A 121,896-nucleotide genomic window follows, 5' to 3' on the forward strand; every position below is an offset into this window, starting at 1 on the left:
CTACCAATTCGTTTGGCATGTGATGCATCACCCTATGGTATTGGAGCGGTGCTGTCGCACAAATTCCCAGACGGATTGGAGAGGCCAGTAGCCTTTGCGTCTCGGTCACTAACCTCAGCCGAGCGCAACTACGCCCAGATTGACAGGGAGGCCCTTAGCCTAGTATGGGGAGTAAAAAAATTCAACCACTATCTGCATGGGCAGAAGTTCACCTTGCTGACTGACCACCAACCACTTGTCTCCATCTTTAATCCTAAGAAGGGCGTTCCAGTGATGACTGCACAACGGTTACAAAGATGGTCCCTGTTTCTAGGGGCGAATCAATATGAAATAGAATATAAAGGCATGAAACAGCATGGAAACGCTGATGGGCTATCACGCTTGCCACTGCCTACTGTGGAGGAAGCACCAGCAGTGGACCCTATCGAGATATTTTATTCATCAATAATTGAACGATTGCCAGTAACGAACGCGGATATAGAGAAGGAGACCCGCAATGATCCGACGCTGTCTCGGGTATATGATTTGACGGTGAGGGGATGGCCAACACATGGCGACTCACTGTTGCCAGCATTCTCATCCAGAAGAGAACAGCTGTCAGTATGCCAGGGGACAGGGATGTGTGGATCCAGTGTGGTGATTCCACCCAAGTTAAGGGAGAGAGTGCTAAATGAGCTTCATGAAGGTCATCTGGGGGGAGTGAAAATGAAAAGCCTTGCTAGGGCTTATGTGTGGTGGCCGGGAATCGATCAACAAATCGAAGACCTAACCAAGAGCTGCTAAGGATGCCAGAAGGTCCAAAATGCACCACCACATGCCCCTCTACACCCATGGGAGTGGCCCTCCTCTCCATGGCAACGGGTGCATATTGATTTTGCTGGTCCATTCATGGACTCAATGTTCTTAATAGCAGTGGATGCTCATTCGAAATGGCCTGAGGTGATAAAAATATCCTCAACCACTACAGAGAAAACGATTGCAGTCCTACGGACCATATTTGCCAGGAATGGCTTGCCAGAGCAGATTTGCTCTGATAATGGACCACAGTTTGTGTCCGAAGAGTTTCGAAAATTTATGAGAAGGAATGGGGTAAGGCATTACACATCCGCCCCGTATCATCCAGCCACAAATGGATTGGCTGAGAGGTTCGTACAAACCTTTAAGAAGGCGATAAAGGCCATGTGCGACGATGAAATTCCACTACAGCATAAGGTGGACAATTTCTTATTAGCCTACCGAAACGCGACACATGCAGTTACCAACCAGACCCCGGCCATGATGTTCTTTAACCGAAGGTTGAGATCTCGTCTGGACTTGCTCAGACCAAATGTGCGAAGAAATGTTGAGGATAAACAATTCCAGCACATCAATGAGAAGCCGACAAGGAGCTTCAACGCAGGACAACCAGTCTTGGCCTGTGACTACTGAACAGAGAAATGGCAACCCGGAACGATATGCACAAGGCAGGGGCCATTAATGTACACAGTGGATGTCGGGGAGAACATTGTGAGACGCCACATCGATCAGATCTTAGCATCACAGGAACAAGTCAACCCCATGTCTCGCATACCTGGGGATGAACCCAACATACCGGTAGCATCTACCTCCGAACCAGTAGCAGTGGAAACCGATGAATTAACCGACGAAAAGGGGCCAGAATCGCCTCCGCACCAAGAACAAGAACCTCAGGAAAGGCGCTATCCCGAAAGGATCAGGAAGCCGCCCCAAAGACTGAATCTATAAATGGACTATTGTTGTTTAATGTACATGTTAAAGTGTTAATTGTTATTTGAATATTATGGGTACTGCTAATCTAAAAGGGGAGGAATTGTAGTGTATGTACCTTTAAGAGAGAACTACTTTTACAGCTCCTGTATACTGTAGTACCGGCAGTGACCACACCTGTATATAAGCCTTGAGCATGCCTCTGTACCCCCAGTCTTGAGACTACCCTATTCCAGTAAATACCTGTTGATTGTTAAGTTACAGCATCCGTGTAGTTATTAGAGTCATAGAGTCATAGAGTTTTACAGCACAGAAAGAGGCCCTTCGGCCCATCGTGTCTGCGCCGCCCATCCATCCCTGTCCAGTCTAATCCCATTTTCCAGCATTTGGTCCATAGCCTTGTATGCAATGGCATTTCAAGTGCTCATCCAAATGCTTCTTGAATGTTGTGAGGGTTCCTGCCTCCACCACCCTTTCAGGCATTGAGTTCCACATTCCAACCACCCTCTGGGTGAAAAAGTTCCTCCTCAAATCCCCTCTAAATCTCCTGCCCCTTACCCTGAATCTATGCCCCCTTGTTATTGACCCCCCCACTAAGGGGAAAAGTTCCTCTTTATCTACCCTATCTATGCCCCTCATTATTTTGTACACCTCAATCAGGTCCCCCCTCAGCCTTCTCTGCTCCAAGGAAAACAACTCCAGCCTGTCCAGCCTCTCTTCATAGCTGAGGCGCTCCATCCCAGGTAACATCCTGGTGAATCTTCTCTGCACCCTCTCCAAAGCAATCACATCCTTCCTATAGTGAGGCGACCAGAACTGCACACAGTACTCCAGCTGTGGCCTCACCAGCGTTTTGTACAGCTCCATCATAACCTCCCTGCTCTTATATTCTATGCCTCGGCTAATGAAGGCAAGTATCCCATATGCCTTTTTAACCACGTTATCTACCTGCTCCGCTGCCTTCAGGGATCTATGTACATGTACACCAAGGTCCCTCTGACCCTCTGTACTTCCTAGGGTCCTACCACTCATTGTGTATTCCCTTGCCTTATTTGTCCGTCCAAAATGCATCACCTCGCACTTTTCAGGGTTAAATTCCATTTGCCACTTTTCCGCCCATCTGACCAACCCGTTTATATCGCCCTGTAGCCGGAGGCTTTCCTCCTCGCAATTTACCACCCCACCAATTTTTGTGTCATCTGCGAACTTACTGATCATACCTTTTACATTCTCATCCAAATCATTTATGTAGATCACAAACAATAAGGGACCCAGCACCGATCCCTGAGGTACCCCACTGGACACAGGCTTCCAGTCACAAAAGCAACCTTCGACCATCACCCTCTGCCTCCTGCCACTCAGCCAGTTTAGGATCCAACGCGCCAAGGCACCCTGGATCCCATGGGCTCTTACCTTCTTGACCAGTCTCCTATGCGGGACTTTGTCAAAAGCTTTACTGAAGTCCATGTAAACCACATCCACAGCATTTCCCTCATCCACCCCACTAATCACCCCCTCGAAAAATTCGATCAGATTTGTTAGACATGATTTACCCTTGACAAAGCCATGCTGACTATCCCCGATTAATCCTTGCCTCTCCAAGTGGAGATTAATTTTGTCCCTCAGAATTTTTTCCAATAATTTCCCCACCACAGATGTTAGACTCACTGGCCTGTAATTCCCTGGTTTATCCCTGCTACCCTTCTTGAATAATGGTACTACATTAGCTGTTCTCCAGTCCTCTGGTACATCCCCTGTGGCCAGAGAGGTTCTGAAAATTAGTGTCAGAGCCCCTGCAATCTCCTCCCTTGCCTCCCACAGCAGCCTGGGATACATCTCATCCGGGCCTGGGGATTTATCCACTTTTTGGCCCGCTAAAACCGCTACCACCTCCTCCCTCTCGATGCTAATATGTTCAAGTATGTCACAGTCCCCTTGCCCGATTTCTATGTCTGCATCGCCTTTCTCCATAGTGAACACAGATGCAAAAAATTCATTTAAAACCCCGCCTACATCCTCTGGCTCTACACACAGATTGCCACTTTGGTCCCTAATGGGCCCTACCCTTTCCCTGGTTATCCTCTTGCCCTTAATATACTTATAAAACATCTTAGGATTTTCCTTTATTTTGCTCGCCAGTGTTATTTCATGGCCCCTCCTCGCCCTCCTAATTTCTTTTTTAAGTATGCCCCTGCACTTTTTATACTCCTCTAGGGCTTCTTCTGTCTTTAGTCTTTTGTAACTGCCAAAAGCCCCCCTTTTATTTCTAATGCATTTTTGTATATCCCTTGTCATCCAAGGTTCCCTTTGCTTGTTGGTCCCACCCTTGACCTTTACAGGAACATGTTGGCGTTGTACTCTCTCTATTTCCCTTCTGAAAGTCTCCCACTGTTTTGATGTGGATTTTCCTATAAGCAGCTGCTCCCAGTCCACTTTGGCCAGATCCTGCCTTATCATATTAAAATCGGCCTTCCCCCAATTTAGAACCCTTATTTCCGGGCCGTCTTTGTCTTTTTCCATGACCACCTTAAATCTCACCGAATTATGGTCACTGTCGCCAAAATGCTCTCCTACTGACACTTCCACCACTTGCCCGGCTACATTCCCCAGAATTAGGTCCAGTACCGCCCCCTCTCTTGTAGGACTTTCTACATGTTGGCTCAAAAAGCTCTCCTGGATGCACTTTAAGAATTCTGCACCCTCTAAGCCTTTCACACTCTGACTGTCCCAATTTATATTGGGGAAGTTGAAATCCCCCACTATTATTACCCTATTATTTTCGCACTTCTCTGAGATTTGCCTACATATCTGTTCCTCTATCTCCCCCTGACTGTTTGGGGGCCTATAGTACACTCCCAGCAAAGTGCTTGCCCCCTTTTTGTTTTTAAGTTCTACCCATATGGCCTCATTAGAGGAACCCGCTAATATATCATCCCTCCTTACAGCAGTAATTGACTCCTTAATTAATATTGCAACACCCCCTCCCCTTTTATACCCCCCTCTGTCTCGCCTGAAGATTCTATACCCCGGAATATTGAGCTGCCAGTCCTGACCCTCCCTCAACCATGTCTCCGTGATAGCAACAATATCGTACTCCCATGTGTTCAACAACAACTTCAGTTCATCCACCTTATTTGCAAGACTCCTTGCATTAAAATAAATGCCTTCCAGCCCTGCCATATTCTCTTTTGCCTTCACATATTTGCTCTGCCTTCCCAGCTGACTTGTTTTTCCCTCTGTATTTGGCCGTAAATCACCCCCTACTATAGCTCCACTCTGTACCCCAACCCCCTGCCAAGTTAGTTTAAACCCTCCCCAGCAGTGCTAGCAAACCTCCCCGCAAGGATATTGGTTCCCCCCTGGTTCAGGTGTAAACCGTCCGACTTGTACAAGTCCCACCTTTCCCAGAAGCAGACCCAGTGATCCAGGAAACTAAAGCCCTCCCCCCTGCACCATCCCTTTAGCCACGCATTCATCTGTTCTATCTTCCTATTCCTATACTTACTAGCACGTGGCACCGGGAGTAATCCAGAGATTACAACCTTTGAGGTCCTGCTCCTTAATCCTTCACCTAGCTCCCTAAATTCTTGCTGCAGGACCTCATCCCTCTTTTTACCTATGTCGTTGGTACCAATGTGGACCACGACCACTGGCTGTTCTCCCTCCCCCTCCAGAATGCCCTGCAGCCGCTCAGTGACATCCTTGACCCTGGCACCAGGGAGGCAACAAACCATCCTGGATTCACGTCTACGGCCACAGAAACGCCTATCTGTTCCCCTTACTATAGAATCCCCTACCACTATTGCTCTCCCACTCTTTTTCCCCCCTTCCTGGGCAGCAGGAGCACCCCCAGTGCCAGGAAGTTGGCCGCTGCTGCCTTCCCCTGGTGAGTCATCCCCCTCAACAGTATCCAAAGCGGTATACTTGTTTTTGTTATTGAAAAACATCATACTCTCAGAATCACAGATCTAACAGGAAGCATCAAACCACGTGCCTTCTCATCAGATGTCAACATAACCATTCCACGCCTTGATATACTATCTCTTCATGGTCCTCTCAAATTGGGTAACTGGAATTCTGCATAGGCATACTTGACTATACAGCTTTGCTGACTGGCCTCTGACAATCATTGACATTTCCAACATTGACAGAAGCTCTTTTCCACCATAAAACAAAAAGCAAAATACTGCAGATGCTGGGTATCTGAAATAAAACAAAATGCTCCAAACACTCAACAGGCCGGGCAGCATATGTGGAGAAAGGAATGTAGGGTTTCTGCCGAAAGGTCATCAGCTTGAATGCTACTTTCCTCTCTCCACAAGTGCTGCCTTACCTGCTGAGCGTTTCCAGCATTTTGTTTGTATTTCAGATTTCCAGTATCTGCAGTCATTTGCTTTTACTTTTATTGTTTAATTTGCTGCCACCTCTCTTCTAGGGGTTGTAATTAGCTTGGGAGAATGTTTCTAGTGGGGTCCCACAGTCTATTTTATGACTCTTTTGTTTAATCCTCTTTTACATAGAAACATAGAAGATAGGAGCAGGAGTAGGCCATTCGGCCCCTCGAGCCTGCTCCGCCATTCAATGCGATCATGGCTGATCATCCAAATTCAGTACCCGGTCCCTGCTTTCTCCCCATATCCCTTGATCCCTTTAGCCTTAAGAAATATATCCAACTCCTTCTTGAATATATTTAATGTATTGGCCTCTACTGCCTTCTGTGGTAGAGAATTCCACAGGTTCACCACTCACTGGGTGAAGAAATTCCTCCTCATTTCTGTCCTATATGGCCTACCCCTTCTCCTTAGACTGTGACCCCTGGTTCTGGACTCCCCAACCATCGGGAACATCCTTCCTGCATCTAGTCTGTCCAGTCCTGTCAGAATTGTATAAGTTTCAATGAAATCCCCTCTCATTCTTCTAAACTCCAGCGAGTATAAGCCCAATCGACCCAATCTCTCCTCATACGTCATTCCTGCCATCCCAGGTATCAGCCTGGTGAATTTTCGCTGAACTCCTTCCATGGCAAGAACATCCTTCCTCAGATAAGGCGACCAAAACTGCACACAATACTCAAGGTGTGGTCTCACCAAGGCCCTGTACAACTGCAGCAAGACATCCTTGTTCCTGTACTCAAACCCTCTTGCTACGAAGGCCAACATACCATTTGCCTTCTTAACCGCCTGCTGCACCTGCATGCTTACCTTCAGCGACTGGTGCACAAGGGCACCCAGGTCTCGTTGCACTGCCCCTTCTCCCAATCTATTGCCATTCAGATAATAATCTGCCTTCCTGTTTTTGCCACCAATGTGGATAACCTCACATTTATCCACATTATATTGCATCTGCCATGCTTTTGCCCAATCACCCAACCTGTCCAAATCATCCTGGAGTTTCTCGGCATCCTCCTCATAGCGCACACGCCCACCCAGCTTTGTGTCGTCTGCAAATTTGGAGATATTACATCTTTTCATAAATGGTCTGCAGCTAGGAGTCACAATGGCTAAATTTGCAGATGATACAAAGCTAATGAAGATGGTAGACTCCAAAGCTGAATAGGATAAGCTACAGGTGGATTTTAAAATATTTGGTAATGGGGAGACAGGTAGCAGATTAAATTCAATGTGCTTCATATGGGGACATAAAAAATCCAGGAAGGGACGATTACTTAAATGGAAAGAAAATCATATGCATGCTAAATGAAAGAGATCGGAGCTGGGTGGCAGGGGGAGAGGGGTTGGCAGTCCCGATTGACAATAAATTGAAGCTATTGCAAATTGCAACAATGCTCGGTGGCAGTGAGTAAAGCAAATCAGATGTTGGGGTATGTTAAAAGGTCAATATTGAGCCGAATGAGTGCAGTAATTCTGCCACCTAGGTCAATTGAAAATTTTAAAACTGAGTTTGATAGATATTTGTTAGGAGGCAAGGGTATTAAAGGTTACAGAGCCAAGGCAGGTAGAAGGAGTTTAGATACAGATCAGCCATGATCTAACTGAGTGGTAGAACAGGCTTGAGACACAGAATGGCCTACTCCTGTTCCTATATTCCTGGTAACATACTAGGCAATTGAACCATACTGAACCATTGGGGACATCCCGAATAGTTTTAAACTTTAACATTAAATTGTTAAGAAGTTAACTTGGCACCAGGGGCAATCTACTTGTATTTAATGAGCAGCACAAGTGGTGCAAAGCTACCTCACCATTTACAGCCAGGTTTCTTAATGAAAAATAAACTACCCAAAACCAACTTTTTTTTTTGCACAGAACTTTAGCTGAAACTTGTGATTAACTTAGTTCAAGTGCGACTTTTATAACTGTTAGGGATCCTCTTTAATAAAGGGACAATATAAACTCCAAATCCAGGAGTAACTTGGACTATTTATTATTGATGTGGAGGCCTGATACAATCTCTCAAAAAGCTGTCCCAAGTGCCATGTGTGAATGAGGGGGGGTTCTGCAAAAGAGAATGGGAGTGGAGAGAGGTGGGGTAGCAGGAACCAAATGCCATTCCCACGCAGAAAATGGAAATGTATTAACACGGCGCCTTTTACTACAGTGTGCAAGTGGTTGAGTCTGCTTGCGGCTGGCAGTGACCCTCCCCCCGGGTGAAGAGGAGGAGGAGTGAGGCTCCTGCCCGCTGGGCTGGGCTGCCCCCCGCCGCCGCTCGTGCCGCTCTCGCTCTCTCCCTTTTGTTCTGCTGGGACGGCACGGCGCGTGCGCAGTCGGGCGATTCTTGGCGCAGTCCATTTGACCTCATCCCGGGGAGGAGATGGAGGAGGAGTGAAGCGGGATCGGGATCAGTTGGAGGAGGAGCGGGATCGGGAGTCAGTCAGTGAGCGAGCGCGGCCGCTCGGCGACGGGGAAGCGGCAGTGGGATAAAGGAGATCAAAAGAAACACACAGCAGGAGCGGAGCGGGTGAGGCGGAGGTGAGTGTCTGTCGGTGTCGGCTGCAGACGGTGCGGGCACTCGGCGCCGTTGCTGCGGCCTCTGTGCTCCAGGGCCCGGTGCTCTGCTCCGTCATGTACTGGGTGCCGACTGACTGTCACTGGGGAAGCCTGGAGTCTCCTCTCTTTCCCCACCCCGGGCTACTAGTCGCCGCCAGTCAGGAAGCAGAGCAGAAAGGAGCATCTCCCCCACCCATCTCCAATAAATAAGGGACAAAAGCAGCACAACACAACAAATTCACCCAAAAAAGTACAACTTCCTTCACATTTAGCTCTTCCTCCTCATTTTTAATGCTGAAGTTGAGTTCTGATATTTGCAGTACAAATTTGAGAGTATTCGTTGGGCTGTGACTTCCAAGTCATGGTGTAATAAATACCACCCACTTTGTATTTCAGATATGTTGTCTTGGTAGAAAAGCTGCTCACCGAGTTACCAGAAATGTCCATTTTAAACCCAGCATGCCTTTTGGGCCACCTTTTAATTCCTTTTAATATTCCCTTTAATTTCCTCCCCATACTCCCAGTGGTAAGTTATGCTGAGTTATGGTTGGTTTCACCGGTGCCAGTGGGCCTCTGGAAACTCAAGTGTGAGTGTTTGGGTGTTGATTGGCAAGATGTTAAACTGTGGGGCCCTCACAGTGGAGCAAAAATAAAAACAAAATGTTGGGTCAGGCAGCATCTGTGGAGAGAGAAACAGAGTTAACGTTGATGACCTTTCGTCAGAACAGTGTAGCCTAATACTGTCTTCACCCAACAACCACACAACAACAATTACATTTATATACAGTATGTCCCAAGATGCTTCGCAGGAATACAGTTGACACCGAGCCAAAGGAGGAGCTATTAGGAGGGGTGACTAAAAGCTGGGGAAAAGAGGTAGATTTTAAGGAGGGTTTTAAAGGAGCAGAGAGGTGTGGAGAAGTTTACAGAGGGAATTTGAGAGCTTGGGGCCTCCTAGCCGTTTGAAGTCATAACCATTAATGGTGGGGTGAAGGAAGTGGGGGATGCGTAAAAGGCCAATGTTGGAGTAACTCCAAGCTCTGAGTGGTATAGGGTTGGAAGAGGTTACAGAGATAGGGAGGGGCAAGGCCATGGAAGAATTTGAACACGTGGATGAGAATTTAAAATTTATGGTATTGGTACTGGAGCCAATGTCGTTCAGCGAACACAAGGGTGATGGGTGAATGGGATTTGCTGCAGATTAGGATACAAGCAACAGAGTTTGTGTGAGCTCAAGTTTATAGTGGGTGGAAGATGGTAGGCCGGATAGGAAAGCATTGGAATAGTCGAGTATGGAGGTAATAAAAGCATGGATGAGTGTTTCGGGAACAGGTGGACTGAGGCAGGGGTTAGCGGAGGTGGAAGTAGACTGTCTTTGTGATGGACAAGATATGGGGTCAGAAACTCAGCTCGGGGTCAAATAGGACACTGAGGTTGTAAATAGTCTGGTTCAGCCTGACACTGTAGTTGGGAAGGGGGATAGAATCAGTGGTGAGTGAACGGAGTTTGTGGAGGGGGACAAAGACTGGCTTTGGTCTTCCCAATGTTTAATTGGAGGAATTCATACTTAAAGTTGAGGTCAATGGACAGAAGTCGAGAGCAACAATTCCTAATTTGTTTTTTCCTATGTAGCTTGAGGCAGACTGCATACAGACTGAAGATGTATCCTCTGAGTTTCTGGTCTGTGTGGCTCAGTGCCACACTATTTGATGCCTTTACCCACTGAGAATTCATGTGTCGTTTTAAGATCAAATCAACTTTTATTGTCATTGTTAGTGCACAAGTGCAGTACAACGAAATGTAGGCTTGCGGCTCCCGAGAGTGTACATTTGGATTAAGACATTTAAACATTCAACATACATTTGGCTTGTAGTATATTAACATAACATAACCATAATAAAGTGCATTGGCAGATGTGCAGGCTTTAGAGTTTGTTTGTGGAGTTCAGTAGGATGACAGCCCTGGGAAAGAAGCTGTTCCTAAATCTGGTCGTACGGGTGCGAATGCATCTGTAGCGTCTCCCAGATGGCAGGAGGGCAAACAGACTGTGGCTGGGGTGGGTAGGGTCTTTGATGATGGACCGTGACCTCCGTAGACAGCGTTTCTGGTATATGTGCTCTATGGTCGGTAGCCGGGTGCCGGTAATGCGTTGGGCAGTTTTGACTACCCGCTGCAGGGCTTTCCGGTCATAGTAGCTACAGCTGCCATACCATACTGTGATACAGTTTGTCAGGATGCTCTCTATAGTGCAGCGGTAAAAGTTAGAGAGGATCAGGGGTGACAGGTTACATCCCTTCAGCCTCCTTAGGAAATATAGGCGCTGCTGGGCCTTCTTCACCAGAGAGGAGGTATTGAGGGACCAGGAGAGGACTTCCGTGATGTGGACTGCATTACAACTGACTTGCTTATACACAAGCTTTTTTTGGCCACTCCACTCTTGTATTCTAAGTCAGTGAAACAAGTAAATAGTAGCTTTGTGTGTTGTATCTAGACAGGTAAATCAGAAATTGCCTTGCAGATTATAGAAATCTGATGGGTAAATGGCATACATGTGTGCAGTTCCTCAAACTAGGAAATGAAATTGTAGCACTTCTTGAAGTAAGATTTTACAATTCAGAAATACAAATCTTACACTTCAGGCTCCATTGGCAATTGAGTTCCTCTTTTAGCAGTGATATATTTTACAGATTTTCTTTATTGAGAGTTACATCAGCAGAATGAATGTTTCTTTCAGTCTAGAAATTGAAACCCTTATAATCTAGGAATGTCGATATCTTAAGTTTCTTTTTACTTGTAGCCTGATGAGGTTCCAGGAGTAAACTGTCTTCAGGATTGAACTTATGAAAAAAATGTAAATGTTGAAAATACCATATACAGTTTTGTGGAGAAGTTTGCCTTTGCAGTCTCAACAAACAATTAAAAGCATCGTCATCAGGCGTTCAGTCAAATACTGTTTAAAACTGTGTCAGAGTACAGAGTCATGGATTTGTATGCAGTGCCACTGCTTTCCAGCTTAGTTCCATTTTGTGAAATCATAGATTATTAAAGGCAAGTATATTATTGAAAATATAACACTATATTGTTGGTACACTGGAATCACTTGAAATAAAATCTTAAATTTCCCAAGAAATGTTTTGTTCTTAGTCTACCAAGGAAAATAAAGCGATGCTATTGGGTAACCCAAAGGCTTGTATGTACAGTAAGAAAAAGGAGCAGATTTTTTTCAATTTGCATTGTTATTCGTGCAGAGTTTTGAGTGAAATATTAGTGATCTGGCTCATGTGAAAATAAACATTTCTAAGTCAAAGCAAAATAATATTCATGAGTAACTAAATCCTAATTGTTTATTTCTTGTAGCATGCTTTTAATATGAATTAATAAAAATTACAGTTGTGCTCCATAGTAGTGAAATGACGTTGGCCAAGATGTCACTGTAATCTTCGCATAACTTAGATGATAGTTTTGATGAAATGGAGACATTGGCTGAGTTTGGAATGATTGCATTCTTGGTATTAATTCAAGACACTTGGAGGTTTCCCTTCTCAGGTTGTGAGCTTAACTTGAAACGCCACATGCTTTGCCAAGAATTATTGTGACCTGATGTATACTGTTTCCTCCAGCTGAACTAGAGTGAACTCCTATAAAAAGTATAATACCCCATTTATAGCAGCAAATAAGAGCCAAAGAACACATGACTTGGCTTCTGTTTGCCATTGTAAATGTTGTGAGTCAAAGAAAAATGAGTGAAAGGAAGCCCACCTTTTTGGTGGATTTCCAAAAGTTTGAAGGGTGCCAGATGTGCTTTCTGACTTTGCTTTTCTGATGCTCTGAATTGTGGTTCAAAAGACAAATCAGTAGTTTTAAGAAGAAACCTGGTTGGCACCAGTCTGAATCCATAAGCTCTGTCACTTATTCTCACACTGGTACTGGAGATTTTCCTGACTACTTAGGGGTACCATGGCTCCTTTGCTAACTAAAAATCTAGAGAATCTTCATGTATACCAGCTGACACACATGTTTGAATTTTTTAACGCTCTCTTGAAATATGTTAGGGCACAAAGTATTCAAACATTTTAAATACTTTATTTTTGCCCTGCAGATTTTGGCAATTTTTTGAGGAAATAGGGTATTGTCTGCTTCAGTGCTGGTACAGGGAGTGCTGTGAAGGCTTGGGCAGTCAGGCTAGCATAGCTATCTTGAGACAACTGTTTTTTTTCCTGTTTTGCTGCGGAAGCTGTAGCCAAATATGTGAATTTTTATCAACAGCAGAGCAAAACTAGAAAAAATACAGGGCTGCTTTTGAAAGTGGCTGTAGTCCATAAATCTGGTCTTTGCTGAGACACAAAGACCGGAACCCCTGATTTCTCTTGATCTAGCTAATGGCTTTTACTGTTCCTTGTGAGGTATATTATTAAAAAAGCGCTCAGATTTTCAGTATAAGGGGCTAGTTGTATTATGAGCAATGTTCCATTCAGTAGCATGATAAGTGAATTGGTACATTTGATTTTTTTTTAAATGAGCACTGAATTTCTAATCTAATTTTCAGTAGCGACATATGTAGCTCCTGTTTCTTCTGGTAGGTGAGAAAAATGTTGTTTCAAAAGTTCCAAACAGATGGAGATTTTTCATTATGGCTATTTTGTATGTTGGTCGGATAACCAAATATTGATAAATCTGCAACTGAGTTAAGCTGTTACAGTGTACTTCATAATTGACTTGGTCGGAACATTCAACTTAAAGTAAACACATGGACCTGGGGCTTCCTCCGTGGGCACAACCCAGAAGTTAGACCCAAAAATGCACCCAATGTTGTGCCCATTTTGCAGATGTGAAGTTACGCCCAATCTCAATGCATCTGAACTTAAAATGGGCGTAAATCATCGGAACCAATCGGGCTCTAAGGAAAGCACTGAACCCACACCATGTATTTCTTTAAATATGAAAATTTAAGTTTCAGCTCATTTAACCATCATTTGTGCACATTGGCACATTTTTAGGATCCTGCGATCGGGGAAGTTTTTCAGAATGTACAGAGCAGGCCTCAGTGAGGATAAATTTTAAAGAGCACTCTGAAAGTTGTAAAAAAAGCAGAAGAATTACTTTCTTTTCCTGGTGCGCAAGAAAATCTGATCGCAGTGGGAAGTGTACGTCCGAACAAGTGCAATTGGAGGATATTCACATTTCAGAATTGGGGGCATGGCCAGTTTTGTGGGTGGCAATTTGCTCTGACGGAAGGTTTGAAGGACAGACTTAAAAGATCGAGGAGACTTGGGTGTATGATCATTGTGCGTGTAACTCATTTGCGCCCAAAATTCTACGATCTTTTAAATCAGAGACATGCGTCTCTGGGCATAAATAATCTGGGTGCAAATGAGGGGGCAACACCAGGCCATGATCTGATGAGAGTGCCCATGCATTAAATGTATGCTATAACTGTAAACAGAGATTGGTTCACAACATTTTACAAATGTAAAGCACTCCTCCTGCACTATGCTCAGCCTGTTGATGTGTTTATCGGTGCCATTCTTTAAACCTATCTGTAGTTTTTGTACATGAAATAATGTACAATATGCAGCAGTGGTATGGTGCCCCATGGGTTGAGAACTATCGGCATTACCTATTGAAAACTTGCATTCAATGTCACTTGGTGCTGAATATTAGCATCTAGAATTAAGTTACCTTGTCAAACAATAATAGTTTCTACATTCTTGCAATTAAACCAAACCGTGCTATGTTTAAGCTTAAATAACATAGTTCTCAAAACTGGAATTTTTATCAGTTATTTGATTTTTACAGTAGGATGTGCAATATACTAAGTGAGTTATTACAGAAGTCTTAAGTTTCCACACAGGAACAAAGATAGCTGTGAGTGTGAGGTAAATACTGAGTTCCAGGAAATTGAGATTTTGGAGCTTCATTGTTCCAAAGTGATGAGCAAGTGTAAGGAATTATATGTTAATAGATCATATGCATAGATATTGATGAATTTTACATTTAAGGAACATTTTCTTACTTGACACTCCATTAGAAAATGAACAGTTTAATGATCATCTAACCTGATTGCAGGATTTACTAGGCAATTAAAGTGAAAGTGTTGGGACTTGGTGAGCTTGACTTAGATATTCAATTTTAGAAAATGTTTTTGCTTTACACTTTCTCATTTTTATTAGCAATGAAATTACGTGTTCTGAGATCACGTTGAAAGGGATTATTACTAGTCCTAACCCCTTTCGGACTATCCCGGATCAGGCGTATTCCCCAGACGTTCACCTTCAACTAAAGTTAGAGGTAGCCGAATCCTGAAGACGCTTAATTGGGTCTAAAGGTCCAGATTATCTCTCCCTAAAGGAAAGGAACGATCTGAAGATGTTACCGTCCTCCAGATAGCACTTTTAATAAGTTTAGCTAGACTGTAACCTTCCGGATATTATGAGGGTCCGGAAAACTCCCCCAGAATTCTGCAACTCCTCACCAAAGAGCGTAGAGAGATTGAGTTTGCGAGTTTGATACAGAATTACTATGTGAGACAATTCTAAAAATATATAGATTTATTAAAGATCCGACATGTAACTTACAACTGGTGATTCAGTCGCAACATTAACAGTTCCAAATACAAAAGCTTACAAACCTTATCAGAGATCCTTATTCTCAAATCTTAACTTCGTTACTTTTTTTTACAGTTCTTAGTTTATTCCAGGAAATCCACCAAAATCAAATACCTTTGATACCCGAGACTCAGAGTTGAAAACTTACAGAGCCTGCCTCTGAAGCCTGAGAATCGCTTTACCCCTTTCAGCAAATCTATCTTCCCATTTGAAAGTTCTATATTTATACCCTTTTATCAGTGGTATATCCTTTGAAGTTTTCTGCTGATGTAAGCTAATTATCTCTAGTCATTTTTCTGTTGACTCCTGCTATTCTTAGTCAGTTCAGCTGTAGCATTAAGAATTATGTCTCCTTTAGGTTTTTGAAGCTTATCATAAAAACAATGTGACAGCAGTGGTTCTATTTGATGTCATTTTTACAGAGGCATATGTTTCTTTAATTTTATGTGATTCTTTCCCGAAGTGTTGGTTTAAGACAATTTAACTGGGTATAGTATTGTGTTCTTTCCAAGGCTGCAGACTTTTGGGAACCTCTAACCTTCTGTTTCAATAGGACTATTGTTTCAGTGTCAACAAGTTATCTTACCTCAAAAGCCTGTATGCTGTTTACAGATTTTGATTGTTAAGGCTTCCAGACTTCCAAACCCAGTATGTCATGTTTTAATAAGGCTTTTTCTTTCATAGAATGGTGTATTTTTCTGAATATGGCTATTCCTTCACAATGTGTCGTAATTACATTTTTGTTACGTGCAACTAATGTGTGCTATAGCTGCAGCTTATTTAGTTACTTTCAGAGTATAACAGTGATCTTTCAGTGCACTGTGCTATTGAGCAGTAGAATACAGGTTTATTCTGTGATTTCCCTACTTGGCACAGTTAAAATTAGTAAGGAGCTATCAACATAAAATACTAAACTGAGTTTAACACCGACAAATAGGAAGGAACATCAGCGAGCAAGCTATTGTAGGTTGCTTTTATGCAACTCCTTGTGATTGATTGTACCTGTATTGGAAAATGTGTGGGAGTTGGTTAAATGTTCATTTTTCAATAATTCTTTAGTTGAAGGTTTAAAAAAATCATTATGTATTACCTACGGTAACATGGTACAAACCATGGTTGTCTTTAACTCTGAAATCTAATACAGTGTGTGCTGAACTGCCCAGGAAAAGCAGAATTATTGCACTAAAGTGATCTATTATTTTGCTATGGTATGCTATGTCTTGACTTTAGCTCTATAATTTTGACTGATTTTCTTTTTAAAAAAAAGTTAATTTCATCAAACTTGAATTTCAATGGCACAGTAGGTTGTAACAATTAGAAATCTTTTTGTGTTGTAAGTCAATGTAGACAGTTAGGAAACACTGCTACTTCTTGGCTTAAACCCCTGTTTAAAAATTGGGGAATGGGATAAACCTGACAATTACAGGCCAGTCAGCCTAACGTCAGTGGTGGGGAAACTTTTAGAAACCATTATCTGGGACAAAATTAATGAAAGTATCGGCTAATAAATGAAAGTTAGCACAGATTCGTTAAAGGCAAATTGTGTTGGACTAACTTGATTGAGTTCTTTGATGAAGTAACGGAGAGGGTTGATGAAGGTAGTGCAGTTGATGTTGTGTATATGGACTTTCAAAAGGTGTTTGACAAAGTATCACATAATAGATTTGTTACCAAAATTAAAGCCCATGGGATTAAAGGGACAGTGGCTGCATGCATACAAAATTAGCTAAGGGACAGAAAGCAGAGTAGTGGTGAACAGTTGTTTTACAGACTAGAACGAAGTATACAGTGGTGTTCCCAGGGGTTGGTATTAGGACCACTGCTCTTTTTGATGGATATTAATGACCTGGACTTGGGTATACAGGGTGTAATTTCAAAGTTTGCAGATGATACGAAACTCTGAAATGAAGTAAACAATGAGGAGGATAGTACTAGACTTCCGGAGGGCATAGACTGACTGGTAAAATGGGTAGACACATGACAGATGAAATTTAACCCAGAATCATACAATCATAGAAATTTATGGCAGAGAAGGAGGCCTTTTGGCCCATTGTGTCTGTGCCAGCCAAAAAAGAGCTATCCAGGCTAATCCCACGTTCCAGCTCTTGGTCCGTAGCCTTGTAGGCTACGGCTGTTGAAGTGCATATCCAAGTGCTTTTTAAATGTGATGAGGGTTTTTGCCTCTGTCACCCTTTCAGGCAGTGCGTTCCAGACCCCCACAGCCGTCTGGGTGAAAAAATGTCTTCTCAACTCCCCTTTAATCCTTCTACCAATTACTTTAAATCTTGCCCACCAGGTTATTGACCTCTCTGCTAAGGGAATTATGTCCTTTCTATCCACTCTATCTAAGCCTCTCATAATTTTATGCACCTCATTTAAGTCTTCCCTCAGCCTCCTCTGTTCCAAAGAAAACAACCCCAGCCTGCCCAATCTTTCCTCATAGCGAAAATTCTCCAGTCCTGGCAACATCCTCGTAAATCTCCTCTGTACCCTCTCTAGTGCAATCACAGCTTTCCTGTAATGTGATGACCAGAACTGTACGCAGTACTCTAGCTGTGGCCTAACTAATGTTTTATACAGTTCTAGCATAACCGCCCTGATCTTTTATTCTGTACCTCGGCTAATAAAGGAAAGTATCTCGTATGCCTTCTTATCTACTCGTCCTGCTACCTTAAGGGATCTGTGGACATGCACTCCAAGGTCCCTCTGTTCCTCTACACTACTCAGTATCCTACCATTTATTGTGTATTCCCTTGCCTTGTTAGCCCTCCCCAAATGCATTACCTCACACTTCTCCAGATTGAATTCCATTTGCCACTTATCTGCCCACCTGACCAGTCCATTGATATCTTCCTGCAGTCTACAGCTTTCTTCCTCACTATCAACCACATGGCCAATTTTCGTATCATTTGCTAACTTCTTAATCCTGCCCCCTACATTGAAGTTTAAATCATTGATATATACCACAATATACCGCAGAGAAGTGTGAAGTGATATATTTTGGTAGGAAGAATGAGGAGAGGCAATATGAACTAAATGGTTCAATTTTAAAGGGGGTGCAGGAACAGAGACCTGGGGGTGTAGGTACACAAATCCTTGAAGGTGGCAGGACAAGTTGAGAAAGCTGTTAAAAAAGCAGATGGGATCCTTGGCTTTATTAACAGAGGAATAGAGTACAAAAGCAAGGAAGTTATGCTAAACCTTTTATAAAACACTGGTTAGGACTCAGCTGGAGTATTGTATTCAATTCTAGGCACCACACTTTAGGAAGGATGTCAAGGCCTCTGAGAGGGTGCAGAAGAGATTTACTAGAATGGTACCAGAGATGAGGGACTTTAGTTATGTGGAGAGACTGGAGAAACTGGGATTGTTCTCCTTGGAGCAGAGAAGGTTAAGAGGAGATTTGATGGAGGTGCTCAAAATCATGAATGGTTTTAATAAGAGTAAATAAGGTGAAACTGTTTACAGTGACGGGAGGGTTGGAAACCAGAGGACACAAATTTAAGGTGATTGGCAAAAGAACCAGAGGCGACATGAGGAAACATTTTTTTACACAGTGAGTTGTTGTGATCTGGAATGCACTGCTTGAAAGGGTGGTGCAAGCAGATTCAATAGTAACATTCAAAAGAGAATTGGATAAGTATTTGAAGGGAAAAAAATTACAGGGCTATGGGGAAAGAGCAGGTTGCTGGGATTACAGAAAACTCTCGTTTAAATGCCACCTAAATATCCGGAATTCTCTAACCGGCAAAACTCATACTCCGAAAACAACACCTCAGTAACCGGAAATGTGTCCGAGTCTCCCGCGGTGGCCGAGTTCGTCAGTGGGGGTGGTTCTCCAAACTGCCACTACTTGGCTTCTTGGCGCTGTTGGAAGTCCGAACACCTCAACAACAGGAGTCTGACTCTCCCGCGCTGCCAGTAGTCTCTTCTGATCCGCCATTTTTCTGTGTGTGTCTCCATCTTTATCGTGAATTATCTCCCCCATCTTGCATTATGGAATTCCCAAAAGCTGGTCCAAGCAAAAGGACTTGGAATAAATGTACAGTCAACTACAGTACTGTATACAGTCGCTTACTGTATAAGTTTTGTTTTGCTGTTAAGTAATTAAAGAGTTATGGATTACCCACAACTGGCAGTACTGTACTTAATCAAGCATCTTCCACCATCCATTTAACAACATTCTGTAGGTGAGTACTCAATTACTGGTATACTGCACATTTCTTGATTTTTTTATTTTTGTTTGTTAAAAATAGCCTCAGTAGATAACCCTCTCTGTCATCCGGAATTTCTAATCAACCGGCAACATCCCGGTCCCATTGGTACCGGATACCAAAGAGTTTCCTGTAATTGAATAACTCTACCATAGAGCTGGCACAGGCATGATGGGCCAAATGGCCTTTTTCTGTGCTGTATCATTCTACGATTTTAAATATCTGTCCCAAACACAGACAGAGAATTAATTATTGCTTGGATTGTAGGTTGTTATCCTAATGGGCCAGAAATTCGGGTCGGAGGCTTCCCACGGGTGCAAGCCCCCGACCTGCACTTACCTAGTGCGCCGGCCATTGTACTGTGGGCCCGCGTGGGATTCCGATCCTGGGCCTCCTCCAACTGCTGGCACGCAGTGCTTGCGTATCCCAGGGGCGCAGTTAGTTCGAAGCGTTCCCTGGGATCAAGTGGGCCATGGAGAGCCAATGGTAGCAGGGAATCTCTATTCATAGATTTGACAAGAAGACCTGTCAAATCTATGACACAGAGATTGGCCCCAAAACATAACTAAAATTTCAAATACATTTTTTTTTTAAATCACATTTTAAAAATAGCTATAAATTACATAAATTTAAATTTTTGTTTAAAAGTTATTTTTTGAAAAAATTAATTACAGGTTTTTAACGGGGCTAAAAATAAACTTACCTTTCTTTAAAGTATTTAAAAATAATAAACCTGTGGAAAAAATGTTTTAATTTTACTTAATTCACCACTTACCTTGTTAAAAGCAGGCCTTGCGACTGCTTTTTAAAAGCGTAGCTGCTGGAGACTTACCCTCCTGGAGAAACCTGTTTTTAAAAAAAAAAAAAAAAACGGAACTTCCAGGCGTACATGCTGCCTCTCCGGCGCACGTGTTCGACCTGTGAACCCCTTCTTTCAAGGGAACGGAAGTTCCGGTTTCCCGCGTATGCGCAGTGCATGCACGAAACCGGCACTTTCGTTGGCCCTACGCATGAGTACCCAATGCGTACTCACCCGTGGGGACCCGAATTTCTGGGCCATTATTTCTTTTCTGTGTTTTACTGTTCGGAGGGAAATGTTTCTGTGGTTCTCCAGTATCAAAGCCTAACCACTAAGACACAACATTGAAAAGTTCTGAGGCTTAAGAAAATATGTACATACGTTAAGAAAAACATATCAAGTGATACTGTCATTTGTTTGAAAGTAGTCTATGCAAAATATCAGATGGATTTGTTTCAGTATCTACATATGAATATGGATATGTGAAAAGTGAAGTTGTAGACTGTTACTTATCCAAAGGACAGACATCAATATGCTGTGCGTATAAACAAAAATAACACATTTTGATTGAAAGGTTAGAAAAGTAAAAGATGAGGCACACTCATCAGTAATGAACATGATGCAGCATATTGTGATACCATAGAAAATGGGATTTTTTTTCCTCCAGCTTTTCTCCACACCCCTGAACTATGTTCCCTATAATTTTTTTGGGCCCTGTGCGGCCCCTTTGAGGAGCTGCGCGGCCCATTCAAAATTCAAAATCAGTGACTTACTTGGTCACTATAGGGCCATTACAGCTGAACCAGGTCCTGTTCTTGCCAGCTAAATTACACTTTTCACAGAGGCTGATGGAGAAGGAAGAGGAGTAAGGAGTATTTTTCCCCCTGCTTTCCCTAACCTATAATGTTGTGACCAAATGATAGTGGCTGCACAGTTGTCCCAATTCAGTTCTGCTCAGCCCAAGGGCAGAACCGTCGAACTGACTGGTCTGCAAGACTCATTGCGCTTTATTTACCCACTGTGCTTGTTAGGAATGTGTGAGTCTTTTAAAATCAGATTTCAGGAGCTGCTATTGATTGCACTCTAGTTGTGCTGTAGCTGTGATTATGTTCTGTTATTCCTATATATTTGTAACTAGGGATACACCCTTTGGGGTTCTAACTTCGCTGGGGCACTACTTTTAGCGCCCCGAAAAAATTAGCGCGCCCATGGCCGAAATTAAGTGGTAGCGCCCCAAGAGGGAAGCGGGGTGCTACTAGAAGCGCCCCACCTCCCTCTTGGGGTGCTGTGAGGGAATATCGTGGCACCATGTGCCGCGGTATTGCAGGCCTTCCTCCCCTTCTTAAAGGAGAGGGGCCTTGCGCAGCGCGACCCGGGGCCCAGCTGGGCCACCGGGGATCGGAGTGCCGGCAAAAGAGTCCAGCACTCGAGAAGTGCCGGGCTCACGGAACACAGCCGGCACTCCAGGGGGGCTGCACAGAAGACCGGGGATGGCAAACTGGGCAGGTGCTGGCAGGCGGCCAGCAACAAAAATGGCCGCCCAGCACCTCGCCTTTAATTATCGCCGCCCCGGCCGCAGGTAGGCCCCCCTGATCCCGTCAGACATAGCGTCCGGCGGTAAGTCAGGGGACACTGCCTAAGATTGCGAGCGAGGCGCTGCGCAATGATGTCATCGCCGGCGGCGCAGCGCCACAGGGCGCTAGCGGTTACCGCCGCCACTAACCTGCCGCTGAATTTCACGGGAGGCATCGGCGGCGTCGCGCCCGAGCGCACGCTAACGGGAGGCGCAAAGCAACCGAATTTTCCCCCCATGACTATATTGCATTGAATGGTACTTGTAGCAAGAAATACCATTAAGAATGAAATGTAGCAAATGATTGAAACGTAAAGAAAAAAATGGAAATAGTATTAGATTCATACAACCTCTGCTGTCCACTGTTTTAGTTTGAGAATTTATACCAGTTCAGAGGATGATGTGAAACTCTCAGTTGTGTTCTAGAAATGCTTAATTCTCTCTCCTGCCTCAAGCATTTCTAAAAACTCACTCAAAGATTTGTGTTTTAAATTCCTGAGTCTATCTTGGCTGAAAATATTCTTACTGTTACAATTGACTTATGGAAGTGATGTGGACATTTAACTTTTTCTATTTTGCCATAGCTCACTGTCTGGAAAGAAATGCCAATTGAATCATGCGCAATGGATTATAAAGCCGTAACTCAGTAGCAATAACGAAGGAGAGAATTAATTTTCTTATTGTAGTTTGTGGTTAACTTTTGAATTTGACAAATCAATATTTAGCAAATTACCTGTGTATATACCTGTTTTAAAGATATAAATTTTAGAAATGACACTTTTTTAGGATTATTTTTAACCTTGCCAGCTGATTCAGAAAGCTAAGACTTCTGTTCTTTATACTGATGATGTAATTCAATTCAGCTTACAAAATCTGAACTAGTCCACCCCTTGAAGTTTGTTTTAGTATATTTCAATGGGAAAATCATCTGAAAAGACTATAATCATTGTCACCAATCCTTCTGACCATTTATTAAAGTTTATATTTTGAAAAAAAGCTTCAAATAATTTCTGTGTAAACTTTCCCAGTGGCTCTGGAAATAGGCAGCGGTTTTTGGCTTGTGTGCTCACCAGCCCATGATTTCCTCTCTTCCATTTTAATGGACAGGAAAGTGCAGGCTGACGAGCACACAGTGGAAAATCTTAGCCACGGTGTCTTGTGAGCAAGTCTTTTCTGGCACTTTCAAGACCAGAGCCTGCATGAAGATTCCCCAGAAATGTGATGTTTGCCCCTTTAAGAACAAGTTCAGTTTTGAAGAATATTAATTTAGGAATGTCTCCTAGGTAATATACATTCCTATTATAAATAGATTCTGGAATTGCTATATTGGGGATAAACTGTAAATGAGCTATGTGGCACTGTCTCTTTTCAAATTCATCTCCCACAGATGGCTTTTACTTCCTGGTCATCCTGGTTTGTACATTGAAACTTAAGAAGGAAGAAAATGCTTAGAAATGGAATAGGTTGCTCTCATAAGGAATTTAATACCATAGAAATAAAGAGGTCAAATCCATTTATGGAGCCAACTTGTTCTTGAGGAGAGCTTGCTTGTATAGATTGCTCTTAAGCCCCTGGGCTAAATCCGCCCATGGGTCCGAATCCAACAGTATCAAGTTACTGATCAAAGTAAGCTAGCCAGTACAGTACAGTGAAGAGCAGAGTGCTGCTTGGATTGAAATCTGAATGCTTGCCCTGTGGTTCTAATTCCATATCTTTGGAGAGCATTTTGAAACCAGCCTCTTGAAGTGAAAGTGTATCTGTGAACTCAAATTAAAGTAAAGATTATTCAAATGACAATGCATTTGAAAGTGGTACAAATTCACTAACGAGCATGATCCTAGCTCTGTTTCTCAGTATGGTCTGGCTGGAGAATGTGCTGTAAAATTCAGACTTTCACAGTGACACTCTCAGCAGAGTCAGTTTGTGGGTTCAAGCCTCACTAGGACTTGAGCACTGTCACTTTTTGGTAGTTTTTTTCTTCACAGAATGGAATTTGGGACTGTTATTGTTGAAGTGTGGTTTTAAACCAGTGAATTTACACAGGTTTACGAAACCAGGGGGGCATTGGTGACATATCCCGGGCCCATTATTCAGGAGAGCCCTCATTCATTTTGAGCACAGCATGAGGTGTTTTCTTTGAACCCACACCCAAGAAGGGAGAAGAGGTAGCCATTTTCTATTGATGGGGAGGAAATCAGCATCACAGACCACATCCCTGCACACCCCCCCCCCCCCCCCCAACCTGAGAACACAAGGGCACATGGGCAGTATGGTTTTAAACAAGAGACTGCAAGTTGTAGACCTGGGTCCCAGAGCTGGAAGGTGATCAGTTTTAGCAGTTAGAAGTAGTCTGACAGAAAGTTAATGCCAGAAACAAGTAAGTCAGATCATGAAAGGGACAAGGTGCATGGTTTATTAATTTATTTCCCATTTTTTTGAGAGGGGAGATTGTATTAAGTAAGTGGAATTTGCTTTGACGGTCACTCAGTGCATTCGATTGTTGTCTGTGAAATAAAACAGCTTGACAATTTGTATCTGGCCTCAGCTCACCAAGTAGTTCAGTCCATCTTCAAAAAGATTAGATGAAGCACACGTGTGAAAGACATAATCAGTTCAGATGGCCAGGGGATTCTCCAGTTACACTCTCAGGTACTGCTATACTGCAATTAGAAATGTAACAGTATGGGCACAGTCCTGAGTGTAAGGTGCTCCGAGCACTTCAGGAGTGACTAACTGTATCTGAGAGAATGTCGAAGGCAGACTGACACTTGTAATAAGCACATAATCTCGCTAACACTGAAGTGCAATACTGAGAGAGCGCTGCATTGTCGGAGGTACTGTCTTTCAGATGAGACATTAAACTAAAGCTCACTGCATATTCTGGTGATTCAAGTGGAAGTAGAAGATTTCATGGCACTTTTTAAAGAAGAATGGGAAGTTCTCCTTGTGTGCTGGCCAACAACAGCAGCAAAAAATATCCAGATTCCCTGGTCATGCATCTCTTTTTCTGTGTGTAGCACATTTTGACCATCCTGAGGACAATAAGGCCTTGTATAAATGCATTCTCTCTCCGATTTATTGCAGTGATGGATATGGTAACAAAGTTGTAAATAGTACTGTGGACAGATGACCAATTTGTCGTATACGATTAGGGTTTTATATGTAAACCGGAAGAAAGAACTTGCATTTATATAGTGCCTTTCAGGATGTCCCAAAGCACTTTACAACCAGTGTAGTCACTGTTGTAATTTAGGAAACGCGGCAGGCAATTTGCGCACAGCAAACTCCCATAAATAGTAATGAGATAATGACCAGATAATCTGTTTTCGTGATGTTTGTGGGATAAATATTGTCCAGAACTATTTCTTTGCAATAGTGCCATGGGATCTTCTATGTCCACCTGAGAGGGTAGACAGGGCCACAGTTTAACATCTGCTATAATCTATATTCTTCTTTGCTCATCCTCGAGACAGGATGGCATGAGAATGTGATTATTGTTTTCAGCCAATAGCTTAAGTGTCCTCAGCTGATAACGCAAATACCAATTTCAGCATGGATTGTGCCCAAGATTTGCTACGCCTGTGAGGCTTAGTTCCACATATATAAGGCTCATTTACCCTGAGTTATAGAGGAACTTTTTAATGTTTTTTTAATAGCTTTGCATTCAGGAGAGGAAATAAAAGTGCTTTAATAATGACAGCAGTGGATGTGTTGATCCTGTTAGAAGTATTTCCCAGTGTCTGTAGTTTACATTCTTTATTTAAAGTTCATTTTGTTGAGCCTGTGATTATGTATTTACGTTTCTGGTACCTATGGCATCTATAGGGCATTTGCAGGCACTCTAAATACTCCTACAAATTTAGACCGTATTAATAGTTCACATGAATTCTTTAAATATTATGTGGGATGTGTTACTGTAGACATTTTGGATTATGGTACTGTATATGTTAAAAAACGAATGATGCGGTAAGGAAGTTTCTATCCCTGGACTGCTGAGCAGAGTTAATTCCACTGTCATTGTTCCTGCAGTACTGGTGATGTGCCATGGTGCTGCTACTATTGTGCAACTTAATTTTTACAGTTGGCACTGTCCCCAAAGTAGCTTAGTTCCTGTATCTTACCTACAGAGGTCCTACAGTTAGTGTAATGTACAGGTTTTCTATATTTCTGTGCACCACTTGGATTCTCCTGTTTAAAGTTGCATCCTTGTGTGCGTTCTCAACATTACCCAATCTGCAGGCTCTTTGCCAATTAAGGAGAAATGTTGACATTTTTTTGACATTTTTAAACAAGAATCTGCAGTTACTGTGTGTTTGTTTAGGTCTGCTTTTTTTTGTCTTTTTACGCTGCGACATCAGTGTCCCCACTGCTTCCATTAGCTGCAGATTAACCCCACGGTGCTGGGCTACACTTCCTTTCATTTTCAGGTGGTCACTCTCTCCTCTTACCTACCCTGCTGGACATCAAGAGCCTGGCGGGGCCGGGCTGCGGCTTGTGTTGATCCTCTCTAATTTCATGTTTGGGGACTGCGTTCGGAGGTGCTGAGATGGAAAGTTGTACAGTGGCACTGGAATGATGGCCCTGTGCATTCACAAATCAAACAGCTCAGACAAAATGTACTTGGGTTTAAATGAAATTATTAGTCATGCATCAGTGGTGGTGACAACACTTCATGGGCTTTGCTGTGCAAATAGATTTCTTTCTTCCCACACATACAGATTTACACAGTGTGGAAACAAGATTATTAGAGACATTATTAGAGAATTGTTTAAAAAGAAAAAGAAACAGGCTTGTAAAAACAGGACTGTGAAGATTTGGCTTCTAGTACAGTAACTAGAGACCTTCCCTGTTTTCTGTTTGAAGAGTGCCGCAAACACTTTATACACTTCAATTTCCCGGTGCACACGGAGATAGAGGTGTGAATGATGCTTGTAAGTGATTAGAGTATGAATAATTAAAACATTTTTTTCTTTGCTAATTTCCTTCCCTCTTCTGAAAGCGTTGACTCTTGCTGGGGTACAGTTCCCTGGGCACTGGCAGCGTCTACAGCAGTGAGCGCCGGTAGCCTACACAATCATAGATAGAATCACAGCTGACTATGATCATCATCTTATTATGATCATCTTACCTGACATCTGTGTGAACATGCTTTCTAGCAGGAATTAATGGATGGAAATCAAGAGCCAGAGCCATAGCTGATCATTTTTCCCTCCTTAGCCCAGGGTTCTGATACCAACTGTAGTGCCTCAATTATTGCTGTTGTTGAAATCAGTTAACTCGGACCTTCTGGTTTGTATGTTTTCATACTGTACCTGGAACTGTCTTCAGCAAGTCTTCCGATACAAGTTGACATAGTCTATCAATCCTCTCTCTGCCCTCATTGTATTATATGTAGCTACTGTATATAGGTCCCTTCTCCTACTCTTACTTTGCTGCCTGTGCTATCTTTGGGTGCAGTTGCTTTCTACACCATGATGACTTGCATTGTACCTCTGGCCTTCTACACATCGGTCACTTCCTCTGTATTGTTGTGCTTGCACTGTACATTGGCATTGTTCACCTTGTGTTGTGCATATCATCCATCTTGTACCCATTATATGCATTATTCTCATCTTCATGCCCTCTTCCCCTGGCAACAGGTGGCTTATCTCTATTCACCGTTTTTCCTTTCTCGCTCTTAGTCTCTCATTTGCTCTCCCCCCCCCCCCCCCCCATCTTCTTGCGTGCCTGCTTGTGTTCTGCATACATCTCTTCCAACACAGAAAAACAGAGTACTGTACATTATTTTTTAAGAGGAAGGACTGAGAAATTGTGCGCAATAAAGGCTAGAGGGCACTTATTTTCAAAGAGAATGCATGCATGGCTTTTGATTAGCTTGTGCTAACTGTAGAAGTCAGACAACTCAAGAATGGTATATGAATGTTGAAAGTCTAATGAATACAGCATTCATTGTGTGGTTTTCCCACCTCCCACTTCACATGTTTGACTACTCCTTTGTTGACCATCCTCGGTGTTAGTTATGAGATTAGGATGCCATTAATCACTTTTTTGCATTTTGTGCGCTGTGACATAGAGGTTGTTGAGCACTGTTGCTCACTGGTGTAATATTTAAGTGAGACTATTATATAATTGCGTTACATGTTCATCGAAAGAAAGATGAGCAGTAAGCCATTTTAGATCTGCCACTTTTGTTTGTGTCCAAATTTTCATAATTTTATTGAGGTTACATCTGATGCTTAAAGTATTACCAGCTGATGAGAGTGGACTGGCAGTAATCCAGTATGTAGGAATGGGATGACCATTTAATTATTCCATAACAACAACCTCTGAGAACCTGTGAAAGTGAGAGAGAAATAACTTGCATTTATATTTCAGCTTTCATGGCCTCGGGCTGCCCCAAAACAGTTTACAGCCAATGAAATACTTCTGAAGGGTAGAAATGTGGCAGCCAATTTGCATCAACAGCAATGAAATAAATGACCACAACATCTGTTTTAGGTATAAAAACAGGAAAAGCAGGCAACGCTCAGCAGGTCGGGACCTGACATGTTAACACTGTTTCTCTCTCCACAGATGCTGTTTGACCTGCTGAATGTTTCCAGCTTTTTCTGTTTTTATTTCAGATTGCCAGCATCTGGAGTTTTTTGCTTTTGTGTTCATCTGTTTTAGGTATTGGTTGAGGGATAAATGTTGGTCAGGACACTGGGAGAAGTCCCCGCACTACTTTGGCCTCGATTTAACATCTCCTGTGAAAGGCAACACCTCCGACAGTGCAGTGCTCCCTCGGTACTGCACTGAAGTGCCAAAGTCTAGACTACATCTAGAGTAGTAGGGCTTGAAACCGCAACCTTGTGACTGAGGCAAGATTGCCATTGCTGAGCCAAGGCTGACACCTGTGAACTTTTGAGATGGTCTTTAACCAATAATCCTAGCACAGTTGCTGCTGTTTTCTATCATAAAACTCATGTAAAATTTGTATTGCTTCTCAGACCCACAGGAGAGAGCTATGTTGCTTGTTTACTTTACCACATCTTTAAAGCCATGTGGTTAAGTAAATGTGCTTTCTGTGTTACTGTTTGCAGATTGTATGTTAGCAAGCATTGCAACAAAAGTCTTGCTGTCATGATTATGATATAAGGAAGGACTGGTCTGGGAAGTTCCTTCAGTGTTACATGGATATTCAGTGCTTTGTAAAATAGAGTAGAATAGTGTGCTTTTTGGACTTTTTAATCGCACTGCGATTCCGTCATCAATATTTGAAAAAGAAAAGTTTGTTTTATCCCTTTGTCATGCTACAGTGATAAATTATGCAACCTGGTGTAATCATTAGCTAGTTACAGTATAAGCATGTGGATGATAAGTGTATTTCATAAATTGCACATGAAAGTCTTCTAATTAAAAGTTACAAGAATTTTGGGGTAGAATGTGGGATTTGATCAGAAATTGTTTCAAAAAAATTAGGAAGCAGGGAGTATTTGTGAGATGGTTTTCTAACTAATAAATTGAGCCGAGCCAAGTTGCTGCTGTTCTGAATGTAAAGGAATGTTGACAGTGGGTCCACAGGAGTTTTAATGATCTAATCTAATATAGAAACAAAATATCAACTTCTCAAATTTGGAACAACAAATCTGGAACAAAAATGTTTGGAAGGCAGTCGAGACACAGGATGCAACAAAAGATTTATTGAAGCCCTTCAACTGACTGTGCAATTAGACAAACAAATGACAAATGAAATTCAAAACTGATAAATATGAAGTATTACCTGTTGCAGAAAATGTGCATTTTACGTTCTAACATGTTGAGCCGACAGCTGGAGACTTGGAGGTCCTATGAATGATGGTTCATCACTTCCAATGTTTGAACAATGTGGCAAAGTCATTGGGCCAGTAATTCCGGTCCCAACGCGTGAGTACGGACGGGGTACTCGCGTGGGCCCGTTGGAAGTGCCGGATTTCAGCATGCACAGCGCATGCGCGGAAAACCGGCATTTCCTCCAAGGGGTTCAGAGGTCCAACGCGTGCACGCGTTGAACTTCCTTCTTTTTGACAGGTTTGCGCGTGTGCAAGGGCCTGAACTTTTTAGACATATAAAAAGGAGGCGTAAGGACTTGATTCTTTAAGGTAAGTGGTCTATTATTTAAAATTATAACATTTTTTCCACAGCTTTATTGTTTTTAAGGACTTTACAGTAAGGTAAGTTTATTTTTAGACCCGATTTCGTAAAAAATTATTTTTTTCAAAAATTTGATTAATTGTTTAAAATAGTTTTTTAAAGTTATTTATAGTTTATTTAATTATTGGGATGTTTTTTAAAATTTTATTTAAAGTTAAACTAGTCTTTTGGGCGCCCGTACTTTTCATGAGTTTGACAGTTCTTACTATCAAACTCATGAATGACGTTTCCCCTCCCCTGATTGGCTGCACAGTCCTCACCTGATCCCAGCCGGCACATCGCACTAACTACGCCGCTGGATCAGGTAAGCACAGCGCGCCGACATCTGAACCGGGCCAGTGACAGGAATTCCAAGCAGGCCCAGGCTTCAGATGTCGGCGCGCCGGGTGAGTGCACATCGGGGACTTGCACGCGCGGCAAGCCCCCGAACCTAATTTCTGGGCCATTAAAAGCACTCTGATGAATGCTGGGGTATATAGCCAGGACAGTAGAGTATGTGTTTGCAGAGGTTATACTGGGGCTCTACAATGCACTGGTCAGAATATATTTGGAATATTGTGTTCAATTCTAGTCAGACATGTGCAAGTATTAGAGAGGGTGTACAGAAGAGCACCAAGACTTATCCCAAGTGTAATAGGGATCATCTATAAGAAGTTTTAAGATACACTGTGAAGAAAGAAAGAGCCTTATTGACGTATGCAAAACATTAAATAGTACAGATAGGGTAAACCATAAGAATAATTCACATTAAGGTAGGAAAATAGGACATGGAATACATTTAAATTGATAAATAGTTTTGAACAGATATGTATTAGGAAGAATTTCTTTACTCAGCATGGGAAATGGATCAATTTACCAAGCAAAAATATTAGCTGCATATAAAATGAGGTAGTATGCTCTTATTAAGAGTTAAGTTACTGGAGAGATTGGCCTCTGTGCCTCTAGCGTGCGCTTACTTTGCACGTAAAGGAGAGCAAAAAACTGATTGCATGCTTCCTCTTTGGTTGTGATTCTGTGCCTCAGAGGGGTTCCATTGGAAATAACATGCAAATAGGGTCAAATAATGTCACAAGTGCTGTGACCAGCTTTCCTCTGCATTCACTGGTCTCTCGCATAATGCAAGAGGTTTCAAAGGCAGCATCTGAACAGTGCAGTAGTTTAAAGAGATGGCAGCTAGTTCTGTGAAATAGTCCTTTGCAGTTCTGCCCCTTTGCATCTCCAAATTTGTGGCTGTTTTCCTTGGCCTTAGGAATGTACTGGTAGTCAATTTGTGGAGAGCTGAGGTGGTTTGAGACCAGTACCCCTGCCTACAGAATAGGGGGCCCAGTTGAGATTTCCTTATATTTATGTTATGAAGAGGAGGACAAATGCAAGTTCTCTGGACGCCACAGAGGTGATGTCACAGGAGGAGGATGCCAGTTACCATGCCATTACTGTCATCTGGATTTATCATCCTCGTAGAATATATTTGGACCTTAGTGAGGAGCATCGTCTTCAGAGATTGAGGTTCAGCAGGGAGGTAGTTACAGGATTTGTGTGACCTGCTTCCAGCAGACTTGAAGTCATGCTGCAGGACTGCTAGTCTCAAGTCAAGGTGACAAGTGTGTTCATCTTTTTGCCTCAGGGAGTTTCTAGGGCCCACAGACAACATAGCTAACATTAGTCAGTTAGCAGTGCATTGGTGCATTCATCGTCGATGATGCATTGTTCGCCAGAGCCAGCCAGTATATCTCCTCCATGGAGCCCAGAGGTCAGCAAACCCAAGCACTCGGCTGGGCTCCCCAAAGACCAGGGAACAATCAATGGCACACATGTTGGCCTTCAAGCTCCTCTGCAGAGAACGGCCCAAATATATATGTGCAACATCAATGTACAGGCCAGTGCCAGATTCCCTAGGACCACACTTGATGCATTCATTTTGATGTGGTTGATAATAATGCCCTTAGCAAGTAAAGAGTTGGCTTTTGAGGGATCAGAGCAATCTCAGGACGAAATGGAGGACAGCCATGAAACGGCATTGAGGCCATCACCAGCAGCTGTGTTGCGAGCTGCTTTAAGCACCCTGCAGACAATGATAAACATTGTCCTAACAGAACCACTACCCCCACGTATAGTATGGTTAATGTAGCTGAAAAGCATATAATTTATCCTTTCTGCAACCTCAACTCTCAGCAGGGTTTGCTGTTTTTCCCTTTAATGTCCTTTGTTTAAAATACAATTTGCTACATTAATATAGTGAATAGTAGTTTTAATAAGTGTGTATTTTGTATTAGACTAAAAATGTTGAAAGACAGCAGTGCTCCTGTTAACCCATCAAAGCCACCATTTGTGCTGTGAGCAGACTGCTGCTACATATTCTTCCCTGCTTCCAGCCTGACCCAGTTTTTCAGGCAGTATGTGGTGTAGTGGTAAACATGATACCCAGGCTATTGTACTTGTCATTGCAGTTGATCTAGAGAGAGGCCAAACCAGATGAATTACAGAATTGATTTTTTTACTATGAAAAAATGTAGAGCTTCATGAGGAATGACAAATTAAATTTACACTTTATAAAATATGTATAGCTTCTTTCAAGACAGTGGTGATGTGAAGCCTTTTTTCTGTTTTTAAAAAAAAACACAACTGGACTTGTTTTCAAACTGTTCTCCAAAATTCAGTGGTGCAAGTGACTGTTTTGTGTTTCTCTACTACCTGTCTCAGACAAAAAAAAACACTTTTCTGTTTGTGCTGCTGGAGAACAAAAAATCAAAGAAAATGCCGTGATAAGTCATTCTTGATGACGCATTGGCCCTGAAATTAGGATCGGGAGCTTGCCGCGCGTGCAAGCCCCCGATGTTCACTTACCCAGCGCGCTGACATTTTAATTCTGGCCCACATTGCATTTCCTCTGACTGGCCCGCTTGAGGTCCTGCCGTGCTGTGCGTGCGTGACCCAGCGGCGTACTTAGTGCGATGAGCCGGCTGGGATCACGTGCGCACAGGGCAACCAATGGGAGGTTGCAAAAGTTCATTCATGAGTTTGACAGTAAGAGCTGTCAAACTCATGAAAACTCCTGGCCCCAAAACACTACTTAAACCTGAAAGAAAATTAAAAAAAAATTGCACTACTTAAATGAACCATAAAGAACTCTGAAAAACTATTTTAAACAATAATTTTAAAATTTGAAAAAAAAAATTATATAAAAAATCAGGGCTAAAACTAAACTTACCTTACTGTAAATTCTTTAAAAATAACAAACCTGTGGGGGAAAAAAAATTCTCAATTGCATTAATAGACCACTTACCTGAAAAACTAAGTACTTACGTGTGGTTTTTCAATGCGTAAAGACCGGAGGCCTTTACACACGCGCAACTCTGGGGGGGGAAAAAAGGAATTTCACTGCGCACGCGCTGCCTGTGCAGTCGCGCGCGTTCTGCCTCTTAACCCCTTGGGTCAGAGGACAGGAAATGCCGGTTTTCAGCGCATGCGCTGTGCATGCTGAAAACCGGCAATTCCTCCGGGCACACGCGCGAGTACCCCGTCCGTACTCGCGCGTTGTGCCCGGAATTACTGGGCCATTGTGTGCTCCATCTGAATTTTGAGTCCATTTCATTGTGGCTGTTGGTATTCTCTCAGAAATTGCCTATTTAGCATTAACAACTTAAATTTATATAGCGCCATTAATGTAGAAAAACATCCCAAGGCGCTTCACGATGGCGTTATCAAAAAAAAAATAGCAACAAGCAAAAGAAGAAATATTAGGGGTGACCAAAAGGAGAACCAGAGGCAAGATGAGGAAACATTTTTTTACGCAGCGAGTTGTTATGATCTGGAGTGCACTTCCTGAAAGGGTGGTGGAAGTAGATTCAATAATAACTTTCAAAAGGGAAAAATAAACATTTGCAGGGTTATGGGGAAAGAGCAGGGGAGTGGGCCGAATTGGTAGCTCCTTCAAAGAGTCGGCATGGGCACAATGGGCCGAATGGCCTCCTTCTGTGCTGTATCATTCTATGATTTTTAAAAGCTGTGCAACCCAACAATTTTATTTGGTTTGATCCTGCAGTATGAACTTCCGAATGAACTATATAATCTAATTGTTACTAGTTATGTAAAGGGGGAGGGGGAGTCAAATTATAGCACGATAAAATGGAATCTTGCCCAGAATAAATGAAAGGGAAAAGAGACAAATAAAATCTTGATCAGCAATGGGAAATATTTAAACAAAAGGTGGAGGGTATAAATCAAATATATTTCAGTAAGGAAAATAGGACATGTATCAAAGGCTGTGGTTTCATGGTTGAATAGGAATATTAGATCAAATTTGAAACCAAGAAAAACTTTTAGTGCTTACTGGACAGGTTTTTTTTTTAAAGAAAAGCCAGAACAACTATAAATAGGAAAGCTTAAAATAGGGAGATTTGAAAGGCTGAGGAAGTATTAATGAAAATTAGAAAGAAACATTAAAGCAATAAAAAGGCTTTGTATTGGCACATTAGCTGTAAAAGCTAGGAGGGGAGCTATTGAGAGATAGAGGTGGCAAACTTGCACTGGAGGGTGAGGGAAAGGCAGAGATCCTAAATAAGTACTTTGCCTCAGTCTTTCTAGAGAAGTTTGATAGTGAAATTGTAGAACCACCAGAGATGGAAATAACAGTTCAGGGAAGTTACTATTCAAAGAGAAATAGTGCTAAAGCAGTTAACTCAAACGTAAAGTAGAAAGATCACTGGAACCTGAAAGTTTACATCTGAAGATCTTGAGGGAAGCTTGGAAGCTGACTGTGAAAAGGAAAATTGTGCCAGAAGATGTTAAGGTGTCAAATGTGACATCCCTCTTCAAATCAATTATAGGCAGATTAGTTTTACTTCAATTGTTGGTAAACTGCTAGATAATACACAGGGTGAAATTACTAAGCATTTGAGGAAAAATTAGGTAATCGGGCATGGATTTATTTTAAAAGCAGGCTGTGCTTGAGCAATCTTTAGAGTTCTTTGAAGAAATAAGAGACAATAGATATAGTCTACTCTTTGAATTTGCTTTATTTGAATAAATTTATTGAATCATAATTAACAGATATTTCAAATTGAAATTGTGCAAAAAAGCTTTGTGTTTTATAAAATTGCTTAATTCAAGGTACATTTAAGGGTTATGCTTTGAAGCAGTGGGTATTGGCACAAGTTATTTAAAAAGTACCAAAAAAAGATGGTTAAAATGCTAATGAGCTAAGATTTGTTGTTTCCCCAAAGATGATAAATGATAAGCCATTTGTTAGCCTGTCTAGGCGGTCAGTAAACAGCTCACAACCATTATGTCGGGGAATTAGAGACCGAGGCAGCCAATCAGGTTTTTAAAACTGAAAGCTGCAGGGGGAGCTTTTGCAAGGCTCAGAAGGAGAATGCAGGAGGGTAGCAAGAAATTACTTTAAGTCAGGCTGGAGGACTCAATGATGTGGGGAAACGTAGTGTATTCATTATTTTGTCTTCATGCAATAATACAAGCTGTACTGATTGAATTAAATGAGTCCAAAAATAACTGTTGCTCTGTATATTCACATGCTGTGAAATGAAACAGTTTAATAATTTGTATCTGGTCTTGTCTCACTAAGTGTTTGCTTGGTTTACTTTTGGAAAGATTGGAGAGGCATGTACAAAAGACACAAATATTCAGTTAGGATAACAAGAGGGGGTACCATTGTTACATTTCAGGTAAAACTATCATATAAATAGATATTGGGCAGGGTGAGTCTACTATGGCACCTAAGGGCCAGGGTATCTGCTTACTGGAGCAGCCGATGGCACTGAACCCAGGAACGTACCTACCTGAATTTGTAACAGTGACCCAGGAGGGATTGTTGCTGACTTTGGGTACTCAAAATGGGAAAGTGTTCCATTTCCTAGACATATCCAACTGTGCCCTAATGAGCACACAATTCCACCAAAAAAGATTTGTTTGAATAATGGAATAAGTAATACAGTGCTGCATACAGTAACCATGATGTGTCAATTTGTGATCTCAAAAACGTGATTTGGTGATTCTGTTGCCCATAGCATCAGCTGCTCTGATATTTGCACTTGTGAATATCAGAGCAGCATTTAAAAAAAAATATTCTTTCTTGAAGGTACATAGCATGTCCAATTGAAATAAAGTTCTACAAGAAGTGCAAGAAAGCCTTCAGTACTTCCCCCTCAGCGGATGTTTTTCATGCGAGAGCCTCAACAGTGAATGTTGCCATTGTAGGAATAAGTGTATTCCTAACAAATAATGGAGCTTGACTCGGAAGAACAACAAACAGAATTTTAATGTTGGATAATAAGATGAAATACAGCAAACAACGTAGACCGATGCAGGAGAGTCGTGGAACAGGTCTTTCCCCAGTGGGGACGCCACGAGGACTGACTCGGCAGTCCCGTGGATTGCGTGATGACGTCATTGCTTTTTCCCGCGCTTGGGCAGTCACATGAATGGCGCGATGATGTCATCGCGTGCACCCGGCACTGCAGCCGGCCGAAGTCGCGGGAGACCGAGCTGAGCCGCCGATTGCCGTGGGAGGCCGAGCTGAATCGGCTCGCGTTTAGGTGAGTCACGTGATGCGCGACGTGACGTCATTGCGTTAGGTCGCGTTCTTAAAGGGGCAACGCTCCGTACATACAAACTGTATATCAACATAGTTAAAGTTAAAGGGAATTATGTATAATAAGTAAGGGACACTCGGTGGTACTGCTACACCATGCTATTTAAATGTGGTGGTTATCTACTTTTTTTTCTTTTCTCCTCCCAAGCTTGTTAGGCAGTGGTGAAACCAGTTGTTGCATTCCACCACTGGCCTGCCTGTTTTTCGAGGTATGATCTTATCTAGTTTTTTTTTAAATGTTAGTGCGGCCCTGCCGTTAAAACCATCAGGACCTGAGGAAAACACGTTCTCCCGGGTTTCCTGACCACAATGCAGCCGCCAAACCCCCCGCCCCCCCCACCCCCATTCCCTACCCGCCTCCAAGATAAAATTCCTCCCTTATTTTCCAAGGAGTATGTGGCCTCCTTATTCTTTTTACCAAAATGTACCACCTTCCACTTATCTATATTAAAGCTCATTTGCCAATGACACACCCATTCTGCACGTTTATTAATGTCTTCCTGTATTTTGTCGCGGTCCTCTCTATTAACTATACCCCCCAATTTGGTGTCGTCCGCAAACTTTGAAATTGTAGATCTTCTCTAGTTATTTTCACTTCATGCCCAAAATAGGAATGTTGAAGAATATTATTAATTGGGGAAAAAATGCTATTGCTTTTCTTCCTCTAAATCTGTTGCAGCTCATGTTAAGTGTTCTTTTCTGTTTATGTGCCACTGCTGGGCCTACTTGGGATTGTTGCAGCATGAGCTTCAAAACCATGTAAATGGTGCTGTGATGGAATACTTCACTAACACTGTCACCTCACCTCCCTTTCCCCTCTCTCCTGAAAATATTGGCCCGTATTTTCCGATCGGAGGCTTACTGTGTGCGGAGGCCTCCGATCTGGAAAAAAATCTACGCCCTTACCTGAGTGCTCCAGAGATCTGGCCATTTCCACTCCTGGGCCTCTCCACGACGAAATGCGCAGGGTCCATGTATCCCAGGGGCGCAGGCGGTTCGCAAGCGTCCCTGGGATCCCGTGGGCCATGGGGAACCAATGAAAGAAGGGAATCTTATACCTGTCAAAAGTATGAATGGAGATCGCTCCAAAAACACATCAAAACATTAATTAATTTTTTTATCACGTTTTTAAAATTAGTTTAAATTTTTGTTTAAAAATATTTAATGTAATTTTATTTTTTGAAAAAAAATTCAATTATTTAATGGGTCTAAAAATAAACATTTTTAGTATTTTTAAATTATAAATGACTTTTTTAACTCTTATGCTGGTAAAAGCAGGCCTTATGCCTGTTTTTACCAGGTGTAAGATTTTTAAGGCATTTCAGCAGGCAGAGGTTCTGCAGAAAGCGGAACTCCACCCACGGAGGCCCTTCTCCTCCTCCTCCTCCAACGACGATCCTGGCCACCTTCCTCCTCTGACGACGACGATCCTGGTCTTCTCCTCCTCCGATCCCGGTCTTCCTCCTCCTCCTCCGACGATCCTGGCCTTCTTCCTTCTCCTCCTCCTCCTCCGACGATCCCGGTCTTCTCCTCCGACGATCCCGGTCTTCTCCTCCGACAATCCCGGTCTTCTCCTCCTCCGACGATCCCGGTCTTCCTCATCCTCCTCCGACGATCCTGGCCTTCCTACTCCTTCTCCAGGGCAGGTGTGCAATCTGTCAAGTGGATTCTTGACAGCTTGGAAGTGCCGGTTTTTAACGTATGCACTTCGCATGCCTGAAACCAGCACTTGCGAGGTCCCTATGGGTGTATGCACAGCTCGTACACACCCGTAGGCATCGGAAAATACGGGCCCTTATAGCCAGGAATATCAAATTCTCAGTTGTCATCTTCTATAGCTATTAATGCTTCTAACTCTCAAATTTTGTTCTCAGTGCTTTGTGCATTCATATACATACCACTCAATCCTGATTCCAATTTTTTGGAACCCAACAGGGTAATGAACTAACTGTCTACTGTATTCTAATAGTAATTAGGAAGTGTTCAAGTGGGATATTGTCACTTAACTTCACATTTAAAATATCAGCCTATTAACAATTCTATTTCTCTTTTCAAGGAGGCGGGTTGGCACTTTATAATATTATAATGAGGCAGCGTGACTCATGGTGATCCACCATTTTAAATGTAATTCTGGGTGGCTGGGTTTCCCTGGCCTCGGGGGAACCCGCCAGCTAAAGGAAGGCGAGGACTGCTGGATCCAGGAGGTAAGTGCCTTCCCACTTAACTACTGGATCCAACGTTCCTGCCTCGCTAACCCCCCATGATCGGACACCCCCCACTCCCCGAGACCTTCGATCTGCCCCCCCTCCGATCCTCCCACCTGGCCTCCAATTTCCCATATATCGCCCCCCCCCCCCCCCCCCCCCCCCCCACAAACAAGGCCTCCGATCTCCTCTTCCCCCACCCCCACAAAATCCCAGGCTTCCGGCTTCCGGCTCCCGACCCCTTCGGACGATCCCGGCCTTCCAACGATTATGATAATCCCGGCCTTACACCTCCTCCGATCCCGGCCTTCCTCTGACGATCCCGGTCTTCCTCCTCCTCCGACAATCCTGGTGGTCCTCCTCCGCCGATCCCGGCCTTCCTTCTCCGATCCCGGTCTTCCTCCTCCTCCAACAACTATCCTAGTCTTTCTCCTCCTCCAACGATGATCCTGGCCTTCCGATGACGACGATCCCGGTCTCCTCCTTCTCCGACGATCCCGGACTTTCTCCTCCTTTGACGATCCTGGCCTTCCTCCACCTTCTCCGACAATCCCAGCCTTCCTCCTCCTCCGACGATGATCCCGGCCTTAGAAACATAGAAGATAGGAGCAGGAGTAGGCCATTCAGCCTCTCGCCTGCTCCGCCATTCAATGAGATCATGGCTGATCATCCAAATTCAGTACCCTGTTCCTGCCTTCTCTCCATATCCCTTGATCCCTTTAGCCTTAAGAAATATATCCAACTCCTTCTTGAATATATTTAATGAATTGGCCTCTACTGCCTTCTTTGGCAGAGAATTCCACAGGTTCACCACTCTCTGGGTGAAGAAATTCCTCCTCATCTCTGTCCTAAATGGCTTAGCCCTTATCCTTAGACTGTGACCCCTGGTTCTGGACTCCCTGACCATTGGGAACATCCTTCCAGCATCTAGTCTGTCTAGTCCTGTTAGTATTTTATAAGTTTCGATGCGATCCCCTCTCATTCTTCTAAACTCCAGCGAGTACAAGCCCAATCGACCCAATCTCTCCTCATATGTCATTCCTGCCATCCCAGGTATCAGCCTGGTGAATCTTCCCTGCACTCCTTCCATGGCAAGAACATCCTTCCTCAGATAAGGCGACCAAAACTGCACACAATACTCAAGGTGTGGTCTCACCAAGGCCCTGTACAACTGCAGCAAGACATCCATGTTCCTGTACTAAACCCTCTCGCTACGAAGGCCAACATACCATTTGCCTTCTTAACCGCCTGCTGCACCTGCATGCTTACTTTCAGTGACTGGTGCACAAGGGCGCCCAGGTCTCGTTGCACTTCCCCTTCTCCTAATCTATTGCCATTCAGATAATCTGCCTTCCTGTTTTTGCCACCAAAGTGGATAACCTCACATTTATCCACGTTATAATGCATCTGCCATGCTTCTGCCCAATCATCCAACCTGTCCAAATCATACTGGAGTTTCTCGGCATCTTCCTCACAGCACACACGCCCACCCAGCTTTGTGTCGTCTACAAACTTGGAGATATTACATCTAGTTCCCTCATCCAGATCATTAATATATATTGTGATGACTAGCTGGGGTCCAAGGACCGATCCCTGCGGTACCCCACTAGTCACTGCCTGCCACTCGGAAAAAGAGCCATTTATTCCAACTCTTTGCTTTCTGTCTGCCAACCAGTTCTCTATCCAAGTCAATACCTTGCCCCCAATCCCATGTGCCTTCATTTTACACGCTAATCTCTTATGCGGGACCTTATCGAAAGTCTTTTGAAAATCCAAATACACCACACCCACTGGTTCTCCCTTATCTATTTTACCAGTTACATCCTCAAAAAATTCCAGTAGATTAGTCAAGCACGATTTACCTTTTGTAAATCCATGTTGACTTTGTTCGATCCTGTCACTTTTTTCCAAGTGCTCTGCTATTACATCCTTTATAATGGACTCTAGCATTTTCCCCACTACTAATGTCAGGCTTGCTGGTCTGTAATTCCCCGTTTTCTCTCTACCACCCTTTTTGAACAGTGGGGTAACATTAGCTACCCGCCAATCCATGGGTACTGTTCCTCCTTCTCCTCCGACGATGATCCCGGCCTTCCTCCTCCGACGATGATCCCTGCCTTCCTCCTATGATGATCCCGGCCTGCCTCTTCCTCCTCCGCTGCCGATCCTGGCCTTCCTCCTCCCTGCTCCCCAGGCCTACCTGCCTGACAGCCAGCCAGCCCCTCAATCTGGCTGGCTGCGGGTGGGAAACATTTTCTTTTAAATGTTAGTCGGGCCCTACCGTTTAAAATTGGCAGGGCCTGAAGAAAACATGTTCGCCTGGGCTTCCCGACCGCATTATAGCACCCCCCCCGCCCCCCCCCACCCCCCTCTCCGGCTTCCTACTCGCCTCCAAGGTAAAATTCCGGCTTTATTTTCTAAGGAGTATGTGGCCTCCTTATTCTTCCTACCAAAATGCACCACCTCATGCTTATCTATGTTAAAAGTTAATTTTCAAACGACACACCCATTCTGCAAGTTTATTCATGTCTTCCTGTATTTTTTCGCAGTCCTCTCTATTAACTATACCCCCCAATTTGGTGTCGTCCGCAAACTTTGAAATTGTACTTCCGATTCCAGAGCCCAAATCGTTTATATAAATGGTGAACAACTGTGGTCCCAGCACTGATCCCTGTGGAACACCACTTCCCACCTTTTGCCAGTCTGAGTAACTACCTTCAACCCCATCTGTCAGTTTTCTGTTTTGTAGCCAGCTTGCTAACTGTTCTGCTATTGTCCCCTGACTCCATATATTCTGACCTTAGTCATGAGCAATGTTCCGTCTAAGGTGTGCGCGGCTACGTAGCAATTTGCAATGTACTGCGCATTGAAGTAAATAGACTATTCATAACTTTGTCAGTTGATAACAATTATTATATAAAATATAAACTACCCATGGACAAAAAAGTAGTGCTCAGAGGAGTTTGTAGCCCACCCAGTACAAAGAAAATTTAGAGGGAACATTGGTCATGAGTCTACTACGCGGTAGCTTTATTGAAGGCCTTTTCGAAATCCAAATATATTGGCCTAGAAATTAGGTTTGCCTCCGCCAGGGCTTTTGTGCCCGAAATTTTGCGCCCACGATAATTGCCGCTGCGCCCGCCAAAAATTCAGCTGCCCCGCGCCCAGACGGCTGCGGGCGCTAATGGAGGGTTTCAGCGCCTCGCTATGGGCGCTGAATGCAGGTTTACGGCGCTAATCCCCCGCTGCGGCACCCGATGCAGTGCGGCAGGCTGGGGTACTGCAGGCCTCCTCCTTCTGTTAAGGAGGAGCTGCCTGCAGCCGACCGCTGACCGGTCGATTCGCCCGACAAATGAGCCCGGCACCTCGGAGAAGTGCCGGGCTCGCGGGCCACACACATCAGTGCCGCGGGGGGGTGGTGGAGGAGTCCGGGGAGGGAGGTGCGGGCAGGCGGCCGCTGGGAAAGCGGCCGGCCGCCGCTCCGGCGCTACGTGCTGCAACATCCCGTTGAACAATCGTTGGTTGCGGCTGCCACGGGCGAGGCGGCCGCAACTGAATTTGGGCGTCCGGCCGCGTTACCACGGCAACCGGGACGCTGCGCACACCGATGACGTCATCGGTGCCGGCGCAGCGCTACCGGCTAACGCCGATGGTAGGGCCCAACGCAATTTCGATCGCGGCTATAATTCCGGCGCAAGGCCCTCTAACGCCTCTAATTGGGCGCTAACCCCACCGAATTTCTAGGCCATTATGTCTACTGCAGTACCCTTATCTACCCTTTCTGTTACTTCTTCAAAGAATTCAATAAGGTTGGTCAAGCATGACCTTCACTTTTGAAATCCATGCTGACTATTATTATATTTTCAGTTTCTAGATGTTTTTCTATTACATCTTTGAATAAGGATTCCATTCTTCCCTATCACTGCCATTAAGCTAATTGGTCTATAGTTCCCTGGACTTGTTCTATTACCCTTTTTAAATTTCAGAATCACATTAGCTATCTGTCAGTCCTCTGGCACTATTCCCTTTTCTAATTATTTTTTATATATGTAATAGTGTCTCTGCTATCTTTTCCCTAACTTCTTTCAATATGAGTGGATGCAATCCATCCAGACCAGGGATTGAGCCTCTAAGTTTGATTAGTTTATCAGTTATCTTCCACCTTTATATTTTAAATGTATTTGTATCTTTTTGATTTTTTTTATGTCATGTCCACCATGTTAGTCTCCCTGGTAAATATCAAGGCAAAGTAATTATTTAAAATTTCCTCCATTTTGCTGTTAGTACCTGAGAGTTTACAGTGTATGCCTTAGATTCCCTATTCCTATCCTGATTTTTCTTTTGTTATTTGTGTGTCTGTGGAATACTTCACTATTGCTTTTTATATTCCTTGATAATTGAATTCCACTGTTTCTCTTTGCCTTCCTAATTTTTTTTGCTTCTTTCCTAATCTTTTCGTATTCCCTTTTGTCATCCTCCTTTGTGTACCATAAAGCTGCTGTCCTAGTAACAAGCTATTTTAATCTATCTCTAATCAATTTAAATATTTCATTTCAACTGCAATGTTTTGGTAAACTAGCAAATTATGTCAAATGCTTAATACTGTAGAGTGCTCAAATTTCACTAACTGTAGCAACCTATAGAAAGGTTTTTTTTTGGCATGGCACTTAACTGCCATTATGTCTGCGTCTGGCCCAATAATTTGAAGTCATTTTTCACAAAAATTGTAATATTCACTAATTTGAGTTAAGTGACTTTGAACTAAGAGGAGTGAATATACAGGAAACTTTTTTTTATCTGGCACCGATGGGACCGGCGTGGTGCCGGTTGAACAAAAAGTCCGGATTACAGAGAGGTATACTTACTAAGGTACGAGAGCCCCGTACACGGCCACAGATCCAGGAACCCCGGTTACACGGCCACTAATATGAAGTAAAACTTAACTGAACCTACTCCTGAATTTTGCCGGTTAAGAGAGATTTCCGGTTATTTAGGTACTGGTTAAAAAAAAGAGTTTCCTGTAATCGAAACCTGGGTCAACTACAAAACTAGAAAGTGACAATCATATTGGCCCTGAATTTGTGGTCGGCGGCTTCCTGCGGGGAAATGCCTCCGATCTGCAATTTTTTTTTTATGGGATGTGGGCGTCGCTGGCAAGACCAGTGTTTATTGCCCATCCCTAATTGCCCTTGAGAAGGTGGTGGTGAGCCGCCGCCTTGAACTGCTGCAGTCCGTGTGGTGAAGGTACTCCCACAGTGCTGTTAGGGAGTGAGTTTCAGGATTTTGACTCGGCAACGATGAAGGATCGGCGATATTGTGATGAAATAACTGTGTTCTGATATTTGTACTTGCACTTGTAATGTCTGGAATGTTCCACCAGGGGGAGCCACTAATGCTCCTCCCTGGCCCTGCCCCTCTTCTGGTATGTTCTACCAAGGGCTTGGTTGAGGATGGACTCTTAACTCTGCCATGATTCTTATTTAATAAAAGGCTTCAGTCTTCAGCTTTAACTTCGGATTCGGGCAGTTATTTGGCACATCAATTTTATTAAATAACAACTTTTGGAAGATGGATCGATTTTTGAAACCAGAGCGTCTGGATATCGATCCCCATTCGGCAGATGCGTCGAAGAAATTTACGCATTGGCTCCGATGTTTTGAACACTTCATCGCATCATCGACCGATCCGACGGTTAACAAGTTGGGTCTTCTAACCAACTTGGTAAGTCATCAAACTTACTCTATAATTGAAGATATTACTACATATGAAGAGGCCCTCGCAGCTCTTAAAGCCCAGTACCTTAAGTCGGTTAACGAAGTATACGCCAGGTATCTCCTGTCGACTCGCAGGCAATTACCCGAGGAATCTCTGGACGATTTCCTGCAGGACCTTAAGGCTTTGGCTAAGGGTTGCAACTACAAGGCTGTCTCTGCCATAGTGTATCAGGAAGAAGCCATCCGCGATACTTTCATATCTGGCCTCCGATCTAATTATATTAGACAGAGACTCCTCGAGAACGACTCGTTAGTTTTAAAAACGGTTGTCGCTGCTGCTCGATCGTTAGATGTAGCCCAGAAGAATTCAGAAGTGTATGCATCAGCCCATGCATCTCTCTCAGCCTCGTGTGTTCCAAGTATGGAGGCATCCATAACACCAATGGAGCCCCCACTTAATCCTATTGTTGCGGCTGTGCCCCATGGGTCTAAGTGTTATTTTTGTGGCCAATCTAAACACCCCAGGCAAAGTTGCCAAGCCAGAGAGGCTACCTGTTTTAAATGTAAGAAACGGGGACATTTTAGTAAAGCGTGTAAGGGTAATCCTGTACCCGATGTCTTCTCTGCTGCCGCCTATCGTTTTACTCTAGCCTCGGCTACGGTTGACCAGACTATATCGTGTTCCTTGTCAAAATCTATGATGGACATTAAGATTAATGGTCGTCCTACTGGGTGTTTGATAGACTGTGGCAGTACTGAAAGTTTTATACACCCCAACCTTGTTAACTCCTGTTCATTGAAGGTGTATCCTACTCGAAGTGAAATTGTGATGGCGTCCAAATCCCTTACTTCGGAGGTAACTGGATATTGTAAAGTCACATTGACCGTTAAGGATACGGAGTATAAGGACTTTAAACTCCTCATATTACCTCAGTTGTGTGTGAACTTAATATTAGGCTTGGACTTCCAGTGTCAGCATGAGAGCGTTACCCTTAAGTATGGTGGATCCCAGCCTCCACTCACAATCTGCAGCCTTTCTACTTTAAACGTAAGCCCGCCTTCTTTGTTTGCGAACCTTGCTCCTAATTGTAGACCTATAGCGACTAAGAGTCGACGGTATAGTTCAGAAGATAAAACATTTATAAAAGAGGAAGTGGAAGGCTTCAACGGGAGGGAATCATCGAACACAGTGGTAGCCCGTGGCGTGCCCAGGTGGTGGTGGTTAAAACTAATGAGAAGAAAAGACTTGTGGTCAATTATAGCCAGACTATAAACTTGTATACCCAATTAGACGCCTATCCTTTGCCTCATATTTCTGAGATGGTGAACCAGATAGCTCAGTACCGCGTGTTCTCCACCATTGATTTAAAGTCTGCCTACCATCAACTCCCCATCAAAATAGAAGACCGACCTTATACGGCCTTCGAAGCTAATGGGCGCCTGTTCCAATTCCTTCGGGTGCCCTTTGGAGTGACGAATGGGGTATCCGTCTTCCAACGGGAGATGGATCATATGGTGGATGAATACACGTTGGAAGCAACATTCCCGTACCTGGACAATGTTACCATCTGTGGGCGTGACCAACGGGAGCATGATCAAAATCTCGCGAAGTTCCTAGAGACTGCAAAGAGGTTAAACCTGACCTACAACGAAAACAAGTGTACCTTCAATACTACACGTTTGTGTATTCTTGGTTGCGTTGTGGAGAATGGGCTAATTGGGCCAGACCCTGAAAGATTACGCCCACTTAAGGAATTACCTTTACCTCACACTGTAAAAGCCTTAAGAAGGTGTCTGGGATTCTTCTCGTACTATGCCCAGTGGGTGGCTAGCTACTCGGATAAAGTCCGACCTCTTATTAAGTCGACGTCTTTTCCGCTATCGGCGGAAGCTCAGGAGGCTTTCCTTAATATCAAACGGGACATTGAGAAGGCAGTGGTATGTGCCGTGGATGAGAAGATCCCATTTCAAGTGGAAAGTGATGCATCTGATTTTGCGTTGGCAGCAACTCTTCACCAAGCTGGTAGACCAGTAGCCTTCTTCTCTCGTACATTGCAAGGATCAGAAGTTCGACATTCTTCAGTGGAAAAGGAGGCACAGGCAATTATTGAAGCAGTCAGGTATTGGAGACATTATCTCGCTGGCCAACGTTTTACGCTCATTACTGACCAGCGATCAGTGGCCTTTATGTTCAACACTAAGCAGAGAGGCAAGATCAAAAATGATAAGATTTTAAGATGGCGAATATATGACTATGATATTCAGTACAGGCCTGGAGTATTTAATGAGCCATCGGATGCTTTGTCACGAGGAGTATGTGCTAGTCTAGGTACAGATAAGCTTCAAAGTCTCCATGACGCACTCTGCCACCCTGGGGTTACCAGAATGAACCACTTCATTAAGTCCCACAATCTACCCTACTCTATTGAGGAGGTCCAGACAATGACCAGAACCTGTCATGTTTGTGCTGAATGCAAACCCCGCTTCTATAAGCCGTCCGAGCCAGCTCATCTTATTAAAGCAACTCGACCATTTGAGCGTTTGAGTCTCGATTTTAAAGGTCCCCTTCCATCGAGCGACCATAATGTCTATTTTCTTAATATTATAGACGAGTACTCTCGGTTCCCTTTTGTTATCCCTTGTCCGGATGTGACTAGTGCTGTTGTAATTAAATGCCTCTGCCAACTGTTTTCCTTGTTCGGCATGCCTAACTGTATACATAGTGATAGGGGTTCTTCCTTTATGAGCGAAGAATTACGACAGTTTTTGCTATCGAAGGGGATTGCAACGAGTAGAACTACCAGCTATAACCCTCGTGGTAATGGGCGGGTCGAGAAAGAAAATGCGACAGTGTGGAAGGCTATCGTACTGTCTCTGAAGTCACGAGGCCTGCCGACCTCTCGCTGGCAGGATGTCCTGCCAGACGTGCTGCATTCCATAAGGTCTCTTTTGTGTACAGCGACGAATGCCACCCCTCATGAAAGGATGTTTAGTTTTCCAAGAAAAGCTACTAATGGAGTATCGTTACCCACATGGTTGACGACCACGGGCCCTGTGTTGCGCAGACATGTGAGAGGCCACAAGACTGATCCACTGGTGGAGGAAGTACAACTCCTCCATGCTAATCCCCAGTATGCGTATATTCAATATTCGGATGGGCGAGAGGATACGGTCTCTATTAAAGATCTTGCACCTGCTGGAGCTCAAAGAGTTCAACTCAGAGAGTAGAGTTTTCAATCGTGGTATTGGACCTTCAGAGACACAAACCCTCAGTGTGGAAAATACTGATGATTCTGGGAATTCGAATGAACCGGAGTTAGTACTCCTGGAGGAGCCTCAGCAAGAGTTACGTCGTTCCCAGAGGATTATCAGACCTCCTGACAGACTGAATCTATAGCAGGGGGTGAATGTGATGAAATAACTGTGTTCTGATATTTGTACTTGTAATGTCTGGAATGTTCCACCGGGGGGGGAACCACTAATGCTCCTCCCTGGCCCCGCCCCTCTTCTGGTATGTTCTACCAAGGGCTCGGTCGAGGATGGACTCTGTTAACTCTGCCATGATTCTTATTTAATAAAAGGCTTCAGTCTTAAGCTTTAACTTCGGATTCGGGCAGTTATTTGGCACATCAGATATACTTCCAAGTCAGGATGGTGTGTGACTTGGAGGTGGTGGTGTTCCCATGCGCCTGCTGCCCTTGTCCTTCTAGGTGGTAGAGGTTGTGGGTTTTGGAGGTGCTGCCAAAGGAGCCTTGGTGAGTTGCCTCAGTGCATCTTGTAGATGGTACACACTGCAGCCACGGTATGCCAGTGGTGGTGGGAATGAATGTTTAAGGAGGTGGATGGGGTGCCAATCAAGCGGGCTGCTGTGTCCTGGATGGTGTCGAGCTTCATGAGTGTTGTTGGAGCTGCACTCAACCAGGCAAGTGGCGAGTATTCCATCACACTTCTTACTTGTGCCTTGTAGATGGTGGAAAGGCTTTGGGAAGTCGGGAGGTGAGACACTCGCTGCAGAATACCCAGCCTCCGACCAGCTCTTGTTGCCACAATATTTATGTAGCTGGTCCGGTTAAGTTTCTGGTCAATGGTGATCCCCCAGGATGTTGATGGTGGGGGATTCAGCAGTGGTAATGCCATTGCATGTCAAGGGGCGGTGGTTAGACTCTCGCTTGTTGGAGATAGTCATTGCTTGGCACTTAAGTGGCGCGAATGTTACCTGCCACTTATCAGCCCAAGCCTGACTGTTGTCCAGGTCATGTTGCATGTGGGCATGGACTGCTTTATTATGTAAGGAATTGCGAATGGAACTGAACACTGTGCAGTCATCAGCGAACATCCCCATTTTTGACCTTATGTTGGAGGGAAGGTTATTGATGAGCAGCTGAAGATGGTTGGGCCTAGGACACTGTGCTGAGGAACTCCTGCAGCGATGTCCTGGGGCTGTGATGATTGACCACCAACCACCACAACCATCTTCCTTTGTACTAGTGCCCGCGTATCTGGTGGTCCGGGAGGTACGGAGATTCGCAGTCCTGGGCGCCTCTGGGTACCCGCGGGTAGCGGCCCGCTTATCCCAGGGGCGCAGGCAGTTTGCAAATGCGCCTGGGATCATGTGGGCTGGCCCAACGAATGAAAGAAGGGGGATTCCCATTGATGCTTATGGGGTTCCCGTATGTACGGATAACCCATAAGCATGAATGGGATTCCCCCAGAAAATACATGTACACATCAAATTTAAAACATATTGCATATTTAAAATTAATTAAAATGCCATTTAATTAAATATTTAAAACAAAAATATAACTTTTTGAAAAATAAATTTGAATGTTTTAAAGGGGCTAAAAATAACCTTACCTTATTGCACAGGTGTTTTAATGTCTAAATGATTGGAGAAAAAAAAAATATTTTTTAAACTCTCTCTTATGCTGGTAGAAGCAGGCCTTGCGTAAGAATTTCACGGGCTTTCGCTCGGTACAAGTTAGCCCAACTCTCTGCCCGCGCGCGGATGTCTTTTCTCGGGATACGTTCTTGACAGATCATAAGTTCCGGGTTCTCGCGCATGAAAACCCGAGACTTGTGTGGCCCTTATGGGTGCGTACGCACCCATAGGAGTTGCAAATTACAGGCCATTCTTTTCCCTGCTGGCGAGACATTTATCACTCCATATCCATTGTTAAATTTGTGCCGTAACTAATCTAGCATTGCCCCTACTTTGGTGTGAACTTGGCAGTGTAAATCCACCCCGTGCCACAACCATTACAGACTGGCAGAAAAGCTCCACCCCTCTGATGCTAGGTTTCATACGGTTACAATATTGGTATGCTGGCAGTGTGCTTCATATCATGCCAAAGTCAGCCTTTGATCTTCCTGAATATTTTGAGGTAACTGTTATGCTTATTGGAAGTCAACATACTGGCATTCCTACATGTTGAATTGACTTTGAAAATCCACATTCTGCAGCACAGCAGACAAAAATATGTAGGCTAAAGATTAGTAGAATAGACGACTCTGCAAACAGATGTACTTATGAATCAATTCATGTTTAATGATTTTCATAATGTTGCCCTTGTACAGTTAATTCTTATTTTGTTGAATAGAGACCTTAAAGAATTTCTCACTGCATTTGTGCCAGTGTTATTCCCTGTTATAATAGTTGTGAGTTATGGTTAGGGTCAATGTAGAAGAATGCTGTGTTCATTATTGACACTGATGCTCATACACTTGAGTTATTGATATTAGAGAAAAGCTGTATTGTCTGCATTCCAGCTTATTTGGAATACTTGTTCACGTTGTACATAGTCATTGCAACATCCCCTTACAAGTAGAGGAATCCAGGCTCATATTCAGCTGACTATTAAATATATAATTTTGCAAGGATTTTAAAAATTTACCATAACTAGAATTTAATGTCGATAAACTAGCAAGTTTTCAGTTCTCTAAGTCAAGACTTCAGTCAGTAGTGAAAGGTTAGTAGTCTGGTTTATAATCTTTTGGTCTTAGATTTAATTTTCAATTTTATCTTGCCGTTATAATTTGCAATCCATGTCCTTATCTGCCTTAAGTCCCACATTCCCACTCGCCCCAATTTCAATGTTCTGATTTTTTTTTTAATGTATCCATGGCTTCAAGCCACCCTGCTTTATGACCCTGCATGCAACCACTGCACCTCAGCTTTCCATTTAAAGAGCTGTCGTACATGTTAGCACAAATTGCAGAGCATTGGAAGTCTATTAACTTGAGCAGTACAGTATTGAACTCCAACTCAGAAACCCCGAGTTGAAATTTGAGCATCGTCCGAATTTGGCCATTCCATGTATGAACGTTGGCAATTCTCAGCTAAGGCATGAGAATGTAGCCCATTATGGTAGTCCAGAAACTGAGTAACATAGGAACAAGAGTAGGCCATTCAGCCCCTCAAGCCTGTACAACCATTCAGTTAGATCATGGCTGCCTCAACTCCATTTACCCACCTTTGATCCATATCCTTTGGTACCTTTACCTAATAAAAATCTGTCAATCTCAGACTTGAATATTTCAATTGACTCAGCATCCATAGCCATTTTGGGGGCAGAGGATTCCACAGTTCCAATACCCTTTGTGTGAAAAAGTGCTTCCTGATTTCACTCATGAATGGCCTAGCTCTGATTTTAAGATTGTGCCAGTTTAACATCAGTTGTGAGGAAGTTACTGAAATCTGAGTGACTGAGCATTTGAACATGTCCATAGAGACAATATCCATAGACACTCCACTGACCTAAAAAAAAATTCAGCTAGATTAATCAGACATGACCTACCCGTCACAAATCCATACCAACTCGCTTTGATCATCTCGCATGTTCGAATGCTCAGTCACGATGTCCCTGATCGATTCCAGTAACTTCCCTTGATCGATTCCAGTAACTTCCCTTGATCGATTCCAGTAACTTCCCTTGATCGATTCCAGTAACTTCCCTTGATCGATTCCAGTAACTTCCCTTGATCGATTCCAGTAACTTCCCTTGATCGATTCCAGTAACTTCCCCGCAACTGATAAACTGGCAGGTCTGTAATTTCCTGGTTTCTCCTTCCCTCCTGTCTTAACTAATGGAGTGACATTTGCAATTTTCCAATGCAAAAGCACAATTCCCAAATCTTGGAAAATTATGACAACGCATCTGCAATTCCCCACCTGTTTCTGTTATTACCTTAGAGTGGAAACTGGAGATTTGTCTACCTTCAATCCCATTACTTTCTCCAATACCATTTTTTACTTGTATTGTAGCGTTACCACCGAGTGTCCCTTACTTACCTACATAATTCCCTTTAACTACATTTGTATAGAGTTTGCATGTTCGGGTCGTTGCCCCTTTAAGAACGCGGGCAAACGCGATGACGCGGGTAAACGCGAGCCGGCCCAGCTCGGCCTCCCACGACAATTGCCGGCCCGGCTTGGCCTCCCGCGACGGCCGCCGGCCCAGCTCGGCCAGCGAGGATGGGTCCAACGGGCATCCTGCGGCCACGATCGGCCACGCAAAAATTGCTGTCATCACCGATCACTGATCAACGCAGCAACGGTTCACTCTCTTCTGTGTTACCGTAGTAGCACTACAGCACGCACCCTTCCGTGCGTTCCCGACTGCCGGAGAGTTTGCTCGCCTGTCAGCGAGTTCACCGACCTGCCCGGACCCGTGTTTTTTTGCCTCCTGGATCACCCGTTTGGCGTTCCTGCAGATTTCGTCAGACTGCAGACCTTTTCCCAACACTAACGGAGCCATGGTCCGCATCTGCCCAACCTGCCAGTCGCTATGACGCGGCCAGCTGTTTCGCCCCGGCGCCCGCTTCGAACCACGGGCTACAGAGGTCACACGCTTCCACGGTCCTTCGCATGGCTAAATACGTTTTATTCGCCATGACGCCACGGTCCTTCGCAAGGCTGGATACGTTTTATCCGCCACGACGCACGCAAGGATCTGCTCACGACCAGCACATATTTGGACCTCGCCCGCCAAGGCGAGACCACCGACCACCCATCGTCGTTACGCCAACCCAAGTATGACCGCCCGCCAGACCGTCAGCCACCTAGCAGTCTCTGTCTCGAGACTACAGGAGTCGTTCAGACAGGCTCGTCAGACCATCTCATCATTTGACGCCGATCGTTAAAGCGAATTCTGGGGGGGGGGCGCATGTAGCGGTACCACCGAGTGCCCCTTACTTACCTACATAATTCCCTTTAACTACGTTTGTATAGAGTTTGCATGTTCGGGCCGTTGCCCCTTTAAGAGCGCGACCCGACGCGGGCAAACGCGATGACGCGGGTAAACGCGAGCCGGCCCAGCTCGGCCTCCCGCGACAATCGCCGGCCCGGCTCGGCCTCCCGCGACGGCCGCCGGCCCAGCTCGGCCTCCCGCTCCTGCGACTTTGGCTGCAACGGCCAGCTGCAGTGCCGGGTAAACGCGATGCCGTCACGTCGCACATCACGTGACCGTCCCAAGCGCGGGCAAACGCAATGACGTCATCACGCAAGTCACGTGACTACCCAAGCGTGGGAAGAACGCGATGACGTCATCACGCAATCCACGGGACTGCCTACTCAGTCCTCGTGGCGTCTCCGTCCGGATAAGACCTACTGCATGGCTCTCCTGTACCGATCTCGGCAACCTGCTTGTATTCATCTGTTCCTGCATTAAAGAACTATTTGATTGTTCTCCTGGAGTCGAACTCGATTATTAAGTAGGAATTCGTCCAATACCTACATCGGTGACCATGAATACCTACAGTATCGAATCCACTAAATTCCTCCCTTGACTTATTTTTAGGTTCCACTGTGAAAACGGATACCAAGTATTAATTTAATAAGTCTGCCATTTCATTACTATCATCATAGTATTACCTGCATCTGTCTTTAATGAGCCCATATTCCTGCTTACCGCTCTTTTTCTCAATATATTCACACAAACTTTTACTATTAGCTTTGATGTGTCTTGCAAATTTTTGTTCATACTCCCTTTTTGCGCCTCATTACTTTCTTTGTATCCCTTGGTTGTTTCTATAGCTCTCCAAGTCTGCTGCATTTCCACTTATCCTTGCATTTGTGTAAGCCTTTTCTTTTAGCTTAATATTGCCTCTTACCTTGTTTGTTGATCATGGTTCATGAACTGCACAAGTGGAACTTTTGCCATTTAGGGATATGTACTGGTTTCAAATACTTCTTTGAATACTTTCCACTATTAGGTTTACCCATATTAACAGCTCAGCCCAGTTTACAGTGGTCAATTTATTTCTCATCCCTTTGAAGTTTGTCTTACTTAAATTGAAAATTTTGGTTACTGACTCTTGCTTCTTCCTCTCAAACCTAATATCAGATTCAATCATATTATGGTCACTATTCACAAAATGGTCACTTACAGTCAGATTGTTAATTAATTCCGGCTTGTTATTCATCACTAACTCTCTTATGGCTGCTGTTTTATTTTTAACAGCTTTTACAATTGCATTCTATGCCCTTTTCGGTTCCTGAACTATTAATAATGGGTCGGATTCTTCTGTAGAAATAACAGTGAGGCTAACGGCACTCACCATAATTAAAGTGTAAATCGGACAACAACTTCTAGTGACTACACGTGCAGTTAAACGCGGAAATCAGGAAATTGCTGTCCGAGATGCCCTGCTTCTCCAGAAGCTTTGCTATACTGGTATCGCGCCGAGAGACTGCATTGAAATGCAAGGAATGGTATGAAGTTGTTGTCTGTGCGTGATAGATGCACACTGAACTCGCCAGAAAAAGTTAGAACTAGTCTATTCCAGTGTAAGTAAATTTTTAACGGCATGATAAGTCTTAATTACTTTCAAACAACCTCTCTGGCACTGAAAATTTACTTTTACAAGTGTGGAGTCTCATTCAGATTTTTATTATTGTTGGAGTTTTTTTTAACTTTTTCTTTCTGTCTCTTATCTCTCTCTCAATCGCATCTTTCCCCCTCAATTTTGCTTTATGTGCCTGATTTGACATTGAATTAAATATTCTAACTGATACTTCCTGGTTCCGACTCTGCGTGCCACCTTAACTATTCTTCAATCTGATTGGTTAAGGAGATGCACAGTTACTTGTCCTGTTCACACATGTCCCAGATCCCCTTGTAGAGGGTTTTCTAATTACAGTAAGTTTCAGTGCAAAATCTGTGGGTAAGTATAATGAACAGTTGACGCCGTTCGTTCGTGGCCGAGAGCAAAGTCCAGCTCATTATCATTTCTTCTTGGACTCTGATCATTGTTCTTATACGCCTTTTAATATCTTTAAGTTATTGGGCCGGAACTTGCTGAAGAAATAACAGCATGTGAATGGTGCACACCGTCATTAGTGTTCAAATCGGCCAGCAAATTCAGGGGATTGAGAGTTTTTTAAATTCGTTTATGGGATGTGGGTGTGGCTGGCAAGGCCGGCATTTATTGCCCATCACTCATTGCCCTTGAGAAGGTGATGGTGAGCCGCCGCCTTGAACTACTGCAGTCCATGTGGAGAAGGTACTCCCACAGTGCTGTTAGGTAGGGAGTTCCAGGGTTTTGAGCCAGCAACGATGAAGGATTGGAGATATACTTCTAAGTCAGAATGGTGTGTGACTTGGAGGGGAACTTGGAGGTGGTGGTGTTCCCATGCGCCTGCTGCCCTTGTCCTTCTAGGTGGAAGAGGTCTCGGGTTTGGGAAGTGCTGCCGAAGAAGCCTTGGCGAGTTGCTGCAGTGCATCTTGTAGATGGTACACACTGCAGCCACGGTACGCCGGTGGTGGAGGGAGTGAATGTTTAAGGTGGTGCATGGGGTGCTAGTCAAGCGGGCTGCTTTGTCCTGGATGGTGTCGAGCTTCTTCAGTGTTGTTGGAGCTGCACTCATCCAGGCAAGTGGAGAGTATTCCAGCACACTCTTTACTTGTGCCTTGTAGATGGTGGAAAGGCTTTGGGGAGTCAGGAGATGAGATACTTGCCGCAGAATGCCTAGCCTCTGACCTGCTCATGTTGCCACAGTATTTATGTGGCTGGTCCAGTTAAGTTTCTGGTCAATGGTGACCCCCAGGATGTTGATGGTGGGGGATTCGGCAATGGTAATGCCATTGAATGTCAAGGGGGCGGTGGTTAGATCTCGCTTGTTGGAGATGGTCATTGCCTGGCATTTCGGATGAATACGTGGCTAGAGGAATGGTGCAAGGGGAGGGATTTAAATTCCTGGGACATTGGAACCGGTTCTGGGGGAGGTGGGACCAGTACAAACTGGACGGTTTGCACCTGGGCAGGACCGGGACCGATGTCCTAAGGGGAGTGTTTGCTGGTGCTCTAGGGGAGGGTTTAAACTAAAATGGCAGGGGGTTGGGAACCTGAGCAGGGAGACAGAGAAAAGGGAAATAAGGATAGAAGCAAAAGACAGGAAAGAGAAAAGCAAAGGTGGCAGTCAGAGAATTCAAGGGTTTAAATCAAACATGGCCACAGTAAATAATAATTCTAAAAGGTCCAAGAGTGTTAAAAAAAAAACAAGCCTGAAGGCTTTGTGTCTTAATGCGAGGAGCATTCGTAATAAGGTGGATGAATTAGCTGCGCAAATAGAGGGAAACGGATATATGATTGGGATTACAGAAACATGGCTCCAGGGTGACCAAGGCTGGGAACTCAACATCCAGGTGTATTCAATATTCAGGAAAGACAGGCAAAAAGGAAAAGGAGGTGGGGTAGCATTGCTGGTTAAAGAGGAAATTAACGCAATTGTAAGGAAGGATATTAGCTCTGATGATGTGGAATCTGTATGGGTAGAACTGAGAAATCCCAAGGGGCGCAGAAAATGTTGGTGGGAGTGGTATACAGACCCCCAAACAGTAATGCGGAGGTTGGGGATGGCATTAAACAGGAAATTAGACGCGTGCAATAAGGGCACAGCAGTTATCATGGGTGACTTTAATCTACATATAGATTGGGCTAACCAAATTAGTAACAATATTGTGGAGGAGGAATTCCTGGAGTATATACGGGATGGTTCCCTGGACCAATATGTCAAGGAACCAACGAGAGACCAGGCCATCTTAGACTGGGTATTATGTAATGAGAAAGGATTAATTAGCAATCTTGTTGCACGAGGCCCCTGGGACGGAGCGATCATAATATGATAGAATTCTTCATTAAGATGGAGAGTGAAGTATTTGACTGAGACTAGGGTCCTGAATTTAAATAAAGGAAACTATGATTGTATGAGGCGTGAGTTGGGTAGGATTGATTGGGGAATGTTACTTAAAGGGTTGACGGTGGATAGGCAATGGCAAACATTCAGAGATCGCGTGAATGAGCTATAGAAATTGTTCATCCCTGCTTGGCATAAAAATAAAACAAAAAAGGTGACTCAACAGTGGCTAACAAGGGAAATTAGGGATAGCATAAGATCCAAGGAGAGGACATGTAAATTGGCCAGAAAAAGCAGTAAACCTGAGGATTGGGAGCAGTTTAGGATTCAGCAAAGGAGGACAAAGGGATTAATTAAGAGGGGGGAAATAGAGTATGAGAGTAAGCTTGCACGGAATATAAAAACTGACTGTAAAAGCTTTTATAGATAAGTGAAGAAAAAAAGATTGGTGAAAGAAATGGCAGACCAATTAAATACATACTTTGGTTCTGCCTTCACAAAGGAGGACACAAATAACCTCCCAGAGATGTCAGGGAACATAGGGTCTAATGAGAGGGAGGAACTGAATGAAATCAGTATTTGTAGGGAAATGGTGTTAGGGAAATTGATGGGATTGAAGGCCGATAAATCCCCAGGGCCTGATAATCTACATCCTAGGGTACTTGAGGAAGTAGCCCTAGAAATAGTAGATGCATTGCTGGTCATCTTCCAAAATTCTATAGACTCTGGAACAGTTCCCATGGATTGGAGGGTAGCTAATGTTACCCCACTGTTCAAAAAAGGTGGTAGAGAGAAAACTGGGAATTATAGACCGGTAAGCCTGACATCAGTAGTGGGGAAAATGCTAGAGTCCATTATAAAAGATGTAATAGCAGAGCACTTGGAAAACAGTGACAGGATCGGACAAAGTCAACATGGATTTACAAAAGGTAATTCGTGCTTGACTAACCTACTGGAATTTTTTGAGGATGTAACTGGTAGAATAGATAAGGGAGAACCAGTGGATGTGATGTATTTGGACTTTCAGAAGAGATTAGCGTGTAAAGTTAAGGCACATGGGATTGGGGGCAAGTTACTGACTTGGATAGAGAACTGGTTGGCGGATAGAGAACTGGTTGGCAGACAGAAAGCAAAGAGTAAACGGCTCTTTTTCCGAGTGGCAGGCAGTGACTAGTGGTGTACCGCAGGGATCGGTCCTAGGACCCCAGCTATTCACAATATTTATTAATGATCTAGACGAGGGAACTAGATGTAATATCTCCAAGTTTGCAGACGACACAAAGCTGGGTGGGTGTGTGTGCTGTGAGGAGGATGCCGAGAAACTCCAGTATGATTTGGACAGGTTGGGTGATTGGGCAGATGCAGTATAATGTGGGTAAATGCGAGGTTATCCACTTTGGTGGCAAAAACAGGAAGGCAGATTATTATCTGAATGGCAATAGATTGGGAGAAGGGGAAGTGCAACGAGACCTGGGTGTCCTTGTGCACCAGTTGCTGAAGGTAAGCATGCAGGTGCAGCAGGCGGTTAAGAAGGCAAATGGTATGTTGGCCTTCGTAGCGAGAGGGTTTGAGTACAGGAACAAGGATGTCTTGCTGCAGTTGTACAGGGCCTTGGTGAGACCACACCTTGAGTATTGTGTGCAGTTTTGGTCGCCTTATCTGAGGAAGGATGTTCTTGCCATGGAGGGAGTGCAGTGAAGATTCACCAGACTGATACCTGGGATGGCAGGAATGACATATGAGAAGAGATTGGGTTGATTGGGCTTATACTCGCTGGAGTTTAGAAGAATGAGTTGGGATCTCATTGAAACTTATAAAATTCTAACAGGAGTAGATGCAGGAAGGATGTTCCCGATGGTCGGGGAGTCCAGAACCAGGGGTCACAGTCTAAGGATAAGGGGTAAGCCATTTAGGACTGAGGTGAGGAGGAATTTCTTCACCCAGAGTGGTGAACCTGTGGAATTCTCTACCACAGAAGGCAGTTGGGGCCAATTCATTAAATATATTCAAGAAGGAGTTAGATATATTTCTTAAGGCTAAAGGGATCAAGGAATATGGGGAGAAGGAAGGGACAGGGTACTGAGTTTGGATGATCAGCCATGATCTCATTGAATGGCGGAGCAGGCTCGAGCTGTCGAATGGCCTACTCCTGCTCCTATCGTCTATGTTTCTATTTCTGTGACGAGAATGTTACCTGCCACTTATCAGCCCAAGCCTGGACGTTAACCAGCTCTTGTTGCATGCGGGCACAGACTGCTTCATTATCTGAGGAGTTGTGAATGGCACTGAACACTGTGCAGTCATCAGCAAACATCACCATTTCTTACCTTATGTTGGAGGGAAGGTCATTGATGAATCAGCTAAAGATTGTTGGGCCTAGGACACTACCCTGAGGAACTCCTGGAGCGATGTTCTGGGGCTTTGATGATTGACCTTCAACCACCACAACCATCTTCCTTTGTGCTAGGTATGACTCCAGCCAGTGGAGCGTTTTTCCCCGGATTCTCATTGACTTCAGTTTTACTAGGGCTCCTTGATGCCACACTCGGTCAAATGCTGCCTTGACGTCAAGGGCAGTCACTCTCACCACACCTCTGGAATTCAACTCCTTTATTGAAGTCCCCCGCCCAGCGTACATTCTGTGCCCTTGCTATTCTGTGTTTCTTCCAAGTGGTGTTCAACATGGAGAAGTACTGATTCATCAGCTGAGGGAGGGCGGTAGGTGGTAATCAGCAGGAGGTTTCCTTGCCCATGCTTGATCTGAAGCCATGAGACTTCATGGGGTACGGAGTCAATGTTGAGGACTCCCAGGGCCACACCTTCCCGACTGTATACTACTGTGCCACCACCCAGTGGGACAGGACATGACATACCCAGGGATGGTGATGGAGGAGTTTGGGACATTGGCTGAAAGGTATGATTCTGTGAGTATGACTATGTCGGGCTGTTGCTTGACTAGTCTGTGGGACAGCCCTCCCAATTTTGGCCCCAGATGTTGGTGAGGAGGACTTTGCTGGGTGTGCCGTTGCCGTGTCCGGAGCCGATGCCGGGTGGTCTGTCCGGTTTCATTCTTATTGAGTGGCTTGCTAGGCCATTTCAGAGGGCACAAGAGTCGACCACATTGCTGTGAGCCTGGGGTCACATAGGCCAAACCAGGTAATGACGGTTTAGGAAGATTTCCTTCCCTAAAGGACCAGTGAACCAGATGCCGTTCCCATTCCTGTTCATAAGAACATAAGAAATAGGAGCAGGAGTAGGCCAATCGGCCCCTCGAGCCTGCTCCGCCATTCAATAAGATCATGGCTGATCTGATCCTAACCGCCAATCTACTATCACTGAACCATCTCCTGAATCTAACAGAATTAGACACACGAAATAGGAGCAGGATCAGGCTACACGGCCCCTGGGCCCGCTCCGCTACCCACAGGGCCATGACCGATCCGAACCTAGACTCATGTCCAAATTCCTGCCCGTTCCCCATAACCCTTTATTCCCTTTACTTCTAGGAAACTGTCTATTTCTGTTTTAAATTTATGTAATGATGTAGCTTCTACAGCTTTTTGGGGCAGCATATTCCATGGACCTCCCACCCTCTGAGTGAAGTAGTTCCTCCTCATCTCAGTTTTGAAAGAGCAGCCCCTTATTCTAAGACTATGCCCCCTAGTTCTAGTTTCACCCATCATCGGGAACATCCTCCCCGCATCCACCCGATCCAACCCCTTCACAATCTTACATGTTTCAATAAGATCGCCTCTCATTCTTCTGAACTCCAATGAGTAGAGTCCCAATCTACTCAACCTCTCCTCATATGTCCATCCCCTCATCCCCGGGATTAACCGAGTGAACCTTCTTTGTACTGACTCGAGAGCAAGTATGTCTTTTCTTAAGTATGGACACCAAAACTGTATGCAGTATTCCAGGTGCGGTCTCACCAATACCTTGTACAACTGAAGCAATACCTCCCTATTTTTATATTCTATCCCCCTAGCAATGAAAGCCAACATTCCATTGGCCTTCTTAATCACTTGCTGCACCTGCATACTAACCTTTTGAGTTTCGTGCACCAGGACCCCCAGATCCCTTTGTACTTCAGTACTTTCCAGTTTCTTGCCATTAAGATAATAACTTGCTCTACGATTTTTCCTGCCAAAGTGCATAACCTCACACTTTCCAGTATTGTATTCCATCTGCCAAATCTCTGCCCACTTACTTAGCCTGTCTATGTCCCCTTGCAGGTTTTTTATGTCCTCCTCACTCACTACTTTCCCTCCCATCTTAGTATCATCTGCAAACTTTGATATGTTACACTCGGTCCCCTCCTCCAAATCGTTAATATAGATTGTAAAGAGTTGGGGACCCAGCACTGACCCCTGTGGAACACCACTAGTTACTGATTGCCAGTCCGAGAATGAACCATTTATCCCAACTCTCTGCTTTCTGTTAGATAGCCAATCCTCTATCCATGCCAAAATATTACCCCCAATCACGTGATTTTTTATCTTAAGCAATAATCTTTTGTGTGGCACCTTGTCAAATGCCTTTTGGAAGTCTAAATACACTACGTCCACTGGTTCCCCTTTATCCACCCTATATGTTACTTCCTCAAAGAACTCCAGCAAATTTGTCAAACATGACTTCCCCGTCATAAAACCATGCTGACTTTGCCCTATTAAATTATGATTATCCAAATGTCCTGTTACTGTCTCCTTAATAATGGACTCCAAAATTTTACCTACCACAGATGTTAGGCTAACCGGTCTATAGTTTCCAGCCTTCTGTCTACTGCCCTTTTTAAATAAGGGCGTTACATTAGCAGTTTTCCAGTCTGCCGGGACCTTTGCTGATTCCAGGGAGTTTTGGAAAATTATTACCAATGCATCCACAATCCCTACCGCCACTTCCCTCAAGACCCTAGGATGTAAGCCATCAGGTCCAGGTGATTTATCCGCCTTGAGTCCCATTATTTTACCGAGTACCACTTCCTTAGTGATTTTGATCGTGTTTAGCTCCTCCCCCCCCTATAGCCCCCTGTTTGTCCAGTGTTGGGATATTCTTAGTGTCTTCTACTGTAAAGACTGATACAAAATATTCATTCAGTGTTTTTGCCATCTCCATATTTCCCACCATTAATTTCCCGGTCTCATCCTCTAAGGGACCAACATTTACTTTAGCCACCCTTTTTCTTTTTGTATAACTATAAAAACTCTTACTATCTGTTTTTATATTTTTTGCTAATTTACTTTCATAATCTATCTTCCCTTTCTTAATCAAACTTTTTGTTATTTTTTGCTTTTAAAGTTTTCCCAATCCTCTATCCTCCCACTAGATTTGGCTACCTTATATGCCCTTGTTTTTAGTCGAATACTATCCTTAATTTCTTTACTTAGCCACGGATGGCTGTCTTTTCTTTTACACCCTTTTCTTCTCAGTGGAATATATTTTTTTTGGAAGTTGTAAAATAACTTCTTAAATGTACATCACTGATCATGTATCGTCTTACCCTTTAATCTATTTTCCCAATCCACTCTACTCAATTCTGCTCTCATACCTTCATAGTCTCCTTTATTCAAGCTCAGCACGCTTGTTTGAGATCCAACCTTCTCACCCTCTAATTGAATATGGAATTCAACCATGTTATGGTCACTCATTCCAAGGGGATCCTTTACTAGGACATTTTTAATTAATCCTGTCTCGTTACACAGGACCAGATCTAAGGTTGCTTGCCCCCTGGTCGGTTCAGTTACATACTGCTCAAGAAACCCATCCCTAATACACTCAATGAACTCATCCTCAAGGCTGTCCTGCCCAATTTGATTTGTCCAATTAATATGATAGTTAAAATCCCCCATAATTATAGATGTTCCCTTATTACAAGCCTCATCTCCCCTGTGCTCGCTGACCTACATTGGCTCCCGGTTAAGAAGTGCCTCGATTTCAAAATTCTCATCCTTGTAATCCCTCCATGGCCTCGCCCCTTCCTATCTCTGTAATCTCCTTCAGCCCCACAACCCCCCGAGATATCTGCACTCCTCTAATTCTGCCCTCTTGGGCGTCCCTGATTATAATCGCTCAACTTTTGGTGGCCGTGCCTTCTGTTGCCTTGGCCCTAAGCACTGGAGTTCCCTGCCTAAATCTGGCTGCCTCTCTTTCCTCCTTAAAACCTACCTCTTTGACCAAGCTTTTGGTCACCTGCCCTAATTTATCCTTATGTGGATTGGTGTCATTTTTTTGTCATAAAATACTCCTGTGCAGTGCCTTGGAACATTTTACTACGTTAAAGGCACTATATAAATTCAAGTTGTTAGGTTTTTAACGACCGTCTGAGTTTCATGGTTACCATTACTGATACTAGGTTTTTATTCCAGGTTTATATAATTAACTGAATTTAAATTCCAGCTGCTGTGGTGGGATTTGAACTCGCGGCTCTAGATCATTAGTCCAGCCCTCTGGATTACTGGCCCAGTGACATTACCACTATGCTACTGTTCCCTTATGCCATGACTTCCAAATCTCCAGAACTTGGTGGCCGATTTACTTTGCTCTGCCGTTCGCTTCGCACAAACAACAACTCGCCCTTAGCCTTCCCATTATTTATTTTTAAGAAATTGCTGGATTTGCACATTAATTGCCCATTAAACTCGACACAAAGTTAAGTCTAGTAATTAACAGTGCAAGTACCCTTTTAATAATGTGATAATTGTTAATGACTGCCAATCATCCTCTCTGGCCCAGAAAGTGAACAATTTAAACTGTGGAGTCTCATTCCTTCAGGTAGTGAATTGCTGGAGATTTTATTTTACATTTTTTTAAAATTCTTACTTTTCCTTTCTGTCTTTCTTCTCTCTCTCTCTCTCCATCTCTCTTAATCCAATCTTTCTTTCCCTCTTTATTTTGATTTCTGTACCTGATTTGACTCTAATTCACCCTCCCTCTCAGTCGTTCCTCTCTTTATTTCTCAATCATTAAATCTCATTGGTTAAGGAGATACACAGTTGGTCCTGCTGGTCATGAAGGTCCCAAATGTACTGTTGCCCTTGCCACGCCGTTATCAGCTCTCACTTCCAGCAAGTTTGGGCGCAAAAATATTTTGAGTTGAAGAGTGCAGGAAAAAGTCTTAATTATAAGCGACGCATGAGATGCCCTGCTCCAGCAAGTTCCAGACCATTATTTTTCCAACCAGACTCTTCCTGCCCCCCTCCTACCCCTCTTTATTAGTTTAAAGCACTTCATATCAGGATCAGCGCTGGGCTTTTGTTCCATGGGATGAAAGTGCAATTACTGTAAGCTAATCAGTATGGCGTGACATTTCCATTGTTGTTCAAAATTTCCATAAAATAAATGCTGAAATAGTTCAAAGTCACTATGCTATCACTAAAGAAATAACTATTTTTAGATGAGGGTATCCAGCAGCTTTATTCTACTAAAATTTGATATTTAACTGTTTTAAACATAAATTTAACTCCAGTACAGAGAGCCATATAAATGATAAAAATAACTTTAGACTGTTGGTTTTTGCTTTATGATGTAGTGGGGTGACCTTTTTCACTGTTTCTGTTTTAACTGCTAAGATATCTGACAAATTAGGCTGTAACCTAATTTGATTTCAACCTTCTGTTTATTTTTTTTATTTGTTTATGGGATGTGAGCGTCGCTGGCAAGGCCAGTATTTATGCCCATTTGAGAAGGTGGTGGTGAGCCGCCGCCTTGAACCGCTGCAGTCCATGTGGTGAAGGTAATCCCACAGTGCTGTTAGGTAGGGAGTTCCAGGGTTTTGAGCCAGCGACAATGAAGGAACGACGATATATTTCTAAGTCAGAATGGTGTGTGACTTGGAGGAGAACTTGGAGGTGGTGGCGTTCCCATGTGCCTGCTGCCCTTGTCCTTCTAGGTGGAAGAGGTCGCGGGTTTGGGAGGTGCTGCCGAAGAAGCCTTGGCGAGTTGCTGCAGTGCATCTTGTAGATGGTACACACTGCAGCCACGGTATGCCGGTGGTTGAGGGAGTGAATGTTTAAGGTGGTGGATGGGGTGCCAATCAAGTGGGCTGCTTTGTCTTGGATGGTGTCAAGCTTCTTGAGTGTTGTTGGAGCTGCACTCATCCAGGCAAGTGGAGAGTATTCCATCACACTCCTTACTTGTGCCTTGTAGATGGTGGAAAGGCTTTGGGGAGTCGGAAGGTAAGACACTCGCTGCAGAATACCGAGCCTCTGACCTACTCTTGTTGTCACAGTATTTATGTGGCTGGTTCAGTTTCTGGTCTATGGTGACCCCCAGGATGTTGATGGGGGATTCGCCGATGGTAATGCCGTTGAATGTCAAGGGGCGGTGGTTAGACTCTCTCTTGTTGGAGATAGTCATTGCCTGGCACTTGTGTGGTGCGAATGTTACCTGCCACTTATCAGCCCAAGCCTGAACGTCGTCCAGGTCTTGTTGCATGCGGGCATGGACTGCTTCATTATCTGAGGAGTTGTGAATGGTGCTGAACATCCCCATTTCTGACCTTGATGCCACACTCAGTCAAATGCTACCTTGTTGTCAAGGGCAGTCACTCTCACCTCACCTCTGGAATTCAGCTCCTTTGTCCATGCTTGGACCAAGGCTGTAGTGAGGTCAGGAGCCGAGTGGTCTTGACTTTAAGTCATTTTTTATAAACAGGCTTCTAGATTGACTCAGGATTGCAGTGTTAATAAGTAGAAATTGTCTTGTCATTTAATTCTAGTTTTTGATGAGGACTACGGTTGGTTGAAATTTATGGTTCAGAAATTTGACATAAAACCACTCTATTGTTCCAACTAAATTGATGCATTGAGTCCCAATGGTTAAAAAGAAATTGCAGTGTTCAACTAAGTTCCTTGATGGATGAACTCCAGTTGTGCAGAAAATAAAGTAAAGGCTGATTTCCTGATTGGGCACTCACGGCACATTCTAGTTGAGAAACCACGATCCTTCAACTCCTGGTTTTCCATCCATCTATAAACTAGTAAAGTCCTTGAGCTGATAATACTGTCACCGCCCCCCCCCCCCCCCCCTCCCCCAGCTCCAGTTCTATGAAATTAGTGGATAACCCTCTAACAGTACTCAGTCCTGTCTGTTGTTACCTGCTCCAGAGGTGATGCTGTAAGGTCTCAGCCTGCTGCAGCAAACACAGGTAAAAGACATACCATTTCCACCAAGCCATAGTTAATTTAAATGAATGGAAAATCAAGGTCTACAGGTCCACGATTCCTCAAGCATCGGTCCTTGCTGTGAGCACACAATCAAGGAGTCAGTCCTATAAACTTCTGTAATGTTCAGCAACATTAGCATGTCCTGTCAATCTAGAAAGACATAACCTACACTATTAGCATATGAGTGCTAGTTAGAAACTCTCCTGTCAAACCTTGATGGCATTCTACCTGTTAAACTTTAGGACCATGGGATAGCTGTCTCATTCGTTGCATAGTAGAGAAGTGAAATAATGTAACATCCATAACACACAAATGTATTTATTTTAAATGTGATTGAGTCTCATACATGCTGTTTTTATAAATTATGTTAACATTAATTTGTAGCACTGGTTGTTAACTCCATTTTGGTTGAGCTAGTATTGCCCTGTATAATATGTAAACCTGGTGTGTCAGACAAAAGATGACACATGGAAGCAAATTACATTATGAATATGATTTATTTTAAGACATAATTCATGTTCTGTACTTAAAAATTGAACTAATTATGGGATGTTTAATTTAGGATTCAAGATTAGATTGGATAGGTGCATGAAGGAAAAGGAGCTGAAGCTATGGGAACGCTGGGTAAATGTGATTAGAGTTATTTGTACATGTGGAGGGTTAACGTTAACATGGGTTGTTTACTTAATTTGTATTCCTCCCAAATCTCCGCTCCTCTGCCTCCAGTCTCTTGTGCATTCTCCTGCCCTTCGACCTGCCATTGGCTGCAGAGCCTTCAGCCGACTGGGTCCTGGTCTCTAGAGTTCCCTCCGTAAACCCCCCTACCTTTCCATCTCCCTCTTTTTAAAAACCTAAAGACCCATTTCTTTGTCCATGATTTTGGTTTCTTTTCCTGGCTTACTGTGTGTTTTCCACACACCTTCTGTGAAGTGCTTCAGGATTTTTTTTAGGTTAAAGATGCTATATAAATGAATATTTTTAATTTGAAATATTTTTATGAACTTAAATACCATATGGCCCAATAAAATGCATTTATCTGACAATATTTTGCCTAATGGTTTTATTTTTTTTTTAAAGTGACCTCCCTGTTTTAACACATAACCCATGAATGTTAACCTTTTCAAGCACTGAAGCATAAACTTCAAATATGTGTGCAAGGATCTACATTACAAATCCACTTGTAAGATAAATTACACTGACTACTTTTGTCTTTTTTTTTCTGCATGTAGCTTGCTTTACTGAAATACATTTTTTGAAACTCTCTGCCAGTTTTCTTCCCTCCTCCTTTCTTGAATAATCTTGCTCTTTGGGGTGTGGTTCAATGGGCACTGGTCAGCCTGTTGTACCTTGCTTGTAATATTCAAGTGTGATGCTTTGATTGAGAGTGTTGGCTAACTATTTGACTACAGGAGCATCAAAGCTGAGTCTGATCATGTCCTCGGATGACACCCACAGACTGGACGCCCAGCATATTTGGATTAGGACCAGGAATCATGGCTGTGTTTTTTCTCGCTTTGTAACCCAGAGGTAGAGGCTAATTATCCCACCCTATCTAGCATTCAACATGTACTAACACGTATATAAATGTGGGACATTCCTAGTTTCTTTTATTCAGCTACGCACTGGATTATCTTTGAAATATTGGAGAGATCTCTATGAATTCCTATTGGCCTATTTAAGATAAGGTTCTCCTTGACTTTCCTCATTTAAATGAAGGCTTCTGAGTCTTGATTTGTCTCTTTTTTTTCTCTGCAAGTCCATTTAAATTGAAGCTGCAATGTCTGCTTTTTGCAAAATAAGCATAGTTTTGACAAGAACACCGGTGCAATGCCAGGTCATGTACAGCCACTCACTGGTGCCCATTGCTATTTACCAAAATGCTGCTGACACCAGTGGTTTGTGTTCCTGTAGTCCCTAGAGAGTATTTGATCATTTTATTTCTATACTACTCCTTATAACCTTTAATCCTTTTCTTAACGATATTAATTCAGCTCCTTTTTAAAGGAGTTAATGAGATACTGGCTATTTTTGATGCAGATTTGTACCACATAGATTTGTATCGTACTGTTCAACCTATTTTTCTCGTGTTTCTAGGTTAAAATGGTTCTCGAGAGCCAAAAGGTAATTAAAGTACTGATAGGTCATTAGCATATTTAGCTCTACATGGACTTGAACTCCAGAAGGCAGTGAATTCGAACCTGCATGGGTTCATAAAGCCGTTCCTGACTATATGCTGATAAATGGACTCCTGAGTTGGCATTGGAGTGTGCCATTTCAGGAGGAGGAAAAACTGGTCTGGTGAGTCTGTCTGCAGAATTGGACCACAATTAGCTGCTCAGTGTTACAAGCAGCCATTGTAAAACCATGATCATGGGGTTTGGAAGGTAGCATTCAGAGTGTTCGTGCCAACACTGGTTTTCCTGTGCAGACTGAGCCTTGAGATGAACAAACAACAGTGAAATCTAACAATAGAAACAATTCCTCATTTCTACTTCATTGCTAGTCGTAAGTGTTTTCTTTTGCTCACCTCTGTGTTAGAATCCGTTTAAAGCTGGCACCCAGCAAGGTCAACCAAGCTAGTCTTGACCCAAATCAAGGTTGGCCAGATTTTCCTTGATCCCAGATGCTTGCAGGAAGTATTGTTTGAAAATCTCTGCCAGGAGAAAAGACTTTGAAATGCAGATTTAAAAACCCCTGTAGTTAGTGCCGTTCTGGAACTGCTTCTGCAGCTGTTTTGCATCAGTAATCAGTCAGTTTATGGACATGGGAAGGTTTTTAGGCTACCGTATACTGACACATGATGCTGTGCCTGGTTCCCTAATTGTAATAAAATAGTTGCACAGTTGTCACTTAATCTAACAGTCAAGTCTTAAGATTTTTTTTTTAATGTTTTGATAAATAGATAACCCTAAATGCTGTTATTGCATGTTTAACTACTGTAACACCTATTGGTACTTTACCATATTATCATTTTACCCAGTACAAGATTTTTTTGATCATCCCACTATCTCAATAGGTATATGTGTCATGTGGTGCAAGGCTTTTCCATACAGACCAGAAATGTCCTTGGTTCCTGGTCTGTGCTGAGTTAGTTTATTTTAGTTAGGGTGGTAGGAAGAGGTAGCAGTTGGTCTCGGTGCCCTTGGACTAGTGGGTGGGGAAGCGGTTGGGGTTGAGAGTTTGGGGAACAGCCAGGTTTACACTTCTTTTTCTCTATTTAGAAGCTGCATGTCTGGACACACAATGAGGACAGCAACAGGTTCAGCTCTGATGACTCAACAGTTGAATAGCCAACTAACTTTCAGTGTATAAGCTCTTTCGTTAAGAATTGCACTTGGGTCAGGTACCAAAGGGTTGTGCTGCCTGTGGAGCTGTACACCAGCACGAGTCAGCAACCTGAAGGAGGAGAGAAAATTGGTGGGGGGGGGAGAAATTACCATTTTGTACAAAAATGACTGATTTGGGCTGTGAATGTGTTGCATTGTGTAGTATATGTTTTATAAAGTGCCTCAAGTATTTACTTGTCAATTTTATCTGTAAATTCTTGTTAACTGGAGTGCATACTAGAACATAGAAATGAGTTTAACTTTCCTGTTTAATTTACTTTTGATAGCCATTATGTGTAACTCCTTTGGCCAATATTTTTGAAGGATGATGTTACACTGCTTTGCTGCTGTAATTTGCAGAGATCTAGGGGCTTTGTGCTTTTGATTTTCCACCCTTTTTCTCAGTTCCTGTTTTAGGAGAGAGCAAGATGATCGGTAACGCAGGAAAATCTTCCTTTAATGGTAGTAAATTAATTTTTATGAAGTTTATGTTGAAAGGAAAAACCCTCCATGTTTACATTTGTAGTTTCTCATGTATTTCAGCCAGCAGTTGTAAATTGTGTGACACCACCATCATCACCTTGCGACCAAAGGCTGCTAATCCCATCTCTTCAAAGCAGTTAATGGCTGCCACAGTACCAAGTAAGCCTCCAATTTTGAAATTTTCTACCATGTGATGAACCAAGTTCTGTGTATAAAGTACAAGTTATTTGAAACCTGAGGATTTTCATGTTGTACTTAAGACAGTGATGGCATTCTAGTTTTGATATTGTTTTTTAAAACTTGTATTTATTAGCTAAGGTTCAGTTACTTTCTCTGTCTACCCTGTCGTTATTCACCCAACAATACTGCACTTGAAAGCTCATTGTCTGGAAGCCGATGAACATTTTGGACAGTTCATCGAAGACAGCTGTCTGTATATTAGATATGCATTCATATCATACAGAGGTGATATTTATTTTATCAGTTCTAGTTAGCTGGTTTCCAGCATTTCTCTCTAGCCTCTAAGCAGCACTGTCCTGTTTCAGTGAGTTGACTCTTGAGCAAGACCGTTGAAGCTTGCTTAATAATCTGACTTGCCCACATGTTATAAAATGGCTGCTTCTTCAATCTGGGTTAGATAAGAATAAATAATCTAATTAAAATGTTTAAAGTAATAGGCCTAGAAATTCAGTAAGGCGCTGCCAGCTTTGCGCCCAGTTACCGCCTAAAGAGGGCTTCTGCGCCAATACAGGAGTTTGCGCTGATATTCAGCGCAGCGGTAATGGTGGCGGTAGCCGTTAGCGCTGCGCCGGCACCGATGACGTCATCGGTGTGCGCAGTGCCCCGATACCGGCCCGATCCCCATATTTAGTTGCGGCCGCCTCTTCCGCAGCGGCCGCAAACAGCGACCAGAAAACGGGACCGTACTGTAGCCTTAGTGGGGTGCTTTAAGGTGGAGGTGCGGCCGGCCGCTTTTTTGGCGGCCGCCTGCCCGCACCTCCTTCCCCGGCCTCCTCCAACTCACCCCCCCCCCCCCCGCGGCATTGCCGGCTGCTTTCCGCGAACCCGGCACTTCTCCGTGGTGCCGGGCTCATTTGCCGGCACTATCCAGCGGCGATCTCCCCGTTGCAGGCACCTCCACCTTAAGAGAAGGAGGAGGCCTGCAGTACCGCAGCCTGCCGCTCCGCAGCGGGTGACGCAGCGGCGCCTAGAGCGCTGAAATTCAGTTTCAGCGCCCCAAGCGGGGGCGGGCACACCCTGGAATAGTGCCCGGTTCCGACTTGGGGCGCAAAAAGTGAATATCTGACGGTCGCAAATGGCTCCGCGCCCAGCGCTAACTTTTGGGCGCTAGCCAGCTGGCGGGGCCATAGTGAATTTCTAGGCCATTGTCTCTGAAATTCTTCGAGGTCCTCATGCCCATTATATGAGCCGTGTAAGTGTTTAGGAACGGTGAGTAAACGTTGGTGCTTACCATGCTGCTGTACAGGCCATTTCTGCTGAGGTTCCATGTGGGATGACACGTTTTGGATGTGAGGGTGTTCAAATTGCAGTATTATTGAAATAATCCTAACTTAACCAAGGAACTGTTGGGTTTTTCCAGCTTTAGCATTTGACATCAGTGCAATACTACTGGGAAAATTTAGAACTGGGCCCTGTATTCTTTATTTTGTTCTGAGATTTGGGTTTGCTAATTATAAAATTATATAGAATTTTACAGCACAGAACTAACTGCGACAAAGTGACACAGCTTGTCACAATAATCAACTTGCATAAAAAATTGCATTTTTATCCAAGCATAGTCAGTGTTAAGTATATATGGTAAACCTCCCAACTGTTCTTTTAACTCGCCATTTTTCCCCTACTAAATGCCCTGTTTGAGATTAATATATATTTGGTAGATTATTGTTAATTAATGTTTCCATTCATGACAATTCATAAATATAACAGTTGTATTAAAACTTATAATGAATATAGTTACTTCTTGAAAGCCAATATTACATATGTCCAACTGATTAAGCCATAGATTGTCCTTGGCGCTTCACTAAGTTTCTGTGGAGAACACAATGTACTCTGTATTGTAAGAGATCAAGAAGAAATTTTACTGTTGAAGGAGATAAGTGTATTTTACCACGAATGAATGCAACAGATAATTTGGCTATTAATTTATTCCGACTAACTGAGCTCACTGCCTTTGTGGTCCAGTAATAATAACATGCAGCCAAAGTCTGGGATTCTTATTAGAGCACATATGATGCATCCAGAGTAATGTTATAGTTTAATTATAAAACAAGAAAGTTTTACTTCACTTTTAGACTACTTGAAAGCTTGATTGCTTTTTTTCTTTTGCTTGCTAACTAAGGATTTGCAACCCAAATGCCCTGAGGTGTTTTGAATCCAGGTGCAGGGGCAAGTGTTCTGTGAGCTCTGTCCAGGTTTCGATTAGGTTGTTTCTTGAGGTTGAGGATGGTTCGTAGGGTTTTCTGTATAACATGAGTAGGTATGTTTTTACTCTGTCCTCGGGGATGTTGATGATGCAGATGTTGTTGCGATGTTCTCGGTCGTTGAAGTAATTTAATTTTGCAGGCACCTCCTGGTTTCTGTTCCACAGCTGGATCACTTGACTACTGATTTCCACAAAAGAAATCGGCTTGGTTTGTGCAAGAATCAAGGAACAGCTACGCTTCTACGGCTTTCATTATTTCAGTTCACGCTGACCTTTCCCTGTCATTATTACGGAGGTGCATTATAGGTTAGTGTTCCCTCTTGAACTGAAAATAGTGAGTTCTCATTCCCCTGTCAACATCCCCTCACCAAAGGGTGCCCCTTCCTTCCTGCAACATAAAAACAGGAAATGTAGTGCTCAGTCCTTGAACAACCAGCATAGTGCCTCAGGCCCAGATTATAACTTTCCCTCAGAACTCTTATATAACAAGAACTGTGACCTCACCTTTTAGTGCCATGTGCTTACCATTATGCAAGCAGCCAGGCCACTGCTACAGCCAGTGCTCTGAGCTCAGGTAAGATTGTACCACTGCTCTGTAGACTGATATTTACTAGTTGAAGGTGATAACAAACATAAGTTGGCAGTCCATCAGCCTCCTTGAAGACCATTAACATGCCTCTGCACTCCTGCCAAACTAGACCAGGCAGAAGAGAGAGCTGAACTAGTTTTGATGACTTCCCCTGCTCAACACTCGGAAAGGATTCCTCACTAGAACTGCAGCCTTGTGCAATGGAGAGGTACGGGAGGGGCAGGGAATCAACCATATGCAATCCTGGGATCATTCAACACATGCTATTACTTGCAGAAGCACACTAGCAAATTGGCAGAGTGGCGGGGAATTCTGTGCTCCAACCAAGGGCAATCCTCCATCCCCACCCCGCCACAACCTCATTGTACCCTATATGGATCTGCAGCCCAGCCCTTGGGACCCTGTCAAACAGAGTCACATTAATCCGCAATATGGCTGATGTCGAAATAATATCCCTAAATGTCAGGAGGCTCAATTAATCAATTAAAAGGATTTTTTTACTTGCCAAAAGATTGGCCAGATGTGGATTTTCTGCAAGAACCCCACCTTAACCCGTTTGAGCATGTAAACCTCAGCTGAGTTTGGATGGGCAAATGTGGGCTTCCACATTCTCCAAGTATTATGAATCCTGCATCATAGAACATAGTCTGTATCAAACCATGTCCCAAAAGTGAGTTTAAACTTCTTGAAGAAAATAAGCACATTTTTATGACGTCTACTAGCCATTGTAGTTTTGTGGAGTCTCTGATTCGACAGATTAGATCATCGCTCCTGTCACAGTGGAAAAAATATTTTTATAGTGCAATTAATTTTGTTCTGTGTACCTAATGGTTCAGAACCCTTCAGCATGCATTGGAAAGAGTTCCTCAGAATCAAGTTGTGAGGTGGGCTTGTCACAAAAGAGAGCACTAATTGCCAATGGGCAGGGCTCTGACCCATGCTACCAATCGCTTAGTACCCAGAAGTGAGTGTCAGCTTCAAGGTGGACACACATTTTTGCCAAAGCACCTCACATGAGAATGTAGATCATTAGTTAGTGCTGAGTTGGTATGTAACATTGAACTTGGACCTTTAGAATGTAATGGTTGCTGGTACATCATAAGCTGCTCTCTGTAGGAGCTTCCACACTGAAAACAGATGTTTGTCGCATAGCAGATGAGGTAACTTAAACCTTAGGTAACAGCTGCTGGAAAAAGTTATCTGAAGGCCAGGAATTAGAATATGCACTCGTATGTCCAAGGCACGATGCTCACTAAGGTTCCAGAGAGAGAACCTCCGTCAGATGCCGAGGGAGACAAGTTAAGTAGGGTCTTTTCAGGGTTGAGCTGGCTCCAAGAGTCATGCTTGGTGATAGAAGTTTGGAACCAAGTCAACCTTCTGCAGTAGACTCAGTAATCTGATAACCTGAGCGAGGCAGATTCATAGCACTCCAGAGCACTTTTGATTTATCAGGCAGCCTGGCTCACTGGGATTTTTTCTACATTTCTACAGATGACCTTTAAATCAATGCCGCAGCAGGTAGAGTGGTTCTGGCTGGGCAAGCAGCAGGAGGCCTACTGATGCTCTGTGCATACCCTATCGGAACTTTCAGTAGAATACTTGTATGTCAGTGCTGTGTATATTCATGGCTGAGATATAGATTTTTGGACTCTTGGGGAATCAAGGGATATGGGAATCGGGTGGGAAAATGGAGTTGAGGTCGAAGATCAGCCATATTATTAAATGGCGGGGAGGCGGAGGAGGGGAGAGAATGTGTACTAGATATCGGGCAAACGGAGTCTAATTGTAGATTGCACAGGAGACTCTTGTATGGTCATGGGTTTCTGACCGAGCTTGTGTTTTTTATAAAATCAGATCTCTCTGGTATTCTTGTACAGCCTTTAGTCTATGAAAGTTCCCTACGTACTGTAGTGCTTTGTGTTTGTAAAAGTTTCTCAGTATATAACAGTGTAATTTCTGATTGTCCATGCTGGTCCTTGGCAAGCACTGCAGCACTGACATCCAAGTATTCCACTGGAAGTTCTGATTGAATATTTGAGTGGGATTTATGGAAACTGCTAAGTGCTTTTAAGTTTGAGTTACAGCTGCAGTTTGCACATTTTAGAAATCCTTTGAATTAATGCTTTGAGAATTTCTGAAAAATGCTGATCTTTTTCAGTTAGCAAAAATACAGATCAGTCCTGGTGAAATATGACCTCTGACTTACGCAGTAACCAAATATATATAATAAATAGTGGAGAGAAATCTCCTCTGAAAACAACATCAGATTAACAATTAGACATAAACCTCCTTGCCTCCTGCAAAACCATGCACTGCAATAGCTGGTCCTTGGGTTTATTTGAACCTCCTGAGTTCTTCCCTCATCTCCACAGTCACAAGGTGACTGCTGTGATGCATCCCACTCATTCCTGTCTCCTGTTTCGCACTGCCTCAGATAACCCTGAACTTCTGATGTATTACAACAGTGATTACAATTCAAAAGTACTTCATTGGTTGTAAAGCGCTTCGGGACATCCTGAGGTCGTGAAAGGCACTATATAAATGCAAGTTTGTCTTTTATTAATATGTCATTCTAGATTCATGTTATCCAAAATTGCATTCTCAGACTCGACTCCTGATGGTGTCGTTTTTTTTAAAGTTAGAAACCAAGATGATGGGCAAAGGCCCATAGTGTGGTCCATCATCACGGTTGAAAGGAATAAAAGAAAATAAATCAAGAACTAATGATTAGGTGTGTTGTGTCCGTGTACAATAAGACACAGACTGCAGGAGAACGGTATAACAGGTGTTTACTCAACGTGGCTCACACTGGAACTGATCTGTACAGATTACTACTCCGTGCTATATACAGGTGTGGTCGCTGCCGGTACTGCAGTATACATGAGCTGTAAAAGATAGTTCCCCCCTTAAAGGTATATACATTACAATTCCTCCCCTTTTAGATTAACAGTATCATAACACTCATTTAACAATTAAATATCAAACTAATTACAATTAACACTTTTAACATGCAACATTAGCTGAAAATAGTCTATTTATATATTCAGTCTTTGGGGAGGCTTCCTGATCCTTTCTGGATAGCGCCTTTCCCGAGTGTCTTGCTCTTGGTGCGGAGGCGATTCTGGCCCCCTGTCGTCGGTTGGTTCATCAGCTTCCGATGCTACTGTTTCTGGGGTAGATGCGACCTGTACGTCGGGTTCATCACCAGGTACGTATGGGCGAGGCATGGGGTTGACTTGTTCCTGTTACTCTAGGATCTGGTCAGCATGGTGTCTCACGATGCTCTCCCCAACGTCCACTGTGTACATTAGTGGGCCCTGCCGTGTGCATATCGTTCCTGGCTGCCATTTTTCTGTTCGATAGTCATGGGCCAAGACTGGTTGCCCTACATTGAAGCTCCTTGTTGGCTTCTCATGGATGTGCTGGAATTGCTTACTCTCAACATCTCTTCGTACGTTTGGTCTGAGCAAATCCAGGCGAGATCTTAACCTTCGGTTAAAGAACATCATGGCTGGGGCCTGGTTGGTGACTGCATGTGTCGCATTCTGGTAGGCGAACAGGAAATTGTCCACCTTGTGCTGCAGCGGAATGTTGTCATTGTACATAGCCTTTATTGCTTTCTTAAAGGTTTGTACGAACCTCTCAGCCAATCCATTTGTGGCTGGATGATACGGGGCGGATGTGTAATGCCTTACCCCATTCTTTTTCAAGAACCTCCGGAACTCTTCGGACACAAACTGTGGTCCGTTGTCGGAGCAAATCTGTTCTGGCAAGCCATTCCTGGCAAAAATGGTCCGTAGGACTGCAATAGTTTTCTCCGTGGTGGTGGAGGACATTTTGATGACCTCAGGCCATTTCGAGTGCGCATCCACGGCTATTAAGAACATTGAGTCCATGAATGGACCAGCAAAATCAATATGCACCCGTTGCCATGGAGATGAGGGCCACTCCCATGGGTGTAGAGGGGCCTGTGGTGGTGCATTTTGGACTTTCTGGCATCCTGAGCAGCTCTTGGTCAGGTCCTCGATTTGTTCTTGGTCAGGTCCTCGATTTGTTTATCGATTCCCGGCCACCACACAAGCCCTGGCTAGGCTTTTCATTTTTACCCCTCCCAGATGACCCTCATGAAGCTCATTGAGCACTCTATCCCTTAACTTGGGTGGAATTACCACTCGGGATCCACACATCAAGGTCCCCCGGCACACTGACGGCTGTTCTCTCCTTGTCGAGAATGCTGGCAACAGTGAGTCGCCATGTGCTGGCCATCCCTTCACCGTCAAATCATATACCCGAGACAGTGTCGGGTCATTTCGGGTTTCCTTTTCGATACATATTCAACTATAGTCGAATGGAATATTTCGACAGGATCCACTGCTGGTGCTTCCTCCGCAGTAGGCAGTGGCAGGCGTGATAGCCCAACAGCATTTCCATGCTGTTTCGTGCCCTTGTATTCAATCTCATAGTGGTGCGCCCCTAGAAAAAGTGACCATCTTTGTAGTCGTTGCGCAGTCATCACCGGAACGCCCCCCTTCGGATTAAAAATGGAGACAAGAGGCTGGTGATCAGTCAGCAAGGTGAATTTCTGCCCGTGCAGATAGTGATTGAACTTTTTCACTCCCCACACTAGGCTGAGGGCCTCCCTGTCAATCTGGGCGTAGTTACGCTCGGCTGAGGTTATTGATCGTGACGCAAAGGCTATTGGCCTCTCTGAGCCGTCCGAGAATTTGTGCGACAGCACCGCTCCAATGCCGTAGGGTGACGCATCACATGCCAACCGAATTGGTAATGCTGGGTTGTAATGGGCCAATACCTCTTTCGATGTGATTAGTGTTTTGCTCTTCTGGAAAGCTCGTCTACATTTGTCAGTCCACTTCCATGGCACCCCAGTTTGCAGTAGGGTGTTCAGTGGGTGTAGTATTGTAGACAAATTTGGCAAGAACTTATGGTAGTAGTTTACCAGCCCGAGGAACGACCTCAGTTGTGACACATTTTCCGGTGCTGGAGCCTTGACCACTGCCTCAATATTCTCTGGGGTCTTATGTAACCTCTCTTTATCGATAACATGGCCACAATACGAGATCTGTTTTCTAAAAAACTCGCATTTGGGGCGGTTAGCTTGGAGCCCATATTCCTGCAATCTAGTGAGCACCTGCTCCAGGTTGGCAAGGTGATCACTGTCATTTTCGCCCGTGACCAGGATGTCGTCGAAATAACACTGGGTCCCTGGGATCCCTTGCAGGACTTGTTCCATTGCCCTCTGCCAAATAGCCGGAGCTGATGCTACCCCGAATACCAGCCGGTTGTATTGGTAGAGATCTTTATGGGTGTTGATCGTGAGGTATTTTTTTGATGCTTCTTCTACCTCCATTTGCAGATACGCCTGGGCCAGATCAATCTTAATGAAGCGTTTCCCTCCAGATAGCTAGGCGAAAATATCTTCAATCCGCGGAAGTGGATATTGTACGGTGTGAAGGACCGGGTTCACTGTTACCTTAAAGTCCCCACAAATGCGAACCTTCCTTGGTTCCCCAGGCGTGCTGCTCAACGACTTTTTCGTCACAGGGACGATGGGTGTAGCCCACTCGCTCCAGTCTACCTTGGACAGTACACCTGAACGTTCCAGACTCTCCAGCTCTGCTTCGACGGCTGGGCGGATCGCATAAGCTACCGGTCTGGCCTTAAAAAATTTTGGGCTTACGTTTTCTTCAATTTTAATCGTCGCTGTCATGCCTTTTAGTGTTCCGAGTCCTTGCTGGAACACTTCTTTCGCGTCAGTTAGGATCTTTGACAGTCGCCCAGGTGTGACGTCGTCATCCTTTTTGTCAGCCACAGTCAGTGCCTGTATGGAATGCCAATCCAGTTGTATTTTCCGGATCCATTCACGTCCCAGTAATGGTGGCCCTCCATCTTGCAATACATACAAGTCTAGTTTTGGTGTTTCCTTACCGTTATATATAACGGTCACCCTTATTTTTCCTTTGGGGTAGAATTTTTGCCCCGTATACGTCTTCAAAATAATTTTTGTGTCTCTCAAGGGTATGTGTGAGAATAGCTGCTCGTAGTCCCGTCGGTTTATGACTGTTAGGGCTGATCCTGTGTCCAATAACATCTTTACCTGGGCTCCTGCTATCTTGAGAGTGACCCAAATGGTTTGGTGATCCTCCGTTGTGATCACATTATGTAGTTTCAGACAACTCAGTTCCCTGCTTTCGGAGTCGTTATCACTCTTTTGTTTGTCTGAACTATTCTCCGTCATCTTATGTACCTTCTTGTACTTTCCTTTGGTAGGTTTCTTATTGCTGGTTTTCTTTCCCGACCTGCAGACTCGTGCTATGTGTCCTACTTTTCCACACTGTCTGCACACTTTGTCTTTGAACCAGCAATCATTCTGGTCGTGTGTTGTTCTGCCGCAGCGATAGCACTTCTCTGTTCCATATGACATTTCGTTTGTGCCATATTCTTGCGGTCTCTGTTGTATCTCTGCAGCGCCCTGTGCTGCTGCTTCATATGATAGCGCAATGCTGAAAGCCTTTTCCAGCGTAAGGTCCTTTTCAGATAAAAGCCGTTTCTGGGTTCCTTCACTTTGAAGCCCACACACAAACTTGTCCCTTAAGGTATCTGCCAGTCCCGCTCCAAACTGGCAGTGTTTCGATAGTTTGCGCAGTTCTGTTAAATAAACAGCATTGCTTTCATCCTTATGCTGGTTCCGTTTGTGAAACTTGAATCTTTCTGCTCTCAGCAGCGGTGTGGGGTTTAAATGTTCCTGTAGTATCGTTACTATGGCTTCAAAACTCTTTTCCATTGGCTTCGTTGGGGTTACTAGATTTCGTAATAAACCATACGTCTTTGCACCCATTAAATTTAACAATACCGACGCTTTCTTGTCATCTGACACCTCATTTGCCTTGCAGTATACCTCTATTCGTTTGACATATGTAGTCCAATCTTCGACTTCATTGTCAAATGCGGTGATACTGCCACTCTTCGGCATTTTGGGTGTGGTTTAAAATGGCGTCTCCCACGCTTTCCTTCCTCCCCCGCTGCTGCCAACGCCGCTCTCGGCTGTTCTCGTGGCAATGGCGGCGCCCTGTAGGTTTCGCGCGCTTCTCCTGCGCTGCTGCCAACGCCGCTCTCGGCGGTCCTCGTGGCAGTGGCGGCGCCTCGCGGGTTTCTGCGCGTCTCTCCCTCTCTTCGACGCTGCTCAGCCCCTGAACACCGGCTGCACTCTGCTCTCTCTCTCTCCCCCGTCGACGCTGCTCGGCCCTTTGCTGTGCCGCTTGGTCGGGCTCTAGCCCGCCGCTGTCCTGGAAGGGTCTGCGCACTACCTGTTGCCAGCCCGTTTCGCTGGACCACCTCGACTGGAAAGCCAAGCCTGGCTCTCGACAGCCTCCCCCGCAATTCTCGAGTCTCTGCTGGATGACTGGGCGGTTGCCCGTGGTCGACGCCCGAGTCTCTGGCCTTGACCTCCAATCCACTGATCTCCAGGAACGAATCCCCGGGAGGTGATGCAGAGTTGCAGGTAGGTTCGAACTTGCCTCGTCGCCAATGTTGTGTCCGTGTATAATAAGACACAGACTGCAGGGGAACGGTACAACAGTTGTTTACTCAACGTGGCTCACACTAGAACTGATCTGTACAGATTACTACTCAGTGCTATATACAGGTGTGGTCACTGCCGGTACTGCAGTATACATGAGCTGTAAAAGATAGTTCCCCCCTTAAAGGTATATACATTACAAGGTGATTCCAAGCTTGGGTTTTAAAAGCCAGAGGATTCTAGGAGGATGGGAAAAACTTAAGATACTCATTTTCATTGCTAAACTCAACATTTAGAATAGATGTACAATTCGATAAAGAAATAGAAAGAAATTGGTCTATTTGAAAGAATTGAAGGCCAAACTGATTTTAGGACTGAGCGTACCAACATCATCATCTTCTTAGGCAGTCCCTCAGAACCGAGGATGACTTGCTTCCACATTAAAAATGAGTTCTCAGGTGGCTGATGAGTCCAATGCGGGACCTACAGTCTGTCACAGGTGGGGCAGACGGTGGTTGAAGGAGCGGGTGGGTGGGGTGCTTGGGTTGACGTGCGCTCCTTGCGTTGCCTGCGCTTGGCTTCCACTTGCTCCCGGCGCAGAGACTCGGTGTTCAGCGCCTTCCCGGATGCTTCTCCTCCACTTTGTGCGGTCTTGGGCCAGGGATTCCCAGGTGTCGGTGCGGATGTTACACTTTTTCAAGGAGGCTTTGAGGGTGTCCTTGAAGCGTTTCCTCTGCCCACCTGGGGCTCTCTTGCCGTGCTGGAGCTCCGAGTAGAGCGCTTGTTTTGGGAGTCTCGTATCGGGCATGCGGACAATGTGACCCGTCCCTCGGAGTTGATTGAACGTAGTCAGAGCTTCGATGCTGGGGATGTTGGCCTGAGCAAGAACACTGACGTTGGTGCGCCTATCCTGCCAATGGATTTGCAGGATCTTGTGGAGGCAACGTTGGTGGTACCGCTCCAGTGCTTTGAGGTGCCTGCTGTACATGGTCCATGTCTCTGAGGCATACAGCAGGGCGGGTATCACTGCTGTCCTGTAGACCATGAGCTTAGTGCCAGGTTTGAGGTCCTGGTCTTCAAACACTCCTCTTCCTCAGGCAACCGAAGGCTGCACTGGTACACTGAAGGCGGTGTTGGACTTCGTCGTCGACGTCTGCCCTTGTTGACAGTAGGCTCCCGAGGTATGGAAAGTGGTCCACATTGTCCAAGGCTTTTTCATGGATTTTGATAATCGGGGGGCAGCACTGTGTGGCGGGGGGAGGTTGGTAGAGGACCTTTGTCTTACAGATGTTTAGTGTAAGGCCCATGCTCTCGTATGCTTTGGTGAAGGTGTTGATGATGGTTTGGAGTTCGACCGCCAAGTGAGCGCAGACACAAGCATCGTCTGCATACTGTAATTCGACGACAGAGGATGGGATGACCTTGGATCTGGGCTGGAGGCAATGGAGGTTGAACAGTTTCCCGTTTGTTCTGTAAATTAGCTCCACTCCAGTGGAGAGCTTACTGAGGGTGAGTGGAGCATTGCAGCAAGGAAGATCGAGAAGAGCGTTGGTGCGATGACAGCCTTGCTTGACCCTGGTTCGTATGTGAATTGGGTCTGTGGTGGAACCGTTGGTCAGGATCACGGCTTGCATGTCGTCGTGAAGCAGGCGGAGGATGGCGACAAACTTTTGAGAGCAGCTGAATTTGAGGTGGACACTCCATAATCCCTCATGGTTGACAGCGTCGAAGGCCTTTGTGAGATCAAAAAAGGCCATGTACAGTGGTTGGTGCTGTTCCCTGCATTTCTCTTGTAATTGACGTGCGGTGAAGATCATGTCCATTGTGCCCCTTAGTGGGCGGAATCCGCATTGCGACTCTGAGAGGAGCTCTTCGGCCACTGGGAGAAGGCGATTGAGGAGGATTCTTGCGATGACTTTCCCTGTGGCAGATAGCAGGGAAACTCCTCTAATTACTGCAATCGGACTTGTCCCCTTTCTTGAAGATGGTCACAATTACGGCATCTCTGAGATCCCCTGGCATGCTCTCCTCCTTCCAGATAAGAGAAATGAGTTCATGAATTCGCGCCAGTAGTGCTTCTCTGCCATGCTTTAGTGCCTCGGCGGGGATTCCATCTGCTCCTGAGGCCTTGTTCAGTTTTCAACCTTATGCCGGGCTGGGGTTGTGCTGAGATGGTGGCGGGTAGCATGCTGTGGGATGGAGTTGAGGACACTCTTGTCGAAGACAGAGTCGTGGTTAAAGAGATCTTCGAAGTGCTCCTTCCAGCGGGCACTGACTGCCTCCCTGTCCTTGATGAGTACACCTCCGTTCTTGGCCCGCAGTGGGGAAGGGCCTTGGGTGCTTGGGCCGTAGATGGTCTTGACTGCGCTAAAGAATCCACGCATGTCGTGGTTGTCGGCTAGCTGCTGGATCTCCTGCGCTTTCTCCACCCACCATCTGTTCTTTAGGTCGTGAGTTTTTTGTTGGACCTCGGCCTTCAGGCTTCTGTAGAGCTGCTTTCTTGCTCTCGAGTTCTGTTGCTGTTTCCAGATCAGAAATGCCTTGCGCTTGCGGCTTATTATCTCCTGGTCATTCTCGTCAAACCAGTCTTGGTGTTTCCTGGTTGAATGACCGAGCGTCTCTTCACAGGTGCTGATTATGGAGGCCTTGAGTGCAGACCAGATGCTGTGGGCACTCTGTGTCTCTGCATCACTGGGAGTCGTCAGGTTGTTTGTGAGGCGCAGGCTGAATAGGGCTTTCTTAGCGGGGTCTTATTGTGCTCCACAGGCAGAGAGGGGGTAGGGAAAGCCAACTCCAACGGTACCCTCCTCCTGTCGAAATGCTTAGAACATGGCCTCGTCATAACCAACACCTTGTTCCGTTAGAGAGACAAGTACAAGGCTTCATGGCAGCACCCTCGTTCCAAGCACTGGCATCTGCTGGACTACGTCATCGTCCGAACGAGGGACCGCAAGGATGTCCGCATCACCCGCGCCATGACAGGAGCTGATGACTGCTGGACAGACCACCGCCTAATCCGCTCTGTCATCTCCATCAATGTAGCCCCAAAACAGCGGCGGCAACAGAAACAATGCCGCAGGAAGAACATCTTGCATTTATATAGCGCCATTAACATAGAAAACGTCCCAATGTGCTTCACAGAGGTATAATCAAACAAAAATGGAGACCGAGCCAAAGAAGGAGATATTAGAAGTGGTGACCAAATGCTTGGTCAAAGAGGTGGGTTTTCAGGATTGTCTTAAGTGAGTAGAGGGTGTGGAAATTCCAAATCATGTGGCCTAGGTGGCTGAAAGCACACTGGTAACGGTGGGGCAAAGGGAGGGAGGGATGCGCAAGGGGCCTGAGTTGGAGGAACAGAGTTCTGAGGAGTTGTAGGGTTGGCAGACGTTACAGATGTAGGGAGGGGTGAGGCCATGAAGGGACTTATACACAAGAATAAGAATTATAGGTCAGCGAGGACAAACGTGATGGTGAGCAGGACATGGTACAGGTGGCAGAGTTTTTGATGAGCTGAAGTTTAGTGTGTGGAGAACGGTAGGCCAGCCAATCAAGTCTGGAAGTGACAAAGGCATGAAATGAGGGTTTCAACGGCAGATGGGCTGAGGCAAAAGCAGGGGTGGAGGGAGGCAAAGTTACGCAGTGGAAATAGGTGATCTTTGTGATTGAGAGGGTATGGGGTAGGAAGCTCAGCTTGGGGTCGAATAGAATAGCAATGATGTGAACAGTCTGGTTCAACCTGAGACAATGGCGAGAGAGGGGGTGGAATCAGTGGCAAGGGTATGGAGTTTGTGACGAGGGCCAAAGACTATGTTTAACTGGAAGAAATTGCAGAGCAACCAAGATTGGAAGTCAAGACAAGTAGTCTGAGAGCATAGAGGCAGTAGAAGGGTTGAGAGAGGTACAGCTAGGTGTTGTCAGCCGACAGGTAGAAGCTGTTCCCATGTCTTTGGATGATGTCCCCAAGGATGAGGTTGTGTAAGATGCATGTCTTATTGTTGGAGCTCTGCATTTTCGGTTTAATTTCTGAAAAAAATCCCTGAAATTTTCTTGGTCCATTTCGGACCTTTCCAAAAACTAGAAAATGGGGAGGGGGAAGAGGAAATAAGGTTTGAAAAAAGATTGGGGGAAATTGAAAAATGTTGCGTGTATGTCATCAGTATTTATTTTCTGAGCATTCTCTCTCGAGTGTATAAAGTAATACAATTGGACTCAACGTAATCAGAACGCCGAACAGAAAAAGAAAGCAAGTTTTTTGTGAAGGAAATCGGAAGCAAGGTTTGTGGTTTAAGTCCAAATAAAAGAAATAGAAAAATTAAGGACAATGGTAAGCTTAAAAAAATGAAAAACCGGGCGGGGGGATGGGGGTGGTGGGGGGTGGGTGGCGGCGTTGGTATAGTAAGTTTGGGTGGGAGGAGAAGAAATCTGGATTGTTTCAACTTGAGCTCTTTTCAGGGTTTAAAATGCAAATTTATTATATCGACAATTTTAATTTTAAAACTAAGTTACCACTGTCATATCGACAAAATCTAAGGACTGGAAATTCGGTTCCTTTGCGTCTGCCATTATTGCCTCCGGGGGGCGCTAACTGGATGCAAAGGGCTTATCCCACAGCTACCTGGACTAGACTTCCTCCCACCCCGCTTCCTGTAAGGACTCTATTCCATTCTCGCAGTTTCTCCGTCTCCGCTGCGTCTGTTCTGACGATGCCACCTTCCATACCAGTGCTTCCGACATGTCTTCCTTTTTCCTCAACCGAGGATTCCCCTCTACTGTGGTTGACACGGCCCTTGACCGTGTCTGTTCCATTTCCCGCACTTCTGCTCTCGCCCCTTTCCCTCCCTCCCAGAACCACGATAGGGTTCCCCTTGTCCTCGCCTTTCACCCCAGCAGCCTCCACATTCAACGGATCATCCTCCGCCATTTCCGCCACCTCCAACGTGATCCCACCACCAAACACATCTTCCCCTCACCTCCCCTTTCAGCATTCCGAAGGGACCGCTCCCTCCGCGACACCCTGGTCCACTCCTCAAGCACCCCCAACAGCCCTTCTCCTTCACCTGGCACCTTCTCGTGCAAGCGCAGGAGATGCAACACATGCCCTTTTACCTCCTCCCTTCCCACTGTCCAGGGCCCCAAACACCCCTTCCAGGTGAAACAGCGATTTACTTGTACTTCTTGCAATTTAATATACTGTATTCGCTGCTCACGATGCGGTCTCCTCTACATTGGGGAGACCAAACACAGATTGGGCGACCGCTTTGCGGAACACCTCCGTTCAGTCCGTAAGGGTGACCCTGAGCTTCCGGTCGCCTGTCACTTTAATTCTCCGCTTCGCTCCCACTCTGATCTCTCTGTCCTCAGCCTATTACATTGTTCCAATGAAGCTCAGCGTAAGCTCGAGGAGCAGCACCTCGTCTTTCGATTAGGCACTTTACAACCTTCCGGACTCACTATCGAGTTCAACAATTTCAGATAATAATCCCTGCCCCCAATTTTCATGCAGTATGATTTTGCCATTCCCATTTGCAACATTTTCACAGTATGTTCTTTCAATTCCTTCCTCCCCTCCAACCACCACCCCCCCCCCCCCCCCCCCCCACCACCACCACCCCCCTGGTCTCTGCACCTGCTTAATATCTGTTACACTTCCAGCTATTTCCAGTTCTGATGAAGGGTCCCAGACCTGAAACGTTAACTCTGTTTCTCTCTCCACAGATGCTGCCTGGCCTGCTGAGTATTTCCAGCATTTTCTGTTGTTATTTCAGATTTCCAGCATCCGCAGTATTTTGCTATTGTATGCAAAGGGATTATCGCCTGGGGGGGGTTGTGGCGGAAAAGCACCTCCCGAGAAATTCGGCAGAGCGTTGCCGAGGCACTACCTGATAGTGCAGCGCCCCTGCCGGTAGCACCCCGGGCCACTGCGCTGCCAGCAGTTACATCATCGCCATGCACTGTGGCCCCTTAGCGCCCCGCAGCAGAAACTCGGCTGCACCCCGCTAGGCTGTCACGGGCGGTGTCAGCACCAGCCTCGGGGGTCGCGAACTGGGCCGACCGCCACTTGCGGGGTGGTATTTAAAGGGGAGGTGCGGCTGCGACCCATGACACCACTTCCAGGTCGGCCCTCCGTGGTGGGCCGTGGCTGGTCCTGGCCGCCATCATGCAGCTCCACGCTGCCCTGGTGGCCTAGTGTGGGCCATCGGAGGCCCTGCAGACTGCGTAGCGGCCCTCCCCTTTAACTGAAGGGGAGGGGTGTTGACACGTGGCAGCGCTGCCGATCGTGCCCCGACACTGCCTCGGTTACCGCCCCACCAGGAAGTGGAACGCCCGAGATTATGCTCCACTTCCTGTGCAGGGCGGTAAGCCGAATTTAGCGTCCGGGGCGGTACTTCTGCGCCGGGCGCTAAATGTCCAGCCTTAACTCGGTTACCACCTCCAAACGGGGCATAACCAAATTTCACGCCCTGAGACCATTTCTGTTTTTTTCCCCTAATACTCAAATGTGGTTGAGGGTAGAGGAGCAAGAACTCGGCAGTTCTTTAATTACCGATTATAGTGGCGTAAAGATTTCTGTATTTCTTTACTTTTGAAGTTGTTTTGGGATAGACTGTTGCTAAATTGTTGTATGAACAGCTGTGGTGCAAGCAAAGCATTTTTAATAATGGTGCCAATAGGGACAATAGATACTGACTACTACCTGGTGCTCCAGTTTCTTTTAAAAGTCAAAGCCCAATGTTCCCTCGTATGTATGTGACTGCATATCTGCAGTGCGACTCCAGCGTTCCAAGGTAACTGGAATGCCTAGTGTATGGCATAAGTCTGACAACTGTACTGTCACATTCCCTTTAATACTATGTGCCTTTCTTTTAACAATAGGTTTCCTATGCAGTACCTCATCAGATGCCAGCTCTGGCTATTATTCTGAACCCAGCACAGCACTTGGGTGATGATTTTGCAAATTTAGTGTCTTGCCTTGGATATTATCTAGAGTATTAGTCATTCCCGTAATCAGTCTAACCCCTGGCCTTGTCGCCGAATATCTAACTATAGCGTAACCCTGTGATACAACAATCGTCTCTCCATTTAATCTGAACTGGATATTCATGTCTTCAGTGCATGTGCTTCTTCAGTCTTTTAGAAGGTGGACTGAAAAGCACTTGGTTAGATGAGACCAGATACAAATCGTTGAGCTGTTTATTTCACAGCAAGTACTGTTATGATCAGACTTGGTTAGTTCAATCTGTACAATTTAGCATTGTGTAATGATACAAAATAGTGAAAACCCCTTGCTTCTCGGTGGGTTGTTTTACTTGACTTAAACAAAATAACTACTAATTAACCACCTATATTCTCCTTCTGGGCCTGGTCAGAACTTGCTGTCACAGCTTTCCTTGACCAACTTCACAACCATTTCTGGACCTCATTGCCTGCCTGTGCCTGTCTCTCTCTATTTTTTCTCCCTCTGTTCACAGTCCGAAAGGACCGGAAACTTCCCAAGATGGTGGGTATGAGTGATTATCATTTGCTGACACAGGCTGATGAATTACTTAACAGTCTTTAGGAAAACCATGCATCAAACTTTACATCATTACCATTTTAACCACATATGGTTTCAGTGCCTTTTTAAATTTGTTTGTAGTAGTTTGCTTTAAAAACTCAACATTTAAAAGTAATTTTTATTTTCCAAGTCCTACCTATGGAAAAACGATCAAAATTCTTGAAACGTGACGGGTGATGTTGCTGCATATGGAGCAGCCAAATAGCTACATTTGGCTCAGAGAGGGTGTTTTGTATCATTTGACTGACTAACCATTATAAAGTTAAACTGATATAATAAATGTGACTAATGATGTAGAATTTGAGGCTATTTGTGTATGTTTTTAACTAAAGTGTTCAAAGGAACGTGTTTATCTCTTATCAAAGCTCAACATTGCAGCAATGTTGGAACCCATTGCTAACAGTCAACAGTGATGACTTTCAGAGCTACTGGTTGCTAATGGGGCAGCTTGGATTTTGAAAAGTGTTTCAACTTAATGCGGCAATCATGTAAAGGTTTGAATGGTGATGTGATTGCAGAAGCTGTTCTCAGCCGAGCAGGTGGAACAGATAATGAAACCAGATTCAAGACTAGATCAGTACTTTTGTTTTAATGTGAACTTTAACCTTCCTATTCCATTTAGACCACATCTATGAAGGATCAAGTCCAAAATGACACTGTTGAGAAAGGAGCTTTTAAAAAAATGCACGTATGTGATTTTTTCCCATTTTGTATTTTTGCAAAGGAGAAGCGAGTCACCATTTAAAAGGAAAAACTGCAGTTATTGGTTAGCGCATGGGTTCTCAATATTGAGTAGACAAAGGTGAGATTGTGCTGACTGATGCATTGTTTAATGGTGAACTATGTTGTCTCTGACAGGAAGGACTCCATGAAAGATGACAGAAGAAGTTATTGTTATAGCAAAGTGGGATTACACAGCACAGCAGGATCAAGAACTTGACATCAAGAAAAATGAGCGATTGTGGCTGCTCGATGACTCTAAAACTTGGTGGAGAGTAAGAAATACATCAAACAAAACTGGATATGTTCCGTCAAACTATGTAGAAAGGAAAAACAGCTTAAAGAAGGGGTCACTTGTAAAGAACATCAAAGATACATTAGGCAAGTACAACATTTTAACTGAAGGATTCTTCAATCTGATTTATTAGAATGGTGGAGGGTTACACATTTCTTCTGCTCTGATTCATCAAAGCATTTGGGTCTGTCCCTGTTCAGTCTCATTAATGTGAAGATTTAAATGTTGCCTGATTGTTTGAAATCAGGATTTCCAAGTGTTAGTGGAGTAAAGAAGACAAACATGCTTTTCCTTCACCAACATAATGCACTTGGATAATTATTGCAGGCTGTCCTCCCCCTCTTAACAATCAAGAATGGTTTTCAGTCCAGCTTTTATTTTTTTCTCCTACTTTATTAGTGTTACCATGTTACAGGTAAGCTATAATCCATAAAAGAAAAAAGAAAGACTTGCATTTATATAGCATCTTTGGTGACGTCAGGACATCCCAAAGTGTTTTACAGCCAATTAAGTACTTTTGAAGTCACTTGTATAATGTACGAAACGTGGCAGCCAATTTGCAAACAGCAACCTCCCACAACCAGCAATGTGCTATGACCAGGTAATCTGTTGTTAGTGATGTTGGTTGAGTGATAAATATTGGCCGGAACACCGGGGGGGATCTCCCCTGCCCATCTTCAAAATAGTGTTGTAGGATCTTTTACATCCATCTGAGAGGGATTAATGTCTCAGCTGAAAGACTGCACCTCCGACAGTGCAGCACTCCCTCAGTACTGCGCTGGAGCGTCAGCCTAAATTATGTGCTCAAGACTCTGGAGTGAGGCTTGAACCCATGACCTTCTGACTTAGAGGCGAGAGTGCTACCATTGAGCCACAGCTGACCCCTTTTAACATAAACCTTATAACGGCTTGTCAAAAATAAAAAAATTGCTGAAAGAATGATATTCATACAAACTAGAGGAGTATGTTTATTTTGTAGGGTCTGTCTATTACAAAAATATATTTGAAGTAATGGTAGATGTGCTGATAACAAAAAGTATCTTGTACTTTTAAGAAACAGTTCCTTATTCTGTGCATGATCAGCAAAAGTTAGGCCAGAGTTTTGAGAATATTGCAATAGCTGGGTCGGGTGTAGACAAATATGTAGGAATCCATTATTAAGGAAATGGTAACGGCACTTAAATCATATTATGATTAGGCAGAGCCAACATGGTTTTATGAATGGGAAATCGTGTTTAACAAATTTATTGGAGTTCTTTGAAGATGTAACTAGCAGGGTAGATAAAGGGGAACCAGTAGATATAGTATATTGGATTTTGAAAGGCATTCGATAAGGTGCCACATAAAAGGTTGCTTCGCAAGATATGGGGTTGGGGTAATATATTAGCATGGCTAGAGGATTGGTTAACGGACAGAAAACAGAGAGTAGGGTTAAACGGGTCATTTTCAGGTTGGCAGGCTGTAACTAGTGGGGTGCCGCAAGGATCAGTGCTTGGGCCTCAGCTATTTACAATCTATATTAATGACTTGGATGAAGGGACCGTCTGTAATGTATCCAAGTTTGCTGACGATACAAAGCTAGGTGGGAAAGTAAGCTGTGAGGAGGACACAGAGTCTGCAAAAAGATATAGACAGGATAAGTGAGTGGGCAATGAGGTGGCAGATGGAGTACAATGTGGGGAAATGTGAGGTTATTCACTTTGGTAGGAAGAATAGAAAAACAGAATTTTTTTTTAAATGGTGAGAAACTATTAAATGTTGGTGTTCAGAGAGATTTAGGTGTCCTCGTACGGGGAAACACAAAGTTAGCATACAGATTCGTAAAGCAATTAGGAAGGCAACTGGCATGTTGGCCTTTATTGCAAGGGGGTTGGAGTACAAGAGTAAGGAAGCCTTACTACAATTGTACAGGGCTTTGGTGAGACCACACCTGGAGTACTGTGCACAGTTTTTGTCTCCTTATCTGAGAAAGGATATATTTGCCATAGTGGCGGTGCAACAAAGGTTCACCAGATTGATTCCTGGGATGAGAGGGTTGTCCTATGAGGAGAGATTGAGTAGAATGGGTCTATACTCTCTGGAGTTTAGAAGAATGAGAGGTGATCTCATTGAAATATATAAGATTCTGAGGGGGATTGACAGGGTAAATGCTGAGAGGTTGTTTCCACTGGCTGGAGAGTCTAGAACAAGGGGGCATAGTCTCAGGATAAGGGGTTGGCAATTTAAGACTGAGATGAGGAATTTCTTCAGAGGGTTGTGAATCTTTGGAATTCTCTAGCCCAAACGGCTGTGGATGCTGAGTCATTGAGCATATTCAAGGCTGCGATAGATAGATTTTTGGACTCGAGGGGAATCGAGGGATATGGGGATCGGAAGGGAAAGTGAGGTTGCAGATCAGCCATGATCTTATTGAGTGGCAGAGCAGGATCGAAGGGCCGTATGGCCTACTCCTGCTCCAAATTCTTATGTTCTTATGAATGTTTAGTATGTTGCCATCCAATGCCACATTCCACCTTATTACTCAAATTACCATTTGTTCACTGCAGCATGCACTTCCCCTACCGACTCCCTCCCACCTTCCCCCTGTTTTTTTTATTCGTTCATGGGATGTGGGCACAGAGTGCTGTTGGGGAGGGAGTTCCAGGATTTTGACCCAGAGATGATGAAGGAACGACGATATACTTCCAAGTCAGGATGGTGTGTGACTTGGAGGGGATTTTGGAGGTGGTGATGTTCCCATGCACCTGTTGCCCTTGTCCTTCTAGGTGGAAGAGGTCGTGGGTTTGGGAGGTGCTGCCAAAGAAGCCTTGGCGAGTTGCTGCAGTGCATCTTGCAGATGATGCACGCTGCAGCCACAGTATGCTGGTGGTGGAGGGAGTGAATGTTTAAGGTGGTGGATGGGGTGCCAATCAAGTGGGTTGCTTTGCCCTGGATGGTGTCGAGCTTCGAGTGTTGTTGGAGCTGCACTCATCCAGGCAAGTGGAGAGTATTCCATCACACTCCTTACTTGTGCCTTGTAGATGGTGGAAAGGTTTTGGGGAGTCAGGTGGTGAGACACTCTGTGCAGAACGCCCAGCCTCTGACCTGCTTTTGTTGCCACAGTATTTATGTGGCTGGTCCAGTTAAGTTTCTGGTCAATGGTGACCCCCCCCAGGATATTGATGGTGGGGGATTTGGCGATGGTCATGCCATTGAATGTCAAGGGGCAGTGGTTAGACGTTCGCTTGTTGGAGATAGTCATTGCCTGGCACTTGTGTGGCATGAATGTTACCTGCTACTTATCAACCCAAGCCTGAATGTCGTCCAGGTCTTGCTGCATGCGAGCATGGACTGCTTCATTATCTGAGGATTTGAGAATGGAACTGAACACTGTGCAATCATCAGTGAACATCCCCACTTCTGACCTTTTGATGGAGGGAAGGTCATTGATGAAGCAGCTGAAGATGTTTGGGCCTAGGACACTGCCCTGAGGAACTCCTGCAGCGATGTCCTGTGGCTGTGATGATTGACCTCCAACCACCACAACCATCTTCCTTTGTGTTAGGTATGACTCCAGCCAGTGGAGAGTTTTCTCTCCCGATTCCCATTGACTTAAGTTTTACTAGAACTCCTTGATGCCACACTCGGTCAAATGCTGCCTTGATGTCAAGGGCAGTCACTCTCCCCTCATCTCTGGAATTCAGCTCTTTTGTCCATGTTTGGACCAAGGCTGTAATGAGGTCGGGAGCTGAGTGGTCCTGGCGGAACCCAAACTGGGCATCAGTGAGCAGGTTATTGGTGAGTAAGTGATGCTTGATAGCACTGTTGACAACACCTTCTATCACTTTGCTGATGATTTGAGAGTAGACTGATGGGGCGGTGATTGGCCGGATTGGATTTGTCCTGCTTTTTGTGGACAGGACATAACTGGGCAGTTTTCCACATTGTCGGATAGATGCCAGTGTTATAGTTGTACTGGAACAGCTTGGCTAGAGGCGCAGCTAATTCTGGAGCACAAGTCTTCAGCACGATAGCCGGGATGTTGTCGGGGCCCACAGCCTTTTTCTGTATCCAGTGCACTCAACTGTTTCTTGATATCACGTGGAGTGAATCGAATTGGTTGAAGACTGGCTTCTGTGGTGGTGGGAACCTCAAGAGGAGGCTGATAATGGATCATCCACTCAGCACTTCTGGCTGAAGATGGTTGCAAACGCTTCAGCTTTATCTTTTGCACTCACATGCTGGGCTCCACCATCATTGAAGATGGAGATATTCATGGAGCCTCCTCCTCCCGTTAGTTGTTTCATGGTCCACCACCATTCACGACTGGATGTGGCAGGACTGCAGAGCTTTGATCTGATCCGTTGATTGTGGGATCGCTTAGCTCTGTCTATAGTATGCTGCTTCCACTTTTTAGCATGCATGTAGTCCTGTGTTGCAGCTTCCCCAGGTTGGCACTACATTTTTAGGTACGTCTGGTGCTACTCCTGGCAAGCTCTTCTACACTCCTTATTGAACCAGGGTTGATCCCCTGGCATGATGGTAATGGTAGAGTGAGTGATATGCCGGGTCATGAGGTTACAGATTGTGGTGGAATACAATTCTGCTGCTGCTGATGGCCCACAGCACCTCATGGATGCCCAGTTTTGAGCTACTAGATCTGTTCTCAATCTATTCCATTTGGCACAGTGGTAGTGCCACACAACACAATGAAGGGGGTCCTCAATGTGAAGACGGGACTTCGTCTCCACAATGATTGTGCGGTGGTCACTGCTACCAATGCTGTCATGGACAGCTGCATCTGTGACAAGTAGATTGGTGAGGACGAGGTCAAGTAGGTTTTTCCTTCGTGTTGGTTCTCACCACCTGTCGCAGGCCCAGACTGGCAGTTATGTCCTTCAGGACTCGGCTAGCTCGGTCAGTAGTGGTGCTACCGAGCCACTCTTGGTGATGAACATTGAAGTCCTCCACCCAGAGTACATTCTGTGCCCTTGCTACACTCCGTGCTTATCCCAAGTGGTGTTCAACATGGAGAAATACTGATTTATCAGCTGAGGGAGGGTGGTAGGTGGTAATAAGCAGGAGGTTTCCTTATCCATGCTTGACCTGAAGTCATGAGACTTCATGGGGTTCAGAGTTAATGTTGAGGACTCCTAGGGCCAACCCTTCCCAACTGTATACCACTGTGCTGCCACCTCTGTTGGGAAGGACATACCCTGGGATGGTGATGGAGGAGTTTGGGACATTGGCTGAAAGGTCTGATTCTGTAAGTATGACTATGTCAGGCTGTTGCTTGACTAGTCTGTGGGACAGCTCTCCCAATTTTGGCACAAGTCCCCAAATGTTGGTGAGTAGGACTTTGCAGTGTCGACCGGGCTGGGTGTGCCGTTGTCGTGTCCATAGCCGAGGTCGATACTGGGTGGTCCGTCTGGTTTTATTCTTATAGTCTTGCTGGCTATATTTCCTGTCCTAACTCGCCCGCTGGCTGCTAGTTCCTTACCTCAACCTTCCACTAGCTACAGTTTCCTCTACCTCTGTCCTGGATAATTTTTATCCTTTTGAGTAAACCTCACTTCTGACTGCATTTCTCCTCTAAAGCCCCACCCTCCACGGGCTGGTATTTTCCTCTTCTCCCCAATGGCTGGTTGTCCCATGCCTGAATTCCCTTTCCCCAGCACTCCCCCTACTAGCTGAATTTAACAGTCATTGGCAATCCCCTCCCCCCCCCCCCCCCCCAAACATCTGGAAGATTTCCCAGATAGAGACGCAGTCCACTGAGCAGTACCCACTTCTCTGCCCTTCCTCCACCCTCCTAATTCCTCCTCCTCCTCACCCTTTCTCCCATACTCTACTCTTCCTTTCTGTGTATTTTTGGATAGTGTTGCAGAGATGCAATTGCAGTCCTAGGGGCCAATGAGCAATATTGGGTTCCATTGAAATTGTGCAATGGAAAATGTATTTACCAATACAGTGAATATAAACAAAACAGATGTTTTGCTTTTTGTGGCGATAATAAGCATTTTCATTTTTATTTTCACACCGGTATTTAATTCCTACAATGCAAATGGAAGTATTTTTTTAATTTTACAATTGCCATTTTAATTGGTGTAGTCCAGATCTTGCATGGACAAGCTACTGAAGATGTTTTTGCAATGTCACATTGTGTGAAGTTGTTCCAGTGACATCTTCCAAAGCGCTCTCAATTCAGGAATTGTTGCTTTAGATTGGAAAATTGCAAATGCAACACCATTATTTAAGAAAGGTGTGAGAGTGAAACCAGGCAATTATAGACCTGTTACTCTAACATCTGTTGTGAGAACGTTATTGGAATCTATAATTAAGGACAGAGTGACTGAGCACTTGAGCTGATTAGAGAAAGCCACAGAGACAAATCTAATGAGCCTAATTTAATTTTTTGAGGAAGTAACTAAAGTAGTAGGCAGGGGAATGTCTATGGATGTAGTTTGTATGGACTTCCAGAAGGCATTCGATAAGGTTCCACATAAGAGACTTAGATAAAATTAAAGCTCATGTAATTGAAGGCAAATTATTGACCTTGGTAGAGGACAGAGAGTAGGGATAATGAGTATATATTTGATTTAGAAGGAAGTGACTAGTGTCCCACAAGGATCTGTGCTGGGGCCTCAGCTATTCACTATATTTATTGATGACTTAGGTAACACTATAGAAAGCCAAATATCCAAGTTTGCCGATGACACAAAATTGGTGGCATAGTTAGTGGTGTAGACAAGAGCATAAAATTACAGAAAGACATTGATAGATTAAGTGTGTGGGCAAAACTGACAGGTGGCTTTGAATGCTGGTAAATGTGAGGTCATTCATTTTGGATCAAAAAATTATAGATCCGAGTAGTATTTAAATGGTGAAAAGCTAGGAACAGTGGAGGTCCAAAGAGATTTAGGGATCCGTGTACACAGATCACTAAAATGTGGTAGTTGAGTTCAAAATAAAATCAAAAAGGGTAATGCAAGTTAGCCTTTATAACTAGAGGGCTAGAATATAAAGGGATAGAAACATAGAAGATCGGAGCAAGAGTAGGCCATTCGGCTCCTCGAGCCTGCTCCGCCATTTAATGAGATCATGGCTGATCATCCACATTCAGTACCCTGTCCCTGCTTTCTCCCCATATCCCTTTAGCCTCAAGAAATATATCTAACTCCTTCTTGAATATATTTAATGAATTGGCCTCAACTGCCTTCTGTGGTAGAGAATTCCACAGGTTCACCACTCTCTGGGTGAAGAAATTCCTCCTCATCTCTGTCCTAAATGGCTTACCCCTTATCCTTAGACTGTGACCCCTGGTTCTGGACTCCCCCGCCATCGGGAACATCCTTCCTGCATCTAGTCTGTCTAGTCCTGTCAGAATATTATAAGTTTCAATGAGATCCCCTCTCATTCTTCTAAACTCTAGCGAATATAAGCCTAATCGACCCAATCTCTCTTCATACATCATTCCTGCCATCCCAGGTATCAGTCTGGTGAATCTTCACTGCACTCCCTCCATGGCAAGAACATCCTTCCTCAGATAAGGCGACCAAAACTGCACACAATACTCAAGGTGTGGTCTCACCAAGGCCCTGTACAACTGCAGCAAGACATCCTTGTTCCTGTACTCGAATCCTCTCGCTATGAAGGCCAACATACCATTTGCCGCCTTAACCGCCTGCTGCACCTGCATGTTTACCTTCAGCGACTGGTGCACAAGGACGCCCAGGTCTCAGGTTGCATTTCCCCTTTTCCCAAACTATTGCCGCTCGGATAATAATCTGCCTTCCTGTTTTTGCCACCAAAGTGGATAACCTCGCATTTATCCACATTATACTGCATCTGCCCAATCACCCAACCTGTCCAAATCATACTGGAGTTTGTCTGCATCCTCACAGCACACAGGCCCACCCAGCTTTGTGTCATCTGCAAACCTGGAGATATTACATCTAGTTCCCTCGTCTAGATCATTAATATATATTGTGAATAGCTGGGGTCCTAGCACCGATCCCTGCAATACCCCACTAGTCACTGCCTGCCACTCGGAAAAAGATCCGTTTTTTCCAACTCTTTGCTTCCTGTCTGCCAACCAGTTCTCTATCCAAGTCAGTACCTTACCCCCAATCCCATGTGCTTTAACTTTGCACGCCAATCTCTTATGCGGGACCTTATCGAAAGCCTTCTGAAAGTCCAAATACACCACATCCACTGGTTTCCCTTATCTATTCTACCAGTTACATTCTCAAAAAATTCCAGTAGATTAGTCAAGCATGATTTACCTTTTGTAAATCCATGTTGACTTTGTCCGATCTTGTCACTGTTTTCCAAGTGCTCTGCTATCACATCTTTTATAATGAACTCTAGCATTTTCCCCACTACTGATGTCAGGCTTACCGGCCTATAATTCCCCTTTTTCTCTCTACCACCTTTTTTAAATAGTGGGGTTATATTAGCTACCCTCCAATCCATGGGAACTGTTCCAAAATTCTAGAGACTCTGGAAGATGACCAGCAATGCATCTACTATTTCTAGGGCCACTTCCTTAAGAACCCTAGGATATAGATTATCAGGCCCTGGGGATTTATCGGCCTTCAATCCCGTCAATTTCCCTAACACCATTTCCCTACAAATACTGATTTCATTCAATTCCTCCCTCTCATTAGACACTATGTTCCCCGACATCTCTGGGAGGTTATTTGTGTCCTTCTTTGTGAAGACAGAACCAAAGTATGTATTTAATTGGTCTGCCATTTCTTTGTTCCCCATTATAAATTCCCCTGATTCTGACTGCAAGGGACCTACGCTTGACTTCACCAATCTTTTTCTCTTCACATATCTATAGAAGCTTTTACAGTCAGTTTTTATGTTCCCTGCAAGCTTACTCTCATACTCTATATCCCCCCTCTTAATTAATCCCTTTGTCCTCCTTTGCTGACCGCTAAACTGCTACCAACCCTCAGGTTTGCTGCTTTTTCTGGCCAATTTATATGTACTCTCCTTGGATCTTATGCTATCCCTAATTTCCCTTGTTAGCCACAGTTGAGCCACCTTTTTTGTTTTATTTTTATGCCAGACGGGGATGAACAAATTCTGTAGTTCATCCATGCGATCTTTAAATGTTTGCCATTGCCTATCCACCATTTACCCTTTAAGTAACGTTCCCCAATCCATCCTAGCCCACTCGTGCCTCATACCATCATAGTTTCCTTTATTTAAATTCAGGACCCTAGTCTGAGTCAACTACTTCACTCTCCATCTTAATGAAGAATTCTGTCATATTGTGATCGCTCCTCCCCAAGGGGCCTCGTACAACAAGATTGCTAATTAATCCTTTCTCATTACATAATACTGAGTCTAAGATTGCCTGATCGCTAGTTGGTTCCTCGACATATTGGTCCAGGAAACCATCCCGTATGCACTCTAGGAATTCTTCCTTCACAATATTGTTACTAATTTGGTTAGCCCAATCTATATGTAGATTAAAGTTTTGCGACAGCTATACAAAGCCCTGGTTAGATCATATCTGGAGTACTTTGTACAGTTCTGGGCACTGTACCTTAGAAAGGACATATTGGCCTTGGAAAGAGTGCAGCACAGATTCACTGGAATGTTACCAGGCCTCCAAGGGTTAGATTATGAGGAAAGATGACAAACTAGGCTTGTATTCCCTGGGATATAGAAGGCTAAAGGGTGATTTGATTGAGGTTTTTAGGATTTTGAAAGGAATTGATAGGGTAGATAGAGATGAACTTTATTTGCTGGTGGGGGAGTCTAGGATAAGGGGACATAACCTTAAAATCAGAGCCTGGCTATTCAGGAGAGAAGTTAGGAAACACTTCTTCATGCAAAGCGTGGTAGAAGTGTAGAACCCTCTCTCAAAAAGCAGTAGATGCAAGCTCAATTAATAGTTTTAAATCTGAGATTGATAGATTTTTGCTAGCCAAGTTTATTAAGGGATATGGAGCCAAGGCGGGTGGATGGAGTTAGGATATAGATCAGCCATGATCTAATTGAATGGTGCAACAGGCTCAAGGTGCTGAATGGCCTACTCCTGTTCCTATGCTCCTTCCTCTGTTCTTGCATCGCAGTCTCTCAGCAGGGCAGCATCACTTGCAGTTCTTGTATGTTTATATTGTAATACATTCATACATGTTTGCATACCAGTTACTTAAATTTATTCCATTTCTAACATTGAATGTAATATTAATGACAAACAAAATGACGGTCAATTTAGTGTCAGATCTATTAAGTGCAGACTATACTATCCTGGTCTCAGTACAAGACTCCCAGAGGGAAGTTTTACATCAGGACCACTACAGAATACAGTGCATTTACGCTTTCATTAGAGGTTGAATTTAGGTCGGCCTCTGGTCTTCTGATCTTTATATATCAGTACAAACTGAGTATTCGTGGACTAGCCATCTTTGTAATGGGATATCTTGTCTAGCCATCCAATCAAATACAAGTTGTTGCAGGCATTTGATTCATTCCTTATTTTGCTGCTGATACTGCAACTACAAAGCAATCTCGAGGTTTATCTGGAATGTATCCAAACTCATACTTCTGCTTTCAAAACCATTTATTATTGAATTTGTTACATATGTGGTCTGTTAAACACTTGACAGGAATACAGTATTTAAATGTTTTTTTTAACTTTCTGTAAAGTGAGATTACAGGCCAAATGTTTCATTGCTTGGGTGTGGTTCAAGAAAAAAGTTTAACTGAATAGAAAAAGTTTGATACTGAGGTTTCCCAGCAGTACTATACATGCCCAATAGCTTTGTGAATACTGAACCAATCAATATATAAAATTCAAGCACAATTGATAGCTGCACTCTGTGACTTTGTGAAATTAAGAGAAAGGAACAAAATATTGCACAATATCAGTCAAGTCTCTCCAAGGAAAAAGGAGTGAATCAATGTTTTAATTGTTCTACCGCTAGCAAGGCTAAAAATGTTGTCATAAAATATTGTTCTAGCCAGCCAGTCACTGCCAAAGTACAGTAATAGAATTGTTGTCACTAAACTAAGTTTTGCTGCATCACCCACTTTCATGGTGGCAAAGTTAAAAACGTATTGAAGGCAAATTATTGGCCTGGTTAAATTACAAGGAGAGATTACACACAGTAGGGTTGTATTCCCTGGAATTTAGAAGGCTAAGGGGTGATTTGATCGAAGTTTTCAAGATATTAAGGGGAACTGCTGAGGTAGATAGAGAGAAACTATTTCCGCTGGTTGGGGAGTCTAGGACTAGGGAGCATCGTCTTAAAATTGGAGCCAGGCCTTTCAGGAGTGAAGTTAGGAAACACTTCTACACGAAAATGGTGGTAGAAGTTTGGAACATAACATAAGAAGTAGGAGCAGGAGTAGGCCATACGGCCCCTCGGGCCTGCTCCGCCATTCAATAGGATCATGACTCTCTTCCACAAACGGCAGTTGATGCTAGGTCAATTGTTAATATTAAATCTGAGATTGATAGCTTTTTGTTAACCGAAGTTATTGAAGGAGCACTTGAAACGCCAGAGCATACAAGGCTACGGACCAAGTGCTGGAAAATGGGATTAGAATAGACGGGGCTTGATGGCCAGCACGGACACGATGGGCCGAAGGGCCTCTTTCTGTGCTGTATAACTCTATGACTCTATGATATAGGGCAAAGTTGGGTATATGGAGTTAGGTCACAGGTCAGCAATGATCTCATTGAATGGTGGAACAGGCTTGCGGGGGCTAAATGGCCTACTCCTGTTCCTATGTTCCTATGTATCTGGAAATAAATCACTAAAGTTGAAAGTATCCAGTTTGGAGACATATGCACTCTAGTACCAGATGCAACTAACATTAAGTTCTCATTAGCTAACATTTTCAAATAGGTTTCTTAATACAAGTTACTTTTAGTTAATAAGGTTCAATAATCATATACAAATCTATACTTCATGAGTTATACTGTATTGATCAAGATTGTTGTAATTTCCTAAGTCCGATAATTTGATTTTGAATTGAAAAAGATCCTGGAAATTGCGGTCAGAGGCATACCTCCAGAGTGCGTCTCCGACCCGTGAAACAATTGTGAAAGTACCTCCTGGCGTCCAGACTGCAAAGAATTGTGTTCTCAGTCCTCCAGGCGGACGGCAGCGTAAAGGCCCACGGATCCCAGGGATGCAGGCGGTTCGGACGCGTCCCTGGGATCACGTGGGCCCGGTCCTCCAATGACAAAGGAGAATTCTATTGCAATCATTTATGAAGGGAACCCCCTAATAATATGCAATGGAATCCCCAAATAATTATACAATGTACAGAATTCTAATAATTATAAATGTACTGAATTGCAATTTTATTCATAAATCCCTTCATTGCACCAACCTTAAAAATGTAATGTTTTGAACCCTTTTTTTGATAATTTAAAAAATCTTATTCTGGGCCAATATTTGCATAAAGTGTATGTGCATAATTTTGGATTTTTACATGTTTTATTTAAGCCTTACATATTCCCTTACGCTGATGAAAGCAGGCCCTGTGCCAGCTTTTACCAGCTGTAAGAGTTGTGTGGGCAATTGCTGGGCAAATAGTCCAACTCTATGCCAGCAATATTAATTTTTCAGGCGGTTTGGATGATCTGTCAAGGCGTACCTTGACCGATTGCAAGTTCCGGATTTCATGCATGAGGAAATCCGGAAGTTGCGGGGCCTTTCAAATGGATCACGACGGTGTAGTCCGAGTGCGCTGTCACAGAGACTGCAATTTCTGGGCCATTATTTAAAAAATCCTCACTTTTATCACTGCCAAAAAAACCTCTAATTATATTTTAACCTTCTGTGTATTGCATGCCCTTCACTATTTCACGATACAGACAGGTATTCTCAAATACCTTTAAGTTTCTAATGTTGAATGCTAGTAACAAGAAACTGTATAATTGAAACTTCAGTTTTGCTTGGGAGTTTGGAAATGCCAAGGTCATTGGCTCTTCCAAAACCCCACCAACATTCATCAAGTAGTGAAATAAGAACTGGAAATGCAGAGGTTGATCAACATTTGAAAGTTAATTTTTTTCAGTGTGATGCTTCATCAGAACTGGCATCAGATACTGGTCAGCTCCATTGTGGAGGTACAGTGGTGTGTAATATATGTAATTTAATATTTCCTGTTGATCCTCCTAAGGATGATTGCTGGTAGGTGTGGTGCAGATAGGCTAAAATTACTCTGCTTATTGTTTCTATATCGAGATCTTTTTTCAAAGCCACCTTTATATTGCTGGAGCACACCAAATTCATTAAATTAAGGATAGATCAAAACCATCAATTACACCACCAAAGGAACAAAGGTGATACTCTTCCACTGTTACTAATGATGATGTGGCTCTTGCCATTGCATATTTGACAGTATTTGATGTGTCTGGAGGTAAGGGTAAAAATGACGACCTTCAAAATAAGCTTGCAATTGTGTGGATTATAGTAACCCATCAAATCCGTCACCCAGTATCTGTTGGAGTCTCTTTGGGTGATGATTAGGGTTGTCCCATAGGCTTGAACTCTCAGACCACTTGGGTATTTAAAGAAATGTGTCCCTACATTGTGTCTCATTTTATTTGACTAAGTCACACTGTGTTACAAATATGGAGATGTTCTATCCATGCCTTTTAATGGACAATTGGAGTATGGATCCACTTCAACATGAAACAAATCTGCGCAGCAAAAAAATGGAGGCACCCTGCCCTTGTCTGCTGTTTAGAGGACCAAGTCTAGCTATTGCTCATTTACCAGTGACCAAAAGAAAAAAACAGGCAATCTGTGAATCAAGGCATGTTAAGGAGACTATGAACAGGAAGTTTTTAAAATGGATGTAGAAATCCGAGGAGTGAGTTCTTAAAGTGCTGAGTCTACGTAATAACAGTATATCGCATCCAGCCAGATCCTCTCTCTGATGCAAGATAGTGGCCGGAATTTTCACATTAAAAATCGGGTGGGTTTGGAGCATGGGGGCCGTTAAAATTAAAAATGTGAATCCTAACCGGATCCTGCCTCTAATCCTGCCCACTTCCGGTTTTCCTGGGGGGGTGGGTGGAGAGCCAACCCGTTCCCAGGGGGCGTTGCCTCAATTTAAATATTGTAATGAGGCCGGAAGCCTCTCTTTTCCCCTCCATTTTGTTTTTAATCATCTATGGCAGTTAAACAGAAGCGGGGACTGCGGCATCCAGGAGGTAAGTGGCTTTATACCTACCTTCTGGATCCAGGGTCTCTCCCTATTCCACCCCCTGCGATCGGAGACTCGTCCACGAGGTCTCCAATCAATTCCCCAGGCCTCTTTCTCCCCCGCCCCCAACGATGATGATGAGGCCAGCACCGATTCTCTGCGGCCGCCCCCGCGATCCCTGACCACCAGCCCCGCTTGCCTGCTGATCCCATCGCCTACCAATCCCCCACTGATCCTGCAAACCTCTCTTTCTCTCTTTCTCTTTCTCTCTCCACCCCCCCCCCCGATTTGCCAGCCCCCGTTGATCCTCAAACTCTTCCCTCCCCTCCCCCCCCCCCCCCCCCACCCCCAATTGCCAGCCCCTGCCGATCCTCTATTTCCCCCCCCCTCCCTCCTGCAGTCCCTCACCCTGGACCGACCCCTCGTAACTGAGGCCACGACGCCCGCAGCCAGCTAGCCTCTCAAGCTGGCTGGCTGCGGGCGGGAAACCGAGGCCTCACATTCAAATTTAGGCCCCGCCGGTAAAATTGGCAGGCCCTGCGGGAAACCTGGCCTCGCAGTTTTCCCGCCTGCTTCGGAGCCCCCGCCCCCAACCTGCCTTCCCGAACAAAATTCCGCCCAGTTATTCTATGTAGAGACTGCAGATTACTTGTAATCTCCACACCCAGATGTTTAAAACCAAAACTTGTAGAGAATTCAATCTTTAATCTCAAAAGAAAGCTGTGAGCCTAATGCCATGGTCTCTGTTTTAGTATGCTGTGTATTATACTCTGGTCACTTTATTGTACAGCTCACTCATGATGAAATGTGTACTATCCGTTTTCTTAGCTGTGGGCTTGTCCACAACTGCTATCAATGCGTTTTTTTTGCTTCACCAGAGCAAGAAGGTCTTCTACTACTGATTTTTTTTTAAACTGAACCAGCATGTTTCTACACAGATGGTTGCACACTGGTGGGTAACTTTTTTTATGCACTTCTTCCCATTACCAGTATGTGGGCATTGTGAAGGTTATTACTACCATCTGTGAACATGTATACAAAAGAAGGGTATAGATTCAATAATTTCATTTGAAGAGACCTTGTAGCAGCAAAATGACTGCAAAAATTCAAGGGACCAAATTGATTTGAAAATTCATTGTCAACAATTAAAAAATGTCACAGGTAGCACTGTGGGTTAGAATGTTGTCCACTTAGCATTGAGGACCTGAGTTTAAATCGTAGGCCAGATCGATGAACTGAAGATGCCTCTCCGCTGTGTGTAAGCATTCTTTAGGAAATGAGGTTGAGCAAACTCAATTTAATTACCAGTGGGTTCAAGTGTAAACTGTGTATACTTTGGCAATTTAGTGCCAATTGATGCCACTTTTGCTAAAAGAGCGGTTGGTGTGAGTTTTAGAATGGTCACCCTGTGCAGTAGAGGTTCAGTCTAAAGACAGATTGTTGGGACTTAAACATGTGCTGTACCTGCCCTAGGGGTCCAGGAGATAAAATGCGGAAACATTTCATTCCCCAATCCTTGGAGCACAAGTACTTTGAACTTGCACAGGTTACTTCAGTTTTAGTTAAACATTACTTTTTTTGTTGTGTGTTTTGGAATCTGCATTAATATGGATTCACATATTTGTATTTAAAGTACAATGAAAATATAAAGTAGTAGTGTAATTGTCTTGATTATCTGATCTAATTTTATATTTCTTATGATCAATAATAAAATGATGTGGAAGAGCAGAAAGATGACAGTGAGGCTCAGTGGTATGTTCTGAGCTTTGAACATCTTCACAACTCGTTGAAGTTACAAGACAATGGATAATATTTTAGTTTCATGTTTTTGGTGGTACATTTCATAAATTCTGTAGGTAATAATGACAAACTAGTGTCATTAGCTGGGGATTTAATTATGAAAGGTAAGATACAATCACTTGTAGCATTCTGTGTATGTAAAAAAAAGTTTTAACTTAATATTGTTTAGATTTTTGATCTTTCTCCCCTCCCCACCAAATAATTGAATTTTTGCCAGTTTCCTTTGAGAATGTATTCAAAGATATTTCTAGCTATTTCCGATGATTGTCAGAAGCAACAATAGCAGTGTTTTTATGCTGTCATATTGCAAATCAGCACAGCCAGTCAGTGCCAGCAACACACAATCTAGGTAGTAGACTATGATAACATGTAGAATCACAAAAGCATTGGCTTTCAGTGGAATAGGTGCAAAAAAACAGCAGAATGCTATCTGCCACAATTAACTGCGCTGCTTTGAGAAAGCTTGGATGTTGAGTGCCATTTTTTATGAAGTACTTAACATTAGCAATTAACTCGGGAACTATAATAAATGTTTTTCTATTTTAACATCGTGAGCTCTTTCACTGATACTTCTATGTTGTCTTAAAAATTCTTCCTATATCTTTCTTGTTTGCAGGATTTTATTGCCTGATTTGTTAATACCAGTATGTTTTCATATAGTATTCTAAGATATGAATGATTTTTGTTTTTGAAGCTGGTAAGAAACTCTCGTAACTTGGAATACGGTGCACTGTGGGTTCAGCAAAATTAGCAAGACTTCTTTTCCATTCAATTTCTGCTGAGAGACAGGGCGTTCAGCACAAAGTGGCAGGGGAGGCTAGGAAAATTTTGACTTGGGCCAAGGGAAGGAGGGGAAGCAGCTGAACAAACGGTCTCTGTCTTGGAGGCTGAAGAATCCATGAGCACCTCTCACTCGGGTGAGGGGATGGAGAGAGGTTTAAGGAGGCAGTCAGTAATAGAGAAAAAGAGCCTGGGTGATCCTTGAGTAATGGCCGGTTTTGGCTGTACCACAGGGAACAGGGATGGGAGATGGTGATTGGAAAGTAAGCTGTGAGGAGGACGCAAAGAGGCTGTAGAGAGATATAGACCGGTTGACTGAGTCGGCAAGAACATGGCAAATGGAATACAATGTGGGGATGTGTGAAGTTATCCAATTTGGTAGGAAAAACAAAAAAGCAGGATATTTTTTGAATGGTGAGAGACTGGGAAATATTTGCATTCAGAGGAACCTGGGTGTCCTTGTACATGAATCACAGAAAGTTAACATGCAGGTACAGTAAGCAATTAGTTAGCTTTTGTTACAAAGGGATTAGAGTATAAGAGTAAAGAAGTCTTACTGCAATTATACAGGGCATTGGTGAGGCCACACCTGGAGTAGTGTGTACAGTTCTGGTCTCCTTACCTAAGAAAAGACATACTTGCCTTAGAAGGGAGTGCAACAAAGGTTAACTAGACTGGTTCCTGTGATGAGGGGATTGCCTTATGAGGAGAGATTGAGTAGACTAGGCCTATATTCCCTAGAGTTTAGAAGAATGAGGTGTAATCTAATTGAAACATATAAAATTCTTAAGGGGCTTGACGGGGTTAATGCTGGGAAAATGTTTCTGCTGCCTGGGGAATCTGGAACACGGGGTCACAGCCTCAGAATAAGGGGTCGGCCATTTAGGACTAAGATGAGGAGAATTTTTTTTCACTCCAAGGGTTGTGAATCTTTGGAATTCTCTAGCCCAGAGAGCTGTGGATGCTCAGTCGTTGAGTATATCCAAGACAGAGGTAGATACTTCCAAAAAATGTAAGGGATATTGAGATAGTGCAAGATAGAGGTAGAAGATCAGCCATGGTCTTGTTGAATGGCGGAGCAGGCTCGAGGGGCCTACTCCAGCTCCTGTTTCTTATGTTCTTATGTTTGGTTGGGGATTAGGATGTTGAAGTTGTTATTGCTTAAATTATAGAACATTTAAGAAACAAATAGAGTTACTGACATGACAAACCTCAGCTTTCCCTTTTCCTTTGGAAAGTTTTGTTAGCTGCAGAATACTGTATTTTAATGGATTTGACCACTGCATCTCCCACTTAGGCATAACACTTTACAGATTAGCCCTGACACAAAGTGTGCTGCATGTTTGGTTAGAGAGGGGAATCTACATCTCACATTTAATATTTGAATCTAGAGGCTTAGAACCCTCTAGTATTGTGCTGTATTTTATGTATGTTATTGTACAGTTAAAAACGAGTTGGCTGGCTGATTGAACTCGTCCACGAACATAGTAAATCAAGTAAGACTATACAGAATATATTTGAACTAATTCTTCACTCACCTTGCAAATATAAATGTTGAGGTGCTTGTATACAATATGTAGGACACTCCATTTAATAAGGAGTTATGGAAGGAAAACCATTTTTGTTATGGGGCAGGAAGAAGCTAAATTTGCACACGGTGGCATAGTGGTTAGCACTGTTGCCTCACAGCGCCAGGGACCCGGGTGACTGTCTGTGTGGAGTTTGCACATTCTCCCCGTGTTTGCGTGGGTTTCCTCCGGATGCTCCGGTTTCCTCCCACAGTCCAAAGATGTGAGGGTTAGGGTGATTGGCTATGATAAATTGACCCTTAGTGTTAGGGGGATTAAATACGTGGGGTTACGGGGATAGGGTGGGATATGTGTTGGTGTAGGGGTTACGGGGATCGGGTGGGATATGTGTCGGTGCAGGCTCGATGGGCCGAAATGGCCTCTATCTGCACTGTGGGGTTTCTGTGATTTCTGTGAAATGCTTTGTCAGGAAGGGAATACCTGAAAAGTGACACTTTAAAATAAATAAAAATTAACACTCAACAGCTGAAATGTTAATGTTCAGATCCTGACACTAAATGGATTCTTTTAAAAATATTTGTTGAATTGCTACTTGGTAATGAGGAGCTATAATTGTTCCTAATTAAGCATCTGGAGACCAAAAAGTACCCCTCGAGGCTGGAAGAAATATGAGCAACACACTGCATTCTGTATTGACTAGATTTTTTACAATATAGGCCTCTGCTGGGCAATAACACTAATTTGAGTGCTTCAGTATCTGAGAAGTCTCCCAGACTCCAGTGGTTACCAATCAAATGCTCATTTGTTTTCACATGCTTTCTGATAAACATGAGCTTTGACTTTTTTTAAACCCTGATATTGCATTGCTTTGTTTTAATAGAATATTGTTCATTACATTGTTATACGTTGCAGTTTATCTTTTTATCCTCTTCTGTTTTCACATAGGTTTGGGTAAAACGAAAAGGAAAACTAGTGCAAGAGATGCTTCCCCTACACCAAGCACAGATGCAGAATTCTCCTCAAATGGTGGAAGTTCTGACCGTATATACGATTTAAATATTCCAGCATATGTCAAATTTGCATATGTGGCAGAGAGAGATGATGAACTGTCTCTTGTGAAGGGGTCACGTGTTACTGTTATGGAAAAATGTAGTGATGGTTGGTGGAGAGGTGGCTACAATGGACAAGTTGGTTGGTTTCCATCTAATTATGTTGTGGAGGAAGTTGACGAGGCCACTGCAGATTCACCTAGCTTCTTCACTTCCAGACTTGGAGCAGCAGTGAGTAATGGGCAATCCACAAAAGTCCTTCATGTGGTGCAGACTCTTTACCCATTCAGCTCAGTCACAGAGGAAGAACTAAACTTTGAAAAGGGGGAAATTATGGATGTCATTGAGAAACCAGAGAATGACCCAGAATGGTGGAAGTGTCAAAATTCTAAAGGGCAAATTGGTCTTGTTCCTAAAAACTATGTAGTAATCTTAAATGATGGACCTGCTGTGAGCAGTTCACACGCTCCTCAGATCAGCTATACTGGCCCATCTTCTACAGGAAAGTTTGCTGGAAAAGAATGGTACTATGGTAGTGTCACACGACACCAGGCCGAAATGGTTCTAAACGAGAGAGGAATTGACGGTGACTTTCTTGTTAGAGATAGCGAATCATCGGTAAGTATCATGTTGCACCACTAGTCAGCAATGTGATATTTGTTGTATAGTTTTTACCATTTTGAGATTGCGAAGGAGTAAGTTAACATATCATATTGCAACTGTTGAGTGATTAGTGGGAGTTAGATAGAGCTGAAGGAATTTATTGGCGAGAAACGGGCACTAATACTTTTTTGTTAATTGCTATTATGAGAAACAAAAATTCCCATTGCCAAATACAGTATTTTACCACACTTTGTCCCAGTTTTTAGTGATTGTTAGTTTGGCAAACAAATCCACTTCTTTCATTTTGCATTATTGTAACAAATATGTATTTGTTTTGCCTAGTGTTTAATCGATCAAGTATTAGAAACTTATTTTTAGTAATTGCTATCAATTGGTAGTGCTTCAGCCATCATATATAAGCATCTAATATAATGGTTTCCTTTGACTTTTTTTAATTTGAAATTTATGTGCCATAATTTATGACTGTTGATTAACCTATTATACATTCTCAAACAATGAAAGCTTCAGATATAGATAATAGAAATTTGTGGTTTTATTTGCATTTTATTTATTTATTTACATAGATATATACACACATTAAGTGTCACTAGCTCAGTCTTGTGCAATGATCTAACATGAACTACAAATACAGAGATGTCTTTAGTAAGTGACCATTAAATATAATGGCATAAAAAGGCATGCAACAGGTGTTTCCATTTCCAATTTGCTTAAAATGTATTCATGCCTTTCTATACAAACTGCATGATAAATGTAGATTTCTCCTTAAGATCAGGTATTGCCTACACTGACAGTATTATCAGACTTGCACTATTGCACTCGTAGCATTTTTATCATTTGGGTTTTAGGACTGGGCAGAAGTGTACTGTATGTCAAAGCTAAGTTTCCCATGTGAATATGGCTCCTGGTTTCCCCTCCCAATAAAATTCCTTTATTTTGATATAAAACTTTCATTTCTGTGTTTTTTTAAAAGGGGAATATTCCGTCAGTTTCAATGCCAACAGATGGCACTATTGCACTGTATCAATGTTTTATATATGTGTGTGTGTGCAAAGTCTCCTGTTTTCTCCCCTAAAGTGAAAATTTTAATGTATATTTTTACTATTGCTATCTTGAACAAAATGTTTTTCCCCTGCTGGTTTTCTTCCACAAAAGAGGTGGGATTTTGTGCTTTGGCTTCAAGAATGCACTCTAGGGAGGAAAAAGTTCATGGCTTCAAGAAAACCCCCGAATTTATTTGCTTTAGTCAGTCGCTTTCTTTCTTCCCTCATCTCGTGAAGCAGATATTGCCATCGGCCTCACTTTCATTTTCCAACCCCCTCCCCTGTTCCCAGGAAAACTTCAGCCTCTGTTTAGTACTTTTAAGACTCTTCCTATTCTGTTCGTAGAATCATACAGCACAGAAGGATGCCAGCCCATGGTCCATGTGCCAGCTATTTGAACGAGTTATTTAGTTAGTCCCATATCCCTGCTCTTTCCCCATAGCCCCTGCAATTATTCCCCTTCAAATATTTTACAATCTTTGAATTTTACAATGTTGAAATAGACTGAGGAAAGTGAGGAAGAAGTAAATTAGAGATCTACCATTTTCTAATTTACTAAGAACTTGTATCCATAAGTCACAAAAATTCACCCCTGTTCTCTCTGCATTCACAGTAGAAGAGTTGAGGCGTAATATTTTTGTGAAAAACCACCTTAGGATCAGCATAGGCAATAAATCCTTATTGATGCCTCCAGAAATGCAGATGTTTCCTTTTTCAAGTTGTTAGAAAGATTATTTGTCCACGACCGCAAGTTTTCTTTCATTAATGGTGAGCGTAAGGCTGTATCAGCAGATCATCTACCAATCTGTTAATACTGTTTAATTCTCTTGAAATCATTGTATTAGGAAATGAATGGAAATTTTATCAGTTTAGTTCTGTCTCTCCCTTAACTGAATTTTGTGTTTTGTTGCCAAAGATTTCCATGTACAAATATCACATGCAGCTTTTTAACTTTGGTTCACTCGAGTGCAGCACGGTGGCCTAGTGGTTAGCACTGTTGCCTCACAGCGCCAGGGACCCGGGTTCGAATCCGGCCTCGGGTGACTGTCTGTGTGGAGTTTGCACATTCTCCCCGTGTTTGCGTGGGTTTCCTCCGGGTGCTCCGGTTTCCTCCCACAGTCCAAAGATGTGCGGGTTAGGATGATTGGCTATGATAAATTGACCCTTAGTGTTAGGGGGATTAAATACGTGGGGTTACGGGGATAGGGTGGGATATGTGTTGGTGTAGGGGTTACGGGGATCGGGTGGGATATGTGTCGGTGCAGGCTCGATGGGCTGAAATGGCCTCTATCTGCACTGTGGGATTTCTGTGATTCTGTGATTCTGAGTGTGGTACGTTGTTTAGGAGTGCTATTGCCGGATTCTGTACATTCCATAACATTTCCATCATTATCCAGTTGCACTTTTTGTGAATTAAAAGAACATATCCTTGTCCATCAGTCAAGCTATATGGATTGTGTTACTAGAACTAAATTCAAACGTTCGTCCCCAGAAGTTGGCCATTTTATGAATAACTTGCTCAACTCAAATCAGGCACTGGGGTTTAAAATGCCAATCAGTATCTGCACAGCTGTTCTGTGAACGTCTAGAACAGGTCATACAGTTTTGATGGAGCCATTTCACTTTTTTTGGAGGCTAGATTAGTCCACCTCCTCATTGTGCTCCCTTGCTTTATTTCACTGAGGATTGAGAAGGAGCAAGAATAGTGAACGGCTGGAGTGGCACGATCCACCAGCCAGTTGGGCCATGAACAGAGGCTCAGGCACACATGAAGCAGCAATTCACGGGTTCCCCTTTGGGCCGTATTATAAGTGCCAGTTGTTTTATATGATGAATTTCTGTGCAAATGTTATTCTTTGTGAAGTACATAGCAGTTCTTTCCTCAATCTTCAGGTTTTCTATCCACTGACATTTTTATTTCAAGACTACTCAATGGCTTAATTAGTGTTGCTTGGTATTTACCTTTTAAAGTACAATGTGCCCTTTATATTTGCTTAACTTTGTCTAAATATGTAAGATTCAGAGCCATCTTCCAGAATTTTGACTTTCTAACAACATCTCTTGACACAGTTACAACCTGCCTTTGAGTATCCAAAGACTTGGTCAGCTTTCCAAATATGCATGTTGTTCCTTTAAAAACACTTGCAAAAAATGATTTCTGTGGGCTGTCTAATCCAGTAGAATTAATGAATTGCACAGAACCAAAAAAAAGCATTTTAGTTCATAGCATTCTTAGTATAGAGGTGCTGCTGCATTCCTCAAAAGATATAACGATCAGTGCTATGCCCCACAGAGGCTAAAGGCTTAAAAAGTGTGTATTAGCTTGTAATTATTATAAAATATAACGATCAATTCTACTTGCGGTGGGGAGGGGGGCGGGATCAAGATTAATTGCTATGAAGTAAAACATCAAGTTTATAGCTAAATTTATCCTGACTAAATAGTGTAATTGTAATAGTCTGGTCGGATGGTTTTACTGGATTAAATGTTTTAAGGGTGATATTCCTGTGTTAACAATATAGTCTTAACCAATTATTTTTCTTTCAGCCAAGTGACCTCTCAATATCACTAAAAGCATCAGGAAAGAACAAACATTTCAAGGTCCAGCTAGTAGATGGAGTGTACTGTATTGGGCAACGTCGATTTAACACCATGGATGAATTGGTAGAACACTACAAAAAGGCACCTATCTTCACAAGTGAACGCGGAGAGAAGTTGTATCTAATCAAACCCTTGCAGTGATGCAGGCTACAGACCTGGCAATGACCAGGTTTGACATGGAGAAAAGCCTTAGATCTGAACAATTATGCAGAGATGTTACGAGATTCTGATACATTCTTGGTTCTCTTTATGGATTCGCCGCTCTGTTGTGTGTCTTTAATTATTTTTTTCCTTTATATTTTGTCTGTTTTTCCTGTTAATTTGCCTGTATGTCTTTAATTCTATTAAACTTGCGTTGCCTTCCAAAGGTTAGGTTGAACCTCTTCTTCAGTTTCTCGGTGATCACTTTAGCACTCGCTTGGGCTAGAAATTCCCCAATGTACATTTAATTAGCTAGAAAATATGGATGATTGGGGTATATTGTCCTTGAAAATGCAGTGATAATTAATCCAGTTAAAAATGCTCACTAATTATTTTCCTTTTGACAAAGACATTGGGCACAGTTTAAATGCACTGAAGCTACAGCTAATTGAGAAAAGTAGATATAACACATGTGGCAGTAAATACTGTAGCTTTTGCTTACCAAGTAGTTAATGAGATTTCCTAGAATCTAGAAGTACTCTATACTGTACTCTGATATATAAACTTTTTAAAATTTCATGTAGAGAGTACACTAATGGAACTTTACCATTTAACTTACTAGACTACGATGGTAAGATTGTAGAAATAACAGTATAGCAAATTTTGATCTGTAATTTGCAGAGTACACAATTTCTCAATGGATTAATGGAAATCAGGTGTCCGTAATGTATGAGGCTGAATGTTTGGCAATGTTACCTGTGCACTCAGCTGTGCCACTCACATTATGCTTGTTTCTTGCGCCCTTATGCTTGTTTCAAGTAAACAATACATATTTAATTATCACCATAATATGTAGCAGGTTGTTGACACTAATAAGTGAGATTAATAAAACTGATCATTTTGGGGGTTACTGGCATTAGACGTGTAATTTGTGAATTTTTCTACACTGCTTACACTACATGAGCTGATTACGACTTTAATTATGTAATGAAGAAAAATGCCATTTTAACTTGACAAACCCCACATGTAACCATGAAATGGGATAATGTCAATTTTTAAAATGATGAAACTTGATGTTTTATCGTTTGCACACACATTGCACATTTTTGGATTGATTGACCATTGATACCTTGTGTAACAGTGCTCAGTCTCATTTTTTCTAACATTCAGCATAGTGTGAGTTACGTCAAACAAACAGCAATTCATAGTTCCACTTAGTGTTGTGCTTTTATGTTCCTTGTTTTCTTTTAAATTTATAATAATGGCACAATACTGTACATTGATTTCAAGCTTTCATCACAAAACCAAATGAAGAGACATTGGACCTATTTGCACGGAGGCCCAGCTTGTTTCTTAAACTACATTTATTCCATTTTGTTTCTCCAAATCCTGATGATTTTTGTAATTTTGTCGTGAAGTTGTTGATCGAATTTTATGGGTAGAATTATGTTAGTCAATGTGAAACTTAGCAATTTGATGCCCCTTGTGATTTTCAGCTGTTATTTCTGCATTTTCCCAGTGTTTAAGAAGAATACTCTGCATATTTCTAAGATTCATGTGTACATCTCTTTGGTATATATCTTTTTTTCAGAATTGTCTGGCCTGTCCCATGAAGTTGATTTAATAAATGATCTATCTAACAAAAATATGATATAGTCTAGACACGTGTAAGTGGGCCTTTAGTTAAAAGGATTAAATCCAAATGAGTGAGGGCCACATTTAGGTCAATATGAATGTGGTTACTTGAACAGCAGCATTAATTGTTTTAAAATTATGACAATTTTATTTCAGGATAGGATACTACAACATTTTTGCAGTTCTATAAAATTATAAAGTAACTTTCTCTCCCCATAAATTTTTTGAAAAGAATAATGCAAGGCTGCTTCAACAGTTGAGTGAGTTTAATCCAGTAAGTAGCTGAACCATGTGGACCAGGTCTGATACCTACTTTCTTCTGAATTAGCATGTCAACAGAGGTGGCAGTTCCAAGTACTACAATTGATGCAGTGCCCCTAGGGAGGAGAAAATGGGTCAGGGGTCCCACTCCTGATTACTACCAGTGTGTGTGTGGACATTAGGTGAGAGTAGGATTTGACTTAGTTTTGACCTCTTTCCCCCCCACCACCCCCCCTCCCCAACCAGGTAAGATCATCAAAGGATCTTATCCTGTGGAGCACCTCTTATTTTATACTGAATTTTTGAAGGAAAATGATTTAAATACCTAGCTAGCATATATAATTAAGTAATCATTTACATTTATTTTCATTTAGTAACATTGGCAAAGGGCTACAGCTGATAATTGGGACACTAGAATATTTAAAGTCAGAGAATAGATAAATTGAGGTGTACTGGCTAGATTGATGCCAAGCTTTGATTTTAAACAATTTTGAAGAAAGATGTGTTGATATTGGAAGGAAACTGAGGCAGCAAAATTTAGTTGTGAATAACCATAGCAGTATTTATAAAATAAAGAGAAAGACAAATGGTGCAATAGAGAGTGACAGACAACATTTGGGGGATGGAGTTGAAGAATTAATGGTGATAAGATGGTGACTTTCGTGTATCCTGTGCAAGAGTCAGATGCTAGAAAATGTCAACAGATACCATTGCAGTAAGTCTTGGATGGACATCGTTATCAATATTTGAGAGTTGTTGAGGTGAAAAGAAGTCTGCAGTTCATCTTTAAGGTGACTGTTAAAATCCCCAGATGCAATTGAAATGTGTGCCCTCAGTTCATAGGTAGGCCTAAAAGTGGAGCATCTTGTAGTAGCAGGGTATTGGATCTTGGAAAAGAAACACAATATTGTGGCTTTTTCCTGATAAATATGTCTCCTGTAGAATAATTACAAATAGCACAAAGATCAGTGGGCCACCCACTGAGGGGGAAGAAAGGGAATCTGGAGATTAAAAATGAAAGTTTTTTTTTAATTGATAACCCAAGTACATCTTAGGAATGTAAACTACTGGAAAAGACCTTTTTGGACCATTCAGCTGACTCCATAGTTCAAAAAAAAATACACGTTCAGTACCTGTACCCCTCAATTCTGATCAAATGCCTCTCCAACTTAATCTTAAAATTACTGATGTTATCGGCCATCCTTTGCAGTGTATTCCAAAGATTCACCACCCTCTGTAAAGTAGTTATATCTGATCTAGCCACTCACCCCTCCTGAGCGTCAAGCCATGCCCTTTTCTTGTCATCTTTGGAGTTATTCTCAGCAGACTTGCAAGTACGATTGCTTCCATTTTTAGCTTTCCTTGCCCGTAGAAATAAAAACTGCTGTACGACTGTGTATTTCAGATTTAGAGATCAAATGAAGTAGAAATGCATTCACCCAGCAGTTTAAATTCTGATACTTATTGTGCTAAGAAATCTTAAATATATTTAACATATGATGAAGTGTGGTAACTGGCTTTGTACACCCCTAAAATGTTACTTTAGCTCCAACTGCTTTTTTTGACCATTGTAAAATCAAAAAGAATTATTGGAGAGTGCAAACATGTAGTAAAACATTGCACGCACCTCTGTTGATTGGAAGCGATAACTTTACCTGTACTTGGTTTTGTAACTGGTTGTAACAGATTAGGGTGAATATATACACCAGTATCAAGGGTTTTTCATCATAAAACAACATTTATTAATAAAGACACGCCGAGGCCTTACCCTTTTTTTGTATATTAGTTTGGTATTGTTTTATGTCTGATGTCAATCATTGGTGTGGCTGATTACAAGAGAAGCTTAGCTGCTTAAACTTAATTATGGCGATGGTGAAGGCAACTAAGCATCATGGGCCAGAAATTCGGGTCGGAGGCTTCCTGCGGGTGCAAACCCCCGACTTGCACTTACCAGCGCGTTGAGCTGTGGGCCCACGTGGGATTCCGATCCTGGGCCGCCTCCAGCTGCCAGCGCGCAGTGCTTGCGTATCCCAGGGGCGCAGTTAGTTCGAAGCATCCCCTGGGATCACGTGGGCCATGGAGAGCCAACCTGTCAAATTTATGAATAGAGATCGGCCCCAAAACCTTACTAAAACTTCAATTTTTTTTTAAATCACATTTTTAAAATAACTATAAATTACATAAAATGACTCATTTAAAATTTTTAGAAACATAGACGATAGGAGCAGGAGTAGGCCATTCAGCCCCTCGAGCCTGCTCCGCCATTCGATGAGATCATGGCTGATCATCCAAAAGTTAATTACAGTTTTTAACGGGGCTAAAAATAAACTTACCTTTCTTTAAAGTATTTAAAAATAATAAACCTGTGGAAAAAATGTTTTAATTTTACTTAATTCACCACTTACCTTGTTAAAAGCAGGCCTTGTGACTGCTTTTTAAACACGCAGCTGCTAGAGACTTACTCTCCCGGAGAAACCTGTAAAATAAATAAATAAAATTGGAAGTTCCAGGCATACGCGCTGCCTCTGCAGCGCACGCGTTCGACCTGTGAACCCCTTCAAGGGAACGGAAGTTCCGGTTTCCAGCGCATGCGCAGTGCATGCACGAAACCGGCACTTTCGTGGCCCTACGCGTGAGTACACAGCGCGTACTCACCCGTGGGGACCCGAATTTCTGGCCCATCTTGGACCAAAGCTGGATGCAGTATTCTAAATGTAGTCTAATCAAGTTCTTGTACAAGGACAAAATGATGTGCTTTGTTTTGTATTGAATAGTCCTGTTAATACAATCTAATACCCTATTTGCCTTGGCAATGGCATTATGGCATGAACCTTTAGAGAATTATGAAGTTTAACATCAAGATCTCTTTTCTCACAACCAATTTCAGTTCTGTTCCATGTAAAGTGTAAGCATACTTGGAGTTGCACTTACCTAAGTTAAATACAATTTTCCGAAGTTTGATCCATTCTCCTAGTGCATCTAAATCTGCTTACAGAATGTTTTTCTTCACAGCCCTAACACTTGCACAAATTTTCAAATCATCCACGAATTTGCAGACCGTTCCCCCAACACACTTAGGTCATTTATGAAGATAGTAAAAATCAATGACCCTAACATTGATCCCTGTGGGACACCGCTGTTAACTGGCCTCTAAGCAAACCCACAGCCGTTAATAACAACTTTCTGCCTATGAGAATACAGCCAATTCTTAATCCATTGTAACAACTCCCCACTCATTAGTAAAGATTCTGTCTTGCAGAATAACCTATTGTGAGGTACTTATCAAAGGTTTACCGAAAATCCAAGTAGACAATGCCTACTGGGATACCCTCAAACACTAACCTAGTAACTTAAAAAAAAACGCTAGCAAAATGGAAGACACAATCTTCTAGTTCCCGGGTTGAGTGTCTCTGATGATTGGCAAAGGTAGTCTGGAGGACGAGTTCATGGAATGCATTCGGGGCAGTTTCCTAGAACAATACGTCATGGAACCAACCAGGGAACAGGCTATTTTAGATCTTGTATTGTGTAATTAATTAGCAATTTCATAGTAAAGGATCCTCTGGGGCAGAGTAATCATTATATGATAGAATTTCACTAAGTTTGAGAGTGACTTGCCTAAGTCTGAAAATAAGAGTCTTAAACTTAAATCAAGCCAATTACATAGGTATGAGGGGCGAGTTGGCTAAGGTAGATTGGAAAAATAGATTAAAAGTTATGACCGTAGATAAGCAGTGGCTAGCATTTAAAGAAAAATGTCATAATTCTCAACAAAAATACATTCCATTGAGAAATAAAAACTCCACGGAAAAAGTGTTCCAACCGTGGCTAACTAAAGAAGTTAAGGATAGCATTAGATTGAAAGAAAATGCTTAGAATGTTGCGAAGAATAGTACAGGAAACTTTTGATTAACTGGCCCCTAAATAACCGGAACGCTCTATCCACTGGCAAAATTCAGGAGTCGGTTCAAGTAACTTACTTTTAGTTACTTTTTTTACTCCATTTGTTGCTGTGCAAGGGTGTAGCTGAAGCTGTTGCTAAGCTACAGAGACGCTTGCAACTTGTGCCGATTGTTTTGAAGCACAGGGTTTGTTGCTTTTTTTTACTATAGCGTTCGGTTATCCAGAATTGTTGATGAACCGGCAACACGTCGGTCCCGTCCGTGCCGGATACCAGAAAGTTTCCTGTAGTAAGCCTGAGGATTGGGAGATTTTAAGAAACCAGCAAAGGATGATCAAAAAACTGATAAAAAGGGGAAAAAAATGAATATGAGAGAAAGCTAGCAAGAAATATAAAAACAGATTGTAAGAGCTCCTACAAGTATGTAAAAAGGAAGAGTAGCAAAAGTAAACGTTGGTCCCTTAGAGGCTGAGACAGGAGAAATTATTATGGGGAATAAGGAAATGGCAGAAATGTTAAACAAATATTTTGTATCTTTCTTCACAGTAGAAGACACAAAAAGCATACCAAAAATGGTGGGGAACCAAGGGTCTAATGAGGGTGAGGAACTTAATGTAATTAATATAAGCAAAGAAAAAGTACTAGAGAAACTAATGGGACTAAAAGCTGACAAATCCCCTGGACCTGACTGCCTACATCCTAGGGTTCTGAAAGAGGTTGCTGAAGAGATAGTGGATGCATTGGTTTTGATCTTCCAAAATTCCCTGGAATCTAGAACGGTTCCAGCGGATTGAAAGGTCGCAAATGTAACACTGCTATTCAAGAAAGGAGGGAGAGAGAAAACAGGGAACTAAAGGCCAGTTAGCCTGACATCAGTCGTCAGGAAAACGCTGGAATCCATTGTTAAGAAAGTGGTATCAGGTCAGTTAGAAAATCATAACATGATTAGGCAGAGTCAACATGGTTTTATGAAAGGGAAATTGTGTTTGACAAACTAGCAGGGTAGATAAAGGGGAACCAGTGGATGTAGTATATTTGGATTTCCAAAAGGCATTCGATAAGGTGCCACATAAAAGGTTATTAAACAAGATTACGGCTCATGGGGTTGGGGGTAATACAGTAGCATGGATAGAGGATTGGTTAACAGCCAAAAAAAGAGTAGTGATAAACTGACCTTTTTCAGGTTGGCAGGCTGTAACTAGTGGAGTGCCGCAAGGATCAGTGTTGGGGCCTCGGCTATTTACAATCTATATTAATGACCTAGATGAAGGGACCGAATGTAATGTATTCAAGTTTGCTGATGATACAAAGCTAGGTGGGACAGTAAGCTGTGAGGAGAACACAGAGTCTGCAAAGGGATATAGATAGACTAAGTGAGTGGGCAGTAAGGTGGCAGATGGAGTAGAATGTAGAGAAATGAGGTTATTCACTTTTGGTCTCCTTATCTAAGGAAGGATACACTTGCCTTGGAGGCGGTGCAACAAAGGTTCACGAGATTGATTCCTGGGATGAGAGGGTTGTCCTATGATGAGAGATTGTGTAGAATGGGCCTATACTCTCGCGTTTAGAAGAATGAGAGGTGATCTCATTGAAACATACAAGATTCTGAAGGGGATTGACAGGGTAGATGCTGAGAGGTTGTTTCCCCTGGCTGGGGTGTCTAGAACTAGGGGCATAGTCTCAGGAAAAGGGGTAGGCCATTTAAGACCGAGATGAGGAGGAATTTCTTCACTCAGAGTTGTGAATCTTTGGAATTCTCTGCCCCTGTGAATGCTGAGTCTTTGCGTATATTCACAGCTGAGACAGATAGATTTTTGGACTCTAGGGGAATCAAGGGATATGAAGATCGGGCGGGAAAGTGGAGTTGAGGTCGATGATCAGCCATGATCTTATTGAATGGTGGAGCAGGCTCGAGGGGCTGTATGGCCGACTCCTGCTCCTACTTCTTATGTTCTTATGATTCCTTTTTTTCCATCTGATAAAGAGCATCTAGGAACATAGGAACAGGAGTTGGTCATTTAGCCCCTCGAGCCTGTTCTGCCATTCATTGAGATCATGGCTGATCTGCAACCTAACTCCATATCCCTGCCTTTGCCCCATATCCCCTAATACCTTTGGTTAACAAAAATCTATCAATTGCAGATTTAAAATTAACAATTGATCTACCATCAATTGCCGTTTGCAGAAGAGAGTTCCAAAGGTCTACCACCTTTTGTGTGTAAGTGTTTCCTGATTTCACTCCTGAAAGGTCTGGTTCTAATTTTTAGACTATACCCCCCTAGTCCTAGACTCACCAACCAGCAGAAATAGTTTCTCTCTATCAATCCTACCTGTTCCCCTTAATATCTTGAAAACTTTGATCAAATCAGCCCTTAACCTTTTAAATTCCAGGGAATACAACCCTAGTCTGTGTAATATCTCCTCGTAATTTAACCCTTGGAGTCTGGGTATCATTCTGGTAAACCCACGCTGCATTCCCTCAAAGGCCAATATATCCTTCCTAAGGTGCGGTGCCCAGAACTGCTCACCGTACTCCAGGTGTGGTCTGACTGGGGCTTTGTACAGCTGTAGCATGACTTCTACCCCCTTGTATTCTCGTCCTCTAGATATAAAGGCCAGCATTCCATTAGCCTTTCTGATTATTTTTCTTTACCTGTTAATGACATTTTGATGATCCCCAAGTACCAAGGGATCTCTTGTGATCCCTTCAAGCATCTTGCCTATAATTGACATCAGACTAATGGGCTATAGTTCCTGGGATCTGGCTTGTCACCTTTTTTGAAATCTGGAAATACATGACCATCCTTCCAATCCAGTGGAATAATCTCAGTCTCCAGTGATCTGTTAATGATATGGGCACGGGGCTTGCAAAGCCCATCTCTTTAATCACCATTGGGTAGATGTCACCTGGACCAGCAACCAGATCTATTTTAAGTTTCTTTATTCTGCCTAAAATAATATACTCAGCTATTTTAACATTTACAATTTTCTTATCTACAGTGCAACCCATAGCTGGTGGTTTGACATCATCCATAGGACTGAAGACTGATGTGCATTAATCATTTAACATCGCTGCGATGTTTTGGGAGTCTATTTGAATCTGTCCTAAGGCATCTTTCAGTGACCCTATGTGGTCTTTGATGGTCCTTTGACTAATAGCTAACAAGTGTGTAGAAATGCCCATTGCTACTATGGTACATTGTTGGTATATAGTGGAATAATCCCACTGACATTAGAAGCTACAGGTCATGCAGCTGAGTTTTTGAGAATTGGCCACCATCCTAGGAAGTGATTGTGTAATTGTCCCTTCCTCTCAATAGAACAAAACTAATGCCAAAGAATTGTTGTGATATATTTCATATATGGCCACACAGTAATTTTTGTTAAACCAAGAGAATTCCTGCAAGAGGATTTTCCTCCTTACTCGGGAAGTGCATTTAACCAGAATTTCTTGTCCTTGGGTAAATTGTCATTACCCACCCAAAAAAAGCACTATCAGCATGGTTTTAAAACTTCAGGCTGCACACAAGTTCCAGCATTAATAACTGCTAATGATAG

The 121,896-nt window shown here is 43.5% G+C and overlaps 1 protein-coding gene across 6 annotated transcripts; it reads left to right on the plus strand.

The window, feature by feature from the left end:
* Positions 1-8,377: 8,377 nt before the first annotated feature.
* Positions 8,378-116,217, plus strand: nck2b (NCK adaptor protein 2b). 6 transcript variants are annotated; one of them, XM_085998995.1, is made up of 6 exons: positions 8,378-8,654; positions 69,727-69,825; positions 72,250-72,415; positions 88,649-88,891; positions 108,032-108,753; positions 112,347-116,217. In XM_085998995.1, the coding sequence occupies exons 4-6, from the start codon at positions 88,666-88,668 to the stop codon at positions 112,539-112,541; spliced, it is 1,143 nt and encodes a 380-aa protein (XP_085855121.1). In that variant the 5' UTR covers positions 8,378-8,654; positions 69,727-69,825; positions 72,250-72,415; positions 88,649-88,665; the 3' UTR covers positions 112,542-116,217. The 6 variants fall into 6 exon arrangements, with proteins under 6 accessions (XP_085855121.1, XP_085855120.1, XP_085855122.1 ...); XM_085998994.1 differs by having other exon boundaries at positions 72,275-72,415; XM_085998992.1 differs by lacking the exon at positions 72,250-72,415 and adding an exon at positions 69,589-69,645 and having other exon boundaries at positions 8,379-8,654.
* Positions 116,218-121,896: the final 5,679 nt, after the last annotated feature.

Source organism: Somniosus microcephalus, chromosome 10, assembly GCF_052327205.1.
Source record: "Somniosus microcephalus isolate GS21.2 chromosome 10, FLI_Smic_1.0, whole genome shotgun sequence".
NCBI lineage: Eukaryota > Metazoa > Chordata > Chondrichthyes > Squaliformes > Somniosidae > Somniosus > Somniosus microcephalus.

Bases quoted from the DNA above. Each gene is read 5' to 3' on its own strand.
- nck2b (XM_085998995.1), top strand. From the start codon at position 88,666: ATGACAGAAGAAGTTATTGTTATAGCAAAGTGGGATTACACAGCACAG. The intron at 88,892-108,031 runs GCAAGTACAACA...GTTTTCACATAG, and splicing joins GAACATCAAAGATACATTAG to GTTTGGGTAAAACGAAAAGG. The intron at 108,754-112,346 runs GTAAGTATCATG...TTTTTCTTTCAG, and splicing joins TTAGAGATAGCGAATCATCG to CCAAGTGACCTCTCAATATC.